The 144179-nt window shown below is 39.5% G+C and overlaps 7 protein-coding genes across 13 annotated transcripts; 2 read left to right on the top strand and 5 right to left on the bottom strand.

The window, feature by feature from the left end:
- Nucleotides 1-29607: 29607 nt before the first annotated feature.
- sp3a (sp3a transcription factor) lies at nucleotides 29608-41017 on the bottom strand. Its single transcript, XM_040028087.1, has 6 exons — nucleotides 40838-41017; nucleotides 40356-40453; nucleotides 34618-35854; nucleotides 32944-33130; nucleotides 32666-32862; nucleotides 29608-31747 (listed from the first exon to the last, which is right to left on the bottom strand). Exons 1-6 carry the CDS (start codon nucleotides 40842-40844, stop codon nucleotides 31458-31460), a joined length of 2016 nt encoding a protein of 671 aa, XP_039884021.1. The 5' UTR covers nucleotides 40845-41017; the 3' UTR covers nucleotides 29608-31457.
- A 6972-nt stretch (nucleotides 41018-47989) lies between these two features.
- On the bottom strand, nucleotides 47990-95390 carry LOC120731194 (obg-like ATPase 1). Of its 3 annotated transcripts, none has more exons than XM_040028089.1 (11): nucleotides 95142-95390; nucleotides 91839-91930; nucleotides 87946-88089; nucleotides 85778-85905; nucleotides 68923-69098; nucleotides 65364-65444; nucleotides 64900-64997; nucleotides 54532-54672; nucleotides 53879-53975; nucleotides 50459-50581; nucleotides 47990-48454 (listed from the first exon to the last, which is right to left on the bottom strand). In XM_040028089.1, the coding sequence occupies exons 1-11, from the start codon at nucleotides 95373-95375 to the stop codon at nucleotides 48353-48355; spliced, it is 1416 nt and encodes a 471-aa protein (XP_039884023.1). In that variant the 5' UTR covers nucleotides 95376-95390; the 3' UTR covers nucleotides 47990-48352. The 3 variants fall into 3 exon arrangements, with proteins under 3 accessions (XP_039884023.1, XP_039884025.1, XP_039884024.1); XM_040028091.1 differs by lacking the exon at nucleotides 95142-95390 and adding an exon at nucleotides 92050-92660; XM_040028090.1 differs by lacking the exon at nucleotides 87946-88089.
- Nucleotides 95384-97633, top strand: sp9 (sp9 transcription factor). The gene is made up of 2 exons (XM_040028093.1): nucleotides 95384-95593; nucleotides 96106-97633. The coding sequence occupies exons 1-2, from the start codon at nucleotides 95573-95575 to the stop codon at nucleotides 97402-97404; spliced, it is 1320 nt and encodes a 439-aa protein (XP_039884027.1). The 5' UTR covers nucleotides 95384-95572; the 3' UTR covers nucleotides 97405-97633.
- A 2096-nt stretch (nucleotides 97634-99729) lies between these two features.
- cir1 (corepressor interacting with RBPJ, CIR1) lies at nucleotides 99730-105909 on the bottom strand. The gene is made up of 10 exons (XM_040028092.1): nucleotides 105734-105909; nucleotides 104050-104144; nucleotides 103759-103832; nucleotides 103603-103616; nucleotides 103191-103243; nucleotides 103059-103107; nucleotides 102304-102424; nucleotides 101534-101640; nucleotides 101169-101254; nucleotides 99730-100823 (listed from the first exon to the last, which is right to left on the bottom strand). Exons 1-10 carry the CDS (start codon nucleotides 105803-105805, stop codon nucleotides 100112-100114), a joined length of 1383 nt encoding a protein of 460 aa, XP_039884026.1. The 5' UTR covers nucleotides 105806-105909; the 3' UTR covers nucleotides 99730-100111.
- An 870-nt stretch (nucleotides 105910-106779) lies between these two features.
- On the top strand, nucleotides 106780-109972 carry scrn3 (secernin 3). Of its 2 annotated transcripts, none has more exons than XM_040028085.1 (8): nucleotides 106780-106912; nucleotides 107070-107237; nucleotides 107367-107548; nucleotides 107678-107877; nucleotides 108577-108789; nucleotides 108881-109043; nucleotides 109134-109314; nucleotides 109430-109972. In XM_040028085.1, exons 2-8 carry the CDS (start codon nucleotides 107082-107084, stop codon nucleotides 109589-109591), a joined length of 1257 nt encoding a protein of 418 aa, XP_039884019.1. In that variant the 5' UTR covers nucleotides 106780-106912; nucleotides 107070-107081; the 3' UTR covers nucleotides 109592-109972. The 2 variants fall into 2 exon arrangements, with proteins under 2 accessions (XP_039884019.1, XP_039884020.1); XM_040028086.1 differs by having other exon boundaries at nucleotides 106801-106912; nucleotides 107066-107237.
- A 552-nt stretch (nucleotides 109973-110524) lies between these two features.
- On the bottom strand, nucleotides 110525-129424 carry gpr155a (G protein-coupled receptor 155a). 3 transcript variants are annotated; one of them, XM_040028082.1, is made up of 16 exons: nucleotides 129136-129424; nucleotides 128394-128918; nucleotides 127372-127771; nucleotides 126854-127022; nucleotides 126602-126757; nucleotides 125216-125299; nucleotides 124935-125055; nucleotides 124732-124813; nucleotides 124387-124477; nucleotides 124115-124313; nucleotides 123321-123410; nucleotides 112722-112852; nucleotides 112129-112224; nucleotides 111975-112039; nucleotides 111663-111797; nucleotides 110525-111223 (listed from the first exon to the last, which is right to left on the bottom strand). In XM_040028082.1, the coding sequence occupies exons 2-16, from the start codon at nucleotides 128854-128856 to the stop codon at nucleotides 111028-111030; spliced, it is 2478 nt and encodes an 825-aa protein (XP_039884016.1). In that variant the 5' UTR covers nucleotides 128857-128918; nucleotides 129136-129424; the 3' UTR covers nucleotides 110525-111027. The 3 variants fall into 3 exon arrangements, with proteins under 3 accessions (XP_039884016.1, XP_039884015.1, XP_039884014.1); XM_040028081.1 differs by lacking the exons at nucleotides 110525-111223; nucleotides 111663-111797; nucleotides 111975-112039; nucleotides 112129-112224; nucleotides 112722-112852 and adding exons at nucleotides 119401-120592; nucleotides 120836-120970; nucleotides 122185-122249; nucleotides 122339-122434; nucleotides 123032-123162 and having other exon boundaries at nucleotides 129140-129390; XM_040028080.1 differs by lacking the exons at nucleotides 110525-111223; nucleotides 111663-111797; nucleotides 111975-112039; nucleotides 112129-112224; nucleotides 112722-112852 and adding exons at nucleotides 119401-120592; nucleotides 120836-120970; nucleotides 122185-122249; nucleotides 122339-122434; nucleotides 123032-123162 and having other exon boundaries at nucleotides 129136-129389.
- A 1699-nt stretch (nucleotides 129425-131123) lies between these two features.
- Nucleotides 131124-140111, bottom strand: LOC120731191 (acetylcholine receptor subunit alpha-like). Of its 2 annotated transcripts, none has more exons than XM_040028083.1 (10): nucleotides 140056-140111; nucleotides 139889-139983; nucleotides 137790-137932; nucleotides 137643-137687; nucleotides 136272-136381; nucleotides 135665-135860; nucleotides 134122-134359; nucleotides 132221-132444; nucleotides 131772-132008; nucleotides 131124-131673 (listed from the first exon to the last, which is right to left on the bottom strand). In XM_040028083.1, the coding sequence occupies exons 2-10, from the start codon at nucleotides 139929-139931 to the stop codon at nucleotides 131545-131547; spliced, it is 1365 nt and encodes a 454-aa protein (XP_039884017.1). In that variant the 5' UTR covers nucleotides 139932-139983; nucleotides 140056-140111; the 3' UTR covers nucleotides 131124-131544. The 2 variants fall into 2 exon arrangements, with proteins under 2 accessions (XP_039884017.1, XP_039884018.1); XM_040028084.1 differs by having other exon boundaries at nucleotides 140064-140106.
- Between the last annotated feature and the right edge of the window lie 4068 nt (nucleotides 140112-144179).

Raw genomic sequence — 144179 nt, 5'->3', positions numbered from 1 at the left:
CAAGCATTGAGCTGATCTGGTAATCAGGCTATGAAATACAATATTTATTCATTAGAGCAGATTTAATGAGGCCTTGCGGCGCTAATTATGAAAACCAGTGTAGCAGTAAATGAGTAGCGCACGGTGGTGTCGGGGCTGCTGCGGGGTACCTGTAAGGAGGGACTAGGGGTTGAAGTGCCCTGAGTGCCATGGCACAGTGAACAGCAACACACAGCCCTGACTGTGACCGTCCAGCCCACAGCAATACATCACCGGACCTGCAGACAGGTCGCAGATGGGCTCCACATCCCTGCATGCCCTGCTCTCCCACCTCCAGGTATTAAGGCTGGAATCCCCAAAAGCATCTTAATGCCCAAATCATCTCTTCTATTGCATGTCAACAGACACAATGGCAGTGTAAAAAACCCAGTACAGTGGCTTTTAAAAATTGCTTTATTGATGTACTTCCAGCGATAAAGCCAGAACAGGTGGAGCGCTTATTCTGCAGTTACTATTTGTATGCAGGTCTGGAGATATGTGGTAGGATTTCACAGCATAATATGGGTTTTGATTGACTGATATTTTCATTATGGCTGCAGGGTAGCGTGAAGACTGTTAATTTGCTTGAGAGTCCTGCAGGTCTATGGTGATTGTAGCAGAGCCAGAAGAAAAGCTGAATAAATGAAACTCACAGGGCACAATCACAATCTGTGGGTCAAAATCAACTGATTAATTATAATTTAGAATCAATCTGTCAGGCCTCTGTAATAAACACCCTTTCAGGCTTGCTGCTTAATAACCAGCTTTACATGGTACGAATGTAACATGGTACACTGTGGTAGACCATGTAAAGCTAAGTCCTTACTGTGAATATGCTAATTAAATACTTACATATTTCCCATGATAAATCGAGACAAACAATAGGACGTGAAAGAGGAGTTACACCGGGCGCTCCTACTATTTGATGCCGCTCAGCAAGAAGACTTTCCACACAAGAGTCACCCACTGGCTCTGACCTCTACATCCTGTAAAGTATAGTGAGGAGAGTGCTGTTAAATGCATAGTGAGCGACTCTGGGGTGGCAGGAGGCTCATGACATGTTCCTTTCCCTCCTGTTCCAGCCTAGAAAGTGATGGAAACAGCAGTTTGGTCCAGGTGTCAGGGACATTATCAAAGAAAAGGGCTGCCTGCAGTTGCTCCATCTCACAGGAAATTGCCAACTCACCCTAACAAAGGAAGGCATAAGTGCACTTGCTGCTGCCTTCAAGGGGAGCGTGATAAGATGACATTATAAATACAGAATTGTTCATGGAGGTGGAGGGGTAGGCACATCAGGCGGCTGAACTTGACAATTCAGTTTTTCATGTACACTTCCAAAGCCCGTACGGGTTTATGTAAAACAAAACCTGCCTCTTATCCACCTTTGACTGCAAATGCGAATGTTAATCATTTAAGGTAGTTGAGAGAGGAGCATTGCAAAGTTTGCAGCTTCACTTCCAGGATAAACTGACGAGACAAAAAAAAAAAAAAATGACAGAAAGAACATTTAAATGGGGAAATTATTTCATGTATATTGTTTATATAGCAGATGCACCATTACTGCAAGTATACAGGTGAGTGTACATTCTGCTTTAAAAGGTAAAGATGGATTTACAGGAGAGTGTCTGCACATTTAACAACTGGACAAATAATTAAAGGAATTTAAATCACGTTCTTCGCGTTTTCCTTGCAGTTATCACTAAGGCACTGCCAAATATATTTGTAAAAATATCAATAACGATCTAAAAATAGACACTCATGATCTCAGTGTGTGTCTGGTAAATAATGTGCTGTACGCTGTCATGTAACGCTGCTGCTCTTCATCATGTGAAGGAGTTCAGTCCCTAGATGCATCGTTCTCCGTGGCACCTGAAGGGGGAGCTCTAATACAGGTAACTCGGTGCACTTGGTCTGTCTTCAACTTTCAGAAAGTCTTTAGGAGTCGAGAAGAAAGTGGAAGGACCATCAGAGCTTTATCCGAAAAAACCGACACCCGAGACGTGTGTGCTTCTCCGCAAAGTCGTATTGTACGAGACGGAAATTCAGTCAATTTCGAGCCTTTGAGGAAAAAGTAGCGAGGGGTTGTGAGGCTTTGCATCCGGTGGATCACAGCTGAATATTCAGCTTTTTGACAGGAAGACCATGAATGTGTCTGTGTACAACGTTCTGAAGCTTTACATAAAAAACATCTAAAGGAGCTGAAGTAGGGTAAGGTGGTGGGGTAATTATGACCAGGGGAATACAGGGCTGTAATCTGTAAATCTATTCTTACCCTAAGTAAGAACTGGTACATTGGATTGATTTTATTGAGATCATACATTATAAATGAGGCATGGAGGAGCTTACAGCCTTGAGATGGTGGTGCTCACGTGCTTCATTAATTTTTACTTCATTAACTCTCTCCTTCAGACTCTTCATTGGAGAATTCATTGCTGGTCATGAATCCGGGCTACAGGCAAATGGACAAGCCCGGGATGACTTTCAGTGGAGTGGATACAGTGAGTAAGGCTGTCAAAACAAATCAGTAACACATGAAACATACATAATCTCAGATCAGTCTGTGGAACTTGTGTCTTTACATTTAAAAAACATGTTCATAGGGGATGTAACATTTTATTGCACACACAATAAGATGAAGTGCTGTTGTATCAGTAACAGTCATTACAGCTGCAGAAAACAGAAAGCAAAAAAACCCCTAAAAACATGGAAACAAAAACTTCTTTCTGGAGTGTTTCTTAATATCGAGGATGTAAAATTCTGTTATCGACAACAAGGCATTTTCACACAATTATCCACGTCACTGTCGCCGTTCTCTCAGAATGCATCAGTGACTGGTTAAAATCCAGCCTGATAATTACAGACCCTCATCCTCAGATAGCTGCTGTATTTTCACTGCAGTGTGTTTACTTACTCCCGTGGCTGCAAGGTGCTTTTTGTTTCACAGCGAGGAATTCAAAATTTCCCTTGGGCCCTTTAGAATGGACCATTTGTTTAATATTATAGCCTTAAACCCAACAATATCAATCAGTCATGAAAGCACCTATGCATGCTGCTATGCCCTGCGTCACCATTAACTCCAGACTAGTGACGCTGGATTGCAAGGCGAGCGGAGGGAGGGTGTCGGGAGGTAAAGAGGGATAAATGGATGGTGTTGGTTTGCTTTTTTGCCCCCACCCTTTAAACCACCCTACCCTACCTAACTTTTTTTTTAAGTGATTGACCATTTCTGTAATGGGGGAAAAAAAACAAAGACTGCATGCAGAACTCCTGAGAAAAGTTGGAGTACACCTTACTTTTTATTTGATGTTTGATGTGAGAAACTGAACTAGAGTTGGACAAGTTGTGGTAAACTTTGTTTGAGGTTTAAAAACAGAACTAATAATCTGGTTGGAATAATATGTGATTTAATACACCTTAAAATGTTCTCCCTCTGTAAAATAATCCAGACTCTCTAGAGAGTATATCAGTCTTCTTTCTAAGCGACACCTCCAAAACAAGACCGTTTGTGCGCTGACGTTTAAGAATATCAAACAATATATGCTTATAAGTGTGCAAATTAAGCTCTCAGTAGAGAAGTATATAAAAAGGTCTTCTTGTGCGAAGGTCTGCACATCATTCTGCACTGCAAGTGTCAATCATCCTGAAATGCAACCCTATCCCTAACCTTAAAAAAAAAGTGTTTTTAATAACATTATAGCTCCCAGTTTCAAAAGAAACTGATATTTTAACCATAATAAAATTTGCGGTTTTCCAAATATTGCATTTTTATGTGGTTGAGTGCATCACAGATTCTTGCTTGGAAGCAGTGAAGTTGTTCATGCCTTGGACTTGTTGTCAAACTCTTCCCTCGCTGAGCATGAGAACAACTCACATCAGTGAGCGGGCGCTAAGTGCTTCTCCTTTGAGGCAGTCTAAACTTCTTAACATTTCAAATCTGTCACGACAGCTGTCCCGGAGAACATTTGTGAGATCTGTTTCACCACACATGTTGAAATGATGATTCCCTCATTACATTTGCCATCAAATAATATCTCCAAAGCTAACAGTTGACAAAATCCAGTAAAAACATGCAAGGCGAGCTCTTAAAGGAAGAATTAATGGGAGCCAAAGAAAAACAGCTCTTAGACAATTAGCACCAGAGACCACTCTGTAATCTTAAGATTATTTTCACCACTTAAAAGCAGTACACATGGTTTGCATTGTGGCAGGGCAGAATGAACAACACTTGAGTGGATTTGATTTGGTCTCCCTAATCTGCATTTCCTTTAACATGCCTTTCTTCTGTTCCAAAATGTCAGCGTTGATCAAATCCAGCTGGAACAAGTCAGTGTCTGTCATCCCAGTTGCAAAATCTTTGAGATTTTTCCCAAGAGGAAGGAATGAAGTGTTTTGGTTTGTAGCTGACGCTATGCAGATTCAACACTCAGTCAGTTGGTTTTGTTTATTCCTCGAGACGGAGACTCATTCCCAAAGTATTTTTATTTAAATCAAAACTCCACGGTCTCCTACAGTCTTCCGCAGGCTGGCACAGGGATACCACAAATATCCTCATATATATATAGAGATGTCTTGTTGATGACCCAAAAACTGTTCTATTCTCTCTGTATGAAATTGTGAGTTAGAATAGAGTGAAATTAATCTACAATTCATTTTTCTGGAGAACAGCCCCCAAGGCGCTCCCAAGGACCCTCGGGGGTACCCAGACCTGACTTTCAGAACCAATACATTGGATCTGGTTAACAGAAACATCCCAAAGCTATGTTCATTTAAATAACACAATGTATTTTGCGGATAAAAAAAAAACCTGTAATTGCAAAATCAGAAATTTAACCCTGGGGGTGGTTGCTTAACCAAACATGCTTTGGCTGGTTAGGCTTAGTCACAGAGGAAATGTCTGGCACGCAGATTGAATTTGTTCTCTCTAAAGTCAAAGGCAGGAAAACAATTAAGTGTCTGCCGCACATTTCACAGTGTACCACTTGACACAGTTTTTCACATCACTGGGGCAATTGTCTGCAGAGAGCGCCGAGACAAAGCCATTACTTTCAATGTCTCAAAAAGATGGCATTGTTATTTTCTGATTTTGAAACATTTCAATTAAGCCACTGATGGATATAATAAACATAATGGCGTGAGACTTGAACTGTTTTCTCTTGTCCAGTCGTGTCCGGTTTTTAGGAGTTACTGCTATTAAACCTGAGGTACATCAGAGGGAGCTTTGGTCTCAGAGGTGGGTTTTGTGTGTGTGTGTGTGTGTGTGTGTGTGTGCGCGCGTGTGTGTCCCCTTCCCCTTCTCAAACCTCGTCTTTCATTCAACGTCTAGTCCTTTCAAAACAAGGTGAAGTTCAGCAAAGTTTCTCTGCAGAGATGATCAAACAGTCACATCACTAATGGCGATGGGTGACAGGGCCAGTGAATACAGATCAGCTTTAATTGTGGTGGGTCTTACTGCCACTGTCTGTCAATCTGAGCCTTTGAATTGGTGAAAATTTGCTCTGTTCATTCTGTTAAATGATGTATCCAATTAAATGCTTTAGAATTCATGATCTTCAGTCAAGGTTAAATGAAAGCAGTTACTCCTGTCAGTAAGGTGATTAAAAGCTGCCTACATCAGGCACATTTTGTGCAAAAATTTAAATTTGGGACTAAAGCATGAATCTTTATTCATTATGTGCAGTCCTGCTCTATAAATGTCCAGCACGGTCGCTCTTAATCACCTTGTTCATTTTAAATCTCACTTTAGTCCTTTTTTTTTTTCTATTAAAAGGCATCCTGGTATTCAAATCACAGTGTTTTACATATTCTGATTAAACTGAACTTTCTCAACAGCAAACACGCGTTTCAAAAAAGACCTTTCTGTTGTTTAGCCCGAACATTTGTGCTTGTTATGGCAAAAAAAAGAGAGAGAAGGCTTTAACCTTTCAAAACAGTTTTTAATAGCCGGCCAGATTAACAATGCAGTAAAACATTTGTCCTATTACCTTTTTTAACTATGATTAAATAGATACTGGAAGTCCTGCTTGGCAAAACAAAGAAAAAGGATTTTTTGACAATTGACATTAAAATGAACAAGTGCACAAGAGCAAGGAAATTAATTTTCTTTCTGCAAGATGAATGTTGTACCAGGTTATTAATGAGCATATAATGTGCTTGTGCAAGTAAGTTTTCTGTGCCTTCGTGATAAATGCGATGATGAAGGTGAAGAGCATGTTGACTAATGAGTATTGTCCAGGGATCTGATCTCGGTGCCCTCTTGGGGGGATAGAAGCCACTGTCTGAATTTCACACATCACATGATGTTAATACCCTCAAGGTCCAGCAGTCAAGCTGCTTGTTAGACAACTGGCTCTGGCGTTGCTACAGCCACCTAGGCTCGGGTTAGGGTGCAGGTCTTGAGATGCAATTAAAAGTCAGGTACTAACTGCTTCTTTTACTAGTGTATTTGATTTGAAATAACACAAACTTAAACTGCGCCCGTGGCAACTAATGAACAAAATAACATTTGAACTGAAGTTTTGTGCAATGTTTGACTCATTCATCCAGTATTCGGGGTAATAAGTCAGTAAGCACTCACATATGTATTCGCAGACGTCCGAATAAACACGCAAATTAAAGAGACTTTAAAAAGAAATGCACATGACTCATTTAAATATAACAAAAGATCTGAAACTTTTTCTGTTTTTTTGTTTGTTTTACATGTGTCCGTAATGCACGTGCAGTCTCAGTTCACATAAATCAAGAATTATTATAGGGTATCCTCATCTGTGCATAGCTGGTTTATGCATGAAAGAACCACAAGATGCTAAAATTGAAAGCCCCCAGAAAGATGTCAAGTTGGCAAAGAGTGGTTCAACTTTCTGTAAAAGTTACAAGCGAGAAAGAATGCCGCAGGAGCGGCAGATAAACTTTAAAGGGGAGCAAAATAAAACCTTCAGTGTATGCACTGAGTCCTATAGATGCATAATGGGACGTGGGCCTGAGGGCCAAGATGCACATTTGAATGACTGCCAAATACATAAACCAGGCTCACTCAGGGGCTCGTGTTGAATAAAGAAGGCTGTGGATTACATCAAATCTCTTCTCAAACCTCTACTCCTGCACGCCACTCCCAGTGTAGAGACCATTTAAACTCTAGAAGGGGCCAAACATCAGCAGTTGGTCTCCTTTAAACAAGCCTGACTAAAGTAGAAAAATAAATAAAGCCTCCGGCGCTCTACTTTAATGTATTCAATTAACTGGGGTCCCTCTAGAGAGCTCCAGCGCACACTTGGATAAAGAGAGAGCATATCGCCTGGAGATGAATACGCTGAATGCACTCATTCTGAAGACCATGATTGGAAATCTTCCTCAACAGGTTCTTACTTAATTAAACTTCCCTTCATATGACTTTCTGTCGCTTTCGAGGGAAAATTGGGAGAGGCATATTCAAAGCCATGCAGGGAAACTTTGTTCACTATTGCATGTTGTTTACAGGGCAATTCGGGGGACTTGTAGAGCCCTGTGATAACCTCCACCATCTCTGTGGAAAGTCAACTCAGCCTGAAAGAACAGAGAAGTATATAAAATCTCCAGTTCAATCATAGACAATTATGTGGTGAAATGAAAGAAATTCAGCAGCCGTCAAGTCTGAGTGGGAGGGATAATTATCTGGCAGTCATTACTGCTCCCATTATAGCATTTACCGACATTCATATACTGTATGAACATACTGCACTTGTTGGAAACATGTAAGTTGAAAATAATCACACCAGCCTTTCCTTCAGACTATATGAAACCCTGGTGAGAAATAGGCTATAACATGTTCATCATGTCCTTGAGTGAATGATGTATGTTAGTGTGAAATTTATCTAATTATCTCAAATATGTCTCGTGAGAATCCATTCAGCATCCCTTTGTACCTTATTTTCCCTCTGCAGCCCCATTGTGCAGCAAAACCCCAACAGTGTTCTCTATCTATTAAAATCAATCTCTCATCACATCGCCTACATCCACCATTTGCCGCACTTTTTCCATAACAAATCAACTTAATCAAGCTCATTAAGTGCCATTATTAGCTATTTATTGTTATCTCTCTCAATGTAGCGCTGACAGGTCCACCCCGCCCACGCGTGTCCCCCCTGATACCGGGACCTTTGCTTGTCACAGCGGCTCTGCACTCAGTTCTAATTGGCCTCAATTGTGTTGTTCTTGCAAGAAAAGAGGAAAAAAAAAGAAGAGATGCGACATCAGTCGAATCCACAAGTTTCACATTTATATAAGTATCTCTTCACTGCAACCTATTCTTCAATAAAAGAAAAAGAATCCTGTCAGGATTTGGGGGAAAAAAAGCATTAAATTTGAAAGATATTTTCATTAAAAAGCTGCGTATTTGGGGCAAGGCTGTGTAAAATAGGCATGGAGAAGGTGCCCCAGATTTCTTTTGTGTTTAAGTGTGGTGTTAAACACTGTGGGTGCTCCTTAATGCAGCATGGCGAATGTATTTCCACAGCTGTCAGAGTGATGGACAGAGGGGCGAGTCTCTCCACTGCAACGGCATGCTCCTACCTGCACACAATAAACCTGCAGGATGGCAGAAAAAGAGAGAGAGAGAGAGGGGGGAGAGGGGATATACGTGTGTTATACTGTGGAGGAGGTGGAGGAGGTGGAGGTTGCGGGGAAGTTCGTCCCATCGCAGGAGTTATTAAGTTTGTCTCTCGGACACACTTGGTTTCACCAGGGTGCTCGTCCCTCATTCATAATAGATGCTAATCTGTTCAGGGCTGACTGATGACAGAGCTTCCTGCCCTTCATAGAATTAGTCCCCAGCTTTATCAAAGGACCCAAACTGCCTGCTAATTAGACTCATTTCCTCCAGCATGAATTATTTATTTCCATTGTAACTGATCAGAGGCGATTGTGACGCATCACGCAGCCACCGGTTTTCACACAGATGCGCATGCCACCACAAGTTCTCAAACTCGCGGCTCAGTGTATGGGGTTTAATGTCAGGAGGGATTGGCTCAGCTGCTTTCTCGGTAAATAATGGGGGATTTTCAGAGGAGTTTAAATGACACAATACAAAGGAATGCCTTATTTACATCGACAAATAATGCACATCAGTGTTTCGGTATAAACTTCAGGAAAAAGTCTATCTTAGGAGAATACTTACAAAGTATACATTTTATACTGTACTTTAAGACATTTTTGAGGTACTTGTAGTTGACTCATTTCTTTAAATTTAAGTTATAACTTCCCTCCAACATGCGTAGAAATTAAAGATACAAAATGCATTTCCAAATAAATGCATAATAATAAATGAAGATGTATTTCTATTGATTAAATGAAACTTTAAGGATCCCCTGGGGGAAATTTAAAACATATACAGCAGCATCTAAAGTTGCTTTTACTCTTATAAATGTTACTGTTCATACATTCTTTCATTACATCTTTGGGTGATTCACTTTCTGACTTGTTTGTAATAAAAGTAAAAGATCTATGCACTTCTTACACCTTATATCTTCAAATGCCCCTTTAATGCTATTTCAGTATAAGTGATGAGGACCAAGTGCATTCTGTGGAAAATTCTACCAAATGATAATAAATGTAACCAAATTAAATGGGTATATTCTGAAGAGCTGTGCCCTTAATTTAAGTTTAATTCTTATATTTAGTCTTTATGTGTCTCGGCAAGAAAACACCGTCCAGGGAGACAGAAATATGTACACAGATGGAAAATTACATGCTTCTAATCTTCATGTGGACTATGCAAAGACATCAGTCTGTATTTTAAATGAGAAACACAACACAATCTGCAAATGCACATTTTCTATAGCTACTCTATGTTTCTCCACAGTGAAGGCTTATAGATATATTCCATAAGTTCTATTCTCCTCATCAAAACATTCGCTCCCTAATTACATCTACTTAAGCAATTTTGCGAAGGGGGGGGGGGGGGGGGGGGTGTTGTGCTTAATTGCATTACTATCTGGAAGGCAGAAATATGCAGAGCGAAAAAAACATATAGCAACGTGAGGGAGCTGCTAATTAGTCAGATATTTGTTATGCATTACCAAATAGCACATTACACCCCACACAGATAGAAGGCTAAAGAGAGTGAGGCTTCTGTTCTTCAGACTGTAATCAAACAAAGACAGATGTACAGATAAACACTAGAAGGAAAGTTTGAGATGATTGTTCATCTGCTCGCTCTGTGCACGGAGCCGATTTCTTCTCGAGACGAAAAATCTCCAACCACAATACCTACTGATAAGGTTAATAAAAACAGTCCAAGTATTACAATAGCACGGAAAGTGTAACAGCTGAAATATTCATGATGGAGCATTGTACTGCATTTCAAAAGCTTATATTTACAAATCAGCCCAATACAATGTGCTGCAGAAGGCTGCCATTTTCTCTCCCAGCGAGGGTCAATGCGCAATAAGGCTCAGTTTTATCTCACAATTTCAAAGTTTATTCAGACTTTGAAGCAGTCTTTAAAAAAAACCCCTCTACAATAACACTTAAAATGCCCTTTTGGTTGCCATTTTCACACGAACAATAGGAAATTATGTCGAGGCAAGGGAGAAAAAAAATCTTTTTTCTAATGAACACCACCTTTAGTGATTGCAAATAATTGCGTTAAGTGGCTTATTTGCCTTAGGTCGGGGAGGGTGACTCCTGTATAACTAATATAAGGATCTGAACCCTCACCCTCACTGATGAGGTCTATTCACAGCTCGGCTGCCCTGTGCCCCCTCCCAGCTCCTTATGCTCCAACATGATGAGGAGTGTGATGTCAAAGTTTCAAATCAATGATTTTACAAAGCGATACTGTTATGTAGCTGTGAGCAACAACAGCTGTTTCTGTCCTCGGCATGGAGGGGGACAGTGGGAGTTAAAAGACACACCAGAAACCGCAACATATGGAGAGAATACTAAACTTACAGCGGCATAGACTTTAAATCACTGATAGTGTTTGAAAAACGTGTATGATACCTTAAAAGTAAGTATTTGAATACTTCAGTTTCACTTCATTAGATTTATCAGGTGGATGCAGCAGGCTTCTTTTAAGGTAACTTCTGTATGATAAATGCCTTTAATGCTTTTACATTTTCGTTACTTAAAGGTTAGATAAATCCTCAAATAACCTTTCCAATGCTGCACTTTTACTTGTAACTCACCTCTTAAAGAGACAGAGACATTTCACATCAAACTAAATCGTTTTTGCATTGTGGTAGAAAACACATGTTGTGTAAAAGCTTATTTCCACCTGTAAACATTTTTTTTGCGATGCCGTAAGTCAAAATTTGTATTATCATCTCAAATTTAAACTGAATAATTCAAAATTTTAATTTACTTTAAGTTCAAATTTTGAGATTTTCAGTAGTAGAAACAAGCTAACATAGTAATCTTTACAGGAATGAGCAGGTTACTCAAAACATTCACAAAACCTTTTTCTAAATGTACAGTTTTGTCCCTACGGTTTTCTTTCCTCTGAACTGCACCTGCCAACTGTGTATCTGGGCCGAAGGAAGTGTGCATCTAACCGTGAGATAGGATGTAAACACTTGTGGCATCCCTTTTGGCTACACGCTCCCTTTAGCTGTCAGGTTTAATTTGGTACGCACAAAATACAACTTTCTCTTTTTCGGCTGAATTTTTGGAAAGACAATGACAAAAATGTTATTTATCTCTTGTTTAGGAAATTGTTTTGTTACAGCGGTTGAAATGGATGATAATAATAATACTAACAATGATAATAATACTAATAATAATATAATCTGGCAGATGGTTATCTGCCACGCAGGTGTATTGTATTACATAAAAGTGAAAAGCTTTGATAAGAAAACTTTCTAGGGTCTGTCTTCTAGCTTTATTATGTTCCAGAGGAGGCAGACATCACAATACTTCCAACTATTACACCAAAGCATAGCCGACAGTTAAATAGGGCTATAAACCAAAGGGAACACATTTAGACTAACACATGTACCTTAGATTTTGGTGTGAACTGTTGCTTTAAATATACATGTTAAATGTTTTCATATAATATCCTTTAGTTAATTTGTTCTCACAATGGTAGTGTTAACCCCTCGTCTGCATTCTTGTGGGATTAAACTCATATATTTTCCACTCCGGCCTTTTGCCCAACTTGAAAATAGTTTTAAAAATTCGTAATGAAGAGGGGTGGATATTGTACCTCACAGAGAGACTATTACAACATAACCTTAAATTTTACATTTTTCTTCTACTATCATCTTATCTGAGCAATTTAAACCCGATCTTCAAGCAGTTCTTGGAAATAAATATGTTATTTACAGACATGCAAGGCTAAACAACAAAACGTAATGCGTTTTGTTTCAGCACTGACCCTTCCTGTTTGTCTGGGCCAGGTTACAGTTTACCTTTTAGGATAAAAAAAATGCCTTCATGGATTATTAGCAGTGTCCTGGCCGACAGTGGAAAACAAAAATATAGAATTGACTGCACACATTGTCCTCCATTTGAAAAGAGATACCCAGGGAAATCATGAAGAGAACAAAAAAAACCAAAATAATTCAGGATGCCGCTATAATTACGTTAGGGTATCCAGTACTCTCTCATGGAATATATCAGTGGCCACCATGTCTGAGGTCTGACCCACAGTAGCTGCAGAAATCTCAAGCAAACAAGGGACAAGAAATGTTCCTCCCATCATAAAACAATTCCTACATAAGAAAAGAAAACCCTGCAGAAACTGACCACCTCGACAGGGACGACACAGAAGGCTTCCAGTCAACTAGTAAAAAGTAATCTATACTATTTATGATTTATGAACAAAAACAGTGTAAAGTATTTGGCATTCTTCTGTGCTTAAATGTACTCTGTATGGCTTTGTTTTCACAGGCACAGAAAGTTCGACTTTCACCAAAACAGCACACAGAGAAAGACACAATTTAGCACTTTTAAAAATAAAAGTCATAATTATCAGAATGGGGGGGATTTTTGGTGCTAGATGGATGGGTCTGAGCATTTTAATGCACAACCATTTCTAGGGTTTTACAGAGAATGGTCCAGACACTTAAATAACCACTTATTACGACCAAGATATGGAGAAGAGCATCTCTTAATGCAAAACCTGTTGAATCTTGAAGCAGATGTCCTACAGCAGCAGAAGACCACAGCAGGCGCCTCTCGAATTTAGGGTATGATTTGCATGAGCATCAAAAATAAATTAAATAAGACTAGAAAAAATGGTCTTGAATTAGGATAAAGCGCCGTGTCACGAAGCTCAGATCATCTCAAACTGTTTTTTTGAACATGACAGTGAGTTGACTGTACTTAAATGGCCTCCACAGTCACCAGAAATCAATACAATAGAGAACTTGTGGGATGTGCTGGAATCGGAGAGTCACATCATGCAAATTTGTGATGCTATCAAGTCAATATGGATGAAAATCTGAGGAATTTGATGAATTACGGCAGTTCTGAAGGAAAAAAAGAGGGCCAACCCTAGTAGTAGAAGCAAGGTGTACGTCCACAAACGTTTTTGGTTTTTTGCGTGTGGAGTGAAACTGTGGAGCAGATTTTATATAGTTGTTAAAACAAGATAAGATGATAATAATTTGTATTTTATGTAGTGTAATACATACATATACATACATATGTAGTGCATGTGTTATGTATTATTAGAAATTTGCCCCATGTTGTTATTAAGGTTTATATAAGTAAGGAGGCCGGATAAATAATAACTGATAACTGATGGAGAAGGGTGTGACACATTAAATAAGTGTGCACTTCAACCTATTCTTTTTAATATGTCAACTGAATGAGAATAAGTGGAGCGATACTGGAGTGCTTTATTTTGTATAGCATGACTTTCTGTATATTGAAACACAATAAAAAAAAATTTAATAGAATATTTAAATCAGTTAAAAGATGATCCACCCACAGTAGATTACTACAAATCCTGTGTGTGGGTAGGGGGTTCACCTCAAAAGGCTTAAAATCCTGTATGCCTTTCCCTCCTGTTTGTTCATTATATTTAGTCTTGATTAATTTTTGTAGAAATGGAGAACAAAGTGCTTCCTGTAAGTAATTACATACAGCATATACATTTCTCTTGCTGCTCTCTGTGTGTATAAAATAAAATACTTTTAAAACTAAGGATCAAACAAGCAGAAGGTCATTACACTGAAAACAAATAATACATTTTTAAACAGTGTTTCATTAGGCGTGACGTATCCATGATGAAAGATTAACCTTAGTGTTGAATAAACTTTATTGGTTTTTTCCAGTATTCTGTTAGATTGGCCAAACCTGCTGGAATATTTAATGGGAGCTTAAATATAAAGCACTATTAAGTTCTGCTGATCTTTACATTTATAGTGTAGCTGGATTATCCAAGATCTAAATAGCACATTTTGGCCTCTGTGGTGCCATACTGGGCTCAGCATGACTGGAATATATAAGAGAATATTTGCTTTCTTATACACACATGAGTGACTTTCAGTTTGACACAATTCAATTTCATATATTTCAGTGCTTTTGAACCCAATCTAGTGAGCAAACCTTTAAACAATTATGTTTTTATTTTGGATTTAACTGATCTTAAATAGTTACAGAGCTTTGCAACCCATCGAATAACGCTTTAAAGGAATTCCTCGCAATGAAGGGGATGTTTTTATGATAATGTATGAGTTAATTGACACAAACTTACCATGATTAGACAACAAAGTAAGCTGTCTAAGTTGATTAATATAATGAACAGTGAAGGGTTTAGGAAGGAGGAAAGTTTTGCAGTTCATGCACAGTTCATATAGCCTCTGTAGGAGCCAACACTTAGCCTATTAGGTCTAACGCTTAAGCAGCACGCAATTAAATGTCTCCACGCAAAATGAGCACTCAGGCCATGTTTAATGGGCAGAGAGCTAATAAAGGTTGGACCGAGTGACAGGAGAGGTGACTCACCTTACAGTAGAAGCATAAATGTGTTGCAAAGACAAAGAGGGGGGCTGGTGGTCACCTGTATGGACTCAATCATCAACATCCTGCACGGAGCCATAGTGAAGAGGATAAAAATAAACAGCTTACATACTGAAAGCTGTAGAAAATACGTGCACACAAGCTGCTCTGCTGTTATGAATGTCATATTTGCTTTACCTGTAGCTATTTCCTCAGTAATAATATAGGCAAAGAGACAACATGACACATGACACGTGAAGCTTTGAGTCGATGCCTCGCTTTTAATGGAGAAAGATGAAAATATCAATACCAGCTCATTTACAAATACATTTTCTTGCCCAGTTACTTATAGCTAATTGATTTTAACAGCTGCACAGGAGACGGAGCAAGAAATCAATTAAAGGGCCAAGTTAAGTGACTGCATGACAGCTCGTATTGAAGACAATTCAGCAAAGTGTAATCTGGAAAGACAATAATCCAGAGAGAACCCAGAGGAGGAGTGAATATTACCTGCCCACCGCCACAACAGCAATACCAAGCTGTCTGGTGAGAAAACATGAGATGAGGTGGAATAAATTTTTCTGGTAAATGTTATTACAAACAATATGCCTGGGTGAAAAGGAAAGAGGGAAGAGCAATCTGCGCAGACTGACCATCCTGCGAACCGTTTATCAGCTTGAAATGCTATTTCATGCATTAATACTCCACGGACCGCATTCCCCCCAACACTTTCTGTACAAAAGCCTCCGATTTATGATTACCAGTCGACTAAGCAATAGGCTGCGGCCCCCGCCGATACACCACTTCCTTTTACTTCCCTCGCCGTGAGCTCGTCTCAGGGCCCCTGCAGGTTCAGAGACAAGGCTGTCAGGATAATGTGATCAAGGTGGATGCAGGCTGAGAGAAGCTAAATTGTGGCTGGGGGGGATGACATTCTTTGATTTTTAACCATTACAGAGTTTTCATAGAGCTGCAGTCAATTTATTTTATTTATTCTAATGAAGAGCATTAGGAGTGCCATAGTGTGCTGCACTGCACATTGATCGCCTCGTTAATCACACTTTGCAGACACTCGCAAATCAAGTTCTAACAGCAAGCACTGAATCAAGTGCAATGAAGCATAAGCTCCTTCACAATTTATGATCTTTCAAATTGCATCTTTTCAACCATTAAATTGCAAGATACCATAAATTTTTATCCCCTCTTCTTCAGTCCTGCTATCGATTCTGTCGTGTGAAAAATAGAAGAGTAGTAAATTCAGGCAGTTAGACAAAATTTAAGCCTTGTCTTCAGAAAGGAAACTGAATGGCACGAGGAAGGCTGTTAATTTGCCATTGAGAACAAATATCAGGAGTGATAAAAATTTAAAAGTCCAACAGGGGCTTCAGAGACATGGCTCAGATGGGCTTCAGTCCTCTGCAACCTTGAGCTCTTTTACTTCACTACCTCTCAAATGCCAGTGCACCTTCAGGGTCTTTTACCGACCATTTTTTAAGATTAGGTACCTGATGTGGTGCAGAATTAGAATTAAAGCCTCACCATGAAAATGACCGGATCTCCTCTTTTTCTGAGGCAGACAGTCACAGATCCTGAAGCTTTTAAAGAAAATGCAAGAAAGAGGATACGAGGATGGGCATTTTGTAAATGTTACAATATCGCATCCAGTACAGATAGTTGACTTTCTTTTCTCTTTCCTGCAGGAAGCAGTGAGGTTTGAATATATTTATAAAAAAAAAAAATCCCCCCAAAAACTCTGAAATTCTGTACTTAAGAGTAGCCATTACATTTAACCTGCAAAAATCCCAAATGGTTCTTACCTGCCCCATACTGTTCTCAGAAAATGGCATAATTGTTCTCAGATTGCATTTCACTCACACCAAGCTGTAAGGAACACTTGTCAAACAATACAGTCAAATTAGTTCTCTGTGATTGAGCATGTTGAGGATCTATCCAGTACATTATATATCTAGGAAAAGAAACAGAAGTACCATGAAAGAGTCTCAATTACTGTGATAAAGTAAAGGAGAGGCAAGAAAACCAGCCAGCGGCTTCCAAAAGTGAAGGGTTAACCTCTTCACATCTGTACAGGGACCAACTCTCAAGTTATGATTAGAATGAGTGCATGCTGTTACATGTGGCATGAAAATAACAATGCCTGCATCACGAGGCTGTGTCTCGGAAAAGTTGTAAGTTAGATACGCGTGAACGTCTTATTTCTTTTCAAGTCTAAATCATGTTAAAGCGGAAAGGCAGCTTAATTATGGAAGTATGTAAATATCTTAATGCGGATGAGTGCTTCCACTAAAGATGACATGACATTTCTGTGACTCTTTAGTGGAAAAGAAAGTCTTTACTAACCTCCGCGCAGAGGAGAAAGCGGGGGCAGCGTTAATCATAAAGCACTGTAACAGACAACTGCTCTGAAAAGGTGACCAGTGAGACTGCAGCAGCATGGCAGACAGGCGTGGAAGATGATACTGCTCCAGTCGCTTCCACGGGAGGTGCTGCCCGACTCAGGCAGCACACAAAATCCTGAGCAAAGTAGAGCTGGTCAGGCAGAGAGTGTTTTTGACACAGACACTCCCCAAGGGAAGGCAAATCAGCAGAGGAAATAGCACGTAAGGAAAACAAACCATAAGAAAAGGCATAAAAGCTCACAAACATTGGATTGATCAGACAATTACAACCCATCTGGCTTGTTAAACTCAATCTGCTATCGCACACAGGCTCGCAGTTTAGCTTTTTCCATTTGGACTGTTCCCAGATCTGCCGGCGAGTGAAATGTGAAGACATATGTCTGGTGATATTCTATACATGTATTTTTCTCCGTGCAAACAATTCCCCAAATCAAAAGTGACTTGAGCTTATTATTAGAGTGGAAGCAACAAAGACTGTACTTTATGTAGGCTGCAGATTTTCAGTGAGAAAGTGCTTTTTTTTACAAATCTAGTCTGAGAGTGTTAAGCATTCTTTACACTTTTCAATATGGAAATTGAAATGTGTGACAAACGAAACATAGTCAGGGTAGTTACTGAAGTCACCAGTAAACCAAACCCATCACAGAAAGAAAGATCTGTCACTACAGAGTCCGGACAGTTCTCCTGATGTCTGTTCGCAATACATAAATAAATCAAAAGAAATTAAAAGTTTAGTCATATTTAAACAAAGTGGTAAACTATGGGACTAAAAAATGAAGCAAACTTTGAAGCATCACAGGCCCAAAAGTGAATCAATCCCCATAGACTCCAAACTAGACCTTAAATAACCATTTCTGATACAGCCTAGCACAAAAAAATGATTTTAATATTTATAGCTTACATCCACACTTCATGACAACTGTATGAGAATGAATCTTTTTATATAACCATTAAGGTTGCCACATTACTGGACACAGGTAAGCCAGAAGCTATCTGCTAAGCTTCTGCTCAGCTACTCTGAGTTGCTAAACTGGACCATTTCACCTGCGCTGGCCAATTCTGAAGCATTATTAATGCAATTATCTAACAAATATTAAAGCTAGCTTGGTTGTACAAACAAAAGTCACCACCAAAAAGGCTATTCTCAGGTAAATCCTTATGTTTTATGTGCACGCTACTCCGTTTTTAGCAAGTATCTATGTCTGTGTAATGCACTGATACCATTTATGGATGCACCTTGCTAACTGTGACACGTGACTATATCTTTCTTTTATTCACAATAGTTTTAAGAACATTTGCCAAAAGCTACAGAGCCCAGCCGTCATCTCAAAAGTAAGGATGTACATTTGTTTTAAAGATCGACGGCTTAATTCGTATCAATTTTTCTCAATTTGATAAGGATGATAAAAATCTTTATTATTTCCAGACTCATTCTTCAACCTACAAACACCCACATTTCCAATGTAAACCCGGCGAGTATGGCATGCTACGCATTTGAGATAAAGTGTGACAAAACAAACGCTGCCATTGAGATCTAATTTGGCAACCCGTGACTAAGGGATCGCCTGACGTGCAGTGCTGCTCTGCAGTCACAGCTCAACTGTACAATATACCACATTACACATTCCTCTTGTGATGACTCGAATAGATTGCTGGACCAAAACACTATCTGACTCTATAGGCAAGCGCACATCAACAAGCACACAATAGTGCACTCAAAAAGACACTTTCACCAGCCCAACAATGGGAGATGCTATGGGGTATGACAACTTCTTGTGAACAACAAAATGCTGCCTGACAAGCTTTCAAGGGATGGTTGAGCTCTGGCAGATTACAGAGATCTTTATCTTTTCATAAAATGGAGTGCAGCATTTAAGTGCCAATGACTGAGAAGACAATCTGAATTGTAAAGTGTGCCACAGCCATTACATGGAGATGTAGGGCCAGTAATGGTGAGCGTAATAGTGTGATGACAGTTTCACTGCACAGTGACATTCTCCAGGGCATTGTCATCATCCCTGACAGGTAATATGGTCCCACTGGGAATTGCGTATGCCTTACAGTTGGATTTTCTTCTTTCGTAAACACCCATCTTTACTTACAGCTTCATCAAACCCCAGAACTCGCACTGACTTTTCAATATAGCTGCGGGTCTGAGCGAGGTAATTAGATGTTAATGTGAAATAATGGAATCATAGCGGGCTGTTACATAGGGAGAAATGCAGACCTGGGCCATGATCTCGGAGTGAAAAGCACAATTGCTTAAAAATCAAAACATGCTGTCAGCGGCTCACCTAAGCAGCAGAAAATGCCCTGACTTTGGAATACATTACAATGGTAATTGCTCCGACAAAATTACCTTGTCTAAGATGAGCTCGACCAGACATCTGAGACATGCATGTCGATTGGCTCAATTTCATGATCATTGGGAGGCTGAAATCAAGGCCTTTATGTGCAAGAAATTCAACGAGGAAATTGACATAAACATCTCATCTGAGACATTAGGCTGAATGGGAGAGAGCGCTTCATTTTCACGAGGCATTGTCACAAATCTATTTAAGGTGAAGCTGTATTCTCCTGGTGTAAAGTGTCAACTTCATATAGAGATGCTGTGCATCCCTTATTAACTTGATATTCCTGTTTATATATCAGACACGTAGCTCCCTGTCGAGGTGAAATCACCCTTTTTTTGTATACATATAGAACGCCTTTAGTGCAACGTTTACTTTGCACAGCTGGATGTCAGCTTTCTCTTTTCACAGCTGCATTAGAAACCAAAACCTGTGTTTTTGCCTTTTTAAGAGTAACAACAAAGGAGGCTGAACAACAGAGATGACTTAATAAACAAAAACACAGCGTCATTCATGGACTCCACCTTTGATTGTTGGTTGTGTCTCCTTCCGTCTGGGCTTTTCCTCGCACGTATCAGGACAGGGAGCGTTAAAATGTTCCCCGTGTCTGTGATCTGATGAGGATCACCTTCATCCATTTGAAAGGTGATTTCCGAGCAAAATTGTTTCTCCGAACACATGCTGCTTGAGACGAGAGCACATTTTTCCAGCATGTTAACAAACATGTAATTTCCATAAACACGTCCAGTAATTGACAGCTTGATTTGGGCTCTGCCAGGAAAGCTGACAGACACTTCTTGGCTGCTTTAATGCAGACAGCACAGGCTTAAGGCCTCACCAGGCTGTAATGAGCTTCTCAGGGCTTTGTCTGGATTAGACCCCCAAACACAAACAAAATGTCACCCAAATCCCATCCAAGATTCTTCATCTTGTTAGATTATGCCACGTGCTGCAATTTGAAATTAGCTTCAATTAATAAAAAATTAAAGTAAAAAAAAGATCAAAAATAAGATTTTAACATGAAAAGTTAAGCCATAAGCAGGTTTCTGTAGATATCAGTGAGCTAAAGATGTTTTTCAGGTAGGAAGATTATGCAGGTAAGAGTTTATCTATAACAAAAACATATCATAGCAGGTAAGCATAAAAGATATACATGCTTATGTTAGGTGAGTGTGGTTTATAAGTCATCCAATCATGTAATTTTGTTATGAAGACATAAAAAATATTGTCAAAAACAAATATAAAGGGTGCCAATATGTTACCACTTGAGTTACGCTTACTTTAGGGAACAACAGAAGGCAGATTAGGGATTTTTAATCTATTTTTTAATATTTTTATGCACGTAATGTTGCACAGCACACCTCTTCTCACGCTTTGTGGTTATTTGGTGGAGTAAACATTAAACCCTGTAGGATCTCCAGACTGCTTGAACATCAGCAGCACATTCAGGTCTATTCTCCTCATAAAAAGCTGTGGTTCAAGAGCAGCACAGAGATGATGGTGAGCACAAGAGGAAAAATGGAGTCTGATAAATCTGTATTGAACAGTGTGTGAAGGATGTTAATACATATTAATGGTGACAGGAATATTTGCAAGTGAATACACTGGTAAAGGGGATTAAACATAACTCTCCATAGAAGGGGAGGTATCATCACTCCCATTCTGGCGTGGGACTCGGCCGTATCAGATTCCTCCCCATGCACATTGCCAGCAAACACTAAGCCCTTATCTCTCCACTGGGCCTCTCCGGAGAGTTTACAATTTCTCGCTTCGTTGGAGCCTGAGCTGAGCTTGTTACTGGCACAAAGGCTGAGAGGTGGCCTGGTTGAGAGCACAAAGCCGCCCCCACCTCTGGACAGACACATTTCCCTCAGATAACGGACGACTTGTTGGACAGCGGCACTACACTGTCCCTATACATTAGTATGACAGCCACACATCCTCCGCACACAGGGACTCACAACAAAGTTAAAGTTAAATAAATAACTAAATAAATGTCACTGAAAGCTCCTTATTAATGAGACGTGTCAGAGGTGGTAGAGGGACATGAACTCAGCAGATGTGGTCTCGGTCCCTGGGAGACACTTTACCTTCCCGCCATGGGCGCTATTCTCCGAGGGCATGAGCATCACAGACAACGTCCCATTTGCTACTCCGCTGATTACATTAGGTCCCGAGGGGATTGTTGAGCAGAACACAGGCTTGAAATTTAGGGCAAATGTGCCTTTTAACCACATCAAAATCCATGTTCAGTCATTTTTAGGCAAATGAATCTATTTCAACTCTTCTGGGTAACGTTCATACACATTTTCAGTCCTTTTCCAACCCTTTAAAACCACATGCACTGCTACAAATGTCAAAAGATTTCTTTTTGGAAAAAAAAACCCCAAACAAAAACAAAAAACAAGGTAATGACATCCTGGGTCGATCCTTTTGACAGTTTAAATACTGCACCAATTAATACAAAGTTATCAAAAATAAACTAAACAAGATGTCGTAAAGAACATTTGCTCAGCTAAAGAAATTTAAAGAAGAAAAAACATATTAACTTGTGAGGAAAAAAAACCTTTATAGTAGAACACAAAACAAAAACACATGAAAATAAATAAGTGCTGTTTTCTTGAAATATGTCATCTCTCTTTGAGAACAAGCCTCAGTGACACATGGAAAAAAAGGGAGAAATGGTGAATTATTCATGTGTAACTAAACCAGAAAATATTGCCATCGTCTGAGCATAAAAGTACACTCCAGTTTGCAGCTGATTAATAACCTGGAGATTCAAAGACAAAAAATATTCTGCACATAATCAGCCGATGAGGTAACCCAAATCTCCTCTTACTGATGACATCTCAAGTTCAAATGTTGATACTGTAATTTCACCATTTTTGTTTACAGATACTGATTACGCTGTTCCATGCAAACAGAAACCCCCCCGAGGTCGAGCGACAGTAAATGGAAGTGTTTACCCTCAACGGGATGCACAGAGACCCTCGAATCCAGTGTGGGTTATAAGACAACGCTAAATGTGTCGATGAGGCTCGGTGTAGCGCATTGCTAAATAAAGAACTGCATGCGGCCTTGCTTCACAGCTGAAGGGACGATGACAGCAGAAAAACTGCAAGTTATTTCACTGTATTCTGCAACACAAGAAAGTGCCAACACGGTTTCAGTAGATTTTACGTTGACAAGTAATATTGGATTGCTGCTTGTCTTACAGTAGGTCTCCCAGTCATGGCAATTTCAGCAGACATGTTGCTGAGACAGCTCCGGCATTGTTTTCTGGGACACAGTGAAATTCTATTTTCAGTTTTACTTGGTGCAGTAATTATCTGCATTGTTGGTGAGAATAAAGAAAATAAAGTGCATGAATATGTGCCGGTCAATTGGATTCTGTCAGTTCAAGCAGAATTGGGTACACAAGCGAGCAGCTTGCCAGCTTGTAATAACGATGGTGTTTGCGTGGAACAATTTCCCCTCTAAAACAGCTCATCAACAGCAGAGAGAGTCTGTCACCCAGGGTACGGAGTGACAAGTCTTCTGCATCTCCGTCTGTTATTAACATGTCTCTTACGACAAGCTCAATTATCTGACACTGCCCGCAATTTCCATTCCTTTTTCTGGCACAATGTAAAGTTCCTCTCCTTCATTTTCGAAGCTGGTCGTTTTGGATCCGGCAAATACTGATATAAGACATGTGTGGGAGGAGGAAGTGAAAACCGAGAGAAAAACATCTGCAAGTCAGAGCAAAGTTGCTGCAGGCTTTGAGGCCTTGATAATTTCGGATATTTGTCATTCAAAAAATGTGAAATATTTTTAATATGGTAAAGTGACTGGCTAGTTTCTATGTAATAGTGACTTTTACATCTTTTCATGTCTTCTTACATCTTAGTTACCTGCCCAGAGAGCAGTGTGTGTTCTTGTTTTCAGCATTTATGTGTTAAAGAACTGCAGACCACCATGTATGGGATTCCTGGAAATTCACCTTCAGGGTGTCAAAATACTGAATGTAGCAAGATGCAGCGCAAGGAGTGAAAGGATATATTTGAAAAGACAGGAAACTGAGTTCACGGTACATACAATATTATGTTACATTATCTTTTTATGGCGATTACAGCATGAATACCAAAATAACTATGTAATGGCACTCGCCAGTCATAAACTGTAAAACCTATATTCTGGACTTTCCCGTGATAGTTTTAACAGTAAGAAGCTGCTGTTGTGGATTAGAGTGGTGACACTGTACAATTATAGCTTAATGGTGTCAAATGTAGCTGTCAGTACCTTACTGTAATTTAACAGACACGTTTCTGAAAACAACCTGTGCGAGAGAATTCTCCAAATATTTAAACAGTAAGTGAATATTGCTGTTTTTATCTCAAAAGCTTTGTGAAATCGGGTGAATCTACTAAATCTTTTCAAAAGTCCTCAGAAGAAAAAAAAGAAATTAAGAAAAAAATTGAAAACTTAAACATCTGCAATTCAAATGGAGAGAACTACCTGCTGATTAATATCACGATACAGGATGGAAAACACCTCTGCAGCCACTAAGTAGATCCTGCGGTGAGATCATTTGTCGACAAACCTGCGAGGAAAGACTCGCGTCTCTGCAGTTGTTTGTTCTGTCCACATTAGTCTTAATGTAACTACTGTTAAAGCACGAAGAAGTTGTCATAATTGTTGATTAGTCCCGATTTCAGACGGCGTTGTAATCAGTAAGCTGTACGTGCGTGATGTCTGTGACCTCCACAGTTTTGATTCCTCCTCTGTCTGTAGTGTAGCTACATATTTAAATGCAGAACAATTTCAAAAGGATTGCACTAATGAAAAATACAAATTAAGTTAAAGGTGCTTTCTAACAGCAAGTCTTGATTAAGTAACTAATGCAGGAGCTTGTTCCGTTTCTGATTCACTTTAATGAACCATTCAAACAGCTTTTTTCTCGGAACTGCCTAATGATTATTTTCAGACTGTACAATCTCGCAATCACTTTGAATAACCCAACTAAAATAGAGGATGAATGCCATTCAAATGACTAACCTCATATTCTTCATATTTTGACACAGAAAGAATATGGGCAGACGTCTTTCACAACCTTTTTTTCCTTAAGATTTTTCCCTTTTGGAAAGCGTCTTCTTCAATCGAAAAAGTTCAAGTCAGATCATAGCTTGTAACTGGGGCCTGTTCTGGAAATGTTATGTTTTAGTGCGGACCCCAAAACGCCTGCCAGAGGTTACCGTACTGCTTCGAAACTAAAAGCTAGACTCTTCCACTCGTATACGGGGGGAAGCGTGTAAAAAAAAAAAAAAAGTGAAAATGTTCCACCAAAGTGAAATATCGCTGTAAGTGGGAGTGTCTGGGTTGCTGCGGGGGAACGTTAGAGGAAGTGGTAATGATGACAGCTCTAACTCAGTGCAGGTGCAGTAAAGCATGGCAGGTTGGTCAATTGCCCAGAACCCATTACTTCTCCCTGGAGACCAACCTTGTAATGTGCTAGGTACCTTCTGTAAAGGATTGACCTATTGTCAACAGAGAAATCTCTCAGGTTTTACATAAAGACACAAGAGTACCCCGCAAGGTTATTCAGGCAGGTTATGAGTGTATTACGTGTGCGAGCGCGCTGTTTGCAAACATGACATATTATGCAAGAAAATACCCCGAAATAATGGTTTGCTTCATCATTAGACCAGTTAAATGCCTTCTTTGTACAGAGAACAATAGAGCACTAAAAGCTACCGACAGCATGTTCTCTCTTTGTTGCTGGAAAGGTTTAATATTGGCCTGTTGAGCTCTAGGAGACACTTTGCATGTTGCCAGTGAATGTAACATTCATATTGCTCCGCTCTCTCGCTGTGAGTGCCTTTACAGGAGCTCTAAACATTTGTGACTGCGCTGGAGATGGGAATAGGATGACCTTGGGTGTCAGATACATCTCTGTTCCTGTGTCATCTTCAGACAGCCACTGTTTGACCACTATCTACTAGATGCATTCTATCCGACACTTGTAACAATAGTGTAAATGGGACGAAAATTGAGCTCACCTTAAAGGCGGACTTCAGTCCTCTTGAAGGCTGAAAGCCCTGGATGAGCCCAGTGCCCAGTGGCAGCTCAGAGTCCTTGTTTTGCTCCCTGAGACGTGTGTAATCAGAGAGAAAGTCCAGCACAGATTACAGTCTTCAATCAGTCAGTGAGGAAAATGATATGTACATCATTGTCTCTGCCGCACATCCCAGGCACTGTCAGCCTGCATGCATATTACCTGTGTCAAAGCTGCCAGGGACATGACGAGAGAAACTGAGAGCCATCACAGAGCCGCCACTCAGGGGGGGTGTCTGGTCTCTGAGCGCAGCAGCCAGATTCAGTCTCCATGGGGACTCTGCTCTGACCTCTGGGATGTTGTTGACACCATTTAATGTACATTTTCAGATACAAAACGTCTCCTTTCATGTTGGAAATTGTTTTCAATGGTCCGGAGGCCAGCTCTTGTCACAGAAAGAAAATACTCAGCGCACACTCGCAGCGTTTCTTTTTCTTTCTTTTTTTTCCTCCCCTCGACTCGGGAAAGTTGAAGCTGTTTGACCTTGAGGTTCACAATAAAGAGAGTTATTTCATACAGAGTGAAAACTATATGACTGCTGTGAGGAAAGGCTAAAAATTATCCCTGCTAATCTTCTCATAGATCTCTAACGTTATCTTATGCAATTGTCTCCACACTAAAAACAGACTCATACTGTGTATGAGTACAAAGAATGGCATAATGTGGGAAATTTCAAATGGAGGTCTTGCATTGTTGTTGATTCAATTTTCTCAGCTGGATTTGCAAAAAAAACCCACCCAAAAACATACATTGAATAAATGCAAAACGGCAGGAGAGCGAAATTTCACAATAAAGATAGCAAAGACAGATCTGATCTGAACTCCACCCTCTTGAAACAGAACATAGCCAGACCATAATTTTCCTGAGACAAGAGTGTTAAATTTGTCGCTGTGAAGGGCACCTCTGCATAGAAGGATGATGGAAGACGATTTGCAGCTACACGCACACACCTTACTCTTCTACTGGCTGTACATCTATAATGTTATTATCAATAATGACCAAAAAGCACACGCATACGCGCGCAAACAAAATCAAATCCACAAGCATGCAACTACTAGTCTTGGCCACCAGGTTTACATAATAGCCCCCCTGTCCCACGCCAGGTATCTGTTCACCTTGACAAGTCCAGACCTTAAAGCAATGTCAGCACAAGCACTTTCTAGCTCGACGATTCTGTTTGTCTCTTCTGGTCCTGCTGGGGCTCTGGAGGGAGGTCACCAAATAGTCTCTGAAGTAAAAAAAAAAGGCACTGACCTTCTGCTAAATTGGCCACATTCAGAAGACAGCGAATATCAGGTTATTGAGTTGATCCATGCTGTGTTTCCTTGCCTGGGGAAAATGATCTGCACTATTGTCTGCCTTCTGCAGTTGATCAAGGGCAAGAATGTGTCAGGAATGTTGAAACGGGAGGCACTTTTAAAAAAACACATACTTTCAAATGTCCTCCTAATGGTTAAAGAGAAAAACAACATAAGTACCCCGCTGTAAACAAAATATTAAGCGGCATGGTAAGTGCTTTTCACTTATGAAGAGGCTTGCAGCTCATATCTAAGCAAAAATTAGATAAAGGCTTTATGCTTTAAATTCTATGAAATGTTTTGAGGGGGGGGGGGCACATTGTAAATGAATGCAGCTGCAGAACCCCAACAATTCATTGCACTGTACTTTCAAGTTGTTGATTCCTTGAGAAAGGCAAATAATAGTCATTCTGCAAAATTGCAGGCCTATCCTTCAACAACTGGGGAAAACAGTTAAAATTGGGCACGGATAGGGAAGAAGCAGCCCTCTCGCTGAAGTATTTCGTATATTTGGGACAGCATAATGAAATAAGTCATTTCTGCCAACAGTTCACATTACCTCCCAATGGTTAAGAACCATAATCCCAATATCATTTTGAATTCTATCACACATACAGTTGGAAATGTTATTGCATGATTACAGTGTTCCTTTCCCTCTGCACAGTTATTGTATTTATGCATTTTGCACATGAATTGGAAGAGAAGTTGAGCACCATGTACAATTACACCGCTGTTCAAAAACAGAGTTAGAAGAACCAAATCTATTTGGTACAATGGAGGCGTACAAGCAACTTGTAGTGTAAGCGCTGCTTGAAATGATACCTGTCTATCACAGAAAACACAACACAGAAGTCATATGATGGAAATCTCTTTGCTTCTGCTCTCCAAAGCAGGACACAGGATGAATTCTGATTCATTGTTGTTCTGCGAAAATGTGCTCCACGTAGTCTTCAAACGGCATCGCTTACAATTTGCAACTAAGTGCGTGCTGCGAAGACATCACCTGATCAAATCTAAGCCTTGCATGTAGCTGTGCCTCTTTTCTTTTCTTTTTCTTTTTAAATGTAAGATGTATCTCAAAATTCATTAACTGGACTGCCGAAAGCTCTTGTCGTTATTATATACTGCGGGGTGATGTTGACATAAGCGTCTCAGAACACAAAAAGAGGAGCTTGAACAAAGTTCGCCTCAAATCTAGGTGGCTAGTTGAAAAGTGAGTGTGGATAGTGTCACGCTTAGCAGCCACCCGATCTCTCTTTCCTCCCTTTAACCTGCCGAGCTGCCACGGAGGATCGCCCACTGATGGCACCTTTTATCTGCCACGGCCAGAAGAACCGCGGCTCTTCCTGTTACGAGGCAGTGGCACTTTGTCAAGCAAGACAAAGTTATCCTGGGGTCTGATACTGGTCTAGGAGTATGATTTGCATTATAAAAGCTTAAAGCAGATGACACAAAACCAGTGGTATGCAATATTAAGCTGCACAGACCTAAAAAAAAAAACTAAAAGAAAATACCTTAAAGCACCTGAATTTTTCTCAAATCTGCAACAATTCACAACTGGAAAAACCACGATACTCCGCGCTGATCGTCCCTGAGGTCTGTGCATCACAGATTTCATTCCTGCAGGGGAGCAAAGATTATTACAATATTCAGATTACCGAGCAGAGGAAATTAATTGGACTAATTAACATACAAGTAAATGATGATACCGTTAACACATTTCATTAACTCTAACTGTCATTCTATGTTCCTGGTGCACTTGGTATTGCATTACAATGAATTGGATTCATTAAATTATGCAAATGAAAGGAACGACAAAATGAACGAGTCCTTTTGAACATTATGGACCACATTTTCAAACTCAAATTGACTAAGAGTCAAAAAGCATGTGCTTTCCACTCAGATTTACCAGATAAAGCTTTTCATAGACTACCACTTTAATTATGTTCACAGGTACTAAAACCAGGTAGGCTATAATATGTAACCAACTCCCTGATTCTGCAGACTTGAGTCTAATGTTATAGAACAAAATAGAAACACTACCTAATTAGCAAAATGTCCCATTTAGTGGACGAGTTAAAGATAGTGATGCGGCATGTGTCAGATCAGAGGTTAATCAAAATATTAATAAATTAGCGTCAGGAAATGGCGTGCACATTTTGAAGTCGGAGGCAGAGCAGCTGTTACGTCTCGTGCCTCTCTGCAGGGTTTGTTCAAAGTCACGAGACAGCAGTTTGCTCTCCAGCAGCAGAATATGTTCCTGACATTTCTGTGTGACATTAACTTGCGGTTAATTGTGGGGTCTGCACTTCTCATTGGCCTCGGTGACTTCTGTCTTCATCTTAGCTGCAAGCTACACGGGGAAGGTCAAGGGGTCAAACGTACCTCCCGTCCTCATCCCTTGGCTGTAGTGACATCTACTGGACTACTAACCCACAGTATGCGCTTTGCAAAGAGCTGATGCGTCTTTGGGGGAAAAGAAAAAAGAAAAAAAAAAAATCAAACTGGTCTCACGTTTAGTCGTTTTAGTATGAAATATCAAACTGCCCTCAGACAGCAGACATGGTACAACCAAGATACATTAAAAAAATGAAGAAATCAAAAAATAAAGAGCATTCAAGTATAACAGAAACATTTATATTGATGCTATATTGACATATTTATACAGAAGACTGGAGTGAGGATAAACCTTCAGCGTTTAGCACAGAATATGAAGATTCTTCTTCATGCGTTTCTTGCTATTCGACTCAGATGGCATTTTAATCTCTCTTGAAGAGGAAGGTCTCAAAATAGGGGAAAAAACTAAAGAATAAATATGAAACAAGTAAATTTAATGTTCAGTGTGTATGTGTATTCAATTTAATAGTTAAGCAGTTTGGGAGGTGGCAGTAGAAGAAAGAAATAAGAGACATAAATGGATAACCCACTACAGGGGAATGTAACATGCAGATAAAGAAATACAACACGAGAAGAAAAAGAAAAAAAAAAAAAAGCAATGCACATTTACTGACAGTGGGTATAACAGACAGTTTGCTGGGAAACATACAAAATGTTTTTATACAAAATCTGAACAAGATTAAAGTGTTGAGAGCAGTGACGTTTAAAAGAGTACCACTTTTTAGTAATACAGACATTTTTCAAGTGCGCGATAGGACCGATAGAGCCAGATCCTGGTGAAAACTTCCTAACATGAACAGGTGGGTGCTATGAAAAGAGAAATTATAATATAAAGCACAGCTGACATGATAGGATCAAATAGGTAACATGATGACAGCTTCATTGGCCTCAGCTTTTCCGTCCATCAAAAAAAAAAACAAATGTTCCCACAACATCCCGCTATGGCCCGAGAAGCTACAGGGGTAATTTACCTTTACTTACATCACACAGTCACGAGTCACCCTGAGTTTGGTTTTCAATTTGGCAATTACCTCCAGAAAAATGGCTTTTTTTTCTTAATATTACAACATATTTTCATTTGGAAATCCTCCAAAAAGGATTTTTTTTTCTTTTTCTTTTCTTTTTTTTTTTTTTTTTTTTTTTACAAACCCCCCAAAAAACACATGAATTACATATAATGGAGCCATTTCAAATGTTCTGAACCTTCAATGGCGCAAACGCGTCGTTTATGTAAAGCCCAATATAAATGGCTCTTCAGTCAAAATATTTCATATGCAAATAATGTGTATCATATCAAGAGTAAATGTTAAGAGGAATTAAAATACAAAAAAATTTGATTGTTTTTCCATTTTCACCTGCAAAATGTAGCAGGCTTGAGCAAACTCATTAAAAAGGGAGGAAGGAGGGCTTTGCAAGCAGACTGGAAGGAAACAAGAATGCATAATAATAACAATAATAATTTAAACAATGTAAAATTTGCATGGGCATAAACAATAACTTTGTTTCAGCTGGATAAAATTAGCTCTGCTGTGAGATTTAGTCTTTGCACACAGGAATATTGGGGGGGGGGGGGCTTGCCTATTATGAAGGACATCATCAAAATACACCATCAACAAAAGGTGAGGAGAAAAGAAACTGCTCAACTTACCAATCATTTTCATGAAAATCACATTATTAACAAATAAGTAAATTTTAAAAGAAAGTGGAATCCTACATTTTTCAACTACACAATATTGTACAAAATAAGGCATTTCCTTGTGTGTTTACTGCAATGTCTTTTTCCACCTTTGCTTGTTTTCTCTCAGTACGCGCTGAGGATGGACACGGACTGACTATTTCTGTGTTAAAATATATATATTTATATATTTATAATTTTAGTTTTTTCCTTCAAAACGTGAATAAAAATGCAGGTAGGAGTATACAGTATGAGGGAGGTCGCAGAAGTTCATAAGCGGAGTGTAAATCACTCCATGACTTCGCTGGCCGCTACTGTGGTGACGAGCTGGAGTGGGATCTCTGCGTTGGCTAGGATGTCCTGGGCGTTGCTGGAGCCCTGCTGGATGTTGGTGAGGATGAGGGTGGCGCCTGCCGTGGTGATGATACTGTCTGAGGACCCTGCGGATTCCATCGAGGCCACCACGGCGCTGCCAGAGTTCACGCCTTTTTTGTTCTGATGAGTTTTAATGTGCTTCGCCAGGTGGTCGCTCCGCATGAAGCGCTTGGAACATTCTGGGCAGACAAACTTCTTCTCTCCTGCCAGAGAGAGAGAGAGAGGAAACACAGTTTCAAAGATAGTTTGATGCTGAATTCATTTGGAGAGGGTTAAGCATGTCGTCTATCACCAGATCACAAGAAGTTAAAAAAAAGTGCCAAGCAAAGTTCAAATTGATTGATCCATGAATAGATGGAACACACAAAAATAACAAAAGGCAGAACTGCCAGCGACATGCACATTCTTAATAGTTTTATTGTGTGCTGTTACTGAACGCTGTATGACCTGGGTCCAATGTTTAATCTGAATTAGTTTCCTAAAGCCAGTCTGTCACTGACAGAAATGACAAATTGACGCTATACAGCTGATTACAATTATTACCAATTAGAAGCCTACAATCATCGAACATCCTCTTGAAATGTTAACTGTGAATGCTAACTGTTCATATCCTGCAGCTGACAGCGTAATAAAAGGCTACTTTAGCCCGTCTTGTCAGAGGCCTCGCTCTGCCAGCGATATGCAAAGATAACAGTATGACCAAGTGGTGATATCGCTATCAAAGGTCTGTCCTGCCATTAACGTTGTGGCAGTAGATTTATCTGGAATTCTCATACATACACTCATACTTCCTGCATTTCATGAATCATGACTGAAAATCAAAACAATAAACATTCAGCTCACTATTGTTGTAAAGTTTCACTGTTGTTAACAGATCCTTCAACTGCAGGACAAACTGTTTAAAGCACATTTTAAGATTCCCTCCAAGCCAGTGAATCTAGCTATGTGTATTTTTCTCACAATGGTCTTCAATCCTAACCTGACATTTTAAATCCAGAGGGGGACAAACGCTGTTATTTCTTAGGTGACTCACGCTTTGCAGGGCACAAATTAACACATTTTACTGATTTTATGGATGTTTTCCTGATGTGCAAACATCAAGGGAGCAAAAAAAAGGGCACCTGTGTGTGTTCTCCTGTGCCTCTGCAGCTCATCGCTGCGTGTGAACCTCTTCCCACAGAACATCCAGCTGCAAACAAAAGGTCGCTCCCCTGAATGCCAGCGCAGGTGTGCTCGCAGGTGCGATGTCTTTCCGTATACTTTCCCACAGCCCGCGATGTGGCAGATGTGCTGCTTCTTTTTCCCCATGCTAGATCCTCTGCGAAACACAGGCACTGACATTAAAGATACTGATACATAGATGAGAGAAACAAAAGAAACAAAGGTCAAGATTACTCACCTGCCACCCGACTCTCTGCAATTAGGGCAGGTACATGCCACTCTGCGCAGCCTCTTGCCCTCTTGGCCAAGCTGATCCTCCTCATCCACCAGTCTGACTCGGAGGTGGGACAGATCGCTCGTGTTCAGGGTAGAATCAGTGCTAAGCTGCCATTCTCCAGAGTCTGGCTCTTCCTTGATCTGAATATCTAAAAATTAATATTAACAGTCTTCAGTTATAACTGGCCAAAAAGCCTGAACAGTGAGAGCTGCTTTGTAACTGTGTGTGATTGACAGCAAGGCAGCAGACTTAATGTATCAGTGAGAATTCTGATGACTAATTAAGCGTACCCTGTGGACTTTTTGGCCCACATGAGTGACAGAAAATGGGTGGATGGACTTTGCTACAATCAGAAATTTCATCACAATGTTATGACAGCAATAATTACATATAAAGTTGAAACACAAAGACGTTTTGAGGATGTAAACAATGAGTGTTGATGAGACTAAGCAGACTACGTTCACTGGCCACTTTATTAGGTACACCTGTTTAACTGCTCTTTAATGGAAACACATGGGGGCAAATCAGTGCATTTAGGCATGCAGACCGCCTTGTATTAAAAGTTCAGGCTGCTGCTGGTGGTGTAATGGTGTGGGCCATATTTTCTTGGCACACTTTGGGCCACGTTGTACCAACTGAGCATTGTTTAAACAACACACCCTACAGGAGGATTTTTGCTGACTATGTCCAGGATAATTTGCTAATCTCAAACCGGTTTCTTGGACATGACAATGAGCTCTTGGTACTCAAATGTCCTACACAAGTCACCAGATCTCAGCCCAATACAGCACCTCTGGGAATGGAAAATTCACATTATGATGTGAAATCTGCCGAAACTGTTGAATGCTATCATGTCAATATGGACCAGAGCGGTCATTGGAGAAAACGCACTGGTGTAATTGTTTAATGTTATTCCTGTGTCCCCATAAACACGACGATGTTTCACGTGCACAACTTTAGGATCTTGAAACAAAAGCATCTAAATGGAATCCAGCCATTACCAACGTTGATATTTCTAAGTGTGCTTTTAAGCAACAACTCATAATCTAAAAGTTACATGGATTATTATATAAATATATTATGAATAAATAAGTAAAACAAATACAAAGACGTCACTGGATTGTCTACTTTGAGCACCAAGAACAAATTCCACTGACCTTCATTGCATTAGTATAATTAGTAACTGAATACATTATAGCAATTTACAAGTAATTTGCACATGGAAGACCTTTCTGGAAGCCGCTAAACGGGCTAGATTTAAAAGTAAATATGCAAGAAACTTAAAGAGAATTAGAATATAATTATGGGATGTAAAATAATGAAAGAGCATTTTGACTTTAAAACCTTTAAAAAGAGCCTCGGACAGTCTAACATGTGTTTTAAGTTCCATTGCTGATTAGACCTTTACTCGTAGGTGGGTTCGGCTACATTAAAAATTGTCAGAGAGCAAAAAAGGTCACGCACTAATAACAACAGCAAAGGTCTAATTTGTCCCACTCTGAAAAGATGCATTTAAGCTAACATAAAAAGGAGATAAATACCAATAAGGTACATGTACAGATGCCACAAAAGGACAAATTGGTCAAAATCTTTCTTCTCCCGAGTGTATTGTGACAATATGAAGAGCTACTATACCTGCAGGGTGATTGGTGTCTCCTTCCTGCTGGGCCACTGAGTTGACTGTGACTGTCTGCAGGTTGGGGATTTGTCCTGTGCTGATGTTACCCAGGGACAGGGTCTGGACTGGAGCAAGAGTTATCTGCTGGGGCGGTGTGGTGGGCAGCTGGAGATTCTGGAGGTTCTGCACTCCTTGCACTTGAAAGGTCTGCCACTGTATCTGACCTGATGGCGTAACTGTCTGAGCTTGGATGATGAAGGTTCCCGGGTTGATCAGTTGCACATTTTGCAGACTCTGCCCACCTGCCGCCACTGACTGCACCACCTGTCCGTTGGTGGTCTGAACAGGAACCTGCTGCAGCTGGATGATTGGCTGAGCTGATGACGCATGGACATTTAGCTCCTGATTTTGCTGGACGAAGCCTTCTTGGAGACCAGAACTTGAGTTGGCTTGCTCAGTAGCCACTGATGGTAATGAAGTGTTCTGGGTTAGCAGACCTGCTTCGCTTGCTGTAACGTGTAGAGAGGAAGACGTTGGCACAAATATCTCAGGATTTGCATTCGAGTCATTTACTGGTAGTGTCTGTGAGAGGTGGTCATCTGTCTTAGCCAGACTCTCAGAGCCATCCACAGGCTGACTTGCCATAATTAGCTGGCCATCAGCAGTGACCCCTGTTGCTATAGTTTGAGCACCAGACAAGCCAAGGGAGTCCAAGTCTACGCTGTTAACAGGAACAAAGGTAATGTTCCCGGGCAAACCCACAGGCACATTAGTAACAACCTGGCCCTGGTTGTTGAAGGTGGAGCTGCCAATAGAAACCCCCTGGATCTGCTGGATGTTAGCAGTCTGTGAAATGAGGTTCTGGTTGTTGTTAAGGATGTTTGCAGTTGATGTCACACTGAGACTCTGGCTACCATCAGGCAAGATCTGAATGTGTCCCGTAGCATCCTGAGTCAGGGTTGGTCCTTCCACACTGGCCGTGGAGAAGCTCAGCTGTCCATCTGCTGTTTGAATCTGAGGAATTACTTGGTACTGAATGTTAGGCACTGAATTGGCAGAGGAGTCGTCCGTTCCTGACGTCACAAAGATTGGCTGACCCTGTAAGTTCTGGATAGGAAGAACATACTGCCCATTTGACGTTAATATCCCTTGACTTTGGATCTGTACTATTCCAGAATCATCTTTTGCTGCTGTTGTGGGGGTTAACACCTCCCATTTCTCTGTCCCAGTAAGCTGCGTAGATGGATCTGAGATCTGAGAAAGAAAACAAATCACATAAAATAAAACACATTTAAAAAGTAGATTCAGAACTCTAGTTATATTCATCTTTTAAGGTACAGAGATGACTGTATGAAAATAAAAACCTGCATTTGCTAAATGACCAAAATTCTTTTGTTTGGCTGAAATTTAGAGGTCTGTCTGCCATTCCTATTCATGCTAATGTAACTAAGCTGATTCCCTTTGTCTTTTATTAGCACTGTAGCATTGACTCCAATAATAGATGATATACTGGCATCTAACTATTGCTTTTCTAGTCTTAGTGACCACTCAAAGCTCTCTACATTCATACAACACTTCAAGCACTTTATTTCCCTCACATCCACCGCCAATTTAGAATCACTGATTACCTAACAAGACTGAAGCTGACACATGTGTAGGAAACCCACACAGGCACAGGGAGAACACGCAAACGCCACAGCTGACTAGGAGAGTCGAACCACAAACCTCGAAGATGCAAGCGCTAGTCAGTCTACCCAATGTTATCAGCATCCTGCATCGATGCTATATGGACAACACACCTAACTAGGGATGGGTATCGAAACCCGGTTCTTGTTGAGAACCGGTTCTCACTGTTTCAATTCCTTGGAATTGTTTGCCATTTTTGCAAATGATTCCCTTATCGATTCCAGTCGCCCCGAATGACGTCACCACGCTGCGGAGCGTCGCTTACCTGACCGGAAACACGGTGCGTAAGCGGCTCAAATGCTCAAAAGTTTGGTTTACGAGTTTACGAGAACGGATGACAACAGGGAAACTTGCAATACTTGCAAAGTAGATATTTCATTTAAGGGAGGAAACACTACGAATATGCAAAAGCATTTGCTCACAAAACACGCAATGACCTTAAATGAATGTCGTGTTTTTAATTCCGCTCCGGACTCGTGAATCTCAACCCAGCAGCAGCGGTAACACGTCCTCTGCACGTCCTCTGCACGTCCTCTCCCGTTAATGCGGCAGGTAAATATTGAACTAACAGTGCATATTATGTTAGCGCGATCTGCCTTATTACAAAACCTGCCATTACTGTGCGTTTAGGTGACCATGATGAGACAGACAGAGTCTGGCTCAGATGCTGGCAGTTCTCGCTGCAGTCTACCGGTAGCATCTCCTTTCAGGCCAGGATAGCCGAATGTCACCGAGCAGTGTCTAAGTTTGTGGTCAAAGGCTTGCACCCATTTGCCACAGCAGATGCCCCCGATTTCACTTTGATAAGTGAATGTGTTTAATTGTAGGCAGGACATTACTGGATATTCTTGTGTAATTGCTACAGAATAATTTATGTTAAACTTTGTTATTGCTACAGGAGAATATTTATTTTATTATTTTACATTTACATTTTTTTTCCTGGGGACCCTGTGACACCCCATTGTAGGCTGTGGATCTCTTAAGATCTCACTGTTGGGTTTGTAAGGCCATGTTACTCCGAAATTTCTATCTTGTTCAAAGAGAAGATATAAAACAAAGTTCTAAGCTAATCGACTTTAGTGTTCTCCTTTTTTAAAAATAAGAATCGATAAGAGAATCGATAAAGAATCAAATCGTTAAACAGAATCGAAAATGGAATCGGAATCGTTAAAATCTTATCAATACCCATCCCTACACCTAACTGTACTTGGTTGTCTTATTTCATTGTTTGATCCACGCCAGGTTTTTCCACTACAGTTCAATTGAGCGAATGGGCATGTCGCTGTTTGTGTTGACTGCATCAAACATCTCTTACATGAGATTTTCTCATCCGAGCTGTAACGAGCTGAGGTTGTATTTATAATAAATTGTCTCTGCTGGATTTGTTTTTAAAGTGAATGCATGGAATTGGTGCACGCCTTGCTTCAAGCAGACATGGCTGATTCTCAGCAGTGTTTTGGTCACATTTGTTTTTAATAAAAGAAATATTGAGCAATACTATGCATAATACATCAATAACCTCGGACCAGCTAGAAACAGAAACCGAACATAGCGAAACAACTTTCTCTTATGAAAATATGAAAACCAAAAACTGCAAACTTACTTCACAGACACAAATTTCAGAGCTCATACTGATATCATCAAAGAATAAATGAAATTGAGCAACAAAAATACATGCAGGCTTGTATGAAATGACTATTTCAGTTAAGTCTTCAGTACTGACCTAACAAAACAAGAACCTGAAATCCTGACCGAGTGATGGAAGTAAATTAAACAGACATTTACAGAAAAATTAAAACACTAAAGCTAATTAAGACTAATGTATATCAGCTCATCTTAAGGTGTTGGAGAGCTTTTTCTCTGATTGATTGATGTTGAAGTTTCATTAACAACAGATTAAAGTGTAAAACAACAGGCTAAGATGAGAGACTGAAAACTACATTGAAAAATGGACGGCCTGTCTTTATCCCGTTGTAAAAGAGAAGCTGTAAGTCAACCTTAGTTTAACACAGGAATAGTTTAAAAAAAACCAAAAAAAAACAAACCTTGTTTCCTAAACACTTTAACTTGACCTTGGGCTGTGAAGGTGAATTTGCAATGACTTACAAAAAGACAACCATTATGCTAAATGTGATCAAACTACCCTTACATTAGGCTACAGTAACAGGAGAGGTATTAAAATAGCCTTTTAGATAATCTGCCCACTCGGTTGGTTGTCATATTGACAACCACTGCTTGAGCTCATTTATGAATTAAAAATATTATCTAACTAAATACATCTCATGTCCCTTTTTTTAATTTGTCATGTTGATCAATTGTTTTAATAAATGTGCAGATGTTGCCAGTGTATCTTATGTTTAAAATTATTAAGCAGGTAATTATTTTTGCCATTTAATACACCAAACCAACATTTTCTGCCCCAGTACCAGTTCTTATATCAAAACTCAGGAATCGTGGAATTTATTTTTCAGCTTGGAAAAATTAAAAAAGGCATGAAATGGAATAAAAACTGAGTTAGAATTAGTATAACTGATGGCTTACATGGAGCAGGAAAAAGAGATTGACTCTGCTCATCAAGGTAATGGTAAGTAAAATCCTGATGTTGAATTCTCCCATGATGAATATGGGAATAAGATGTTTTTGTATCATTAACTTTGCGAATAAAAGACAATGACACAGAATTGGTATCAGTTTCCTCTGTCTGACTGTGTACATTGCAATATTGTACTATAGACTATGAACCTGCAATGATATTTCAGTGAGCCATGGGTAAAATGGGTACAAATCCTTTTCAGGAATCAGGAAGGGCATAGGCCTAAACCAAACCAAAACAAATCCCTGTCAAATAAAACAAGTGGCGTGACCCATTGTGAATTAGGGAGCAACAAAAAGTAGTTCTGTTGACTGGTATTTAGTTTACTTAATTCAGTTTATAACTACAAATACATCAAACAAATGTCTGTTTATTGATTCAAAGCTGGACTTTGAAGCAAATGGTGGAGCTGTTTGTAAAAAAGGGCACCAGAGCCTGTCATGTTTGAGATGGCTTGCTCACTTCCACAACGATAAAACCATAATTTGATTGTGCTTTTATTGGCTCTGTTTTAGCCCCTACCTTGATGCTATGGTTTGGATATTGAGTCGTAAAGAACTCAAACTGTTAAATGGTCTAAGAGCCTGATTGGTGAGCCACAGCTGAACCCAACATCCCAGTACACACGATGGTTACGCTGGTTGGTTGGTTTAGTTTTACTCAACGACTTGCACCCTTTGCATATCATGTTTCAGTTTCCTCCTTCTAGACGAAGGTTTCAGGCCTAAAGAGCAGCTTTGTTCCGGCAGCTATTAGTCACATAAACAAATCATAGCTTTGATACAAATTTTTCCCCCCTAATCTTTTCTACGATTATCTGTTGTTTGTATTGAAAATACACATGTAGGGATGGGTAACTGACTACTGCCGACCAAATCTACCTAAGAGGACAAATGAAGTAACCTGAACCTGCTTATTTACTGTCCAACCAACAGTTTTGCTCAGGTGTGACCAAAACCTTTCCTTCTGCTAAAATAGAATCCGATATAGCAGAGGTGCTGGCTCACTACATCAGACAGTACTGCTGTCCACCTCTGAATATAGTGACCCAACCTCGGTGTAGGTTGGGTCAGCAGGTCTAGCAGGTCGAAGGGTGATGACTAAGTCTCCGGCTCAAAAGGGGCAGGTTTAAAAGGAATAAAGTGTGTGGACATCAGTCTGAACCGCACAGAAAATGTGACTGATGCTAAGAAGTGAATGTACTGGTTAAATGGCTGTCTTGTTCAGTGCCCCTCAGACAAAACCGTGGACACCACCTAAAAATAAGGCTTGGGTCTGAATGGAGTCTGTCCCATCAAATCTAGCGAAGGAGGCGGGATTTGTAAGCAGCTTGGGAGGAAGTGTTGCTTGAGAAGTTCAAATCAGGGTACAATAATAACCCCCACCTGGTTTCAAATATGTAATGCAAACTCTCTTGTTACTAAAACCGCAGGCAAGACCTATGACGAGAACCACGATACAGTAGAAAAATCTTACCTGATTGCCCCTGCCTTCCTCCTGCTGCAAAAAGTCGCTCTTACTGCTGTCCACGTCTAAGGCAGCCATATCATCCGCTTTCATTGGCTGTTCTGGGGCTGTGAAGTGAAAAACATTTACTGTGGGAACAGCCGAAGCTAACGTTAGCTAAACAAACCTGTGACTCACACCCACGTTAAAGTACAGTTAGCCACTAAACCGACAACTACATCCGCTGTTACTAATATCACAAACCTCCATTAAACGGGGCTGTAGCACTGATTAGTTAAATGAAGGCTAAACAGCGATGTGTCCTACACAAGCTAATCTAGACAGCTAAGCTATCGAGCCCTGCGTTAGCCGCTGCTGCCAACTTAGCCGGCGATGATTAGCACTATCACCATCGAGAATCCCCACTAGCCTGCTAGCGAGCTAATTTAGCCAGAGGATGCCCGAGATAGCTCGTTAGCATACGTGGGTGAAAAATAATGGATATTACGTACCAGTCATTGCGTGACTTGTCCTAAAACGGAGAGTCTTGATAGTCACAAGCCACCGGACATGATCAACAGATTACACTGATTGTATACGCGTGGAAATTAGTGATAAGTGTCTGATTTTTTTCTATTTTGATTGACGGGCGGTAGGTAACACAAAGGGTGGGGCCTCCGCTGTTGACTGGGAGCATTTGCGTCACATACAGGAAATCCCGCCGTTCCACATAAAATGATTGGCTGCTGGTTTGTTTTACCTTGTTATTATTTGTCAGCCGACACGTCAGTCATCCTTTGTTGGCTTCTTTTCCTGTTTGGTATGCATTTTCAGCTGGACTGTGTTGGTGGCACTGAGGGTTGTATTTACATTGTTGTTAGCAGTGAACGAACCCTGTTTTAGTCCAAAGCATGGTAGTCACGCTCTCTGTATGATCCTAACTATAGTTCAAGAGCTCTGTCTGCCACCTACAGCTGTTCTCCACCAGATCACCTGTTCATCAGTGGTCAATAGTGAGTATTCATATCCTTTACTTTAAGTACTGTGAGTAGTAGGCAAAAAGATCTCAAAAAAGCAACGCACCATGCCGCAATCTAAACAAAGTAATTGACATCTATGCAAAGCCTAAGACTTTGCGACTCTTGAGAACCACGGTTACAACCACTATCCACAAACTCAGAAACCTTGGAACAGTGGTGAACCTTTCCAGGAAATTACTCTAAAATCGCATTGGTGACTCATACAGGAGGTCACAAAAGAACCTAGAACAACATCTGAAGCACAGCAAACCTGACTTGCCTGAGTCAGTCAACTTCAGTGTTCAACAATAAGAGGGAGACTGGGCAAAAATGGTATTTATCTGAAAGTTTCAAGGAGAAAACCACGAAGACTTGTTTCACATTTGCCAAAAAAACATCTTGATGCTCCTCAAGGCAATTTTGGGAACATATTCTAGGGACTGACATTACAAAAGTTGACATTTTTGGAAGGTTTGTGTCCTGTTACACATGGCATAAATCTAACATAGCATTTGATAAAAGCTACGGAAGCGTAGAGCTGCCACCCAGGCAAAAGAAAAATAGAGCTATATCACGTTATAACGCGAAAAGTTTATTGTTCTAACCATATACTTTTCACGTTTGAACAACATAAAATCACGTTATTACAATTGACATAATTATCACATTCATGCAATATTATATTTATATTGTAAGAACGTGAACGTTTTTTTTGTTATAACGTGATAATTATGTACATTGTAATACGTGATATTATGTTGTTCAAATGTGAAAAGTATATTGTACTAACATGAAAAGTATATTGTTAGAACAATAAAGTTTTCAAGTTATATTGTGATATAGCTGTATTTTTCTATTGCCTGGGTGGCAGCTCTACGCTTCTGTAAAAAGCAGTCACACATGGTGGTGGTAATACGATGGTCTGGGGCTGCTTTGCGGTTTCAGGACCTGGAACACTTGTCGTAATTGATGGAACCATGAATTTTGCTCTCTACCAGAAAATCCGGAAGGAGAATTTCCAACCATCAGTTTGTGCCATGAAGTACAATACACTTGGGTTATGCAACAGGACAATGACCTGAAACACACCAGCAAGTTCACCTCTTATTAAAAAGAAATGGGACACAGATAAAATATTACAAACTGTAATCTGAAAAGTAACTACAACTGTTTGACAAATGTAGTGAAGTGAAACTTGCAATATTCCTCTCCCTGTTAAAGAAGGAAGATTTTATAAAGTTGCTTAAAAAGGGTGTACTAAAACCATATATATGTACAGTACCTTGAATTTGCACTTTATTTCAGCACTTTGTTACGTCCCAATGTGGCTAATGTTCTGTCATTTATCACAGATCATGGGACCACAGGTCCTGCAGATCAGCCTACCATTTTGCAAGAAAACATTAGAGATGGCTGCTGTGAAGTCACACATTTAGAAGCAATCGAGCTAATGCAAATATCAGGTGTTTGGGTTTCTTTTCATTAGTTTCAGCGACCATGTACAAAATACACGAATCGCATGGTTTGTATCCGATTTAGCTACCAGTTAATTTCCATCTGCAGTTTCCGGGCAGATAAAAAACAGTAAGATGCAGTTAAAATCAGTCAGCAAAGCACACAGACAAATATTTCCCTGCTCACACATTTATGCACATTAACACATATAAGGACCCATGGAAATAAAAGATGAACAACACAAGTATCAAAATGTTAATCAATCAAAAAGTGACTCTAATTTAATCGACCAAACCACTATTATCTTTGCTGGTGCCATAACTTAGGAATATAATATTTTTGTGTGTACAAGGTTTTTAATTTCTCATCATGCAAAGTAACAAAAGGGTGGATTTTGACTAAAAACTCAGTTAGTGGCCTGCTGGGACTGAACTAATACAACTGATGGTTTGTACTGAGTCAGAATGCTAGATTAGCTTATACATATTTTAAAATTTAGGGAAGAGATTTACTCTACTCTTTAAGGCGATGATATGTGAAATTCCGATTCTGAATTCTCCCACGATGCATATGGAAATAGGAAGTTTTTGTGTCATTTACTTGGGGATAAAACACATTTGAGACAGAATCTGAGGTTGTATTTGACTGGATTTCTTCCCCTCCATCTGATTGTGCGTATTACAACATTGTGAAAGTGCATTGAAATGAGAGTCTGCATGCTATTGTATCTGCTCTGTGGCTGTGATGCTATCAGGACCCCACTTCTCAGTATTATTTGTGGTGTGTCAGTTCCTCACAGTGCGCGACCGCAGTGAGGCTATTTCTCCCAACCTTCAATTCAAACTTGGCCCATTACAGCCAGACTACAAAAGCACTTTCCGTGCACTCAGGAGCTCACGGCAGTGAATGGTGGATATTTCCAATCACTCTGCTGTCAATCCAAATGTCAGGTAAACACAGGCCAATGGAAACAGCTTTAGAAAAACCTTGCAGCTACGTCTGTCTTACTCCAGGAGTCATTGGAAATGTATCAACAATTTCTACAGACCTCGAAGTTAAAGGGAAGAGTCAAATATCCTAAAAACAACACAAATGCAACACTCTGGTGGATGCAGTGGCCTACAAGAGGCAGGTTACTGCTCTTGTGTTTGTCTTTAAACCTGTGAGTATTCTCTAGAGCCATAGCTACAAACAAAGGAAATTAGATTGTATTGACAGATCTTGTATGCACCTCATGAGATGAATCTGAAATCTGCAGAGCAGTTACCCAGTGGACGTTTCATTTTGTCTGTAAAAGTTCAGTGTAGCATGGGCAGAAATGACCTTTTAACTACATGAGCGAGGACCTTTAAAATACTATGCAAATGCAATGTTTTATTAATAAACTCTATGAAATTATAGTTGAAAGTCTATAAAAGCAAAGCAGTCTGTTGCAATGCAAAAGCTTCTCTGCAGCAGCTTCTAGGAGTGGACATTGCTTATGTGGCACATAGTAGAAATAAGAAAGATAACTGAGTGAGTCCACAATGGCTCTGAGTGTTTCGTATTAACATATTGACAGTTGTTTTCATGAAGGCCAGTCCAAGAGAGAGTGACCCCACGGAGAGAAACTGCCCTACTGGGGGCACTGTAAATGGGTCCAGAGAGAGAAAATTGAAACTGGTGCAGCATGAAGAAGTGTGGATGGAATATCAAATGTGTGTCAGACACAACTATGAAGCACCTGAGACAGGAACAATCATACCGTTCTTTGTCAGAGGCGCTTTATACAATGAGGGCTGAGGTCAAACGTAGCTACTAGAAAACTTTTTATGATATTCTTATTGTGGAAGTTCAACATCCTGTCAACACAGAGGATGTGTGGATGCATTTCCCATTCGGGATCACAATCGAACCTATGAATTTTATTTAAACATATAAGGATAGACGGTTCTTTGATAGTAGATTGCATGGCACAAAAGCAAAGGTTAAACAACGACAAGCAGGCACAAAGGTGGAAAGTATGAAAAGACATACATTTACAAACATAAACAGCAGCTAGACAACCAGCAGTGCGGTAAACAGCGGAGCAAGAGTGCAGCACAGAGTTCAGCAACGTGGTATAAGTTTTTCAGATACACATTATGTGTCATTGTGGAGTAGATTCAACCTGACAGCATAACCGAAAAGTCACCATTGTTTAACAGAGTAAAAACATTTTATTGAGAAGAATGAAGTATAAGTAGCAGAAAAGCCAAAATGCAGCGTTTCCATATGAGGACACAACATCTCAGGAGGTTAAACTCGGTGGCCACTTAAACAGTTACAGCTACACAATTAATTGTAATGCAGTTCCACATTTTTGCATAGTAAATAATGCCTGGCATTATGCTCAGTAATAACAAAATAGAGGACACAAAACACCTAGTCCAGTGCAACACCTTTACTTGTCACCTTTATATATCAACTATAAGATTATAATTACGGATTTTAAACTATTAATAATTATAGTTTCAGAGCTGGTGCTCTGAATTGCAATAGATTTTGCAGGTATGTGTAATTAAGAGGCCAGTATATATGCACAGCAGTTAGAGCAGCACGTAACAGTAAAGGTGGGAAGATGCACAGGAGTCGTTTCTTGGACATTACATAGACGATGTAGCCGTTTATTGTTTAAATGATGGTTTGCTGCATTTTGTGTGATAGTTTAAACACCTAACTTGTTATTAAGACTGCGACCATGATGGCACAGAAAGGAGATTTGTGATGTGGCAACAATAAAGAAAAAGAGAAACTAAATTCCAGAGGTTATGATTTAAATACTCTTTTCTAAGCTTCCTCTCAGCTGTTTATGGCATTCTTTTCACTCAGCACTACGTTGGACAATGTTTTATCACCCTGACTATGGGAGCAATAAATCAAAGCATGGTAGTTCAACATGAATGAGAGGAAACGCTTGCATGAAGTATCATATGTGAATGTAAACTTTTTTTCCCCCCTTAAAGTCCAATCCTGCTTCCGTATTACCTCCATTCAGCGTACGGCATTTGGCACACAGAGAAGTCACACAATAGCAGCAATTACAACATGGCAACATTTTTTATTGTTATCCAAAATAGAGATAATTTCCTCACAGTAATAATATGATACAGCATGTTTATAATAACCATTGAATTTCCCAACACGATCCCTCGTGTGTAGTTACTGCTCTGAAAAATGCCATAGTTATTTATATGTTTATTTGTTATAACTCACACATTCCGTTTAAAAAAATAAATAAAAAAATCTTCAAAGCTCTTTGGTGTCCGTGTGATTTACAGCAGCAGGCCGCAGTCTGTTTTGTTGGGTGTGTGTTTTAAAGTGAGCTTTCCACTCTGTGTCCTTCTTGGTTTGATGCCACTGTGGTTTGCCTCGGGGCAGAGTGGCACCACTTGATTGATGGTGCTGACGGCACATTTGTACCAGCAGAGATTCTGTCACATTTCTGGGCTCGTTTCATGAGCCTTGCCGGGCAGTTTTTACTGTCCTACCTATGTCACCCGGTAATGTTTATGGATACTTTAACACGCGTTTGTTTTTGCTATTAACTGTGAGGTTGCGCATATATATATATTTTATAATGTGTTCCATGATGTCAGGACACCCAATGAGTTTATAATTCATGAATCCTTGCTTCTTCTGTGACAGCAAAATTATTGGTATCAAATCCTGAAACAGCATGTTGAGGACTTTTTCGGTCTGGTGTTTTGTTCCTATACTGCATCTGCATGATTCTAAATAGCTTTATTACTTGCCCTGAAAGGATTTATTGTCACTTTATGAAAAACAAAATACTCCATGACCCAGACCGCTGGGAACAACTCATCAATCCCCGAGCCTCAAAACTGCAGCAGATGAATAATCTTCTGTGTTGGGTTTAGGTTGGCCAACACCAATACCACCCCGAGAAGAATGCAAAAACAGTTTAGTCTCAAGCCCCCATTGTGCTCTCCAGAGGATTTGTATGGTTTCACTTAGAAACCAGTCAACTCAAAGCAGTCCGTTGTAAAAGCATATACTGTACGCGAGAGCTCTAAGTGTTGGTAGCAATAACATTCTTGGTCTGCTGCAAGAAATTTCAGTGATTAAAACCACTGGTTAATGGTAAAGCTACCAAGAAAAATAAGCTTAATGTTATTTGATACACATGTTGTCATCCGTCATTCTTTCTAAGTAACCACAATAAACACTATCCTATATTTTGCCACTGATCTCAAACTCTGAAAACTATAATCCACCTTATTTCCATGACAAACACTATGCTTTGTAGTGCGAGCACAGGCTCCACTCCATAAAACATCCCATCCAAAAAACTTGGATATGCAATACTCTTTCTGAAAAATGACCATTTTTATTCAATCTTTTTGTTCCCATCAAAAAGCCATTTTTTTCTCCGCAGTCTTAATGGTTACAAGATATTCAGCAAAGCACTGCTGATCTGCAGCTCTTTGTTCGGACTCCCACGGAGAATACAATCTTACTTTGGAGCACTGCGGCTGCAGCCATACAATTCCATCAGCATAAACGCTTCACAAACACTTACACACAAAGTATAGGGGGTGAGAAAAACACTACTTCAGACAACAGGAATCGTTTTCTGGTTGTGCTTGTGGATTGTATCAACTTCTATTTTCATACCATACAGAATATACTAAAAGCTGGAGTTTTTATTTTTTTTTTTGTAAAAAATATGGCTTGTATGAATATTTCTTGGATTTTTTTTGTGTGTGTGCAGATGTGTATTTGTTGTTCAAGGATGGGAGTAGGAAACTTTAAACATAAAAAATGTGCTATTCTTATTTATTTTTGTTTTTTTTTTTGTTTTTTTTTTGTTTTTTTTAGGGACAGAGTCGAAAAGCTGGTGGCATAGTGAAAGAGAGCACATGTATAATATCATACAATAATGTCATAAAAATGATAAATGAAAGGTTAACTCAGTCTCTTTGCAAATAATCATTTAAAGTGACCATTTCTTTTGGCCAAGACACCTGCATCCAGCATGTGCCCTTCCAAAATCAGCTTCAGTTAACAGATTTAATTATAATTGTCCCCTCTATGCTACAGTCAGTGTCAGCTGTGTCTTTTAATTCTCTAATCAGTGGTCGGCAGGACCGCTATCACTATCCCCATGCAGCTTCCCACTCAATACAGACATCCCAAAACACACACAGACTGGTTTTGTCAAATGTTTTATTGAGTGTAGACATCTGGGCTACTGTAAAACATGCATTATCTGCAGAAGGGGGAGAGGAGCAGGTGGCATTGTCCCCGCTGTCAGCTGTGTCAGTGCTGGCACCCGTGATGGAGATTAATGAAGTATCTGGAGAGTAATATGCTCCTTCAAATGCTGCTACAATTTGGAGTGGGGGGCCGATCCTGATCTTAAATAGCAAAGCTGTCAGAGTTTACTGAACCTGTGCCTTGGCACACGAGTGGGGGATTCAGTCCTACAGCACGGAAAACAAAAAGTGTAAAAGTGGCCAGATATAAGGCAACAATACAGTCAGTTGTGCAAACAAACGCATTGTTCTTGCGTCACTTTTTCTTTGGTGCGTTCGGCGGGTTGAATTTAAAAAAGATGATGTCTCCATCCTCGACGATGTAGTTTCTTCCCTGCTGTCTGTATTTACCAGCTGCCTGTGGGGTTAAAAAAATAAAAAGAATCATTAAAATAATATAAAAGATTGTAAGCTGTATGCTAAGAAATAGCTAGTCTGTCATGTGGATGAACTCGAACAGATTAAAAACTCTTTATAATTTAAATAATATTAGAAAAGATTTAACTTGAACTAAAATTACACTTGCAAATGTTCATCTACACATGCATACACACACACACACACACACACGCCTGCACAGGCGCACGCATGCACGCACACACAAGTGCACGCATGTTTTGTTTGAGGGGTGCCTGAATTCCCACTGAGTGATAATCCTCTCTTCTGCCCATTTCAGTTTCATGTGCACAAGCACAAAATGTTAATAAGTCTTTGATTACAGCACTATAAAACTTCTCAAGGAAACAAAATAAGTTCTAACATTTCTTTTGTGTACAGTAAGTGTTTGTTCTCCTTCCCGGCAAACTCAAAATAATTGACTTGAAGTGCTAATACGGACAGGTTTATGCATTCTGGTTCTGCACAGTGCACAATTAATTAGAAGAATCAATGTCCCTTTAAAGGCTCAGGAGACCATTTAATCCAAGCTCAATACCACCAGAAACACTGGATGGAGAGGGAGACAGGAAAAAAAATCAATGGCTATTTGTGATTCCTGAGTATGTATTAAACCAGACACGTCTAACTGGTTCATTTGCACTTGAAAGCAGCCATCTGGAGCAGCAAGCTTGGCTTAAGCAGATATGATTACTAATAATGTGATATCCCTGTACACTGGCCCTATTCAGACAGCCTATTCCCACAACTGGCATTAAATAGCATGGACCTTAATGCCACAGTCAGAAATGCTCCATGTTCTTCTGAGGCTCAAAAAGGGATTAGTAAGAGAGCATGCAGTAAGGACCTGACACTGAGATCTCAACCTCTGATAACAATGGCGAAACCCCCCAGAGACTTACATATTTCGCTCTCTTTTTGCAGCTTATGGAGGGTGTGGACAATACACTGCCGATGCATTAAATATCAAATATTTATTAAAAAGGACTTGAATAGCAAGGAGATTTAAATGTTTTTTTTTTTTTTAGTGCTTCCTTTCCACACTGGTCCCCGTGGGCCCTTTGTGCCACCATAATTACATTAGTTGAGTCTGTAAGTGGGCACATGGAGTTGATGGTGGTGATAGGGGGATTGCGACAGCATGGCTTACAGCTGCTTCGCACAAGTGTTGCACATAAAATCAGAGTCACTTCTGCTTTAATTAACTGAGATTTAAAAGTAGATTTTTTTCTCGTTAAAGAAAATAAAGGATTGAAAAAAAGTGCACCTTTAATTTAAAAGGCATCCTACAGTGTCGATGAACTCATTATTAACCGTGTGCACTCGATAAGTTGATTACAGTTTGCAGATTTTAAACAAATTTTCAATGTCAAAGTACAACTTGGAGCAGGAAAGAAAAGTATTGTGTTGCCTTTAGCAGTGAAATGACTTAATACACTTGATAGGTGTGTCCACAAGGTGTAGTTAAAAAGGTCAAAACAAACACTGCCCATAAAAACAGAAGACATGCAAGTCACATTTCTGTGCTGCAAACCATGAAACAGTCCTTATTTAAGGAATTTCACACTTTATTTAACTTGCCGCTTTATATCACTGTCACATGCCTACAGTGGCTTGGGGATTTGGTAACAGAGAGCTCTAAGCTAACAGCGCACTCTGTAGATCTGATAAATGCCTGGTGAGGTGAAGAAGTGCTTCCTTGGAGCGACTGCGCTGAGCCACGAGCAAGAACTACCATCAGCCAGTTAAGACACATTGTGATAAAGATATGCACAGCTGGAGCAGAATGGCAGTGTTTAGAGCCAGAATCAGCTGGCTTGTCAGGAGTGGTGCTGGAGTGTGTGCAGTAATTTCTTCCCCTGAGTAAAGGTGAAGAGCAGTTTTCAGTAGGAGCTGTGTGGCGACTGTCAGCTCCACTGATCACAGGAGACTTCCCCTCATCTCCTCTGGCACCCTGACTGCTCACCTTGACAGCACTCTCGCTGCCTTCCTCTTTAAAATCCTGGAATTTCATTACTTCCGCCATAATGAAGCCCCTCTCAAAGTCTGTGTGGATCTTCCCCGCAGCCTGTGGAGCCTTAGTTCCTTTCTGTCACAAGGAAGGAAAAGAGAGGACAAATGAATTGTTTTGGAGAAGATGGATTACAGCATGCGAGCGACACGGTGTTTGATGGGGTGATAGCGTTGTGATCACTCTGGGGGTGATTTTCAGTCGGGGGTATTCTTGCCTCAGTCCTGATTTCTGGATAGCTTTCCACTCAGTTGTGACCTGCTAGGGTAGCCTGGACACCGATAAGGACCCAGCACTGCTATCAATGCCTCCTGATTCCCATTCCGTGGTGGTATTGATTTCTGTCCAAGCAATCTTGCCTCATTGTGGGTCGCTGCTCGGCTCTCTGGTCATGACAGCAAGAAGACCCAGCGTTGCAGTGAGAAGCAAGCGTGGTATAGACCCCACTGCATCAGGCCTTTACTATTGTGAGAGTTTGGTAATTCAAATTCAGCTCAACCCTTCAGTGGTATTTCACTATGTTGAATGTACTCCTGTGAGTTTTGGAGTATTATAACTTTTTACATTTACACAGCAGAGATTTGATATTAACTGGAGCTGTTTGAGATTTCAATTTACATGTAACAGTTTAATAGATGTATAAAATATGTATATATATTTTATATATTGGACTTTGAGCCCTCTCTAACACTCCAAGACAAAACTGGTGACTGACAAAATGTGCAATTTATATGCGTTGAAATAATGCTGGGTGGAAATGACAAATGACCCAAATAAGTGACGTGGCTGCTGTGCATCATTATGACTCCTGCCTGTCGACCTGCTCGCTCCCTCTCTGCTCTGCAGCTCCGTGCTCAGAAACTGTTGAGCAGTTTTAATTATGTATATAATCAGGTTGGGGTCAACATATTTCATGCCAAAAGAATGATGCGTATTTAATGACTCTAATACATTACCATCTACTTGCAATCTCGTTGACGGAGTGCTTGTGAGTTTAACTACCATTAATCAGCATCAAGGTTTGTCTATCTGGAGAAAAATAGATTAAGGGAGGGATTTTTTTCATATGGTGCATTACAAGAGATCCACATTGTCCTAGTTAAGAGCTATGCAGAGCAGGCTGATAGATAATGGTCACCTCGAGGCTGCCTAATAAAGCATGTTAAAGGACTTAGGAACACGACATTACTGAGTGTAGTTTTTACAATGCAAGATGTATTGGCTTAATATAGTTACTCACTGATGCTTACCTGACTAAATGCCCCTCACACACAATCAAGGCTGGCTGTAATCAGTTATGCCGAGGAGGACAAGCGTGTTTTCGAGGATGCCTTTGAAGTGTTTTGGGACTTTGCTCTAAATAGCGAGGACATCAGTCATGCTGAGACGTGTGCATCTAAACACGGTGATGTCATCTGACTAAAATGTAACGTGTCTTGTGAGGATGAAGAGCGAGTGAGCTCATCTTCCCCTCTGGGTTGTGCTTAGTTTAAAAATGCTTAGAAAAGAAAAATAAAGGATCAAGCTTGATGTGTGGATGGGTGTCATATAATCTACAACAAAACATTTAACATTCACCCGAAATATGATTTTGGTGAATCGTTTGAAGGTGGCTAAATTTTGTTTCAACCACAATATAAAAGAATTAGGAGAAAAAAAAGGAGACCCTGTCTAGTGGAGAGCAGAAATTCATATAGATCCCATTAAAAAAAAGTATGTGTCATTTTTCTCATGCCAAAAAAATCAAGTGAACATTATGTTCCTTATAAGAAACATGCAATTGTATTATATATTTATATAAATATATTTAAATGGAGAAAAAGGAAAAATCTTGTGCTTTTAAAAAGATTAGTTAAAAAAGAAACAGGACATTTATCACTGCAATTTGCTATAGCAGATATTACAAATGCATATCGGAGTCCTCTAGGGGATATTTGGAAACCTGTGTATTACTCATAATGTAACTGTCTGAAGCCACGTCTCTATCTAATAATAACAATAATAACAACAATAATAGTAATAATAATGAAGCACGAGATAGCATTTTAAATTAGTGTTTTGTTTGTGTGAAAAATCTATTCATCTTTTCGTGAAGAACAGTGCACTCGTAAATCTTATGCAAAATAATCCACCCATGCACTGAAAAGTAGATGTCAGAAAATAGGCTGAAGCCAATATGAGCTTATTCAAAGTCAAGGGAAAATGGTCTTGGTAAAGCTGCATCACACGCAGAACAAACACCCCTATTTATGTGTGTTTTGTAAGTGGACAAGTAATGCCATCTTTGGGCAAGATAAAAATTTAAGCAGTATTTCCATCAGTGGTCAAATCTGTAACCCGCCCACACATGAGACTTTTTCTACCATTATTGCCTCCACCATCTATAGTGGGCTATTTCAAGATTTTGAACAAATTGAACAACAAAATGTGAACAGTGAACGGTCTCACACTCGGGGAACAAAACCATAATGATCTGCTTGGTGACAAGTTCTTTGAATAGATGCCATTGTGGAAAATTGCAATGCTTTTTTGAAAATGGGACTCCTTTTTTCAAACGGACAAGTTATGTTTATGAGATTGAAAGCATTCTGTATCGTAAAAAAAAAAAAAAAAACATTCAAATTACAATCCTTTGAAATATCTGATGGGATGAAAGAATGGATATGAATTTGTATGACTGAATACAACCCAAATCTTTAGTTGTTGAAGTTTCTCAAAAGTTACTTTGTTGTATTTTTAAACCACCGATATGAACTTATAAATGTTACTCAGACAAAATAGCTTATTATTTCTGCACTCGATGCTTCTATCTGCTCAAGGAAAGAAAATATAAGTGCACACAATACCAACATGCAAAGCAAACATCTGTATTGATGTAAATGCTGCGATCCCATTGCACAAAGCTCTTGGCGGGCTGGGCTCAGTAAACTGAGACACACGGGGAGGAGGAGCCCCCAGCAAGGCCCACAAACAGTCGAATGAAAAGCGACATCAATTTTGGCACAGACAACCTCCGTCACACAGATTAGGCAGGCACAATGCACGGGCTCCTTATCTCCAGCGGCAGGAGGAGGGCAGGCAGATCTGCACAGGATGGAAACATTCTCATGGACGTAATGGGCAAAATCAATTGTTGCCCTCCTCAATCAATGTAGCCCCCACTTTCACTGTTCAGCAGCTCACCAGTAATTGAAGTTATCCTTGGTCTGTAATGACTAGCTAAAGCACAACCATGACAAAGTTGAAAGTGTGCGATATCAGTGAAGGTGCCAGCAGGGTGGAACATGGGATACTGTGTGTATTCGTGTGTGTGTGTGTGAGTCTGATACACACGCTCACATGTACGTATGCGCACAGCAGGCAGCTGGCACTTACCCGAATGGTCCATGCACGGACCTCATCTGGTCCAGCAGTGAAGAAGTACTCCAGCTGCAGGGCTGCGTAGCCTGCCTTGATGATCTTGCTCAGGGCACTGGTGGGGAGAGATTTCAGCTTGAATCGAGGGGTCTGAACTGTTTAAGTATTCTTTATCGCTGCTGATGCCTAGACAAAGTTCACCTCAATGGCAAGGCCCCATTCATTCCAATATAAACTCATTAAGTGAATAAGATGGGTCACTTCGTTTCGCATAAGACATTCAACTCTCCAATGGTTTCTTTGATTAATTAGGAGGCTTGTAGACTCATTTAACATTTTTAAGAATTCAACCCAATGCCTCGATCTTTGCTGAGAGAAAGAAGGGGAAAAAAAAATCTGCTGTCACAATTTTTCTCTCCATAGAGGTTTTCACACAAGAACAATAAACCCAAAATGCCCAAGTTATAATTATACCTACAGATGACAGATGACAGTTAAAAACTTAATTTAGAGGAAAACCCTTTGACTGAGTTGTTCAGTAAGAAGAGGGATCCTTTGCTTTATAATGGTAATTACTCTGCCATTTATTATTCTATCAGCACATGCAATTAAAGGAGTGCATGGAGGACACAGCTGATAATAAAGTGTGGGGAGACTGAATGCTAATTAACCTCTGCGTCTTGTGCTCTGTGCTGTACTTCTGCCTCTCCTCTTCACTCTTGTCCTGCAGCAGGCTCTCTAGGCCGCCACTAAAGGGGATGACCAAGGCTCCGGGGTCATGACTGTCCACCCACTCCTTGATTTTCACCAACCTGATTAAAAAAAAGAAAAACAGCAGTCGCAAAACACGTTGGAGGACTTGATTAACATGAACGTATTTGTTATTCGCTGCATGCATGCATATTCATGAGAGCAGCTGAAAATATGAGTGTTTGTGGGAGACTGCACTCTAAAGGTGGCATTTCCTTTCAGAGTTTGACTTTCTTTCCGTTCAAGTTCTCAACTAAAAATCAGACTTGACTACACGTCCTTTAGCAAAGAGAAAGAAACATAATAAAAATACAAAAACTGGATTTATATATATATATGTATAAAACAGGTCCTAATATTTTCAGTGAACCTAAAATGATGCCAAAAGTAGGAGGGCATTCATTTCCACTTTAAGACATAAAGCAGTAAAAAGTGTCAAGAATATTTAATTTTGCTGAAGTTTGGGTTTTCATTCATTTTATTTTATTGTTAAATATGTTACCTGATTCTTTTTGTTTTCAGCACCTTCTTTATGGTGTTAAATGTTGTGTTTTGTATCATTAACCTAATTCAGACTTTTACAGACATTTGTATGTCATTTCACGCTGTTTTGTCCTTGTTGTAATTTGAGGTATTCTTAAATTAATTGCACAGAAAGACAGTTTAGCCACTTTTAGGTGGAAAAGTGGCTAAGGTCAGCAGTTCACCTCATGGCTTCTTTTCAAAAGAGTTCAAAAAACAAACAGATGATGCCACTGTGGTCACATTTTTTTTTATACGTAATCAATAGCTGCGACTTCCCTTTTTGCACTTCTCGAATAAATGTGACACCTTTGCTCCTGCAGATAATAAATAAATGATTTAAATAGACATTAAAATAATCAGTTCGACAACAAGACTGTTCTTAATAAGTGCATTTTGAAATCGCTCAAGCAAAAAGTCACACATTTCTCTCTGAAATGTGGAAGTGAAATTCACGATATACTTTTTTAAACTATGAAAAAATAAATCTTCCACCAGCCGAGTGTTTTTTTGAATGTTAGATAAACATTAACATTCAAGCAAAGAGAAAGCACTGCAACTAACCACCTACTGTTATCTTTGGCACTTTCTTAACTGCATGATCTTTTTTTTCCTTTACGTGTTCTTGTCCAGCAGGACACCTGACATTGCAGGACAAAGATATCCTCACAGCTAATGGTAACCCTCAGTCAGAACAATACGAGGGGGTTAGAGCAATTATGAGATTAGCCTCACAAGCTCCGAGGCTGGGATTGGACGGATCTCAAAGAGCAGCATCACACAAATCCATTTTCACACGGCGGCTCCTGGGCTGGATTGATTCTAAGGGGTCCCTGTCATTATCTGTAATCCTAGTTTCCTGTTTAAAGCCCATAAGAATCAAAGACTGGGAGGAACCACACCACCTCAATACCACATCTATTCCAATAACAATGTCACCGCTTTATCACCTGCAGCACCCTATCGCTGCTCCTACCTAATGATTATCAATATACAATATATGACAAGGTAACGGGCAAAACGAAGAGCACAGTTTTGCTTTGATTGAATGTTTTTCTCAACAAGTTAAAATAACACCACAGGCCGGTGCAGTAAATCTGAAATGCCTCATATGCCAGGTCGTCTGTCTGCCTTTTCAGATGCACATCTATTAAGAGGAATAACCTAATATTTCCCTTACTGTTCACACCACGTATGCAGATCTGACGCTTGACTGCCACCACAATAACACACAATAAGGTGGCATCCAACGTCTCGCCAATAAAGGACAGAAAAATAAAACACATTTAGCCAAAGCAGAAAACCTGAAAACATAGGAGATGGAGGGCGCTCCAAGAGGGGAAAAATCCAATCTGAGATAATAACAGCTGTAGTTTGTCACTTTTAGCAGCACAGCTGTCTATTTGGTGGCACGTTATTTGCATTCCTCAGGTATTGCGTTCTCTACAGGCGGCTGAATAATGATTCACAAATCACTCTCTCCACACCAGTCAAGGGCTGTGATCCTTTGAATAGACCATTGTACCTGAGACTGTAATTGGTGAAGACTTGACAGAGCTGAGCCAAGCCAGCCAAGTAACAAAGAGGCTCTTGGTAGAAGGCTGAGGGATGATTTTAATAATGTGAAGCCGAGACGGAGAACGTGAGCTGCAAATGAGCACGGGGGTCTCCGGGTCCTTGCACTGAGTGACACAGGACCAGACAAACACCTTGCCACAGGAACATGAAACACCCCCTTCCCACAACTCCAGAAACAAAGCGCTGTCAATTAAGAGCTTTGAAGTGCCGTCAACATGACTCCCAAAACCAATTCTGTCAACTTCACCACTGTCTACCCGTGCCACTTTGCAATTTGTATTTATGTCCCTTCCAATTATTTGTGTGAAATTTTATGTGGATGTGTAAATTTGGAAAAATGTTTATGTAAAACATGCTGCAGATTTCTTTGTGTCTTTATGGCTCTCAGTCATACTAAAGAATAAAGGGGTGTTCTTGTTCGTGGAGGCCCATTCACAGTGTGAAATGCCTATTTAACACAAGAAACAGGCCTGACTTTTGTTTTAGAGGAAGGTTTACTGCCTGATTAAAAATAAGCAAGTGAAAAGATATGCAGTTTTGTTAAAATCAGTAATAAGATGTAAGTAAAATATTTTCCCTGTAGGTCTTCTTCATCAACCTCGTACTCTAAACTAATACAAGTGAGAAAGATGTGTGTGCGTGTGTGTGTGCATGTGTGTGTGCATGTGTGAGAGAGAGCGTGTGCGAGTGCATGTGTCTTGTCAGTCTCTATTATGTCCCAGAACTGAGTGCCATCTCTCACTGCTCGGTTAATAGAAAGATTCAGCACTTTCTGCTCTTGATATCCCTCTCTGAACAAATGATGCCTGAAATTTTTATTCTTTTTATAATGGAATTCCAATGGCTTCTGCTGCAAATCAAGTGGAAATTTTTGCATATCAAGTGGGAAAAATTAAATGTTAACCACGTTTTAATGTGATTAAGGGTGACAGAGACATTATTTCTGCTAATCATTCACTGGCTTGAAGGCTCAAACAAGTCCAAGGAACAAGCTGTGTTTGTGCTCTCAGATCAAATGGAAAAATATAGTTTTTTATAACCAGAAAAACTTTTGCAAAACTCAAACATGTATGCATTATTATTATTATTATTTTTTAAAGGTAAAAAACAGTCAACATGAAACCAAGACCATGTGACACCTTACGTCTTACGTCTAGAAAATATAATAGGCATCACACCATTTGTTGCAAGCTTTGGATCTAATGCTTATTGTATTTAAAGTACATGTAATTTAAAACACAATATATTCTACAATTACAAGAAGAAAAAAACCCACAATTGGACCTTTTGCAACAGACTGGCTCTGAATAGAGATGTTCCCCAGGTGGGGCCACCCTCCGGAGCTTGCCTATTTGTCTTTTTGTGTGAGAATCCTAAAGGGGGATAATTCCTGTGTTTCTGAATGCCTGGGGGCTTCCCTGGGCTTTGTCAGAGCTTTGATCTGCTTAAATGGCTCAAACAATAGGAACATCTAAAGTACAGGGGCAGCTACCTGAGAAATGACCTGGGCCTGCGTCTGACATACACTCAAACAGGTTGGCTTCATCATGAGTGCAGAGCCAGTTAAGCCTGTATAAGGTCGGCCACCTCCGGTTTGAGTGCTCAGTCCCGATGCGATTGAGTGCTGACAGACCCGAAGAGTAATCCGCTACCTACATCCTCCACAGCTCGATCACTGACACACCCACAGGTGAGCTCCCAGCACCTGAGTCTGGGTAGCTCAGCTGAATGTGTTACTTACTCCCTTCACATGTCCTGACAGCTACTGGCTTAGATGCCAGGCACAGAATCATCAAGTAATAAACCCAGAGTCCCCCCTGTTTGTCTGGTCCCAGGTTACAAGGATGAGCAACCTAGGGGGCCAAGATGCTGCGGCACACAGCATATACTACCCCCTCCTCTTCCCTTCCTCTGTGGAGGGAGAGAGAAATGAGAGGTATGAGCTCATGGTGGCTTTTGAGGCTGGGAAGTCGGGGGCTCTGTGGGAAGCTTTTCATCCTCCCAGTGGTGAGCTCCTGAGCGACAAGAGTGCAGACGCTCTCTGCTCCCTGTGGCCATAGCCGGATGGAAAGGCATTACCCATCGCGTCTTTAAGAAAGGGAGGAGATCTCACACATACACACACATACGCGCGCGCACACACAGACACACTATCAGCAATATTACCAACTTCTTTCAATCTTCAAAGCAATCATGGGCTGGAGGAAACAGAACATGGCGCACGCACAATGGGAGCAGCTTTAATTAAGAGCATCATCTCACATCGTATCTCAAACAAACCTTGAGGGTGTGCTGGTAACAAGCTTTTTAAAACAACTTTCCTTTCTTTGATAACTACACCCATTAAATATTGTGACTTTAAACGTTTGCACATGATAGATGAAACCTTAACAACCCCATCCGCCATAGATTTGTCTTTAAGATGGTCGTTAAGGACACAATATCAAAGCCATAACTCATTAAAGATATTTCTGTGGGGTGGGGGTGCAAAAAAAAAACCAAACAAAAAACAGGCAAACATGAGAAATTCAAACAGTAACCCAGAGGAGTACATTCTACATCACCCAAAATAATTCTCTATATGGGGTATCCATGCTGTCATTCATGGCAGTTGACTGGGCGAGAGAAAATAAGGGGGCTGGGGTAGAGAGGGGGGAGTCATCAAGATGTGACAATTGTGACAAGAGCAGGCAAAGTGTAGCGCCGAAGAACACCACACGGATTTCTCCATCTCTTCTTTTTTTCCAGGATGACAGCTTAATGTCTACCACATGCAATATTTATTCTCATCGTGTGTCAGACTGTCTAGCTGTCCTAGGGAGTACAAAGAATGCCACTTATTAGAATAAAAGCAGAAGGAAGGTAATCAAGGACATATGTAACATCAGCCAATCATGCCCCCCCCTCCCCAACACCGCTTACAATCCGACATCTTTTTTTTCTCCCCTCGTCCATTCATAACAGTTTCAACAATAATCCTGATAATAAGCGCTCAGGAGCTGTATGTGGCAACAGTAAAATTCATTTATTTGTCTCATTAAACTTGTCGAGGCTGCAGGCCACTCACTGCAGCATGTGTTCCTGGCCTTAAGCTTATTGCAAAGACAACACAAAGCTCACCTCAAGAAGCTCAACTATCAAAATCTAGCGTTTTCACCGACGCAAAACTCGTAGACATTTATTTCTATGTCAGCAAAATGCCAGGAGAACAATCCCCCCCCCCCGTGTGTGTCTTCAGAATAAGTGGATTATGAACTGTTGGGGGCAGACTGACTCAGCATTTATCAGATTTGGGGCTGAGGAATGAGGGAGAAATCTATACTGGGTTTTGGAGACCAAACTGAAGAATATAGAAAGATAATGAAAAACTTTTAGTCTCAATTTTACTACAAGGTATTCATCACGAAACACATCAAAGACAATGGGGTCATGTGGTACACGACAACAGTGCCCTTTCATTACCTGGACAGGGGACAGTCAATAACTGGGCTAACAGAGTCGACAGGACTTTACATCTGTTTCAGTTTTACTGTACTTCCTCTCCTGTTGTTTTCACTCATTGAAAGCTAGCTGACGGCATCCATTAGGACCGACTGCGGATAGTAGGGTATGCATCCTACCATGGGAAAGTGTTTCTCGGGATCCCACACTGAACAAGGACAGAGTGGACAAATCAAACAGGAGTATGCGATCGTATATCTCCCACATGGCTTTGAAAAGTGAACTCTAACTCCCTAGATACTAGTTCCTAAAAAAAACTTGGATGGAGCCAGTGGTTTTGCACTCAATAAAGTTTCACTTGTGTTTGTGTGAATTATGGTTTGGAGTAGCTGAAGTGGGTAGCAGTGATTTCTTTCATGGACTGGCTTTGTCTGTGGGTTTGACTTTTTTTTCAGTCTTTAAATGTTGGTGTGGTTCCTGAAACGAGTGTTTGTTTGTCAAAATTATAAGACAACGAAAAAATAAAGCACGATAAAGTTGTTACTGACATTCTTCAGGATCAAAAAGCAGAGGTAACAAAATACAAGTCAACCCTTAAGCTGAGCAGACATAGTTTACCCCGCTTCTCCACCTCGAGTTGTCTGCTGTGAGACAGAGCGGCACAATGCTGCAGCTCCTCTCGGGGCTTCCTTTACTTCAATTGTGAAAGCTCCTCCTACAGGCAGACCGGAGTATCAGACTCTGGGGAAATAACAACCTCTGTGGCTGGATTTCCTCAACCTACTCGGAGATATTACCTCATGTTTACACCGCATTTGCCTCAAAGGTTACGCCGGGGACGAATCTACATTCTTCTCATTGTCAACAAATCCAGTGCTGAGATTTAAACTGGTGCACCGACTCCTTCTCTCAGTATTCTCTCATCCTCCTGCTCTGTCAGCCCAAAACCAATTTGCTCCTACTCAAAAAAAGATACATCTTGAAACAAATACATATCCATATGTAAGCTTTAATATAATTTTCCACCACAAATAACTATAATTTGGTGTATTTTGGGGTTCATTTTTAGTCTATTTAAAATATATACATGGGGTATTTTTTATTTTCTGAAAACAGAATTTAATATAAGGACAGCTTCCACAATTTTGCACGGTTTCTATTTATTGTATCTCAACATTGTGGGCCATGTATATTTTTTACTGCTCTTGGAAAACAAAAAACATTAATAGGATTGGTGTTCTTGGTTTTGGTCTTATTATTACTTTGGAATTAGTGAAATAAGAGATACTGAAAATATTGCTTTCTTATCTTTGAACACACCAGCGTTAAACAAGGCCTTGTGCTGAAATCAGACAGATGACTTCTTAAACAAAGGTCTTCTGAAGCATCACCGTTGTCTGAAATGGCTAATGAGGGGAATCAGGATTGCAGAAGATTTTCTGAATGACATCACGACAAGAAAACATTAGCAAGTAGATTATAGATATGGATGCATTTGTGGTAGGAAAACACAATTAGGTAGAGACCGACAGAAAGAGCAGCTGTGGCATGTTAAAGTTGGCGCTTCCTGGCATAAAGAATAATGAGATAGGTACCAAATGTAACACGCACTGGAGGCAAACAATGCTTAAGAGAGATAAAGTACGAATAAGTTTGGAAGAGTACAACAACAAAAAAGTATTTGGAGATTAAAGAGAAAAGTACACATCCTCAGACCTATGCCCACTTGTATACAGGCAGACAAACAGACCCTGACTAACATACATGCTCACACATGCAAACACACGCACGCAGACACACACACACACACACACGCACAGAGTTAATAAAAGCTGCAAGCAGTGGTACCCTGCAGTTCTTACACTCACCAGGAGAGCCCACACGGCAGAGGCACTCACAGACAGGTCACGCTTGCCGGTTTCCTTAAAGGTCAACTCATCTACTTAAGAGGCACCAATTTACTTTAATGCACATTGTCCAAAAGAAGGAGAAGAAAAAGGCAGAAAAAGAAATGACAAGGGAGGAAAAAACATCACAGTATAGCTGAAGTGTCCTCTAATTGTGTCTTCTGTCATTACAAAATATGAATACTCTTCGAAGATTAAGAGGAAGATTAAATAAATATCTGATATCAAATCTATTAAAAGAAATAAAGAGTCCTAAAATTGGCGAGGCCACGTGCTTGTAAAATACACAACGTCTTAGATGACAAGTAAAGATGCCAGCATTGGGCAGACTGCAGCCACCACATTATCAACAGCGCTCTCACAGACACACACACACACACACACACACACACACACACACACACACACACACACACACACTGCGCTCTGTTGAATAGTCTTCCAGGCAGCTCACTGACGCCGGGGAAAGAAGAGAAAGCCTCTTGATAGACTCTTGTAGATGCCATTCCCTATCACGCAATGCCTCTCAGTCATAAACACATGACAAATGCAGCCTTAATCATTTTTTACGAGCGGGGATGTGCAGGGGGCAGTGCATGGCTAGAGGGGAGAGGGGAGCGGTGAGCAGCAGGCGGCCCCCTCTGCACAGAGGAGAGGGCTGTGTGGTAAAGTCTCCTCTGGAACATCACTCGGCCAGCGCGCCTTTGATCTCCACACCGCAATTACACCAGCATCCAAATGAGCATGGAGTCGCCTCTGAAACAGACTTCAAACATGCACATGTACGCATTCTCATACACATACACTGTATAGGATTGGAGCCATGTGCTCCTCTCAACAGTAAATGATGTACTGTCTCCAGCAGAGAACCTGGGGATGAAAGGAGGCCTTGCTCCTTGTCTGATCCCTCCATTAATGATGGCTTTCTAAAGCTAATACTCTGTATTCTTGTCTAAACAAGGCCAGCGTGGTATGTGGTTCCCATACTCCAAACAGGATGATCCCGGTTAACAACAGAATGTTTTTGGAGACTTACAATACTAAATAAAACTATTGCAAACGATGGTGCAATTGCCATAACTATTTCGAGAAAATGCTATTAAATGGCTATAATAATAAAAAAAACCCTCAATTATAATGCATACATTAAAAATATCAGGATCGTGTAACTGAGATTAAATAGCATGAACCTCAATCTTGCTTGGCAGCATCTCAGCAAAACACCTTAAATATAAAAGAGCTTAAAAAAATAAAAAGAAGCAGGGAAGTGAACCTGTGAAAAGGCCTGAATGGGTGTCCTGAGAGACACAGATAAAATTGGCTTATTTGCCTCATTCTACGATTCGCCTTCTTTTCCTGAACACATTAAACCTGGGATTGCAATTTGTCTTGCTGTTTGCTTTGAATAGTCCTTAACCGTATCATCATCTCAACTGTGCTGGTGGAAAAACACGGGAGCATGGCGACAGCCAAATGGCAGTCTGGCGTCTCTGCAGCAGACTAGCTGCCATTAGGGCTGAGAGCAGCATTTATTGTACAATTAGGGACAGCTAGATCTACCTGTAATCATCTCCATACAGGTGTGAGCTCCTCTCTGGACAAGGGAAGTGACTCATCACTTGTCAAACATCAACACTTTGATGTCGGCATTGTTCATCGCGGAGCCCTCGGGACACCTGAGCACTACTGTTTAAAACACTCCGAGATTTATTGCATTTCACACAGTTACACACACAACATGAGAAAAAAAAAGGGGGGGGGGACCTCTATTCCTACTGATGACGGATGTTCCACTTGCCATGAATCATTTGATTTATGAGTTCTCTTCCTCCTCCCTCCGTCTGACAGTCATACTTTCGTGTCAGGAACATTTTAACAAACAGTCATAGGTAAACAACTTCACTTGTAATACAATGCTGCCAAGTAAAGCGCCAAAAACAAATTTTCTAAGAAGTGACACCACCAGCCTGGAGGGCAATTGGAAAAGTGTGATAACAATCCACAAGTTGGTATTATTGACAAAATGGCTGCAGTGTGGGAAAAGTAGCCCTTTCAGACATAATGGATGTCAAACACCAGCCTTCTGGATCAGCTCTCACTGAGGCCACATGACAACATTACTACAAAAAAGTGCTTGTAAGGATCACAGAGCTGGAAGTTTATATCAGTGCCTTCAAGGTCATCTTTAGCCCTTTGACATCGTGACCAGTGTTGTACCTGAAAGCATGAGTCATGCAATTCCCCATACATGCGCATTATTATGGAAAACAGTCAGTTAAACACATCTAGGAAGCCTCGGCTGTCGTTCTGAACTGTGGGAATTTCATGGCTGTGAAGAGATGCTTGTAAAGCAAGAGCAACAACATGTGAAGACAAAACCAAATATTTGCAAAAACAATTTCAGATAATCTTTAAGGAGTCTTGCCCCTATGATTTACTGGCCCAGATGATTTTAATCAGCTGTTTGGCTTCAAAATGTACATACGCTTGTTTTGTTTTGTCATTTAAAGCCTTCGTTCTCTTTGATATCATATGGAAATGAGAAATTTTGCTGGAAATGGAGACCATATGCTCGTATGGGCTTAATGAAGTGCAGAGTCTGGGGCTGGGTGTTGTGTTAGAGCTTACTTAGTGCCACCTCCAGGCAGATTCTCTCACAGAGATATGACTGTTGTTGTCAGCAGGAGACCACAGTAAGTCTCACACAACGGCAAATGCGCACACGTTTAGATTAAACTAAGTAAAAATGAACGCTATTCCTTACGTAAGTAGAAGGAAAGCTCTTTAGCGATGATTAGTGAGAGCGATGAATCTGCTCCCGCCCTTCTTCGAAGTACTCACCATTTGTTCTTTCTTCTTATGTAGTCTTTCTCAGAGAGATTAACGAGGTAGATCATTGGTTTGGATGTCAAAAACAAGTATTTGTTCAGCACTTCGATCTGTAGAAAAAGACAGACAAGGCAAGTACTGAGAATCCACAACTTTCCAAAGTAGCCTTTGAGGACAACACAGAGACAAGCGAAGCCAAATCAAATTAGAGTCTGGTGTATAGGCTCTGTGGGGCGCAACTAGGAAGCCTCTAAATCAAGATCAGCATGGCCAGATGTCATTAGCTTGTACAAAAGCAATGTCAAAATATAACTGTGCATAATATTAACTTGCGATTTGCACAAAAAACATGTTGCTTGAAAAACAAAACACAAAAAACAAAAGAAGAGGAAACAGCAGTTGTACTTTTAGGTCAGATGAAAAGATTAGCATGATAAATCGCGCCAATAAATGTGACAGCAACATCAAAGGCTTACCTCCTTGTCGTTCCAGTCGTGATAGTAGCGGATGTGTTTCTTTTCATCCACTACCCAGCTCTTGATTTTGCACATAATGTCCTGTATGGGGTTAAAATAGAATGAACAAGGAGCCATTAAAGGAGATGAAAAAGAATATAAACCCAGCAGGGTATGGGGTAATTATTTCCTAAATGCATGGCATCCTGATGCCAAAATGAACAATGGCCTTTGCTCGCATTCAAGCAGGAGTGGCCTATCTTTGACAGGGATGGCATGCACAAGACCCCCTTCCCTCCTTTAAATCATGACAAAATGCCTTCTGGGGTGTCTCTCTCAGAGTCTCAGCTTTATACATCAATATTCCATCGGGACTGTTTAATGAAAAGGATAGAGAGAGGAGACGAAATTGGAAAGAGCGGGGAACTAATTGGAAGTTGGTTAGTAAGGTGTAAATTATTGGTCCCTCCTCAGGCACTTTGCAGAATGTAGTCCTACTGAATAAGGACTAGTGAGGTACAGAGCTAATTATTCAGTGTTTCTTCTGGAGAAAATATTGAGCATTTCCAGCTATGTATGCCACATTCATTACTGAGGTACTTGTGGGTTGAGACCACAGGCAAGACTGGGTCTTGACAGGATCTGGAAGCGGAAAAGGGTGGGAAAATGGGAGGGAGGTAGTTATAAAATTTGTAATAAAGAAATTGAGCCTATTATTGTTGATCCAGCCCCACAGAAATTAGCGGAACACATTCTTTTTGTTCCTGTCAACTTGACCTCCCCCTTCATATAAAAACTCCCCCACCCCCTGCAACACTCCCCCTACCTCCTTTTCCCTCCCCAAACCCTTGCAGCACTTCACAATCATACTCCCTTTTGAAAGAACTGAGGAAAAAATCCTGCCAGAGCCTCAATTACACAATGGCAGAAAAAGCTCCACACACTGACCCCCAGCCAGCTGCATTCACTCTCTGCACATCTCTCTCCACAGGAATTCTAAAGGCCTTTTAGTCAGGCAGCCAGAGTGCAGCCAGCGGGAGAGAGCGCAGGAAGAGCTGCATACACTCCGCCCGCGCCGGCCCAAGTCTTCACAGAGAGATTAATCATCTGTGAAATGGAAACAGCAAACGGCCAGTGACACAGGCTGAACCCGCTCCAGGTTTCCCTCATCAGCTCGCAGCCGCCGTGCAGAGCTCCTCTAACAGGCAGGTGTTAATAAAAGGCATATAGGTCCCACAGGGGTCAAACACATACGCTTGCCACCATGAAGCGCCGCTGGTGGGCCGGTTTCTTATTATTGTTTTGCAGGGAGAGGGGATTTGAGGATTCACTTGGACAAAAGCAATGAAACATTGTTCTTGTAAACACAGCACCAGCAAACATGTTTACATTTTTTAACAATGCATAAATTTGAGCCTTGTAGTGGTGTGTGCACATAAATTTAGCACAACAAAATATTAGAACTTTTAGGAATTTGAACCTTACAGTAATTTCCATATATGTCTTTAGTTTTCCTAAATAGTATAACATCATCTGTGTAGCAGTGTTTTTTTAACAGTTTCAATAAAACTGCATACTTCTTCACAACTCAAATCCTTTAATCTCATGATGTCAGTCTTGTCTTTAAGGATTTTGTCTTGTGCCGACATCCGGTTTCAGCAGGAAGTTAGGCTGATTTGTGTCACAAACTACAATTATTCAGTGTTGTCCTTTTGGTGTTATCTTATACTGCATAATTATATGCTGCTTTGCACAGTAGTTTTCTTTCAGAGTAATACACTATGCTGGCACTGTGTTTCTATGTAACAGGGCAAAGGTCTGCATTTTTCTGCAAGACAACACTTTGCCCTTTCAATCCAACACTTGATGAGTGCAAACAGAAGCAAATTCACATGAACTCAATGCTGACCTTCTTCTTTTTTTTAAATTAAGAATATTTTCAGTTTTCTAACACAGCAACTTGTGGGCTTTGAGATGCTGGATTTTATTTAAAATACACTGCTGCTTTTCGTGCAAAAAACCCCTGATTTTTGAATTTTTAGGCCATGTTTTAACAAGAAACAGGGTGTATCATCCTGAATTATGTCATATTTACCACTGTGATAATCACCACAGACTTAAATAGTATAATAAGACACTCTCACATTTCAATCCCATTAAATGAATTCTTTAAATCTGTTAGGAACGGGATAAAATATGTTTTTATTCATGAATTTTCACACCACACGCAGACCTGTAGAGTCTATAGACAAATGAGTGCGACAAAGGAAATTAAATCCCATTTCAAAGGTCTTTCAAGCAATCACCTTTTAAAAGGCTGCACACAATATCCTTTTTATTTCACATTATTTCGTGGCACTGCAAAAGAAAGAACGAGCACCATTGTTTCTACTAAACTGTACATTTTTAGACATAGTCTCGATGTTCTGCATATAGATGTTGAATTAGACGTGCGTACGTGTGCCTACACACAGCTGAGCATGTCACACGCTAGGCTCAGCCTGTGAGACAATCACACAATCCCTCCCATCTAAAAGCTTAGTGCAGCCTTTGATAAGCACCATTCTTTGCCATCTAAAGAGGTCTTCTATAGATTCTCACTTGCCGACGCGTGCACAACCTTTGACAAGTAATGTAGATCATTTTTATTCATTGCCTAAAATTGTTAGCAATTATGTGCGTAAGCGGCCACCTGCCTAGCCTGAATGGCTCCTGTCTGCGGGGCTACAGGGGTGTGGGGAAGTGCTGCTGGCTGTAAGGGGGTGGGTGGGTGGGGGGGTTTCGTCTGAGGGAAACCAACCAGTCACGGGGGCCTCTGCAGCAGGTGAAATAGCCCCTCTCGTTAGTGTAATGAGTGGTCAGAGCCTTGGTGTGTTGGGGCCTGAAATTGGGCATGCTGCTCCAAGTGAAAGGCCAGATCCCCCTTGCTTGCTGGCCCATCCTAACCTGCTCCAATGATGGAAGGGCATCATGTGACATTTGCAACCAAATCATTGCTAAAGTTAGCTGCTCAGCCTCATTACCGGAACAATATAACCACCTGAGTGTGTGCGAGCATCCATATATATTTTGATCTAGCATCCAAGATGTGGATTCTTTTCTCATCTTGCCTTGCATTTTGCCCTGCACCACCGAGAACTGAGAATCTTCTGTCAAAGCATATTCTAAACATTTACTGTATTGATAGCAAGGTATAGGCATATGTGTCACCCACTATATGGCCTCACACAATTTCCCGAGCTGCTGTAGGTGTATAAGCATGAGACAGAGCTGTGCCATGATTTGAGTATTACTTTAGATGAAAAGAGCTGTGTGGAAACACTTTCATTAGCCCAGTGCTGTGACCCAGGGTCAGTAGCTGAATAAGTAACTCTCTATTAATGATTTCTACAGCAGAAAACCCCTGACCCCTGATCACTTTCAATCTCAGAAAGGGAAAAATGGGCCAGGGGGAGGGGTGAGACCTATTGGAGGGAGATTAAAAAAACATACTTTTTTTTTCCTTGGCCATGTGTGGGTGGGTTATTATTTGTGCCTTGCTGTGAGGGGGAGCAAAGGGCCTGCTGGGACATTGACTCACATATTCTGGTTTGAGTTTCTTGTCACTGCCTCTAATGGCTGTCTTCTCTAGCTTGTCAATAATAGGGCTGATCATCTCCTCATCCTTCAGCCTCAGCTCCTCGTGGATGATCTCCATGTCCCTCACTGGGTCCACTGTCCCCTCCACATGGATGATATCCTCATCATCAAAAGCACCTGCAGGGATAAGATACAAACACACAGGGAGAGCATCAGTATGAAGGTTTTTTTTCTTCTTCTTAGGAATAACAACAGCTCTGCTTTAGATGAACACGTATAATCCAAACAGCAAATTGGGGTAACAGAATCAATGACATTGACTTTTTGGAAATCAAATGTGAAACAGTGATTAGATTCAGCCCAGGAAAAGCATTATTTTTTGCAGAGAATATGAAAAAAAGGCATCCACATAAAAAAGCACAATGTCAGTCATAGAAATGCAATATTCAGGAATATATTTAATCTTTATTTTCAGTGTGTCAGAACAGTTAGAAACCAGCTCACAGTGTCAAGCCAAGTTCCACTAAAATTGGCTTTAAGTGCAACTAAAACAGGCCTGTCTGTCATTCTGCATGAAGCGGAGAGCATCTGGCCTTGCATTTCCTACTTCTCCGTTTTAAAACTATTAGCCATTTAGTGAAAAAAAACCCATAAAAACCAACAAAAAATGCAGAAAACTAAGCATGATTTAGGAGAAACTGTCAGCGATCTTATATGAAAGAGGACAGCCGTCTTCTAATCATTTGCATCTTAGCTGTGGCTATGCTGGTGATTAGGTAATGAGACTGTGAAGCAGACCATTTAGCCACCAGCGGCTCTTAGGACTCCTTCTGATTCTTCAGCGGTGCTCAGGGTTTGGAAGGGGGGTGGTGGCGGGTGGTGGTGGGGCTGGTGGGGTGGTGGTGGGTGGGTTGTACATCTGGCACATGAGAGTGACAAGCCTTTAACATTAACACTGGCAACTGTAGTGGACAATTCTCCCACATGTCTTGCAAATATTTTCTTCAATTTACAAAGTACAGTTTGTGCAGAGCTTGTTTGACAACATGGCGTGTTTGGGGGGGAAGAAAGAGCACCTCACTGGTGTATTAATCATTCTACAGCACTGGGAACACTGCAGCGTGAAAACAGACTCAGTTCCAAACAAAACTTCTGCAGTTAATATTTTACTTAACTAAAAGTGTTGTGTTCTAAAGTAAGACATCAAATGGTCACAATTCTACAAAAAAACCCCGAAAAATGTCCATGTATATATAAAAGTATTACATATCATATTTCTATATGGCTCTTGCTAGATTATCATGAATGTTTCAAGTAGAATTTTACTCTTGCAGGCAAAAAACAGCAAACTATAAAAAACAACAACAAAATAACTTAACAATTTGAAACAAGTAAGCAAATTTTTTTTTTTTCAACTGGCGATTGTCAGGAAGTCACAAAGGCTCCACTCTCTAGGCCTGTGTGTGAGGCCTTAACAACCATTCACTGTTAATTACTGGAATTCTTTATAGCTGTCCTCTTACACACAAACAATGGAAACCATGTCAAATATCCACAACATGCACAAACAACTTTCTTTTGTTTTCCTTTTCACTCCAAGCCATGCATATTTGCTTTATTCAACAATAAATCAATTATCAGTTATTACATAATATGAATATGTTCAGTATTTTTACAGCCAGCCTTACATGAAAAGTGCTTCAAAATTGTAGGCTATACCCAAACGGATAGAGCGTCTTTATGAGACATTTTTGTAAACACTGTATAGTTAGATTTGAAATATAGCTGCACACATTGTCATATATCAGTGAAGTTTCACTGAAGCATAATAGGAATCCCATATCATTCAACAAGGAAGTGGCTGTCAGGTGAGTGATGTTTGGAATGTGTATATTTACCAAACTTTATCAACAATCAATATTCATATTTTAACACCTGAATGTGTGGAGAACTGTCGACAGGAAGGGCCCTTTGAGATAAAATCTCAACAAGTTCTAACAGTCACATATATGGGAAATATGGATGATTCATAGCTATGCACCACTGGCGTGATGAGCAACAGCATACCTGAGTTTCAGGTCTATCTGTACAATGAAACATCACCATATGTGACGCATGTAGATCACTTGAGAGGCTCCTAAAGAGAAGTTTGCTTAGTTTGAACTTTAAAATTAAAACAAATTGATGTCTTTGTTAAGTACACCAAGTAAACAGACGCATTATATCTGTTATTGCCACCTACGCATGGGCGTGTCCAGAGGAAGGGCACGGAGTGGCACCAACAGTCTAAATATTTTTTTCTAATATTTAATAAACAATTAAGAGTTAAAACTCTTGCGCGGCCACTTTTTATGTTATAAGTCAGAATAGGTAATAGGGCCAAACGTCATCCTGAAAACCCCCTTTTTCATTAGTACCTACTTGGACCGACTCACCATGGATCGACTCGGATATTAATGTAATTAATATGCAACATGAACGCTTTAACAGTGGTCGAGAATATATCTGGTGCTGCTCTGTAGCCTTTTGTCAGACTCAGGGACCACGGTTTTATTATTTGTAGCCATTTCTCTTGTTGCCCAGTTTCAAAAATGTTGGTTTTGATTTTTGTGAATGAGACGCTCTCATGAGTCATCGAGTGACGCTACTGACTAGCCAATCGGTGGCACGCAGTCTGACCATGTCACAATTTAACAACTGCTTGGATCACTTGGGATCCCGGTCCAGCAGGTACCAGAAAGTACGTGATACCAGGTACTATTACCTAATGGAAAACCTGAAAACTCTGGCGAACTGTGCCGAGTCGATCCAAGTAGGTAATAATAGAAAAGTAGCTAAAATGGTACTCAGTAGTGTTTTTTTTTAAAAGTAAATGTTCTACACTGATTTTATTTTTGATGAAATATTCTGATTTCCCATGGTTCCATCTGCCTTGTTCTTGCATTTTAAATTAAAAAAGAAAAACGTAGTAAAACATGATGAGGAAAATTAAGTTATATGCATATTAAGTATTTGTATTGGAAGGTTTTATGCTAGGTTGCATGCTCCAATGACCTTTTTGGAGAGCAAATGAAAGTTGGCAATTGAGCTTCTCTCCTGCCCCACAGTTTACATTGTTACAACTAGACGGCTACACTGTAAACATCATACCTGTAAAGCATTCAAACTAGCATTACAACTGTTACGATTGTTAGCTTAGAGCAACATTATGTCAGAGTACAGCCTCACAATGCTGCTTTATAAACTTGACAAATAAGAACCAGTTCCTCTGATACCAGCAATGAGCTTTTTCACATTTTATGCTGACTTTTACCAAAACCTCTGTACACGCAGAATATTATATCTTTCACTGTGTTAAGGAGCCGTAAATCCTTGGTTTTCCATAAAAGCAAACTTTTGCAATCAAGCTCTACAAGAAAATGATAGACAACCAAAAAAAAAGCAACATCTTATTAGCCATGCAAGTCAACAGAAGCTGTAGACTTTTGTGCAAGCTGTCATCCTGTGCGTTGTCCTCATGGTGAAATGAACTTATTCAATTACTCTTTGCCTAATCAGGCTGTTTTGGTTCCTCTCCTCTTGCAGAGGTACTCCACAGTATAAACAGTTCACTTACGCCACACAGAAAGGGGCTAATCAGTGGAATTATTGTTTTGCTGCTCCAATTTACCATCTCCCTGTTCAGCACTGATTGAATGAAAATTTGCTATTGTGTCTGCATGAACTCAGAAAATATAATGCAATGTAATCATTTTGTTAGCTGCAAGAATATACATACATTATAAACAATCATGATGTACAGTTTTGCACTGTGTTGCAGAGGGAAACTGTTCCTTAATTTTGCACATATTAATTAGAGCATAGAAGTTTACAAAGATACATCCAGTCTTGGCTGGTGTAGGTTTTAATTAAAGCATTAAAATGCATGTATGTTCCTATATGCCTAAAGTAAGCCCATTTTTTTTTAAATGTCTTAAGTAATTAACAATGTTTAAACTATTGTTATATATGTTAATAAAAAAGTAAATTCAAACAAGCTTTCAAGGAAGGAGAGCAGCTGATCACTCACTATTTAGTCATCAACTGCCACTCTCTGCTGACTACCGCATATTCCAAAATAATTTGCTTTAATTAATCTCGCCTAATTTAACATTTGCATCTACTCTACTGCCTTCCCATTCAAGGCTTAGAGCCCGGCAACAAATGCACAAAGTGAAAGAAAGGAGGGAAATCTGATGGGGCAATCTCCACAATTAGCCTTTAAAAAAATGGGTCGGGGCAGGGCTCAGTGAAGACAGCCCTTATGAAACTGTGGCGCCACACAAAACCACATGCAAGACAGTAAAAACACACAAAAAAAGAAAGAAGAGGTTGGAAAGGCCAACTTTCAGGAGTCAGGTTTGTCTCGCAGTTCAGTTTTATTGCTTCTTTTTAAATGGTGTACATTATGAAGAGACCATTAACAGGTGCTCCTTTATTGACAGAACAAAAGGATTAGTCTCTAGAGGTTGTGCAGTGTTCAATGGCTTGATTAGGGATCAGGCTAAGCTCTGTAAAATTACAGCAGCACTGCAGGCAGGTGTAGCCTGAGAAGATAGAACTCAAAGTGATATTTATAAATGAAAAGTATTTAAGAAGACAAAAACAAAAACAAAAACCCAAAAAACAGAAGAAACCTTTTTTTTTCTTCAAAACTTCACATCAACAAAATTCACAAATACCAAGTTTAACACAACACCAATACTTATCTGCCAGGTACACAGACGAGAAAGTCATCTGAGTCAAGTCAAGATCAATACTGATTGAGCTGCTTCCTCTGATGTTGCTACCTGGGAGGATATGTGGTCAACATAATTCAGTCAAATTACAGTATTCATTGACTTCTAACTTCCTGTGCATGTTTTCACATGCAAGATAGGTAAGAGCACATCTGAAGAACTTGCATTCCTCATGCTGCTCTTAAAATGTTCATGCAAACTCAGTGCCGCAATTCTCCTGGTATTCAGAGCAGTAAAAGCTATTTTATGAGTCTGTCAGGAAAAGCACATTATGGATGTCTTCCCGACATAAAAACACAGGCAATACACATACGGGTATTTATGTTCATTCAGGAGATATCTTCTTGACATTCTTTTTAAGATGCATGAAACTGACAGCCATATCTGTAGCACATGGCTTCAGTAACAGAGTTTGTGGAAGATTCTGCCTTGTTTCTCGGCCAATATCAATTACGGCAAATACACTGGCTGCTAAAAAGCAGTTTGATTTCTGAAAATAGTGGGTTGTAGCCCTTCAGAGATATACTCATGTTTTCTACATGATTCCAGCTAAAAATAGATCATAGTCCTCAATAGTATGAATATCTGTACCTCACAGAGTGCCTCCAGTTCCTATGTAATCTACTGACAGCTGAAAAATCTAATGGTAAACTGAGTTTTAAAAGTGCATCTTTCCACCAGGTTTCATATCACAGAGTGAAAAAGTATATATGTGTAGGGAAAAGTCGTTCAGACATGTCTGATCCGTGTGCAGCTGAAAACTGAATGTTGTGGGTAGTCTGTTCTCCCGAACTGACTACAGACAGAAACAACGGTATTAATTCACTTATCATTAGCTTAACCTCTGTCATTTCATTCATTTTGTTAAACCGCTGAGCGTGAGAGTGCCTTGATTGAAAGGAACTGTCATATGCAGACCACTGTTGTCCCACATCATTCAGAGAACAAACCTTTTTAGATCCCTAACTACTATAGTGCCGCTGATTGCACAGACACCAGCAATTTCCTAACCAACCGCCACCTGAACAATGATGTGTTCAGCTTTCAGGCCCTCCAGCCTTTCAAAGGTGAATCATTTCACAGTTTGGAACGAGATCTCCATAGCAACTCCCTTTTGAAGGGTTTAGAATCACCATCCAATAATTCTATGATCATCGGGCCTTGCCATTCCCAGTGGTTCTTTTCATAGCGGACAGGCAAGGGGGGCATGGGGAGGAAGCAGGAAGATTCTACAGTCTATTTCAGGCAATTCATCTTGCAGGCCCATTAGAATTCAAAATATTGCGACCTTCAATCACCGAGCATGTTATCTGGAGCTGTGGCGATCTCCAGTCAAGATGGGTAGACATTTTTCTCTAATCATCCATGATGAGTGGAGGCTGACAAAAACTCTTCATTCTCGCTGAAGCAAAATGCTCATTTAAATGCTGTGACAGCACCTCGACACAGCCTGAAAACACACAAAAGGAGGACGATCCCACGGCAACTAAATGGTGGAGATTTTAAAGTTTGAGTATTGGTTAAAACAACAGCTTAGAAAAGCAAAGATTCGCATACATGTCAGGAATTTTTTTTTTATCACCAGTTTAAATGAACAATTATTACTTTTTACCAGTGAATAGAAAGAAAGGCAGGTGGCAGGACCCAGCAAGGCGGCTGTACAAGGTGAATCATTGCAAAAGAATGGCGAGGAAAGTAGATCATTTTCTCCTTGTAAACTATTTAATCTGAATACAACACTGTGTAGACTTTGATTTTAATCCTATACGCAACTTGTTTTAATGTGCCAAAATTACATCTGATTTGCTTTTACTGTGTAGTTTTCAGCTTTAAATTGCTTTGTTTATCATCTACAATGCCTAACAGGGAATGTATACTTCTGTGTAACATTACTCCCAAACTCAAGCTGTTGTGCACCTCCCTAGAAATCTAAGGAGGCCCTTAAAGGTATAAATGCTGTTAAAGGCTTCTACCACTTGTACAGGCTGTGTCATAGGCTCTACATAAATTTACTGTAGAAAAATAATTCAGGCGTGAAGGGGCCTCCACACTGGAATAAATTCTCAGCGATGTGGTGACCAGAGAACACAGAAAGTCGCTGACTTTTGGCAACTTATGGACAGGTCCCCGGTTAGACTTTTGTCAACTCTGAGGGAAACCAATAAAGTGACAGTGATAGTGAAGGATACCGTGGATCAACATTTGACAAGACTGTAAATACAAGGTTGCCTAGGCAACTGGAGGTTGAAATTTTCCTCAGCAACCAACTTTCAGCTACAAAACAATGGTTCCTTTGTAGACGTCCCCTAAGTTTTACAATGATTTGTCCTTAAAATGTTTTTTTTGTTAATTTGTTTTGTTTTGTTTGCCTGTTTTTTGTTTTTCATAATGTTATATAAAATTGATTTTATATAAAAGTGATTTATCAGACAACAGGACAGTTTGCCAATTCCACTTGCACTGGAGCTTATGCTCACTTATGGTAATTTTCACAAGCATTCTCGAGCCTGTGCAATGATTTCCAATAAAGAATATTATCCAGTTTAATGCTTTTCAATATTGAGTGTTAGCACACTGAGATTCTCTTAGTCTGTTTATATTACGCGCCATTGATGATTTGGCATTTTCTAAGCTAGTGAGAACATGACTGGACTCATTACGCTCATTTTACTGTTTAGCATAGCTTATAGGAAAAAGGGGGAAAATCACTAAAAAAGACAAAAATATGTATTTTCTTTTAATGTTTATCTTTGTATCTTTTTATTACTTCCTCTGCATTCGCCTACGTTGGCCCACACACTGTTAACAGAGTTCCAAATGTTCATGATGCTACTGCTATAAATTTTAAAAAATTCCCACCAAAATGCCGTATGCTTATGTTTTTGTAATGTTTGCTAAAAGCTACAGCCCCCTGCTGTTTAATTGTTAATCAGGACTCGATGTTTCATAATGAATTTATATGGTTATTTTTTTATTTTCCATGGGAAAGGCAAATCTGGAAGTATTAATTCACAAATGCTTTCAATATTAAAGCTGACTCACAAATTGTTGCTTTACTTGTTCCGATAAGGGGGGAAAAATACACCTTGACATGAAAGAAAATAAAAGATATTACTCTAAAAACAAAATAGTTTTACTGCATATGTTTACTATTAGCTAAATAAACTCAATTACATACCCTAGTTTGTGTACTTTTAGTTATTTTTTGGACAAGAGACCACATGTAACACATTAATGAGGACATTTGTTTATGTATTTGTGCTGTAATGTTGCACGATGTGTACATGTTTTCACTGTGTTTTTCATTATTTTATTAACAAAAGGCTGCTAACAAAATTAAAATTGCTTTTAGAAAAACAACCAAAGCTTTTGAAAGTTAATTTAGTTCAACAGAAGATTTTGCAACTGAGCGGCTGACAACTTCATACACGGTGAGCACGCTGGGCCAGGTGACGTCTATTGGACGTTAGCCAAGTTTAAGAATTTGTGAGCTGGTGAGTGATAGGGCTGAATTCTTGGAGAACAGCCATTACTGGCGTCTGTGGGGAGACAAGTCAGCCATAAATCATCTCTGTCTGAATAGCTGATCCAGTTTGCTTGTAGCGCCTGTAGCTAAACAATCGGTTTGATTTTTTCACTGCGAGCATTAAGCAAAGTGTGGGATGACGTATGAACGATGCAATAAACAAACACAAACGTCTCACTAACTAACCTGCCATCGCCTGCCTTCATGTATTCATCAGATAAGGGTGACTCATGTGGAAGTCCGTGAAGGCAAAGAATGTCTTTAAATCATCAACTTTTTGTAGATCTTGTCACTTTTAAGGTATTTTGATTTGAATCCCAGAACTTCCACCACCCACAACTGAAATAGATAAAAGCTCTCCCAAAGTTTTTGATGAATTCCTGATTCTTTTAACTAACTTGCCCTTCATTTGTCTTTACCTTTTACCTTCACTTACAATAGGTTGGAATAATCCAACCTGCTCCTGCTTAAAATTCAAACTTACAATATCAGCTATATATGAATATACTTACACCTTACATTATAGCCCAATAAATGATGATTTGACCTGCACCTTCAAAGTCTAAAAAACAAAAGAAATTAAGGAATTTAGTCTTACATCATGTATATTACATTTTTAATAGACTTAACAAAATTATTACATTCATGCAAGCTAGTTTGGAGTCCACCCAGTGCCTTTGTAATATTGCACTCGGTGAGTTGCAGATTATACAACAGCAGTATAAATTATGTTTTCCAGGTGTCTAAGACTTCAAACTAAGTACATGACTTATCCTCAGAATTAAAGAAGTTCATCGGTTATTGGTCTCTAACTAAGCTCTGATTCGCAGTGCATTTACTGTGCATCTAGTTTGCAATGTGTACAGACTTTTCTAGTAAAGGTTGCAGTAGATGCAAAGATCTGTACATGTCTCAAACAGCACCAACTGTGTAAATATAAAGCAGCATAGCATACAGACTGTTAGCAAGGAAAAGCCATTTCCTGGCTCTGCCAAACGGAACCAAAATCTACTTTACCTGCTCAACTAAATCCTATGAATGAAAACATGGTATCTTGTGTTTTTAATCCAATCAAAAACATGAAATTCAGGGATATTAGTGCTGGATTATTTCTTGGCCGGGGAGTCCTAACTTTGGTTCTAACTTTGAGCTTGAAAAACAACCAGAAGAGGATAGATCAGAGCCAGGAAGTGCTGTTCCTTTAGCATAATGGCCAAACTGCAATTTCTTCATTCGTTACATGATGCACACTGGTCTGTAATGTAAGTTTTCCTCTTTAACATTTCTTACTGTTCAATTTCCTCCTTAGCAAATGTTAAGGAGGAAACTGAACAGTAAACGAGATTTTTCTAACCATCACAAACCTTAGAATTTCCTTTTTCCAGTAGCATCTGGAAAGTCAAGAAGTGTCATATGATATTTTTTGTAACCCATTTATATGTGCTGACTTATAAATGGCTGGCAGTCTTAACTGGAGAAGTGCAGTAATGTTCATGTTCATGTTTTAAGGTCAAAAACCCAAATGCCTGTGGAAACCCATAGAAAAAAAAGGTTTTCTTTATCATATGTTTTGTGAGCTATCCAGTTTTCTTCAATACTTTGAAGATGTTTTTCAAAACATTCATGTTTATTTTTTAATGAATACATTTTTAGTTTTGTAACACCACAAAAAAAAAAAAAAAACAGCTATGAATAGAACTGCTAAAATTGTTCTTCACAACTTCCCAATATACACGCTGATGTTATTGTATGTTTTGATTTGCCAACAACACAACGCAGATGCTAACTAATTACTACTAGCATGGCATCAAACGATAACTTACAAATTAATAGACAACATCAGCTCCACAAAGGCCACAGCTATGTAACATCTACACTGCTATCATAACTAAGATCTCATTTGATTGATCGACTTTATTTTTCTAAATGTTTAAACTGAACCTTCAGGCAGTAGGAAAACCTCAACTTAACCAGGAATTCAGGTGCTGAAAGCATCGCTATCACAGTAAAAGAAAAGTTGCCAAAAATAACAGCTACTTTCCAGTCTGCTGCTCACAACCAAAGAAAGTCCCTGAAGATTAAATGCACCCGGTATCTTTAGGCTAGATTCTTCCCGAGTGCCGTGCAACCATAAATAAGTCTTCATTAGAAGTGAACTAGAGGTTTCCTGCAGTGATGTGGGGCACTGTGTGAGCATTCAAACATCTAATTGCTGGAAACCAAACATCTGGGAATAAGGCCAGGTGGGCTGGCAGAGTTATAGCGGGGAACAGAGGAGTAGATGAAGTAGAACATGTCTGTGTCTTGTCACAGACAGTAACGATCCAAACACTTTCCAGTCAGTGCAAAAGGGCTGGGAACAGTTAGACTGCAAAGTATTTTGTTGGGAGACCAGGAAACGGCGTGCATTCAGCAGAATCGGCTTTCAGGATATCACCGTGTGCTCTAATAGATTTTGGAAGGCATTGTTGAAAGCAAATCCTCTGTTTAAACAGCCTTTTCAAAGGTATTAGGGGAAGAAAAATATTCATAATGTGCAGACCCAAAATCAAAGGAAAATACGTTTTTACTACAGCCTGGAAAAAGTTACAGTTATAGCCCTTAACAGACAAGGAAATACGGCAAAATAAGACCAGACAGAAAATTGTTCTGATATTTAAAGTTGCATTAGGTTCAGGCCGATCATTAAACTGCACTGACCTTTTTTCTTGATTAATCTCTCTCTATAGTGTCTATATAAACTCTTGTGCTAATTCCAAAAAGCCCCAAAACATACCACTCCAGGCACAAAAAAGTGTGATTCCCCACAACCATATAATCAAGCTATATAAAAGCAGTGGCTTCAGCATTGCAGTCTGCTTAACACCAGATAGATATAATTACAAAACAAAAGCGGGTATGTTTAATGGTTAACTTGTGAAACAAACCACATTGTTTCCAGGGACTTCACAAGAGTGGGAAACAATGGTATGCCAGAACAGATAGTTGAAGACACACACACACAGACACACACAGAGAAGCTTTCGATTTCTATTTCCGATTGTCAGGAATGTTTGTCTTCTTTGTGCGACTAGAAACAAAAGAGTTGGTTTTGCGTGTGGATCTAGTTTTTACATTTGACCCAACTTTGGGTCATTTTAACCACATATAACCCATGAAAGTATTACTAATATACAGCTCACAAAAATGACAACAATCTGGTCATGCTGTTTAAAATAAGATGCAAAATATATGTTTTTATTGTTGTTGTTTTTAAAGTGATATATCTTTGTGTAGGTTCACACTCATCCAGGTCATATATATGTATATATACAGTGGGGCAAAAAAGTATTTAGTCAGCCACCGATTGTGCAAGTTCCCCCACCTAAAATGATGACAGAGGTCAGTAATTTGCACCAGAGGTACACTTCAACTGTGAGAGACAGAATGTGAAAAAAAAAAATCCATGAATCCACATGGTAGGATTTGTAAAGAATTTATTCGTAAATCAGGGTGGAAAATAAGTATTTGGTCAATAACAAAAACACAACTCAATACTTTGTAACATAACCTTTGTTGGCAATAACAGAGGTCAAACGTTTACTATAGGTCTTTACCAGGTTTGCACACACAGTAGCTGGTATTTTGGCCCATTCCTCCATGCAGATCTTCTCGAGAGCAGTGATGTTTTGGGGCTGTCGCCGAGCAACACGGACTTTCAACTCCCGCCACAGATTTTCTATGGGGTTGAGGTCTGGACACTGGCTAGGCCACTCCAGGACTTTCAAATGCTTCTTACGGAGCCACTCCTTTGTTGCCCGGGCGGTGTGTTTTGGATCATTGTCATGTTGGAAGACCCAGCCTCGTTTCATCTTCAAAGTTCTCACTGATGGAAGGAGGTTTTGGCTCAAAATCTCACGATACATGGCCCCATTCATTCTGTCCTTAACACGGATCAGTCGTCCTGTCCCCTTGGCAGAAAAACAGCCCCATAGCATGATGTTTCCACCCCCATGCTTCACAGTAGGTATGGTGTTCTTGGGATGCAACTCAGTATTCGTCTTCCTCCAAACACGACGAGTTGAGTTTATACCAAAAAGTTCTACTTTGGTTTCATCTGACCACATGACATTCTCCCAATCCTCTGCTGTATCATCCATGTGCTCTCTGGCAAACTTCAGACGGGCCTGGACATGCACTGGCTTCAGCAGCGGAACACGTCTGGCACTGCGGGATTTGATTCCCTGCCGTTGTAGTGTGTTACTGATGGTGACCTTTGTTACTTTGGTCCCAGCTCTCTGCAGGTCATTCACCAGGTCCCCCCGTGTGGTTCTGGGATCTTTGCTCACCGTTCTCATGATCATTTTGACCCCACGGGATGAGATCTTGCGTGGAGCCCCAGATCGAGGGAGATTATCAGTGGTCTTGTATGTCTTCCATTTTCTGATGATTGCTCCCACAGTTGATTTTTTCACACCAAGCTGCTTGCCTATTGTAGATTCACTCTTCCCAGTCTGGTGCAGGTCTAAAATACTTTTCCTGGTGTCCTTCGAAAGCTCTTTGGTCTTGGCCATGGCAGAGTTTGGAGTCTGACTGTTTGAGGCTGTGGACAGGTGTCTTTTATACAGATGATGAGTTCAAACAGGTGCCATTCATACAGGTAACGAGTGGGGGACAGAAAAGCTTCTTACAGAAGACGTTACAGGTCTGTGAGAGCCAGAGATTTTCCTTGTTTGAGGTGACCAAATACTTATTTTCCACCCTAATTTACGAATAAATTCTTTACAAATCCTACCATGTGGATTCATGGATTTTTTTTTCACATTCTGTCTCTCACAGTTGAAGTGTACCTCTGGTGCAAATTACTGACCTCTGTCATCATTTTAAGGGGAACTTGCACAATCGGTGGCTGACTAAATACTTTTTTGCCCCACTGTGTGTGTGTGTGTGTGTATATATATATATATATATATATATATATATATATATATATATATATATATATATATTAAGGTGCTGGAAACAGATTTTAGTCCATGTTGTCATGACAGCATCACACAGTTTTGCAGATTTGTTGGTTGCACATACGTAATGAGAGGCTCCTGTTCTACCACATCCCAAAGGTAAATGGACTCATTCCTATATAGCGCTTTTCTACTCTCCCTGACCTCAAAGTGCTTAAAAGGGTCTTTATTGGATTGAGATCTGGTGTCTGTGGAGGTCATCTGACTGCAGTGAATTTCTTTTCATGTTCAAGAAACCAGTTTGAAATGATCTGAGCTTTGTGACATGGCACGCTATCCTGCTGGAGGCAGCGATCAGTGAATGGGTACTCTGTGGTCATAACAAGATGGACATAATCGACAGGAATACTCAGGTAGGCTGTGACATTTAAGCAATGCTCAGTTGATACTGAGTAGCCCAAATATCCCATATACTATAAAACCACCACCAGGCTTAATCACTAATACAGGAAGGAGGAAGCATGAAGGGAGTGACTTTTTTAAGTGGGAGGTAATTTCAAATGTTCAATGTTTCTATCAGCTCAAAAAACATCAGCAAACACACAAACTGTTTGTGTGCAGTTTGTTGCACAGTGTGTTGATAGCTAAAGGTCCAACTGCTATATTTCACAGGAAGTGAAAAGTATGGAAACCCACAAGGGACATTGGAGAAAAAATCCCATGTTGCTTCTGTGTTTATTTTTTACCCAATGTCCTGTCAGGTCTCCAAAGCAAAGAATGTGAGATAACTTCACTCAGAGATAAAGAAAGATGTAAGAAAAGACAGGAAAGGAAGAAGAGATTAAAAGGTAAGGACTGCTCAGTGATGCTTAATAAACTGCAAATTTAAAGCTTACATGTAATCTCATAATTTTATCACATATTGGATCTGTGTGTGATGTCTTTTATTCTGCAAAACAAACCACACTATACTAACTTTGTGTTAGTATAGTGTTGGACTGGCACACAGTGGCTGTGATGTTCATGGTCAGAGTTAGGTTACATAGAGTGTAGCAGAGAATAATCTGCATTTAAAATGATGTTACTTAGATTAATTCACTGAATTCCAACTTTATACCAACTTTGCACTGTCTAGTATAAAGATAGTATAAAAAATATATAGTGTCAGTGTCCGTGTATGAGATGGAAATCAGCCAGGATAGCTCGTGAAGCTGCTGACATCTTGTTGAACTCAGTTGTGTAAATCCACAAAGAGCAGCAGGTCATCTGATCACAGCATGTAAACTAAGAAAATCTACTGAAGCTCACATTAGAAATTACTGTAAGCTGTGATTCTTCTCCCTATGCTCAGACACTATGTACAACAACCATGCCACAACCAAATTCACTTAAATCAGCTTTCTTTCCCATTCTGATGCTCAGTTTGAACTTCAGCAGGTCATCTTGAACATGTCTACATGCCTAAATGCATTACACTGCTGACATGTCATTGGATGATTAGATATTGCCATTAACGAGCATTTGAACAAAGCGGTCAGTGAGTGTAGATAGCAGAGTGTCTAATTTAACCTATGAGTCACAGCTATGCATTGAGTGACACCACTTTAGCTCTGCTAAACACTACATGAATAAATAAATGACTCCTGAACGGACATGAAAGCAATCTCCAATAAAAGCACTATTTAAACTTGTTTGTGTAACATTTGCTAAGAACTACAGTTTTATCAGGATATGCCATATTGTTTATTAAAAATGAAACAGTCCTATTTTAGCTTATTTGCCTGTGGCCACTTAGCATGCTCATGAACACACAGCAGCTTGCACCGTAAGCATTAGCTGCATCCTCAGTTCTGCTGCCAGTTTATGTTTTCACCAAGGAAAGCGTTCAACAATCTAGCCCTCGGCTATATTGGGAAACTGTAGTAGCTATAATATACACAGGCCATTTTAGCCTTCCACATCTTTTAGCTCCTGCAGCATTGGCTCCAAAACATCCACTGCTTCATCTACACTTTGCCTCAGTTGGCACTGCAGAGCACTCACTGCAGCTGAACTCAGGCTTCTTGTAGTTCTGTTTGTGGTGCTCAGTGCCTCGATATCAGATGATTGGATTGCATTATCATCTGTTGATTACTGTCATCTCTGTCAGTATCTCTTTCAGTGCTGTCTGTATCTTTTCTTTTCAATACCTTGTACATGTGATACTTTCATTTTGGGAGTTAGTAATGTTTTAATATTCACTGTACTGAACAAACTGCAGTTAGTTCAAAGAAATTCAGCCCCAAATCAGCAAGTTGTGGTATCTATCTATCTATCTATCTATCTATCTATCTATCTATCTATATATATATATATATATATATATATATATATAGGAAACCAAAGGGTGAGTTCATCAGTAGCAGACCAACAGATTTATTGTAAGAGCAAAAAAAAAAAAAAGGATTATATGCCTGTGATTCCAGAAAAAGTCCATAAAAACTGAGCTGACAAAAGTTAACCTCACCTGACACGTCTCATCCATTCTGTAAATCATTACTAAGTTACAGCAGGTGGTCTGCTAGCTCCACGTCTCACATACTACAGAGTCACCATGCAGCAATGCTGTTTGAAAACTGCACTGAAACAGAACTAATATGTTTGCCAGTGATACACAGAGACAACTAGGAACAATATAGAAAAATGGCCTTAATCTTAACCCTTTCTGTCCGTCTGCGCTGTGCCTGTCACAGCCGACTTTAATCAGAGCTCCTTTCACACAGTGGGAAAGTCAATAACAGCATACAATCAGCAAACAAATTCAGCTATTTTTAAATGGGGCCTCTGCATTCATTTCAGTTGCTGTAATTTGAATTATTCTAGCGTGTAACACTTTAATTGTCTAAGACAAAGACCATGTCAGAGACACAGAAGAACTGGAGGCAGGGGAAGACTTAGAAAGTGGTTTGAAGGCTGTCTCGCTGAGGGCCAGACTGGGAATAATTTGATGAGATAATTACATTTGCACTTTCACAGTAGCAGCAGGCAGCGTTTAGAATCATAGCAAATAAACAACATCATTAGTAACATTAGATATAGGTGACAATAGATTAGAATAGATTTACTGGGTTTTCTTTAAACAAACAAAGAAAGGACAAAATTTCATAGATTTTATTTATTAATAACTTACTTACCTCTTCTGTAACCAAACCTAATCAAAAGTGGCATTAGGGATCATGTTACAATAATAAGGAGCGCTCCTTCTCAACAGTCCTGTGATGTTTCCAGCCCTCAGAATATGCTACTGATTGTGTGAAGTCGAAACCAGGCACTCCCCACTACTGTGATTCTCATTGAGCGAGCCTCCCAGTAGGAATGTGAGGTTTGGCCTGACTTCATTAATTTTGACTGGTATGTTCATCTTGGCACCGACCACACAAGATGCCCCGCTAGCAAAACTCCACTAAAACTGCTGCTTTCAGATGTCTGGTTTTGGAGTCCTGGTATTATCAAATGTTGCCCGTGCAACTGTTTTAGCACTACTATGAAATATTATATATTAAGTATTTTATGATTTCCTAATGACGAAATCCCAAATATATTTATATGTATATGCACATATATACTCACGTGTCATGTGGAAGATGCCATCACAGGCGTTGATGTGGGACAGGAAGGCATTTCCCAGGCCTTGGCCAGCATGAGCACCTTTCACCAGACCAGCAATGTCAACAACATTAAGAAAAGCTGGGATTTTGCTGCAACCAAAGAAGCAATAAAATAAATAAAGAAAAAAAAGGAAACAGTCAGATAATTCAGATGAAAATGGAAACAACATATTTTTGTGCTTCAGTCCAATACAATTCAATATGAAGTACACTCAGGTTAATGGATCACAGGAGGGGGGGATGTCCTGGTTGATGTGTTGCTGTTTTCTACTACAATATAATATAAAGTGCTGTGAAATTTGAAAGCTGATGGTGTAGTACGAGGCAGACAAAGTATCAGATTATAATAATGTTACAATGACAATGTTATTCAAGTCGCAAGTCACTAAAAAGCAGGATCTACCCACATTTCAGAGTAAGAGTAAACAATTTTTCTAGATTTTACTTTATTAATTTTTTTACAGTGCTGTGCTAAAGTCTTGAGCTACCCCTGATTTTTCATGTGTTGCCTCAAACGAGCCAGACTTTCTTCTATTTTTTGTTACAGTTGACTCGAGTCATAGTTCTTCACTTTCTAAAGGTTTTTGGCTGCTTTTCACTCATTTTCAGTCCAGACTATATATCTGACCCTTTTCAGAGGAATGATTTTTTTTTTGCTTATAAAGCCACCTGACACTATTATTCATTCAAACATAAAAAAGCATCTGACTCAAGGGAGGAAGCAGTGTTGTGCTCATTCATAACAGACAACTTAGCAAATAACCAGTTTTAAATGGAATCTTTAGTCATTTTGTTACTCGAAAACTTCCAATTTGTTCCAATTTCTAAAAATGATTCCAAGGAGAACAAAGTTTTACATGCATAAAATATTATTTTCTGTACTAATAAGGTGGTGGGTAAAGAGATATTAGTGGGGAAATATAGTTAACCTATACCATATTTACCCTATACCCTTTAGTTAATCTATCTACTGTCCAAAGAAGCCTCATCAGAAATGGCTTCAGAGGGAAGGCTATCAAGAAGCCACTTATAAGAAAGGGAGAAATTGTTGAGGTACATATCCAGCAGTACCAAACACGGTGGAGGCTCTGCCATGATAGAAAAACACACCGTCATAGATTGGCCTCCCCAGACCATGGACCTCAACATTAATGAAGCAGTGTGTGAAAACACAACAAAACACAGCAAACATCCAAAGAGGAGATTTGAATGTCCTTCAAGAAGCCTGGAACAGTACTTAAAGAAATTACAAGAAAGCTGTGTAGAAGAATAAAGCTGGCCATACCAAATATTGACTTTCAAGCTCATTAGAGTAATATAAACTCTTTTTTTTAATCTTATATGCTGCATTTGCACCTATTTCTCATTTTTATAACAAAAGATAAAGTAATGAGGGGTGGCCCAAGACCTTTGCACAGTACTGTAAATGACATTAATATAAAAGTGACAACAGATTCATTTTAAGGATCACACACGCGTATTAATGACAGCTTATTAAAGGTATTGTAGTCCAATGTTCACTGCCAATAGACACTTAAAGTAGTACTAAGACAAGACCAAATATAAGACATAATTAATAAATGGTATTTGGTTGATTGGAAGGTTATGACAGCAGAATGGCTCACTGATGTGTTTGTTATAATCTGAACAACACTGCAGGTCTATGGCACTTAAGAATAACATATATGAGGCTTTTAGATGCACAGGTAATAATTTTCAGAATCAATTCAAAATGCTTATGGTTGTTTTTAAATTATATTCTTTAAATAAGAAACATGCAAAATATAATTTGCGTGACCTTGTGAGAGGTGGGGAGGTTTAATTGTGTGGTTAGAGGGATAATTAGTAATAAAAAGTGTCATCTATGCATATGGCTACGGTATATCTAATATACAACATAGCGCAGGAAATCTGAATTGAACCTGCTTAAGCAGTTTCCATGAGTATGTATGATAACCAGGTGATGAAAGATGCTTTGGCTCTTCTTTGAAAGAAGCAGAGAAGCAATCTAAAAGCTCACAGCTACATGTCAACAACATTGGTATACGTTTTCTCATACCTATAGCAAGGAGACTGTCAGAGACTACAGATCTGAAGTGTGAATAATACGGGAACGATGAGACCTCATACCTGGCAGGTTTATGGAATTGGCAGAGGAAATCATAGCGTTCATCTGGAATGGGCACTCTGCTTTCATTTGGGTCAATGGTGCAGAAGGGGAAATTTTCAGCCGCAGCCTGACTCTTTGTCAGCACGTTGAAAAAGGTTGACTTACTGAAAATAAAAACAGCAGTGAGGTCGAGGCATCTAAAAGTGCTGCTGTGTAGGGTCTGGCGGTTCAATAGCATGATCCTAAAACATGTCAGTTATTTATGCAAAATGAAGTTGTTGTTTTTTAATCTGCACACGAGGCAGAAAAGGTTGTGCTAACAGGCTGAATATTTGAGCTCTTGAATATAAAATCCTGCGTCAATTACAAGGTTAGATAATCCCATAATAGATCTGCTGTAAATGGATTCGACTGGCTGTTGAACAGGACTCACAAAATGCAGCCTCATGTTGTGATCACAGAGAGATTTATTTTCTATGGCACAAGCAGCTCGAGTGTACTTCAAAATCTACAGACAATGGTGAGTGTCTAAGAGTAATGATGGCATGGCAGTTACCTATAATCCAGGACTTTCCATCTTTATCCTCTCACTCAATGCTTCACATTGAAATTATTGTTTGTTAAGTCCTATAGGCATGAAATTGCTTGAGACTGCCAAAGTGCATGTATTAATTCCTTATATAAAGCTAGATTGATTTTCTAACATACTTGAAGCTTTTCCCGGGTCACCTTGGGTAAAAAAGAAAAGTAACACTAAAACATCTCTCAGGTGTAGACTTTAATGCTTAATATAGAGAACAGCACAGCAATGCACACACTTGCTGCAGTGCAAATCTGAGGGCGATGTGACAGTAAGTAAAACAAAAAACAAAAAGAAGATTAGTAGTTTGCAGCCAGGGTTTGGGTGTTTTTTCAGCTGGTGGGTTATGGAAACTAGGAAGTCAAGATTTGTAGCTATAAAATCAATTAATCTTTTTAGTGAAAGACTAACACTTACGTTTAAAGTGCAGTAACTCAAACAAATGTGTTATACAGCTCTGCTACGGAGCTAAAGGTAAACATCTCATGACTAGCTAGCATAGGCTAGGATTCTCGCTGCTCGCTGGATTGTTATTATGAGACATCTTTTAATAAAGATAGCATGTGTCACTGGTGTTCAAATTAAAAAATGCCCAAATGTGAACTTGAACAGGGATATTAAGGGATGTTTATCATCTGGTAAATATAAAGTCAAAGCTACAGTTTGCAACTTTCACATCTAAATTTCATTTTCATTCAAGTTCGATTTTAGTCCAACAATGCTGGTGAAGCCCATCAGTGCAAGGTAAGGATCCTGGTAATTCACAGTATATTAGAGTTTTAAACCTGGAGCTCATTTTCCAGGTTGAATGCTATGTTTCCTTGAAGTGATGCCAACTGTAGTGCGATGGGCTTTGAGGTATGTTTTCTCTCGCTTGGCAGGTGGTGTCAGAAGTGTCAAAAGGCGGTGCATCAGGCGCCATAGGTTCAGTGTTTATATAACATAAAAAGATGTTTCATACACTTCCGTTTTCCTTTAAATAAACTGTTTCCTAGACATCGCTGGTGCTGCTTGCAGCTTTAGTTTCTAAAGCTTTAGTTTGTCAATCAAGACAAAAGCACATGCACATGGTGACATACTAACTTTTTTTTTCTTTTGCGGGGAGGTTCCACCTTGATTGGCGCAAACATGTAACTTGGTGTATATCAAGGATTTATATCTCTGCAGGATATACATGCTTTGAGCAATGGATGCTTCTTTTAACAAGTCATGTCAAAAGTTAAGACTCTCATGATAGTCTACTGGTCACTTCTTCTGTCTGAATGCCTTTTTAATCTTGATAATCTTGGCTAGCATCATGCAAAGAGTCTTATTCATTGTCATAATGACACAGTTGGACAAATTTCTCCACTCACTATATAAAAACAGCTGAAAATGCATAGCTTATATAAGGCATACCAATCTGAGGTTATTATTCAGTTATTGTCTTGTTTTTACATTGCCTTCTAAGTCAAATGGAGCTGCGGAATAAGGCAAAAGGTAGATACTGTGTATTGGTAGCATAAGAGAAGTGAAGGAGATTTTATGCAGACCATATAGTGTGTTTCTCTAAGCCTTAACAGACAAGAATAAACTTTTTTCCAGCCTATGAGCAGGAGAATGGCAGTAAACACAGTGAGCATGTGCTGTGGTCTAAGTGTAGGAATAGCTGAAAGGCTGGCTGAATCACACTCTCGAGTTTCCCATGTGTGAAGAGTGGTCAGTTACGCCCAACTAACAGCTGGCTGGCATCTGAACATAGTTCATTCAGGAAGAAACCATAGGAGGGTTGACAAGTTGTACTTTGACATAAACGTGGTATGGCAGGCCGCAACCTCAGTGAGTTCTACTTCTTAACCCAGGAAGACATTGTGGTTTTGCTGGGGTAAGAAACGAAAACATTGGGCACTAGAGAGATGATGAGATGGTGTGCAATAATCTTCAAAACAGCTACCAATACACACCACATGTGAACAAATGGCTGCAGAAAACGGGCTCTGTATAAATATCTCCTCCCTCTAGTAATAAGTGTCTGCTAAAAAAAAAGAAGAAGAAAAGAACAGAAGAAGAAATCCAGCTTGTCCACAGTTTAACTAAAACAGTAAGACTAACTTTCATTTGACTAATTACAATACAGAGCATGGACAATGTTTCCAATGTCCTTCCAAAAGCCATTGGTTTTCCAAAACTTTCCAAACTGCTCGAAAAAACAACTGTTCTGTTGAAAATTACTGACAAAAAAAAAGTTTCACGGAGGGGCAAAGTGATGAGAACATGACAGCTGAAAAGGAACATGATGTATCACCGTAGCCCTTTCTGTAACTCAAAGGGGCCTACAGGGAAGTCATGGTGGGGTCTGCACTGTTATTACACTATGTCACGGATGTTGCTGAAGGTCTTAGATGTAGTAGATGCTGACAAAAAAGATTTGTCTGACCAGGTGTGACATGGAAACGTGATGTCAGCCTTTTGACTCACAGACTGCCTGAGATGTACACTGAGCTTTGACCAGCAATGGGCTTTGCAGAGCGATAAGTGAGCTTTCAAAACCAATCAAGAACCCCACTCCCTCATTCATTAAAAGGACAGAAACAATAGTAGACAGTAAGAGGATGCAGGGTTTTTTTTTTGCATGCTGTCATTCAGTTCAAATGCACATGTAAGGTGTTGCTCTTTTATTTTTTCTACTTTTTCCACTGATTTAATAGTAATATTCAGCATTCATAAATCCAGACATTGAGGAAACAAAAGGCATGCAAACTTTAACCTTTTTTTTTTTTTTTATCACCGTGGGTTTTTATGAGCTGCAGATGCTTGACACCCCAGGTCTACCCTTATAACACTTTTCTGCTGTAACATTCAAAAAAGGAAACAACGGTAACATCTGAAGCCTTTGTGAAAGGATGGGTAGCTGAGAGAGAGGGTTAAGATGCATGCAAGGGAAGACCTGGTTTGAAAACCTCTTGCGGAGTTTGATCCCTGCTAGTAGGGACACATGTGGCTCCAGGAATTTAAGAGCTTTTCAAACATTGTTGTGGTTATTCAGGAACACAGAAACGTTTCCCACAGTTATCCAAGGAGCAGCTCTTTCTGGCACGCAGATTTAAAATCGTGCCATTTATTCATTCATTTATTTATTTATTTTTATCACCATGTAGCAAGGCATGCAAAAGGTGTAACATGGAGAAACTCTCATGGAACAATAAAATAAAGGTAGAAGTTGTCTGCACTTGTCATGCAGCAGCTTACATCTTGTCTTACATACAGCAAGTCGGTGCAGTTCAACAGTAGACATGGGGCACATGAAATATAGTGAGAAGCCCATCCTGTCTGTATAAATAAGGTTTTACTCACCCAACATTGGGTAGGCCAACAATCCCTATTTTCAGCGAGGTGCCAAACCTTCCAATCAATGGTGGTGGCTTTGGTGTATCAGCTCCCTTGCCCTAATCAAGACAATGTGGAAATGCACGCAGTCAGACAAGCACTTGTCATTGCATAATCTACAGGGTATGCTATAGTTTTTTCCTTTTTTAAAACAAATCTGTTCCTTAATAAAACCCACCTTTTTCGGAGCCATTTCTCACACTATAAGATTCCACTGAATTCCACTACAGCTATAAGAAAAGCTCATTCATTGAAGGAAAATGGGCTAAGCTAAGTCCTCAAATGCAACCAGTCGACTGCACTTTAAGCAGATCACTCGCTGCGCTCAAAATAGAACCTGCAGCCCCTGGAAATGAAAGTTGACACTGTAAGCTGGCGAGCTGACCTGCACCTCCAAATTTAGCTGTCGATAATATTGATGCAGGTCGATGAGCTCCTATAAGATCAGCACTACAGTGCTGAAGAAAAGTGGCTACTAAAAGCAGATTTTTTCCTTCTCAGAGGCTTGACTGTATTGTCTGATTTGATTTTTCTTTTTCTAATGAACATTTCCATCACCAGTCTTGGTGCTCGTCTAACTTGGGGCTTCCACAAGTTGGGTCTCAGTGCTCAAAGGTTTGCGCAAATTTGTCTTGTTCCCTTGTTTTATAGCTTGTTACCTTCCTATGGAAATAAAAGCTGATTGTCAAGTGGTTAATTTCCCAATGCACTTCAGTTTATGCCATCTATTTTCTGACTGCGGTCTCTCTTTAGTTGTCACTAATATAACAATGAGAATTCATGGAAAACACACAACTGAAATCCATGCAAAATATATAACACGTTATCTATACATTTATTTTACAAAAAAGCCTTAAAATATCAACAAAAAAGGATAAAATTAACATATTTGTACCCATTTATTTTCTATTAACTGGGCTTCCTCTGATATTGTGATCCAAGTGGACTTGCCAGATAAAAAAATGTACAGCTTCAGCACCACAGAAGTAAAGTATAACATCCTTTTCACTCACAGTTTACACTTCAACCCCCTTTTGAGAGAAACAGGTGTAGCCACATGAGCACACGAAATTACAACAATTAGTTAAACATCCTCAAATAAACTTCCCGCTGCAGAAATACAAATTAAAGCACACAGGGGCACAACCAAAAACCATTGCCCCATCCAGCAGCCTGTCTAGTTTAACATGCAGAAAATGAGGCTCTAATAATCTGGATTTGAGGCAAGTGAGGCTGGCTTTGTAGAAAGAATTTAAATGAATAGGTCTGAATTAATCATTTATCTTTTGTTGATGGATGCACCCCCACTTAGACTCATCACAATAGATGCAGAGCGTTTTGTTCGACCAAATAAATCATTCCCATTGTTTAAGGTACATTGATCAATCTAATGGCTTGTAATAGGCTCCTAATTGCCACAGAGAAGTGCTCACGAATGGAGTCCAGAATTACAGATTCAACTCAGAATTTTCCTTTGAATGACAAGGAAAGATCATGTTCTCCCCTCTTGTCCCAAATAAACATGCTATGAAAAAACCACCCATATTTTATCAGCCTGGGTTAATGGAACTAACACAAACATTTCTGTACTAGTACATTTAAATAAAAAATATAGGTGGGTAACATTTATCAGTGCACAAGGGTCTTGTGATTCCTACACACGTTTCTTTGTTAGGAGCAATGTGAACGGTCACACTGCTCATCAGAATAATTATAATAGTAATACATTATTATTATCATGAAGAAGAAATAATAACATAAGAACAACAATAGCAGATTTCATTTTAACTATATAATTCATTACAAACATAGTAAACAAAACTAAGAAATAATGGTAATCTGAAATTAATTGCAGGGTGAAGATATTTTTCATGCAGGAAAAAAAAAATTATAAACGCTTACATTAAATTTCATTTAATCCTCAGACTCATTTAACTTCTTTAGCAACAATAAACTGTGCTTATGTAGAATAAACGCTTAATACTGTTAACAGCACTCTGCCAAATTGTCATGATTGCAAAAAATGATTCCATTTTCTTGGCAGCGCCAAGTAGCCTGTTTGATGAGACTGATTTTTATTCACCCTTCTAAAGGTGGGGCTTTAAAGCAAAAAAAAAAAAAAAAAAAGAAGGGAAAAAAAGAGTATTTGAACAAATTGCGCCTGTGTTTACTGGCAGCATTCACACTCTATAATAGAGCATTATTTGCGCGTTTTGAATACTGTAATGCACATCTTTCGGTCAAGCCTTTCTCTGGAAAATTGCTTTAACTTTTAAAAGGATGATGATTCACATCAGAGCAGGTCAATTTTACATTATGCCATTATCCCTGAGCGTTTTTAACAAGCTATGAAATATGCGGCTTTATTGAATTGTTATATTCAAAGGGAGAAAAATAAAAGTCTCGAGTTTAGAGAAAGGAGAATAATAATAATAAAAAGTAGAAGAAGAAACTGGCGAAACGCGGCATCCTCTTCATTGTCCGCAATTTAATTAAATGTGGGATTGGGCTGGTGTTAAAAAAAATTATTTCTCAGCTACAATGAAGACATCGCGTTAATAAATCGGTTTAATGGAGATGACTGGCGGCCTTACAGCAGGAATCTCCTGGATACTGAAACTTCTCTCCCCCCCTCCTCGACTATAAAATACTTGTCTTTTAAAACAGATCTACTGCTTTCACTTATCAGGTGAGCTGTCATTTTTAATTAACCCCTCACCTGCGTCCCTCCACCCCCCAACAAGTGGGCAGGGAGGTACGCGTGTGGCACTGGCGCGCAAACACGAGCATAGGCACAAATAAGTGGAGATTTTGGCTGGAAAAAAAGTTAACTGATTAATTGCGAGTCTTGGATGAATCTGCTTTCCTTCACCTATAAAGTCACTCGAATGCAGCAGGCTCATAAATAATCTAACTGCGCTCGGAGAAGCGGAGGTCTGCGCTGTCAGGCCTGTTTCTGGACTTCTTGGCTAAACTTTAATCCGTCTCTGATTTCCCAATATAAACACAACCACTTTAAAACCCCAGTCGTTTCCCACCGTGCCTAACACGCAGCAGCTTGCGCTTGCGCTTGCACTTCTGCAGACCGCTCTGATAAAGCCATCTCCGAGTTATCTTTCACAAGCATACAGACTGCGCTTAAATCAACAATTTCTCAATGACGTGTTGCGCATGATCTGAATATTTAAAAAAAATCAGAAGGGAAAACCTGGAGCTGCACCTTAGAAGCCGCAATCTACAAAAGCCTTAGAGAATTAGTGAAACGCTTACCTCTTGGAGAACTGACGTGTTAAAAAACTCAATTCTGCAATGAAAGGAGACATTGAGCCTTCGTGTGAGAATACATAAAAATAACTGTATGCATTTAAAAAAAGAAAAAACACCAAATCGTGTCTTGTATGACAGTCTGGCCGGAGGCTGCACAAACAGATGATTGACGGCGGGGTTTTTGGTGTTTCTGTCTGTGGTCGGCTCTCTCATTGGCCGACTTGAAACCCCGGCCATGAATGCAGCTATCAGATTGGCTGCGCGTCCTCGCCAGCTGTACTTCAAAGAACACGCTCGCTACAACTAGGTAGTGTTGGGAGCTGCGAGCCAAGAGAGAAACCGTGTGACCTGAGTCAACACGGTAAATCTGACACAAATTGGAGCCATACAGCACTGAAATCGCGAACCCTCTCATCACAGCACAGACCCTGGATATGGCTACGTCTATACTTGGGGTGAGTCTGACTTTGTGTCCAAGCACAGAAGTTGCGCGTAAAGTTGTCGCCGCTTACTTTGCTGTGCGACGGGATGTGTTTGTTGCTTTTCAAAACACGCGTGTTTTCCACGGGTAGAATTTATCATTTTCTCAGTTACTACAATTAAAACTTTTAATCTTGGACAAAACATATAAAACATGGAGATGAAACTTTGCAGTCGTTTAAAGATTTTCTTAATATGTTTAGAAACTCGATGAACACTTTTATTTCTTACCTTGCTTTGCTTACATGTTACACACTCTGTACACATACACGCCTTTAAGAAGAAAATCTCGGGTTCATTCGCTTCCAAAGACGTTTCAGTAAAGTTATGAAATTTTGTCGTATTTAATTAATTTTAGCCATGTATGCTGAGTGCTCTCCAAGCCAAGCGAAATGATTTTCCTCATTTTCTCGTTTGTTATTCTCTGTTCTAAGCCCATGTGTGTGTGTGTGTCTGTGTGTTTGTGTGTTTCTTTTTTTCCACCCAGGAAGAACCACGGTTTGGAACTACACCTCTAGCGATGCTGGCTGCAACTTGTAACAAAATTGGCAACACCAGTCCTCTTACAACTTTACCTGACTCCAGCGCTTTCTCGAAAGGTGGATTTCACCCGTGGAAAAGATCCTCCTCCAGCTGCAACTTAGGATCCAGTCTGCCCGGTTTCACGGTAGCGACGAGCCGCGCTTCGACAGGACTAACACAGACCAGTGGCACGAGCAACAGCGCCTTTTGCTTAGCCTCCACCTCCCCGACCTCGTCTGCGTTTTCCACAGAGTACAGCGGTCTGTTTTCCAACTCCGCCAGCGTCACGACCCAGGAATCTGGACAGTCAGCTTTTATCTCCAAAGTCCACACATCAGCAGAGACTCTGTACCCGCGCGTGGGGATGGCGCACCCCTACGAGTCGTGGTACAAGTCGGGGTTCCACTCAACCATCTCCGGTGACGTTACCAATGGTGCGTCCTCGTGGTGGGACGTTCACACAAATCCCGGGTCGTGGCTCGATGTCCAGAACCCCGCGAGCACCCTTCAGACCTCTCTGCACTCCGGCACCCCGCAGGCTATCCACTCCCAGCTCAGTGGCTACAACCCGGACTTCTCCTCGCTGACCCACTCGGCGTTTAGCTCCACTGGAATCAGCCCCTCTGCGTCTCACCTACTGTCCACCAGCCAGCACCTGTTAACGCAGGACGGTTTCAAAACAGTCATCCCCTCTTACACAGACGCTTCTGCCGCCAACGCCATGATTTCAGGGGGCAGTTCAGGAATAAGTAGCTCCTCGAGGTCGTCCAGGAGGTACTCTGGCAGAGCAACATGCGACTGCCCGAACTGCCAGGAGGCTGAGCGGCTGGGACCCGCCGGGGCCAGCCTGCGGAGAAAGGGACTCCACAGCTGCCACATTCCCGGCTGCGGTAAAGTGTACGGAAAGACGTCTCACCTCAAAGCGCATTTGAGATGGCACACCGGCGAGCGGCCTTTTGTCTGCAACTGGCTTTTCTGTGGCAAAAGGTTCACTCGGTCCGACGAGCTCCAGAGACATCTGCGCACCCACACCGGCGAGAAAAGGTTTGCTTGCCCGGTTTGTAACAAGCGCTTTATGCGGAGTGATCATTTGAGCAAGCACATCAAAACACACACTGCAGGTGGAGGAGGCAAAAAGGGAAGCGACAGTGACACCGACACCAGTAACCTGGAGACCCCGAGGTCCGAGTCACCAGAACTTATTTTGGAAGGGGTGAACCCCAGAATTACTGTTAAGGATCCGTCTCCTCACGACGAACCCTGAGGCATCTCCCAAAAATCAATCCAGATTAAAACAAAAAACACACAAAAAATAATAATAATAATAATAAAAACTGCACAGCAATGAAAACGGGTCTTATCTGACGGACAGTAAAGGGGAAAATGTTTCCAGAAGCGATAGCAAAATCTAAAAAAATATATATTCTCCACAGGCGTGACGAGTATTTCATTCGTAAATTCATCTTTACAAAAAAAAAAAAGAAAGAAAAAAAAGAGTGATTTACTGTAGGCCTTCGGAAAATTTGAGGGAGACAGCTTGAAAATGAAATGGATGTTTGCTAATGCGCGAAACCTGTTGAACTTTGGTTGGACAATGTGAGTTACACCTTGTATATTGACGACTAAACTATGTGTTATTTTCATGTAAATGTTAGGCTATGATTGTTTTATTCGTGTTGGTATCCTGGAAATCAGGGAGTTTACTTTCGACGCACTTTGTGGATATGTATGTAAACGGCTTTTTAAACTTTGGTTAACCATTTTATTTCTTTGCTAAAAAAATTATCTATATATAAATGTTTACCTGTATAAAGTCACACGTATAAGGCTTTCATTTTATCGTAATTAAAACATCTTAAAAAAGGCTTTAAGTGTGTGATGTAGAGTTTATATATTTTTTGTTTATTTATTAGGTTTAAATCTAAAAATATATATTTTTTATTTTTTTACTTTTTTAAAGTGTGACAGCTCATCACAGGCTTTTTTTTCCTTCTTAAAATCACCTACAATACGTCGACTTTAACTATTTCCTCTATGGAATAAATCAATGTTTAATGCCCCGGAAAAGACATTTCATGCCCAAATGAAAATCTTGTTAAATGGTATTAATTATGACTTGGAGCACATCGCAGCCCCATGTGTCTTGTATTTGCGATTAGGGATTCGTGTCTTATCAAATATCTAATTAATCTCCGAGACATCTTTTGTTCGGTTTCACTTTATCGAGGGGTTTCCAAGGGGGTTCGCTGACAAAGGTCCCCGAATATTTATTCTAATTGTCCAAATTAACTGCTTTCATTTGCATAGCAATCGATGGACTGAGAATAAGGATGTGGCTTCTTTCTCTTTGCCAGAAACACGTTATGGGAACAGTTTTTTAAACTTCAGAAAAAGACGGGGGGCAAAGAGTCACATGCAAATGTTGAATTTTAAAATGCTCTTTGCACGGCGCAGTCAAACGGTAGCTGCATGTTATTTGAATATCAGTGGCCCCGCACTGAAAGGGTTCAAGGATGCTCTCTGACTTCTTTGTGCTTACCCAGTGCAGCGTCCGACTCTCAAAGAAAAGGCCGGGGAATAATTACAGCATGAATCCAGGACTAGGAATACGTCACGGAAAAGCATCTCATCCAGACACCCTCTTTTTTCCCCCTTTTCTTTTTAAGGAGGATGTTAAATTGACCAGAAGGCAATAGGAGGGAAATTATTTTCATTTCCTTTTGTGTAGCAGCGGCTTCAAGGAAACGGGCAGAAAGTGAAAACTATCAAATTACTACATTTCCAATCTGAATTTAATCAAAAAATATATAAACAGCCTAAATAATAACGCTGAAATTTAATATTTTGGCGACACGTTCAGCAACTGTTTTTTCCTCCATATTTTTATTATTATTATTTTTTTTGGGGGGGGGGGGGGGGAGGCAAAATGTGTCATTTTTATCGACATCAAAACAGTTTGCAAAATCTGCAATTTGTAAGTCTAAATGTCAAAGAAAAATCGCTACAAAAATTATTTAAAACTCTACAGGTTATATTTAATGTAAATGTCTCATGTAAAAGTAGCCAATGAAATAACTGCAATTGTAACTGCCTTAATTTATACACATCTACTGCATGCCTTATAACGGGGTGTTACTTTGCTCGCTGGCTATTTGTACACAAATTATTCTTTGTCTATTTTCATTTAACGCCCGGAAAAAACCCAACGAGCGGTTTACAGAGATTCAGGGATAACGCACTTTAAAGGCCATTGAATTCGGGGAAACTGGTCTTAAATTTTTGTGCCCATTACTAAAAAAATAAAATAATAATAATTTGTGGATTAAAAAAAAAAAAAGTGTATGAAATTTCTATGAGGTGTCCAGAGCATAAAGAGAAAACACGGGTATAAAGACTGACGGCTCATCAGTCCACGTCTTCACTTTCATGAAATTTGACATTAAACTAAAACATCGCGATAAATTACTCCATAAACTAATTGATTTAAAGATTTAATCAGAAAATAACAGTCCTGCTTTTAACAAAAAAAAAAAAAAAAAAAAATCTAAACAATTTTCACAAACACAATCATAGAAGTAAGATTTAAAAATTGCGTCAGATGAATTTTATTATTTTTTATTTTTTTGGTAGTGACCCTGAAAAGGAGTCCAACATTTTCCCATCAATGGATCAGATGCAAATTGCTTTTAATGGTAACCAATTCATTTAGACCCTTTCATACAGTACAAAACAGCATCAGTGTGCACTGACATGCATCTAGATATTTTCTGTTGACTGCTTCCCTCTGCTGGAAGAAACGGAGATCAACACACAATTTCTTCTATTTAAATAAAGGGACTCTACATGCATAACAAAAATCACTACTTAATAGATAGTGCAAGAGACATGCATGAGATTTTCCTTTTTCCTCTAGTTCTATATGCAGGAAAAACAAGCTTAAAAAAAAAAAAAAAAAAAAAAAAAAAAGGAGGTCAGTGTCTTCTATTTGTTCTGTCCCCACTTCTGTCTCTTCTCTCCCTACTCTTACTCCTGCTTCTTCCTCTGCCCTCCCTTTCTCTTCTCCTTTCTCTGCTTCTGCTCCTCCCATCTGCTGTTCTGCCTTTCCTTCCTTCTGTGCTACTTCTGTTCCTCTCACCATCTCTACTGTGACGTCTGTCTTTACCTTCGTCCTCCCTGCCTCTCTCGTGGCTTCTACTTCTGTCCAAGCCAGACTTGGAGCTGCTAGGTCTCTGCCTGTCCCTGCTGTTGTGCCTCTTTCTCTCTTGACCTCCTTCCAGCGTGATCGCGTTCTTGGGGCTGCGATTCCGACTCCTGCTCCTTCCCCTCTCTATCCTTGTTTGTCTATAATCTCCAGACTCCTCTTTAGTCTGCTTGTGTCCAGTGCGAGGGCTCGGTGACCTGCTCCTGTGAGAAGAGGCCTTTCTCTGACTCTTGACTTGTCGCTCGCACTCAGAGCTGTTATCCCGACAGGAATCTTTTTTCTTGTTCTTCTTTCTCTTCTGGCTCTTGGACTTGCTATGACTGTCTGAATCTGAGCCACTATCATCACTGCTGCTGCCACTGGAGGAGTCACTCGAGCTGTCGCTGCTTTCATGCTTTTTCTTGTGTTTTCTTTTGCTCTTCTTCTTCTGTTTTTTGCTCTTCTTTTTCTTTGCCTTCTGCTTTTCTAGCCGATCCAGTTTTCTGCAAAACAAAAAATAAAGGAAAACAAGCATTCAATTAAAATTCTTCAGTGACGCAGCGGACATTTAATTTGTGCATAATAAATTCTGATTAGGCACAAAGTTTGCAGAGATTGGAGTTAAACACTTCACCAGAAACGGAAAATGTAGTGATTGCATTATTTAAAAAAATGCATTAAGATACAAGACAAAAAACTAAATGTAATATAAACATAATAGGGAAACTGGGCCTAAAATAGCTATAGACACTAAAACATATTACACCATGTTTTAAATTTTGTCTGAATATTCACATTTTATTTAAATATTAATGAAATAAAAGTGATCATGTGTGCAGGTTTTTCACCTGAGGAGTTTCTGTTTTTGCTTGGTTGTTAAAGATTTCAGGAATTCCACTTCGGGGTCTTCCTCTTCCTCACTGGCCACATAATCCTGGAATATCACAAAGCACACATAACATTACAATTTACGAATAAATATAAGCCCTGACAATAAATCTACATTGATCGGCTTTGACAGTGACAACACTTCTTTATTAAATCTACTTATCTGACTTTTTATTTTACACTTTTCTACAAATCTATTCGATCAAAAGACAAACCGCATCTGTAGTTAGTTATTCTCTCTCCCGTTCAAGGGTATAGTTTACAGTACGCGTGTGTTCGTATATTGTCCTGTGCGCACGGAGATGACAGTGTGAGACACAATTACCTGCAATGGATCGCAAACAGTTGAATTCCTACCAAGGACAGATTTTTTCAGAGCAAACCCACTGTTTCGCATCTCCGCCATTAACTCCGAGGGGTGCATCGACGGACCTGTTGGCACAAATCACAGCCTCAGAGTCCCATTGATGTCAGAGCCATACCATCCACTATCTCCACAGTGGGAATTTCAGAGGCGGCTTTGTTAACAGAATGGGACATCAAATCAACTCACTCCACTTCCGGCTGAGCAAATCATACAATATCATTCTCTGCCAAAGCAGCAGTTAAGGGAATCAGAATACACAATAATTACATTTTTTCTCCCGGCACAGGAGGGGGACCATTACAGCACTCCACCATCAACACCACTGACTGGACTCTCCCAGGGTAAACATTATTACTTTACTACTCAACTGGCTGATTGCACAAGTCAGAATCAGCTCAAGGCCGGGAGCTCCAGCAGAAGCCAGAGAGGGACGATACAGTCGGTGTACCTGCTGCGAATCGTGTGACAGGCAAAGCTTCCCAGTGCTCGCAATTTTTCTGGCGCTTTATTCTTTTGTAGTAATAATTATTCGAGTTTTTCCACTGCAAAAAGATTCTGTATATGTGCACTACAGCTAAAATCATTATTGATTATCCTGCCATAAAATAAAAAACTGTACCCAACAATAATAGTGGTGTCTTTATATAGATGTCAAAGCAGCGTTAACACAGAATTTCTCATTTAAAAGATTAAAAAACAAACAAACAAAAAAAAACAAACATATTTACCTGCGCCATCCTCTGAGGTCATAGAGCTGGCATTGATACCCGACAGCCCGAACAGAGGACACTCTCTGTCAGTGTTCACGTGGCCCCATTTGTGACATTTGATGCATCTCACGTTGCGCACCTTGGAAAGTTGGGCAATAACAGAAATTAGAATTGGCCGAACACTGGAGGCACATGCAACCCTTTAATTAAAAGAAAAATACACTATAATTCACAGAGCATTACATAAGACGGTGTTTGCCATTTTCTCTTTAGCTTCTGATCCTCTAAAAAACAAAAACAAATAACTGTCTACAGCTGACTCTCTAGTCATAGGCTACAGAGAGGGATTTTTCTAAAAGGTTCATTTGTAGGATTTGAATGCATAAATTTAACATAGTTTCTTTTGTCACTTGCTTAACAAGACTCTTAAGCCATTTTCCACATATAAACTGCAGCCCTGAACTTTTCAAGGACTTACCCGACACAGGCACATGTGAAAAGTGGTTGTCCTATGTCCTACCTCCTGCACGCTCTACCCATGCAGCTTCTTCACCTAAACCACACGGTTTATTTCCAGTAGTGCAAACGTGTCTAAAGCAGACCGTTTCCTGCTGTGCGCTACATGTGAGAAAGGGCAACTGTGGAAAACATCCCGACCTGACGCTCCTGAAATTCTCCCAAGTTCATGTGTGAAAGCAGCTTTACACATTAACTGCCAGGCTGGGGGATTATTTGTGCAATATAAATTTAAATAAATAGAACTCATTACACACCTGGATTCCAAAGGGCTGATCTCTAATATTCATGTCATCCTTTGCATACCTAAAAAGATACAATTTAAAAAGTAATGCAAATTCTGGCAGCAATGCAGAAAACTTCATTGTGTATGAAAATCAACCACTTACTTCTCTCTAGGAGCTCCTTTCTGCCACTCAAATTTGTACTCTTCCTCCCCCTCCTGAAAGTCAGAAGTCTTTGATTACAAATTATAGTAACTTTTCTTATTATAAATGAATGAACCTATATAAGTTGTTTGCTGTCAAACCATCATGCACATACAAGTAACTGAATATAAAGGTAAAAGCATTAGTTTATATTTATAGTTTTAGGGTCACCAGGACCATATAGTTTGCAATGCATTTATAAGATGTTTTTTTTCCTGAAAACACAGTTTATGATGTTTAACCATAAGGTTGTTTTTTTTTAAATAATTATTTCTAATTTAGGTCTGTGAGTTACAGACAACAACACATTTGTGTTCACTTAATTTCACCACACCTGGTCTGAAACAATGATGACAGTAAAATTTTACTTTACCTCTTTCTTTTCCTCTTCAGGACAGAAGACAGTTATGAGGAGAAAATAAAAAGGAACAAGCATTTACATTAAAGGAACGTTTTTTTCTTAACAACCACATTTTCAGAATTGAGATCTTTATTACACATTACAGTTGTTTCATAAAATACGACCTACCTTTGGATGCTCCGGGTGGAGCCTCATACATGAAATTCAGGCCATTTTTAACACGATCATCACCCATCAACAACCTTTAGGTAAAAAAGCAATTATTATTTAAACAGTATTTATCAACATTTACAAATAAGAAGTTGGAGGATGTTGCAAGACAATGTCTACTGTAGATTTTGTTCTTGCAAAAGAAAAGTTTTCAATTTACTGAGTAAAATATTCAATATTCAATTATAAGTGTACAAAAACGTGCGTTGTACGTGTTCTTTCAGGTATCTTCCTGGGTATTTATCTAACCTGTTGTTGTAAGTGTCTTGCTCTTTCAGATATGCCTGCATTAGGTCTTCTTGCTTCTTCTTCTCGAAGGTCAGCTTCTGTTCTGCTATCCATACCTACAACAGAAAGAAAGAAAGAGAAAAGTCATTGTGGGCGATCTGGAAACTCCAGAATGTTGTTCTATTTGGATTAGACTATTTGCTGATATTTTCATTTAGTTGTACAACTTGTCACATTTTTTTCCATTTCTTCTTTATTTTTGTGACAAAGACTTCCATTTAAAAAAGTATTATATTTGTTTTATTATTGTGAAATACAACTATATACCATTCAAAACTCATCACCAGCTGTCTTTTGCAATGTGAATCACTGTTTTTGTATGTACTCAATTGATACTATACAGGACTGCTTTATTTATTTGTTTTTTGAATTTTAAGTAGCCAAATATCAGATGTTTTTGATGTATCTATCTCAAAATACAGATCCTGATTTACTTTCCCCTCTTTGTGGTAAGAACAGTTAGTGAAAGTTTCAGGAATTTTCAAGAAATTTTTCAGTATTTGATATATTGATGATTACATTTTACAACAATCCTTATAAATGTCCAAACTTTGGACCATAAGAGAGACATAAGAGAAGCCATAAGGTAAACCTTTTTTAGTCCTACTCGTGGGGAATTTGTTGTGTCACAGCAGAAAGTGGACAGTGCAAAGTTACAGCAGCAAAAATAAAATTTGCCCTTCACCTCCAACCGGTCACGGCAGCCCCTCTGAGCCTGCTTCTACTGGCGATTTCTTCCTGTTTAAAGGGAGTTTTTACTTCCCACTGTTACCAACGCGGTTGCTCTTGGGGGTCATATGATTGTTGGAGTTTTCTTTGGAATATTATAGCGTCTGTACCTTACAGTATAAAGTGCCTTGAGGCCACTGTTGTGATGTGGCGCTATATAAATAAAACAGAATTGAATTGAAAGTTTTAAAGGCAAATCATATTCATATACCTACTACCAACTCTTCAATCCATATTAAACTAAAGACGATTTTTTTAACATCACGAAATGGTTAGTTTGCTTAAAGAAGTTGGATGAGCAACAATTTTGATTGCTTTTAAACACTTAAAAAAAGAATAAAACACTAAATACCAATCTGCCCTCTGTGATAGTATCTTTAGTATCTCAAAGTAACCATTTTGGCTGTTAAACTACTGCATCAGAGGTGCACAATCAAACCCACCCTATACACTATGGATGCCAATACTATAACTTTCAAACACTCACATTGAATCAAGTAGTCAAAAGTACATCCAACAGTAAGCAAATATGAAAAGAAACAACATAAAAGTAAATAAATGGTCACATCTGGCCAGACTTCAAATGAGCAGCATGTGACTGTAAGCTATATTAAAAAGTTCAGAGTATTAATGTTCACTCTGTCGCTAAAGATCGCAGGGAAGCTAAAGCACTCACTCTTCCTAGTTTTATAAAACATCTCTACCAGCTAACTTTGTTGGTTTATCCAACCTTATGGTTCACATAAAACAGACTAAATAAAATTACTCACTGAGGTCAACAATTAGCAGTCAGCTAATAAGGCAGTCAGCATAGTGTAAGCTTTTGAGACGTAGCGAGCTAGGCTAGTAGCAGTAGCTAGGAAGCTAAGCTTGCGTTCAGTAGTTTCAGCAGCGTCAACAGTTATCAAGCAGTTACCTTTTTGATATTTGACTTCGATGCAGGATGAAAATCCTTTTTACACATAAAATTAGCAAACGACTTCCCCATGGTGGCGAGCCAATAGCGTTAGCTGAGTGAAAAACGTTTGGCTAACGCAGGTAGTAGCGTAGCTTCCTCGGCATGTAAACAAAACCGCTGTCACGAAGATGGGTTTGTATTGGTGTCACGTGACGTATTCAGGCACGCAGATTGATTGGTCTGTGGGATGGCAAAAATCACGTGACACAGTGTTGCCTAAACTGCAGCCACAGTATTTGGAAAATGTAAATGACCGTCAATTGTAAAGATGGAGACTGAAATGAAGGCAGCTCTGCAGTTGTGCGTGTGCAGTTTTATGTATAAAAACACAAATAAAAAATACATTATGGGTTTCGTACTATTCTTTGACATTCGACGTATTTGTCAGTGACCTCAAATTTGCTAATTATATTAGTAAGGTCACCAGAATTTATTTCTATCGCTAGAAAAATACATCAAAAGTTACATTCTTATCTGAAACTGCCTTTGGTCCATGCGTTCATATCAAGCAAGTTAGATTACTACAATGCAGTTTTTGTTGTTGTTGTTGTTGTTTGTAGAATCATTAGAAGAATGATTTCATCTTGCTCAGAAAGCAGCAGTCATAGTCCTTACACGGGAATGTGAAAATACTATTTAAATTACTAATTACTAATTAATTACTAATTAATTAAGAAAAACTCTCAATGGTTTGGCCACCCAGTACATTAGGACCAATGACTTGTTCAGTGCTTTTAATCCAACTAGACTTCTCGGGTCTTCAGGTGCAGATCTGTGGTCCTGAAACATGTGCCTGCTGACCTGAGTTCAATAAGAAAAGTGTCTGAATTCAAAAGAAAACTTAAAACCGTTTTATTCTCACAGACCTAAACACAATAACTCTCTCTCTCTCTCTGTTAACCTTTTAATCCCCTTGAGAAACTGGAACACTAGTTTCTTATGTTTTTATCTCTTTTGATAAAGTGAAGTGAAACGTACATAAGAATAAAACTGACAGCAACGGTTGTGCGCAATTCTTTTAACTACGAAAACGAAACTGACTTCAACTCGGTCACGTGACTGCACTGTTTCCGTGTTTGTGAACTTTGACAGACGAAAGAAACGCACGAGAATAGAAACTGATGGTAACAACGCTGGGTAAGTCTGCTTATGTGCTATTCAGCGCTATACGCCAACAGTATATTAACATTACAGGGCTTACAAGTGACTTTGTGTGTTTACGGTTTACTACATCTGCTAAATCTGAGCACCAGTGAAAACTGTGTTGGATAACTAAGACCTTTCTTTTAGATAGTTTGGGATTAATATGCGCCCATCTTCGTGTGACACCTTTGTGGCTCTGCCCCCATCCACTGAGGGACAGCGCATCATTTTTGGGAAAAACTCTGACAGGCCTTGCGATGAAGTCCAGGAGGTTGTGTATTTTCCTGCCACAGACTATGCTGCAGGGGAGAAGGTTGAGGTAGGTAATAAAGAGACCATATCATTGCCCTCCAACCTTCAGTCTACCACAGTGCTACTCCTTGCTGAGCGTCCCAGCTGATAACCATTAATACCTTTTGCCCTTGTGTGTTCTTCTTTTTGTGAAAAGTGCACATATATAGAGATTGAGCAGGTCGCCCACACTTATGCAGTTGTATTGAGCAGACCAGCATGGCTGTGGGGGGCAGAGATGGGTGCAAATGAGCATCAAGTGTGCATTGGAAATGAAGCAGTGTGGGGCCGACAGAGTGCAGATGGCGAGGAGGCTCTCCTCGGCATGGATCTCGTCAGGTAAACCCGCCTGTATAGAAGTTGTCTGCTTTTTAAAGTATCTATATACTTAGCTTAATGTATCCTGATGTGCAAAAGAAAATGTAATGGCATGGTCTCCGTTTAAAATTTTGTTTGTCAATTTCACAGGCTTGGACTTGAGAGAGCTGATACAGCTGAGAACGCAGTGACCGTTATCACCGAGCTGCTGGAGAAGTACGGTCAGGGAGGATCGTGCATGGAGGATGAAAGTAGCTTCACCTACCACAACAGCTTCCTCATCTCAGACAGGAAGGAAGCATGGCTCCTGGAAACGTCAGGAAAGTACTGGGCAGCAGAAAGAGTCGAAGGTAATTGGAAAGAAAAAGTTCACTCTGAACATAAGACTTCTTTGGCCAATTCAGGGAATACTCTGGGAAAGTAGACATCCTAAATAGACCAGTAACTTTTATATAATGTTTGTGATAAGTAGTAGTAAAAAGAATAATGGATGGGAGCTGTTAAATTCAGAAGAGAAGATGATGAAATATTTTCAGTGTGTGCACATTTATAGGGTATTAAAAGGCATAAAAAGCACAAAAGGACTGAATCGCTCACTACTCTGCAGTCTGCAAATTTTGCAGGCCTCAAGAGGTGAGCCTCATAACAAAATGCACATTAGTTGGATATTTACACTGATAATTTAAGTAGATTAGATACATTAGTCTATACGTGTCATTAGAACAAATACAAAAATTACACACATTTTATGTCCTTTGGAATAAAATAGTGGTTACTACATTAAAGGGCAAAGTCTCAGCTTTTAATTTCAGTATATCTGGAAAGAAAGAGGTGTGTTTGAGATTTAACAAGACCAAAACCTGTCCTAGATGTACTTACACATTCTGACCACCAGAGAGTGCTGGCTGTCCTATTCAGAATAATTTCTAACATTTAAAGGATGGTTGTTGTTGTTTTTGTTTGGGTTTTTTTTTTTTTACCTCAGTAAAGGAAAGTTAGAGTAAAATAGATTTAATTTTAGTGACTGCTCATGTTTTCCTCTTCTACAGGTAGATATCGCAACATCTCAAACCAGTATGGCATCACCACTAAGATAGACAAGGAGCATCCTGAAATGAGGGCGTATGCCCAAAATAAGGGCTGGTGGGATGGGAAGACTGAGTTCAACTTTGCCACGGTCTACTCCTTTATGACTACAGCCAGAATAGAAGCCTCTGGGAGCCGATACTGTGAGGGGAAGAAGTTGTTGGAAGAGAGCAACGGTTAGTCAGTGAACACACTCAGAAAAATTTGGGTCACAGGAGGACAAAGGTTACATAATCTGCACCACTGGTGTGATTTTATTTACTGAAGGTCATATCACAGCGGAGACAATGATGGATATCCTGAGGGATAAAGATAGTGGCATCAATATGGAAGGCATGTTCATGACCACAGGAAGTATGGTCTCTGTGATACCCATGGATCCCGATCTGCCAGGGGTTCACTATTTTACAGCAACTCCAGGTCCTGAAAGGTATAGTACTTAATGTTATTTTAGCGCTTAAAGCACTCTTCCAATGCATTTCTACTGATGATCTGCTGGGTTCTTCTTTTGTAACAACAGGTCTGTATTCAAACCGTTCATTTTCGTGAAAAACCTTCACCTGTTAAAGGAGACGTCTTCCCCGAGTTATGGCCTAGATGACCCTGTGAAGAAGAAACCCCGCTTCCAGAGCAAGCCTGACCGCAAGCACGAGTTGTTTGTCAAACATGAACTGGTGGCTGCCATCATTGAGTCCCACAAGGTTTTACAGTTTAATTCAATTCAAGCCTGCGATTTATGTAAAATTATTATTATTTTGTCTTGTGTGGGCCTTTTTTCTGAACGTGTGCAACTTGTGTTTTTTCCTTTCTCTGTAGGACAGAGGAAGGAAGATCACAGAAGGTATGAGGCAGCTGGAGAAGGAGATGATAAAAGAGATGGAGGAACATCTTTTACATGGTGTTGAGAGCCCAGATTTTCTGGTGAACTTGTTTTCAAGTTCTATCCAGAGGGAGCTTTCTGTTTACAGCCAAAAATGAGGCCAGAGCCACAACGTAGTTCCACACTTTGACACTAGCAGAAGGCATTCTGCTTTTTACGTTTTAATCAAGTACAAAAATGCTTGTGCAATAAACCTGCAAAACAACAGGATACTGTTCAGAACTATTGCTTAGAAAGTTGAAGAGAGTGTAATGTTCTTAAATCCCATGACATTAAAGTCTTGACTCTTATTTAATGAATCATTGATGAGAAATGTTCCATAACAAATGCATTACATAATGCAAGAATGAAATCTTTTGTAATAAACTTTTGTTTTTAAACACGTTATGAATATACAGCCAAAGTGTGATGATGTATTTTTGAATTGCATGCATTTTATTAAAATTTGGTTTAATAAAACAAAATTTTGCCACAGAAAATGTGCCTTATATATTTTGTTACCTTGAGAGAAAAGAAGATCTGCAGCTGTTCCTAAAAGTGTTTTCCCATCACGCTCAGAAGATATACATTTTCATTGTATATTGCTACCACATTATGTTTCAATATGATGACTGAAAAATGACATTTTTTAATCAAACTGGCCAGCAGTTGCTATGTTAACAATTATAGTTCTGGTTAAAACTTCATAAACAATATCCAGTGAAGGTTTCCAAAGAAATAACATCAAATAACATCATTTTTCCCCTTTATTCATTTGGTGAGTGGTTTTTAGTAAAAAACTAACAAAACATGTAAAAGTGTCTTTGTAGAAATTAGGATTGAAAAGGATTAAGTAGAGGAGCGACTTTTTGGACATACACCTCTGTGTGCTTCATCACTCACAGAATGGCATGAAACATAAAGTCAAATCAAATCTATGGTGTAAAAACAAAAACATTAAACTTTTGAAAGGTTCATTCCTTGAAATTTAGAATTCCCCTTTTATCCAGTGTGACACATACAGTATACACTGACACACTTTGAATACCAAGTCATCTGGACGTTGTGTTTTCAGTGGGAGAAACGTTTCGTCACTCATACAAATGACTTCTTCAGTGTCTGCTGACGGCAGGTTTCCCCAACATAAACAGTACATTTGCATAATGACTGAAGCTAGCACTGGCACCACTGGCAAACATGTGACAAACATGGCTGTGAGGTCAGTTTCTTGATAATGAGAATGAACTTTTTGGGATTTAGATTAAAAGAATTTATTTATGGCTCGTGTTCAAGTTTTAGCATTGTAGCCGTGACTCAGTGTCTCAGAAATGAACTTGAAATGTTGGATGTAAAGACAACAAACATTTTGAATGAGAGTGTGCAGCACTTTGAACATTTCTCGCGTTGCCGACAGGGGTCCTCGTTGCTATCACTGTGCCACGATGGTGAATTTAGTAATAGTACGTTGAGTCTCTTTCTGTACAGGAATTTCCTGTTCGAACTGATTTGATTTTCTTTTAGGTTAAAAGAAACCTTTTTCTTTGATGCAAGCATCTTATGCCATAAAGCAATAATACAGCGGACTATCTTGGAAGCTGTATTCCTGCTTGATGTGTTGGAGCACACCACCCTCTTGTAATCGCATCCCATAGAGTACAGCCTCGCCACGGTCCTGAGCTAAACCAACCTGCAGAAGCCACTCAACAAGTTCACAGCCAAGAAAACAGTCCACCATAGTCTTCTTTCCACACCTGAAAGTGAAGAAAAGAATTCACCCAAAGGATAGTTGTCTGTAAAAGGAGCCACAAGAAACAGAGGAGCAGACAGAACCCAAACACAGAAAAATGACTGAATCAGGAATAATTTTGTTTTGAAGGTATTGTGGTTTGTGAGTCACCGAGCATCAGCAAAGGTTTGCCTAGACATTAACAGGAGGTAGCACAAGCTGATCACCAATCGGAAGGGCGGTGATTCAATCCCTGCACGTAAAGGTACCCTTGGGCAAAATACTGAACCCACTGTGTGTGCATGACAAAGTGCTTATGAAATTTTAAAAAGCACTTGTATAATTGGGTGAATGTGGCTTTTTGTGTGCGTTGAGTGTCCATTAGAACAGAAAGACACTATAAATACCATGTTTATCATCAGTCTTTCCCCAGAGCAGCGGTCAGTAAGACAATGTGCTCTCACCTTCTCTTTTTAACGATGTCATGAAAACACTGCTGCTTGTGGTATTTGGTGAACTGGGTGCAAGTCATCCTGATCTCCTCAGGTAACTCATTCTGTGGCTGCTCTTCTTGTTTTCCATACCACAGACTGTATAATCTAAAAACAAAACAAAGTTAAAACACTGTGTAAAAACTCCTCAGAGTTCAGAGGAGAATGAACAGACTACTTCGAGGTGATAGAAAGGGAACAACCAAGATATGCAGAAAAACATCTTTGTATAAAAACTTTTGAATGTGCTTTATAATTTGGCAGTTTCATATAAAAACCATTTACCTCTTCTTAACCGGCAGTAAAATCAAATGTTTGTCCAGCCCAAAAAGAGCAAAGGAGAGAAGTCCCTGTCAACAGGAAAAGAGAAGCATGACTTTAGTGCTGTGGGTGTGAGTATACAGTCATGACTAGGTAACAGGATATTTCTAACACAAACCTGTCCATAGTTGACCACAGCACAAAAGAAGAGCAGCTCCAAGTAGAGTCTACCAGGATTGTGGTTAAAGAGCAGCCACACGCAGCTGGACAGATTCTGTGAAAACAGGATGTAAGAAGACCTTTGAACTAGAAATAGTAACTAACGCTGTTCACTGAACCAGCTTGTAGAACCAGCTGAGTGGGCATTCGTTAAAAGAAAAAGACATTTTTAAGTGTTTTCTATACATATGTTAATTTCTTTTTTTCCATAAATTCATCTTTTTTATCTGCAGGAATTCCAAGTATCTTTTTCCTGTAAGTTCTTATAAAAAAAAAAATCTACATGCCCCTAATACACTATTTTAAGATTTCTTCATACAGTAATAAAAATATGTAACAATGAATGCAACAGTAAATATAAAGCCAGACGCATGACTTTTCTAATGGGGTCTCTGAATGTGTTTCTTAAAGTCTTCCAGTGACAGGAGTTGGAAATTACACAGCTCAGCCATTTGTATCTGATTTGGTTCAAGATGCACTAAATATAATAATGCAGGCGGATGAAGGCTGACTTCATGTCACTGTAGAACTGAAAGGTGGTTGTTTACTCACAGCAAGCAGGCTGACAGTCAGAAGCAGACACATGAGCACATGACGGGCCACTTTTCTGTCTGCAACCTGTTGGAGCTCCTCCACTTGGACAAGGAGGCAGTCTGTGGACTCGCACCCACTCTCACACTGACCTGAGGGGGGCAGCAGCAGAACACAAATAGATAAATACAAACCCTTGTAAAATACAAAAGCATGCAGGTCAGTGACAGTATATACTATACAATATTACACATATACTATGACTTTTACTGTGAAAATGTCTCAAGCCTCCGTTTTTCAGGCTTTCAGAAGGTCTTTCAAAGTTTTTCTTTGGACATCGGTTGCTTTTTACACTCCTTTTTTAGTCCCTGTACCTGGCCATTTTCAGAGAAATGTTTTGTGACCTAACACTCTACTATGAATCGGTCAAACACAAAAAAGGCACCAAATGGAAGGAATGACCCAGAGTTGTGCCTATTCTTAAAAGACAACTTGGCAAAGAAGTAATTCTGAAGGAAGTTAAACATGGAGAAAAGGCTGAGGTACGTCAAATTATGCAACAGATAGAGGGGTACAACTGTGACAGTCTACAAACCATGTGTAAAACATGTTGGAGGTATCGGGTTTGGAGCTGCATTTCAGTCAGTGGTACGAGGGATCTTGTAAAAACTGAATTACGAATGCTTGTGTTTCAATCAAATAATGGAGTCTTTTATTAAGCGGTTCAAATAGTTTCTCCTCATTACTTGCAGAACTGGTTTACATATACTAGAGTTTGTTGTTTACAGTGGAACTATGACCATGACTCTCGCATTTAGGCAAAACAAAAGCACTGCATGTAATCTGTTCTTTTCTCACATTCCTTTCTTTGCCTGTACAAGCGAGTAATTTTGTGGGTGATATGGAATTTTAACAAATCTGAAACTTACTGTCATTCCTCTGAGGAATGATTCTGTGTGCATGTATATATTGTCCTTTGGTAACTGAAGACCGTTTCTACTTTAACTGAAATTGTTTTTGATGGGAATGAGTTGAATGCCACAGACAAGTTGAACTGTGTTGAACTTAAGTGTAGATGACCTGTAGATAAGGTCTTTATTTAGTGCCTCAGATATTCAGTATCCATTAATCTGACAACGTCCTAACTGTTGACGATTTCAGACTAATGAAGCCAGCAGAGTCTGTTAAAGGTTTCCTGACAGGACGCACCTTGATCTCTTGGTGGGGGGGTCAGTCTCAAACACGGGTCTGGTTTTCGGGTTCATTTTCAATCAAAGGATCTTCTGGAGAGTCAAATGAGTTCACCTCTTCAGTTTGGACATTTTGGGCCCAGCTTCCTCTGCTGAGACACACAAGAGAGCCTCCTCCCAGGAATATGCTGAAGGCAACTACGAATGTGGTGCAGATTATCTGAAAGAAAACATCCAAATTGTATACAGGTTTTATTTCATTATCTGTAATTTCATGGCAGAAAACAGGAAAATGACTTCCCCTGGTATTATTACCTGTGCTCTGCCATAGAAGAAAGCTGCATCAATGACTCCAAACATTTTTTCCCCACAAATGAGCAAAACTGCAGTTATTAAAGCTGGAATCCTGCAACCACAGATACAACAAATTCAGTCACAGTATTAAAATATAAAAACCAGGTCAATGGGATTACCCTGAACAACGTGCATGACACTTGCTTGCAGATATACATTTTTTTACTATTTAATTTTAAGTGAGGTGGTATCATGCAAAATCACATTATATTATGATTTATTTAGTTCATTTACATTGTTGATTGCATCATGAATGTCAGTCTAAACCAAAGTGACGTGTTTTCCAGTCTGTGCACATTCCTCTTACCCCCAGCCCGCAATGACCAACATGCCCGGTGAAACTTTCAGATCCTCAGACTTCAAGAGCACAAGTGAGAGTGCTATCAAACCTTAAAACAACAAAACATCAATTTCAAAATTTGTAGTCACACTACAGATATATCTCACCAGTATGAACCAACATGAATTAGTTCAATGTAGGTTTCCTGTGGTAGATGGTAGTGTGCGTACCTGGCCATATAAAAGTGCTGTAGAGTGAGGTACATAATAAGGTGAAAGTCAGGACCTGACCAATGAAGTTATTTTCCTTCACTACGAAGTTCCACAAGATCATCCCAATGCAAGTCAGAACCTACAGAGAACAAAATAACAAATACAGGCACTTAGTCATTTTTGAATGCCCACAGGTGAGTTCCTTCATATAGATATGATTTACTTAATCATTAGACATATTAGACATTAATGGTGCTATTAGTTTTTTCATGAATGCAATACCATGCTTACCTGTGCAAAGAAAAGGTTAACTGTAAACAAGTGAGGCAGCCTTTTGAATTTTTTACTTAAAAACATGACGGCAATAGTCCACACCTGTGAGAGAAAACATGGATTGTAAACAATGCACTATTTTAACCACAGACTTTAGCAAGAATTGTACACAGCAGTGTTAGTTGGTTGTTTTTCCTTTCCTGAGGAATGTAAATGGGAAATTACTGAGAACTATGAAACACATGACTCAAAAAAAGTAAACACTGCAGGGCGAACAGTTAAAGCAAAGAAAAAAAGTTATATTTCATCACTGCAAATATTATGTCAGTGCAGAAATGAGTTTCAAGTTCTTTTAAAGGTTTACTAATAGGCAAAGAATAAGGAAGTAAGTCTGCAAGTCGGTAAAAAATCTGTGTAGTTAAAAATGCTGAAAACAGGACCTTTTAAGATTCGTTTTCCAAGGTAGTTCAACCAGGTGTTTATCTTTTTACTTTTCCTTTATTTGTCCCAGGTGATAATATCAGATAAACATGAGATCTTGATATGGAAAATAAAGTAATTGAAAGCCCTGCGAGTTATTAAGTGGACTTAGTCTTCACAGAGACCTTAGTCAAGTTAAAATAAAAACAAACAAACATAAAAATATAAAAATCAGATGAAAACAAATAAACAATTACCCAACAACTAGCTGTGGATGGATGTGAATCGTTAGCTGCTGAAATGAAAGCAAAACAACAAAAGATATTTTTGGAAACGTAACCATTGGATGATTAGGTCTTAAAAGGCCTGAGTGCTTGTGTGTCCTAGCTTTGCTGTTCCTAGGACTGCACTATTCCGGATAGAGATTTTGGATTTATTTCATGGGATCTGCTGGAGCCACTCACCCAGATTGGGAGTCACTGACCCAAGTGCTCTGGTTACCACAGGCACCACTGTTGCCTTCACCCTTCACCGCTTCTCCAGCTCTTTTCTTTGCTCTTAGTATTTCTAAAGCATATAGGGCTCAGAAGTGGTTATATCAAATTTGCTAACAAATTATAATATTATGGATAATTCTATCTCTGCATAAATAATGGGACAGCATGTTTACACGTCACAGCTCTGAATGACAAGCTTTGTGTTTGCTGGGATTAAAAGTTACTTACCTATAGGATATCCCAAAGCAAAATCATTGCTTTGGGTAGCAAAAATTGAGAAGAGCCCAGCCTTACTGTAGCGACTGACGGGGCTGGCTACTATCAATGTGAGGATGCAGACGAGGAAGAACACGCACACTTTGGCGATGAGGATGCTCCAGAGAAATGGCCAGATGACATTACCAAAGTCCAGCAGCACCATGTTCTTGAACAGCAGTGCTGGAAGAGCAAACTTGGAAACAAAACTCCCCAATCCTTTGGCCTGGGTGGAGGTGATAATGTTTGCCCTCCCTGCGATGTACCCGCACAAAATGATCCCAAAGCACTCCAGGAGAGCCGGGAAGAGCCTGTCGATGGACATGCTGGAGGAGAGGGCAGAGGAGTCCAGCTCCTCAGATGAAAAGTTGAAGCTGCGGCTTCTTTCCGGTGCCTCCATCATTATGTCGACCCTCCCTCTGCCGCCAGCTGTCATGTCTAACTTGCAGTGAAGTTAATGTAGTCTTCGTCATTGTCAAACACTAAGAAAGAAAGCTGAGAACTTTCACTTTTTAAAATAACTAGGTTTGTACCAGGTTCATTCCCTGCTGTGCCAGTCTTAATTAGTGGTACAGATCAACTCTACAATGACCAGCAAGAAAGAGGTCCTTTTCACCTGGAAGACACCATAATACCTGCTCCTTCTCTCTTCGTTTTGAATAAAACTCACCATAAGGTACGGAAACTGAAACACAGGCAGCTTTTGTGTAAATATGTGTGATAATACGACAGAATGTTAGTTCCCAGTGGAGAAGTTAGAGACCAGTTCAAAGGATGATAAAAACCTAAAAAGCTGTGAGATGACACAAAAGTATTGATAATGAACTGTTTCAATTTAAAGTCAATTCAAAGTAGCACAGAGTAGAAGAGCTTTGTTCACATGATATAATCAACAGATTACAAAAGAAGTTTAAATAATTCAATCCTACATCAATAATTGTATTTTTTAATATTCTTGACCTCTTACAGACTCTAAAAGTCGTCAAATGAAAAAAAAGAAAAACAGTTAAAGATCAAATACTTTATAAATGTTAGGTTGCCATATATCTTTTTACCACAACTTACACTGTGTCCAAAAAACTTGAGTTGATTAAATGTTTACAGAGTAAGTTAGTGTAGAGGTACATCCTGTATTTATACTATAACAAAAGCTTCACTATGAAAAAGCATATCCTGCGTCATTCAAGTAGTGTGAAAGATCAAAAGTAATTGGACAAAGAATAAATGAAACATGTCATATAGCACTTGGGCATTTTAGCCACAAGAGAGCGCTGGCTGTCCCGCTTACAGTACATGTAAGGGATGGATCTTTTTAAAAATGTATTTATTTGTTCTTCTGAGTTTATTAAACCTTTTTGGCTAAGTTAATGCCTTCAGTACAACCTTACTCTCAGTGTCTAAATCGTGTAAATATGCAAATGTAAATGTGGTTGTTTGCAGTTCTTAAAGGAGAGACATTGTAATTACATTGGACATACAATGGCAATAAACTCATTCATTTGTTCAATGTAGCTGAAGTGGTGCAGAACTAAATGAGAACCCCATGACCACAGTGTATCATCATGAGTTTTAGAACAAAAACACTGTGCTACTTGGTTGATGGCTATTCACATTTTCCTCTTCTATAGGTGGATATCGCAACATCTCAAAGCAGTGTAGCATCACAATTAAGATGGGAACATCCACAAATGAGGGCCTATGAATGAAGTAAGTGCTGGTGGGATGCATTTCATCTTCTCACCTGCAGCCACAATGGACGATTGCAGGAGCTGGGAGAGGAAAAGGGTACTGGTTAATGAATAGCTGCACCGAGGGGAAACTAAGATAACATCAGGACAATGGTTTTATGGTCACCACCACTGTTTATGCATGCTATGGTTTTATTTACAGAAGGTCATATCACTGCAGAGACAATGACTAATATCCTGAGGGATGTGGATATGGCATCAGGGCATGTTCATGACCACAGGAAGTGTGCCATCTGTGGTGCTCACAGAACTTCGATCTTCCTGAGGTGCAGTACTTGAGCTCAATCCAAGCAATTGAAGCACTCTTTGACTCCAGCTACCAGCAGGGATCTCCTTGGTTCTTCTTTGTATTCCAGGTCTTTATTTAAACTGTTCATCTTCAGCGGTTGTGAACCTGTGAAAGTAAATGATGAAAGCTAAAAATGTTTAAATTAATTGGGCTGTTAAAGTTGTTGTTGTTTTTTTAGAATTGCCAAAATGTAAAAGCATAACTCGGCTAAAACGTTCTCACCTTTATAGCAAGTTTTATTTTAGATTTGACAAGACATCCACTTTTACTAATTTACTGAATTAAATACTCAGTGTGGTGCTTTTAATGGATGTGCCCCTTGTAATAAACTTGAATGTAAAACAATGACTATACTTTGCAGACATTTCTAACAAACCATGTTTCTAATAGAATAACAGTAAAAACCTTTGAAGTATATGAGTGCTCAAAGTCTCATTTTTCCAAACACAATCTGAACATTTTGGGAGCATTTCCACTGCACAATGAATTCAAGCCCACAATTTACCAAAATATGTAACTCGGCCTTTGTGGTCACTAGTTGCTAAAAGTGTGCACCTGGATCACAAAAGGTATAAGGTAGCTTATGAAACATGGAAAAACAACTTCTATGTGGTGACGTCAATCCAGATTTTCTGGTGAACTTGTTTTTAAGTTCTGTTCAGAAGGAAATGTCTGGTTACTGTAAAAACAGAGGCCCACATCTACATGCAACCACAAATCGATTCCACAGTTTGACACTAGACTCATTTTTAAATCAGGCCTTTAAAAAACAAACAAAAAAACAACCAAAACCTTCTTGTACAATGAACTAGTATGAAACAACTGAATAATATTCAAAACCATTGTTCATAAAATTGATCAGAGTGAAAAATTCATAAATGCCACATTATAAAATGCAGGTTTAAGTTTTCGCTCAATTGTTCAATAACAAATTCATGAATACACGAGTTAAGGTTTGGTAATAAACCTTTTATTTTATTAGCCAATGTGTGATGATACACATTATATTACAGTAACTTAGATATTTACATACATTCCATTAATATCAGAGTTAGAAAATTAATTACTTTGCTTGTTTACCTGAGAGAGGGGAAAAAATAACTGCAGCATCTCAAACTTCTAAAACAAAACCCATTTTCAGGTAAAGACTTAGATTTTCTTGCTAACGTTTACTTTTTTATGTGGTTACTGAAATGGACAAAGAAAAGCAAGTAAAAATGTTGATCGAACTGGACAGTTGCTGTTTGTTAAAGCTGTATGAATAATGTACATCACTGTCAAGACCTGTTCAAGTACAGGTTTCCAAAGCAACGATACCTTTGCTTCATGCGAAATTAATAATTAACTGGTGAAATGTGAGTCCTTTCCCTTTATTTATTTGGTAAAATAAAATATTCTTGATAAGAGTGAGGAAACACAAAGGTGTCCTAGTAGATCAATGACTGGATTAAGCAGAGGAGACTTTTTTCCCCCCCCTCACACGCACTTTTTTTTTTTTTTTTTTTTTTTTTTTTTTTTTAAATGAGAACACCTCTTTGTGCTTCATCACTCACAGAATGGCATAAAACATACAAATAAAGTGTCCCGCACTCCAAAACAAAACAAAACAAAACAAAACAAAACAAAAAAAAGAAAATCTACTTTTGGAAGCTTCTTCCCTTGAATCACAATCCCAGTGAAGTTCCAGTGTGACACATACAGTATACACCTACACACCTTAAAGAATACCTCTTCTCTGTAAACATCCATCACAATCTGAAGCCTGACCTGATTTTCCTGAAGTGTGTTGCATTAAACAGTAGGCGAGTCACAGCTTTTTCACATAGTCAGGAATTATTCGGCTACTTTTAAGTTGTATCTCCTTTTGATGTTGCCTCCAAACAATAGATTTGGATGAATAGGAATATATGTGCGGCTCATGTTCAAGTTTTAGCAATGTGGCTTTGACACAGTGTCTCAGAAATAAACTTGACATGTTGGATATAGAGACTGAGGTGGTTATTATACACTCCTCCTTCCCTTTGAGACAAACTACACACAGCTGCCTTTTTTTTTTTGCATTAAAGGAAACAGTACATCGAGTCTTTTGCTGTACAGGAATTTCCTGTTTTGACTGAAATTTCTTTTAGGCTTTAAAAAAAAAAAAAAAAAAAGCAGCTCTTTTTTTAAGCAAGCAGCTTATGCCATGAAGCGATAATACAGCGGACTATCTTGGAAGCTGTATTCCTGCTTGATGTGTTGGAGCACACCACCCTCTTGTAACCGTGTCCCGTAGAGTACTGCCTCGCCACGGTCCTGAGCTAAACCAACCTGCAGAAGCCACTCAACAAGTTCACAGCCAAGAAAACAGTCCACCATAGTCTTCTTTCCACACCTGAAAGTCAAAAGAAGAAATCACCCAAAGGATAGTTGTCTGTAAAAAAAATCCACAAGAAACAGAGGAGCAGACAGAACCCACACACAGAAAAATGACTGAATCAGGAATAATTTTGTTTTGAAGGTATTGTGGTTTGTGAGTCACCGAGCATCAGCAAAGGTTTGCCTAGACATTACTGGAAAACGCATTTGTCATCAGTCTTCAACCAGAGCAGCGGTCAGTAAGACAATGTGCTCTCACCTTCTCTTTTTAACAATGTCATGAAAACACTGCTGCTTGTGGTATTTGGTGAACTGGGTGCAAGTCATCCTGATCTCCTCAGGTAACTCATTCTGTGGCTGCTCTTCTTGTTTTCCATACCACAGACTGTATAATCTAAAAACAAAACAAAGTTAAATCAGCGGACACCGTAATATAATGTAAACATAGTCTATTGTACATTTGCTATATTCAATGTACACTCACTGGCTGCTTTGTTAGGTACACCTGTTCAACTGCTCATTAACCGAAATGTCTAATCAGCCAATCACATGGCTGTAGCCTAGTGCATTTAGGCACGTAGACATGGTCAAGAGAACAAGCTGAAGTTCAAACTGAACATCAGAATGGGGAAAGAAAGGTGATTTAAGTGAATTTGAACGTGGCATGTTTGTTGGTGCCAGACAGACTGGTCTGAGTATTTCAGAAACTGCTGACCTACAGGGATTTCCTTCACAATCATCTTTAAGGTCAGAATGGTCTGAAAACAAATTTCCAGTAAGCAGCAGTTCTTTGGGTAATAATGTCTTGTTGATGTCAAAGGTCAGAGGAGAATGGCTAGACTGACTCAAGCTCATAGGAAGGCAAAAGTTACTCAAATAACCACTCACAACACCAAGATTTGTGAGAAAGCATCACTGAATGCCCAACACATTGAACCCTGAAGCAGACAGGCACCATTCAGCTAAGAACAGGAAACTGAGGTTACAACAAACACAAACTCACCAAAATTGGACAATTGCGAATTAGAAAAATGTTGCTGAGTCTGATGGGTCAAAATATTTGCTGCCACATTCAGATGGCAGAGTCAGAATTAGACATAACCACCACGAAAGTATGAATCAATCCCACCTTGTATCAAAGGTGTACGGTGGTGCTGAAGTAATAGTGTGGGGGATATTTTTTGTCTTTTGGCTCCTTACTACCAACTGAACATTGTCGCTGAACCTGGTGGAATGGGAGATTTGCGTCATGGATGTGCATCCGACAAATCTGAAGCAACTGTGTGATGCTATTATTTCAGTTTGGATGAAATCTCTGAGGAATTTTTTCAGTGCCTCGTTAAATCTATGCTATGAAAAATTAAGGCAGTTAAGAGGACAAAAATAAATCCAACCAAAGGCTAGTAAGGTGTAACTAATAAAGTGGCCAGTGAGCATATAAACCAGCAGGTAAATTTGATTTACCTGCATAAGACTGAAAGCAGTTCTGAAGGGAAAAATAAAGTCCAACTTTTACCAGTAAGGTGTACCTAATGAAGTGGCCAGTAAGTGTCTGAAAATGTCTGAATGTGCTTTATAATTTGGCAGTTTCATATAAAAGCCTTTTACCTCTTTTTAAACGGCAGTAAAATCAAATGTTTGTCCAGCCCAAAAAGAGCAAAGGAGAGAAGTCCCTGTCAACAGGAAAAGAGAAGCATGACTTTAGTGCTGTGGGTGTGAGTATACAGTCATGACTAGGTAACAGGATATTTCTAACACAAACCTGTCCATAGTTGACCACAGCACAAAAGAAGAGCAGCTCCAAGTAGAGTCTACCAGGATTGTGGTTAAAGAGCAGCCACACGCAGCTGGACAGATTCTGTGAAAACAGGATGTAAGAAGACCTTTGAACTAGAAATAGTAACTAACGCTGTTCACTGAACCAGCTTGTAGAACCAGCTGAGTGGACCTTCATTAAAACAAAAAGAGTCCCTCCCTCGTATGCCTGCAGTGAATAAGTGAGATCAAATTATATGTTTTAAAACTGGCTTCAGCAATAAGGAAAAGCTTTTAATTTAAGCCCAGAATCAGTAATTTCTCATAATATACGAAAAGGAACTACATGGCAGCTGACACATGAAAGTATACCAAAGTATCTACCAGCAATACCTAGTATCTTTTCTTGTACTTTCAGTTTTTTAATCTAGATGCCCCTAATACACTATTTTAAGATTTCTTCGTACAGTAATAAAAATATATAAAATTCAATGTAACAGTAAATATAGAGCCAGACACATGACTTTTCTAATGGGGTCTCTGAATGTGTTTCTTAAAGTCTTCCAGTGACAGGAGTTGGAAATTACACAGCTCAGCCATTTGTATCTGATTTGGTTTGAGATGCACTAAATATAATAATGCAGGCGGATGAAGGCTGACTTCATGTCACTGTAGAACTGAAAGGTGGTTGTTTACTCACAGCAAGCAGGCTGACAGTCAGAAGCAGACACATGAGCACATGACGGGCCACTTGTCTGTCTGCAACCTGTTGGAGCTCCTCCACTTGGACAAGGAGGCAGTCTGTGGACTCGCACCTGCTCTCACACTGACCTGAGGGGGGCAGCGAAACAAATAAGGAAATAATTAAACCTGATAAATTACAAGAATATTCAGTTTGATGCTCATATACTATAAAATGAACTAAATCCTACTGCTTTTTGAAGTCTCACAATAAAAACACTAATGTCAGTTTCTTATCAGTGCAGTACCTGCTTGTGTGGTTGGTGTGCTGCTCATATCTGCACTGATGATCATGTCAGGCAGGGGTTGGGTTGGTGCACAGTCACATACGAGGCATGCTGATAAAGTAAAAAGAAATATTTGGAAGCAATTCTCAGCTTATCTCATTTTACACAGGATGCAGATATTCAATAAAATACAAGTTCCAGGAAAGTAAGTAAAGTACTTTCACTGACTATGAATAATGCATATGAAAATACAGTCCCCCCAAAAATACTAGTGACAAATATTTTTGCTGATACAACACAAGTACTTACAACACAAGATAATAAACTCTTTTATTGAATCATTCAAACAGTTTCTCTTCACTACTTGCAGAACTGGTTTGCAAGTTTGCAATAATGTGTCTTGCTTACTGGAACTATGACCATGAATCAGTGGCATGTAGCGAAACAAAAGCACTGCATCGAACTTGTTCCTTTCTGACACTCCTTTCTCAGCATTAACCAGCTTCCTTGCTGTGGATAATTGTGTCTTCAGTATGTCCTTGGGGAAAAAATATTTTTTTTGTGTGTGTACTTTGCTTTTTGGTAACTGCAGAGACTTTGTCTACGTGATTAACTGAAACCTTATTTGAGAGGAAGGGGTTGCACTGTGCGGCAGTATACTGTAGAAAACTAGTAGATAAGGGTTAATTTGAATTTTGGATTTCCAGTCCAACTTGGCTGTAAACAACTGACATCTCTATGCGCATGCTCAAGTCTTGATCAGGAGATTTAAATTATAACATCTCGCTTCAGACATCTGGCAAACCAGAACGCACCTTGATCTCTTGGTGGAGGGTCAGTCTCAAACACGGTCTGGTTTTCGGGTTCATTTTCAATCAAAGGATCTTCTGGAGAGTCAAATGAGTTCACCTCTTCAGTTTGGACATTTTGGGCCCAGCTTCCTCTGCTGAGACACACAAGAGAGCCTCCTCCCAGGAATATGCTGAAGGCAACTACGAATGTGGTGCAGATTATCTGAAAGAAAACATCCAAATTGTATACATTTCATGGCAGAAAACAGGAAAATGACTTCCCCTGGTATTATTACCTGTGCTCTGCCATAGAAGAAAGCTGCATCAATGACACCAAACATTTTTTCCCCACAAATGAGCAAAACTGCAGTTATTAAAGCTGGAATCCTGCAACCATAGATACAACAAATTCAATCACAGTATTAAAATATAAAAACCAGGTCAATGGGATTACCCTGAACAACGTGCATGACACTTGCTTGCAGATATACATTTTTTTACTATTTAATTTTAAGTGAGGTGGTATCATGCAAAATCACATTATATTATGATTTATTAGGTCATTTACATTGTTGATTGCATCGTGAATGTCAGTCTAAACCAAAGTGATGTGTTTTCCAGTCTGTGCACATTCCTCTTACCCCCAGCCCGCAATGACCAACATGCCCGGTGAAACTTTCAGATCCTCAGACTTCAAGAGCACAAGTGAGAGTGCTATCAAACCTTAAAACAACAAAACATCAATTTCAAAATTTGTAGTCACACTACAGATATATCTCACCAGTATGAACCAACATGAATTAGTTCAATGTAGGTTTCCTGTGGTAGATGGTAGTGTGCGTACCTGGCCATATAAAAGTGCTGTAGAGTGAGGTACATAATAAGGTGAAAGTCAGGACCTGACCAATGAAGTTATTTTCCTTCACTACGAAGTTCCACAAGATCATCCCAATGCAAGTCAGAACCTACAGAGAACAAAATAACAAATACAGGCACTTAGTCATTTTTGAATGCCCACAGGTGAGTTCCTTCATATAGATATGATTTATATGATTTACTTAATCATTAGACATATTAGACATTAATGGTGCTATTAGTTTTTCATGAATGCAATACCATGCTTACCTGTGCAAAGAAAAGGTTAACTGTAAACAAGTGAGGCAGCCTTTTGATTTTTTTACTTAAAAACATGACGGCAATAGTCCACACCTGTGAGAGAAAACATGGATTGTAAATTATCTATTATTGCAAAAACAAAGACTTTACCAGAAATAGTACACTAGTGGTGACTGGTTGTTCATTTTCTGAAGAAAGTAAACGGGAAATTACTGAGAACTATGAAACACATGACTAAACAACAAGCACTCTGAGGGAGCAAACTTCCATCAAGACAGTTTATTCTCTGGGCAGTATCTACTTTTAAGCAGATAGTATTATATCTCGAATAAAAACATTTTTGTGAGAGTAAGTAATAGATACTAGGTAGTAGGTAATTTATAACCTGAGCTTATTATGTAACATTATACAAGAGTATATTTCTAACTTAATAGGCAGCACATTCTCTTTTCTTTAAAGCTACAAAGGTTTTATCTTTAAAACTTTTCTTTCAATGTGAAAAAAGGCAGATGCCAAGTAAAAAGTGAGATCACAGGTCTAATGTGAAATTTGGATGCAAACTATAATTTGACATTTAGAATTCACATATACCAGTATCATTTCCTGTTGGCAATACAAACAAAGGCAGCAGATATGTAGGCATACTTTTAAAGATAAAGGGCATTTTTTTGAAAGTTTGACCTTGGATAAGTGATCAAAGGTCCAAGATAACATGGTATTTAGAATCCCCATATGCCAATATGTAGTCAGTACAACATATTGGCATATAGGGGTTAAGGAGCAGAGATGAGTATATGGGTTACACGAAAAACTTCCAAATCTTCAAATGATTGTTCCATACAAATGTGGCACACTTTGACCATGTGACCCCACTCTACACTCCTACAACACTTCCAAAAATGTAATCTCCTTGGTGGATGTTTAAAAAAATAGAAACATTGAAGGGAAACAATAAAAAAGAAAACAATGTTGTTTAATCATTGCAAAAAGATAATCGTGGCAACAAGTTTCAGGTTCCTTAAAAGATATATCAACAGACAAAGAATGAGGAAGCAACTCTGCAAGTCACTAAAACATCTGTCTACTTGCATATCCTGTTAGTGACATAGACTTTTAAGGTTAGTTTGCCAATGTGGTTTAAACATCTACAAAGACTGCCTGCATCTCTAATTTACTTGTCCTGAATGGTAGAACATCAGAGCAGATAAACAGGAGATGAGTATTAATAAAGCTGACCTTAAAAAGAAAATACAGTCAGTGAGCGCCCTGTGCGTTATTAAGTGGAGGCAACTCTGAGTTCACTATGAACTTAGTTCCCATCCACTGAGATACATTTACAGTAAACAGTGATTAGCTGATAAAGAATAGATGATTAGTCAACTAGCTGTGACTCACCAGTGCAACTAAGCTCACGATGCTTATGTTGAAACTGACGTTCTGCAGTGAATTCATTAAACGCTGAGGATCCGTCCAACGGATCGTGAGTAACCAGGCAGAAACATACATTATTGGAGCTGAGAGGAAAGTGCTGATCACCATCCCAGCAGTTACCTGTCAGGAATCAGAACAAAGAAAGCATGCACAGTGAGTTAGAGAGAGAAAGCACAAGGTAGATGGTATGTTGGCAGGAAGCTGTAAAGAACTCACAACTTCTAGCTCTGCGTTATAATAAACGGCATAGATGGCCACACTCGGTGCAGTGGGAAACACTCCATAAAGAAAGGCGTAATCAGAGAGGCTGGAGTGGTTCAAATCGCTGGTGTTGCGTTTGTCCAACAGATCCACCATGTCCTTACAAATCAGGGGCATTAGTAACCTGAAAGCCAAATCAAGTCATGTACCATTACCTGAAGCTTTATTTAACACTGATGTGAAATGCAGTGTAACTATACAAACTTTACATGCACTGACTAGCATGCTGTGCCTGAGACTACTTAATATGTCATCTATTTGATAACAGCTTTTGGTCAGAGAAAGGTCTGACTCATCTAAAGCATCAGCACAAAACAACATGGTGGGAGCACTTTGAAAAGCCTGAACATGCTGACTCTCTCTAAACTTCCATAGTACACCTCATAAAAATAAGACAAGGTTGTCTGATAACACTAATATCGCCCTCTTCTAGAAAATCAAGTGCAATAAAAATCTAAATTACTTCCACTCACAGTTTTGCTGTAGTAAGTAATATCAGTGTCACCACTGTAGATTTGGTTAATTTCCCCAACTGGCCCACCATGGACAGGCCCAGGTAGAACAGAGCTGCTCCCCCGAAAGAGTTAGCCAAGCCATCCACAAACTGAGCCATGAAGACGGGAACGGTTTGGTGCAGCACAAAGTGGGCAATGATGCCGATAACAACCATAAATACTATGGGGTTCTTTATGACCTGTAAAACTACAACTCCCACAATCACTACTTTGCTCTGTTGATGGTTCCCCTGATCCTTCCACTTCTGGATCTCACAGAGGGCAAAGCCGATGGGATTGAGAAACATCAGGGACACAGGTGCCACCAGGTAGATATACTGGAGGTACTCTGGATATGTACTTTGGTACAGGGCTTCAACTGTGGATGAAGATAAAGCAAAAAAAAAAAAAAAAAAAGATGAAGAAATGTGTAAAAGGTTTAAAACAAAACCGAGCTGGATACCTACAAAATGTTATACAGTAGTTTGTAGTAAAATAAAGAAATGTGAGTGTGCTGCATCATGAACAGGTGATCATAACTCCTATCACTGCAATAGCTTGATTATATTTCTGACTTTAAGCATAAAGCAGAAGATCAGGCTTAATCTGAAACATCCCAGAAGGAAGACAGTGGATGGAAGTGCTGAAGTGAGTGCAAAACAAAAAGCATCTCTGGCCACGTAAACATTATATAATTACATATTAAAGATATACAGTTAATGCTAGTCAGTTAATTTGAACTTAAATTGACTTTTTCAACTGGGTGCAGTTTTGGTTCACATTATATCTACCACTCTATTTATTTATTTATGGATGAACTTGATGTGAATAAAAGAAAAGCCGCAAAAGCAGTGATATCAAAATCTGTTTGCTAACAAATAATAAAATCCTGGGGAACTGAACTCTGAGTATGATGGATGGGCAAACAATGGGACAGCATGTTTACACGTCACAGCTCTGAATGACAAGCTTTGTGTTTGCTGGGATTAAAAGTTACTTACCTATAGGATATCCCAAAGCAAAATCATTGCTTTGGGTAGCAAAAATTGAGAAGAGCCCAGCCTTACTGTAGCGACTGACGGGGCTGGCTACTATCAATGTGAGGATGCAGACGAGGAAGAACACGCACACTTTGGCGATGAGGATACTCCAGAGAAATGGCCAGATGACATTACCAAAGTCCAGCAGCACCATGTTCTTGAACAGCAGTGCTGGAAGAGCAAACTTGGAAACAAAACTCCCCAATCCTTTGGCCTGGGTGGAGGTGATAATGTTTGCCCTCCCTGCGATGTACCCGCACAAAATGATCCCAAAGCACTCCAGGAGAGCCGGGAAGAGCCTGTCGATGGACATGCTGGAGGAGAGGGCAGAGGAGTCCAGCTCCTCAGATGAAAAGTTGAAGCTGCGGCTTCTTTCCGGTGCCTCCATCATTATGTCGACCCTCCCTCTGCCGCCAGCTGTCATGTCTGGTTTGCGGTAACGTTAATCCCCTCCTCCTCCTCCTTACCGGTCGGCACTGTCAGTCACTAGAGACACCGAGGAAAACTTTCACTTATAACCTTTAAAATCACCAGTTCAGATGTAATCTCATTACACACGTAGAGCTAACTACGTCAGTTAACCGAAATAATATCGTATATTAACAAGACTGCTTTTAGAGAGGTTTTAACGTTGTTTACACATAGTTAAAAATCACTGCGACCGATATAACTTGTATATATCTTTTTAATAATGCAGTCTCACCTGCCTGACAGCGGCTGCGCACCCATGCGCTAGTCATATTTAGGTAGCCGTCAGTTAGCCAGCGAGTTAACGTGAAGCTGGAGGCAGATACTAATCAGAGCTTCTTACGGATCCAAACTTCGCCTTCCACCTTTACTAACTTCTTAAAAATAACTTGACACTAGCGCTCTTCTTACTGTTACGTGTCCGCGTTGCTTAATATCCAACCCACAAGTTTCATTAGCCATGATTTGTCAACACATCTCAACCAATCACTTTTCAAGATAGTGAAAAGAGGCGTGGCGTAGCGCCTTCTTTCTATCCTTTTCGAAAACAACGTAAATACGTATCAGAGACGAAAGATGGCATAACTATGACCACTTATTTCCGCAGTGCTGACAGACAGGCTTGAAGGATGCATTTTAACCCAAACATAAACTTAGTAAAAGTTTAGTTTACCAGACGCCTACCTAAATTTAAACTGCTTTAAAAATTTAAAGTCTGGAAAGCCCCTGTACGGGGAAATTCAACCGCCACCTCACAACAGCCAAGTATGGTAGAGTATAGTCTACAAGTCACATGATCAATCATCGCTACGAAAGACTGAAGACTGTCTTAAATGACTAAAAAGCATTTAAATGCTAATTTTCAATTAAGCAAAAGTTTTGTGAAAAGGGTGTATCTGCATGTTATGCCAAATTATAGTTTTAAAAAGGCTTTAATCTAAAAATGACGAGAACCACAGTTATCATCATAAAAATGATGACAGTGATGGAAAATGTTAACATTCAGCCCTTCTCACGTGCTGAATGGAAGGATCCTGTTTTGTCTCCATATAATCTTTTAATACAAGATATACTTAACTGTACGAATTATCTTTTGCATGAAATGTTCTGTCTTCTGTGATCATAAATCTTTCTGTTTTTTGTTATTCTTGGTCACGAGCTATGCAGACTTTTGTTGCAGTTGCATGTTATTCAGAATGGTGACTGTGGTTCAAGCTGTCAGGAAGGTAGATATAACTAAAACTATCCCTTGTAACAACCAAGGTATGTAGAAAAACGTCTCTGAATGCACAATACATTGAACCCTGAACCAGATGAGAGCCATTCCTTTCAGCTAAAACACTGAAAAACATGCAGGTGAAAAATCTGCACCAACTGTGTGACGCTGTCATGTCAACATGAACCAGAATCACTTAGGATTGTTTCCAGCACCTTGCTGTGGACCCAGTACTAGCAAATTGTAAAGCAAGGAACAGGGGAGAACAACATCTCTAGTATTACATTCAAATGAGCACAAAGCATGGCAGTATCATTTATCTGGGATGTGGGAGTATATCAGGGAAATTAAAATGTTGATATACTCTCCCAAGTATCTTAACTGTGGAGTGCACATTTTATACAACCTATAAAACCCAGAAATACCACAAATTTAGTGTCCTGTGTGCCCACAGAGTTAAGTAAAAAAAGTTAGCTAATGCCTGTGTCACATGCACCTGTCAAATAACTGCTGTGAACTGAGGAGCCAAGAGCTAAGTAAGCATGTAAAAGCACATTACAAGTAAAAGTGGGCAGGTACAGAATCTGCATTAATATTTGAATTTCAAATAGAGAGCCGACATAAGGTGTACAGTGTAAACAGTGACGTGGGAAACAAAAGGCAGAAGTGCTTCAGAAAAATAAGTCTGACTTATAATAGTGAAACGATTATAAATCAGACCCTCGTGCTTTAAACTTAGGCACAATTAACACAATTACCAGCTATAATTAGATTATAGCTTTTATGATTCTAACATGTGCCATTTGATATTAAAGACTTTCAAATATGCTCCAGAAGTTGTCAGTCTGCCGTGTGCTGCTACGTACATTAGCTAGAACTGGATTCTTTTTTCCTAATCTCTATGTTTACCCTGGAAGGTGTAGGTCAGAATTTTCATATTTTTAGTGGTATGAAGCACGTGCCAGTGCTCTTGTATCAGGACAATAGAACAGAATAAAGCAAGGAGCTGCAGGAAGGAGGCTATCAATTTTAATCTGTTTTTCTGCTTATTGCTCTATAAAGTCTACCCTTCAGTCATATCTCACCTTGTAACAGGACAAAACAATTTTATTCAGCTGTACAGTATAAAGGTGTCAAGCAAAGCTTCACAATATTACACAACATTAGATTTATGTCCAGTTGCACACATGTTCCTGTCCATACACACAAGGGAAAAAGTAACTCTGTCAAAATATGTTGAATATAAATATGAAAATACTGCAAATTACATGTTCTTACAGGATACAATTGTTCACACTCCAAAAACAAACAACAAGAGAAAGGCAGAACAAGCTGTAAATGCTGTCAGGTCTGTACAGGAGCTTCAAAAAACAAAGGTGAATGTGATCACCTGAGAAGTGTAGCTGGTAGAATATAAAGGATGGGTCTTTAAAGCATACTCAGCTCAATGAGGCGGCCTGCGAACACCGCTAATGTGCCAATTAGACACACAGCCATAAAGACACAAAGCAGAATGTGATCCAACACCATGGCCACAAACTTCCACTCTTCAGCAGCCTGGAAAAAAAAACATTAGAGAAAATGTATCAATTGCAGGACTCTAGATGGGATTTTAGCAACATATTAGCAAAAAATTTTATTATAAGGATGGTTACACTGCTGGATTCCTCATCTGATTTCATGGTTTCTGCGATGTATTTAACCCCATCAATGGCACTGCGCACATCAGGATTCTTTGTGATGGGTGAGTAGTAGGGAACAGCAAAGGCCTGGTTTCCAGAGATATCTGAGATATCAAAATCAGCACCATAGATGGTTTTTATCTGCTTTTCCTTTCCCGGGCGTTTCATTGTTGAGAAGAACATGATGTTGGGAATGGTTTCGATAAAAACCTATCATGAAGGAGACGACAAATGTGTCAGTGAGTGTACAATGCCAGAAAAGATGGATAAAGAAGAAAAAAAACTTTTTTTTTAAGTCTGTTACCACTAGATGGCAATATAATGCAGGAGAAAAACTCAAGCTTGCCTCGCTTGAGCAAATCTACTCCTTTAGTTATTCAGCTCCACTATCAAAATGTAGTCTTTTGCTTTCTTGTGCTCACCTTGCGGACCCAGTTTGGCATTGTGTGAGTGCTCGGGGAGCGGTGGTGGGTGTTGATAACAATGACAGTGATGATGATGGATGCAATGACAAACACCATGGTGAAGAGCATGTACTTCCCAATGAGTGGTACAGCGCTAGAGGTAGACGGGATCAGCTCCACAATGACCAGCAGGAACACAGTCAGAGACAACAGGACAGAGATGCTGAGGGTCATCTTCTCACCTGGAAGACACCATTATAACCATTCACTCTTTCTTAGTTTGTGTAAAAAGGTATAGAAATTCAAACACAGTCAGCTTGTAAATATTTCTGGTCATGTGACAATAGGGACTTATTAACCAAAGAACATAAAATTGGCTATTAAATTATTTCAGTTCAAATTCCATTTCGCAGTATGCAGTTTTGATCAGCACATGATACGTAGATGTTCATCAGATCTTTTTTTTCTCTTGTTTACTATTCTTGACCTCTTCAGTAGTCTAAAAATAATTCAAATAAAAAGAAAAAAGAAAGAAAACAATGTAATTACATTCTTAGGAACTACGATGGTAAATGTAGGGACACCATGTTTATGCCATAACTAATCCCTGATACACTGAAGGGCTGATAACATGTTTAGACCATAACTTGACCTGAAAAACATGAAGGTATATGTGCAAATGTCATGCAGATTAAACTGCATGAACATGCAATCTTATTAAACTGCCACCAGGGAGGGCTGTTTGCTGAATCCCATCAACTAACTTTAATTTGAATTTATACAGCAGCACATTTGCATTGTTCACCCAAATAAGCAAATCAAATCCAAACAGTGATAGGCTACTTTTTTCCTCTTTCATAAAGCCAGGCGTATAAAGAGATTTTGACACCATTTCACATGAGTAAAATGTGAGACATGTTCTTTTTTTTGGGTTTGTTTTTGTTGTTGCTCAGTAAGAGCATTTATCCCAGGGAGGGCATCTTTTTTGGCACTAGCATCTCCTCCTCCTGTCAGCAGCCATATCAGAAACAGGGATCAAGTGATGTATTATACATTAAAGCAAAGGCCTGCTTTCAGACATGACAGCACAGAGGGACTCTGGGTAATGAAGCAGACCGACACACTGGGAACATGGCCAGATGTGCACATAAGCTGTGCAGTTCCTGAAAAAGCCAGTGTAGAGACACTTTGGACTGACAGGCAGCATTTAAGGATTTTTCCAACATGGTTTCAGTTGATATCATAATAGGAAAGCCAAATAGTGGCCATGGTCTAATTTTGACAATTTACATCGTTTGCATATATGTACACATACACAGGAAACAGTAAAAGAGCTGGCTTTGTCTGAAGCTCAAGCAAATGTACTTAAACAGATTTGAAAAACGTGATTAAATAACATTTTAAATGTTTCCTTTTCTAAACAGATTTTTTTAGGTGAAAATTGCAATTGTCTATGCAATTTTAAGGTTTTAAGGTTACTGAGGTTTTACAAGTACTAGTAGATGGAGTTTGTTACCTTTGGACATGTTATAAATAGCTTAGCTTGTAGACTTTATTCTAAGCTAGCTATCTGGCTGTTCCTTCCAGACATGAAAGTGGCATAAATCTTTCTGTCAACCTCTTGAAAGGAAACAACATACCATTTTTCCAAAGAGGCTGAAGTATTGGCTCGCAGGTAATGATTCCCTTTGAAAATATTTGAAAAGCATACAACAAAAGCAAAGCTCGAGATAAATCTAGTACTATATTTGTCAAGATTGTGAGAAACTTCCTCAAGTATATTAATGTATATTAGTATATCAAATAAGAATTATGGTTTATATCTTTTTTAGTGAGAGGATGTGTTTAAAACTTTCTGTATATTATGATCTATGATAGATGTTTTATTGTTTGGTTTACATTTTTCAGTGTAAACATACCAGAATCCGTGGGAAGATAAAAGACAAGGCCAGTGAGGAAGGAAAAGAGCATGCACGGGATGATGACATTAACAATGAAGTACAGAGGAAGCCGCAGCATGAGGAAATGGTAGGTGATGTCCAGGTAGGGGGTGTCTTGGCAGCAGGCGTAGTACACCCAGTGCTTCCAGCCACGGAAATCCTTCATCACCCATTCTCCGCTTTCCATAAAGTGGCTCAGATCTGGGCGGTCACTGTCCTGTCAGGAAATATGAATATGATGATAAATATTCCTATTATGTAAATTTTCTAGAGAAATGTAAAGAAAGTTATAAAGAAAGTTAAATTAGTAAGCTTTAAATCTGCTTCCATTCTTTACATCTGGTTGCAAAGAAAGTCAGATTGTAACAGTGTTTGTGAGAAAATAACCCTGCATTTGACTTGATAAATAATCTCATTAATTTATCAACCTGCTCGCTGGGTTTAAGTCTTTTTCAATGGTGGTGATGTGGTTAGCCCTGCTGCCTCACAGCAAGAAAATACCTGGTTCAGACTCTCACTTGTGCTCTCTCTGTGGAGTTTGCATGCTCTTCTTGTACCTGAATGGGTTATTTCCAGGTTCTCCATCCAATCACAAGCATGCTTGGTTAATTAGAGATTCTAGATTAGCCATGGAAAAGAGGTTCTTTAGGGAGGTATTAAATAAAGAACCCTATGAATGCATGATTAAGTACATTTAACTGATTGCTTCGAGTGGTCAGTGGAAGCTGATAAAGCCTAGAAAATTACTATATAGATGTCGATTCATTTCCAGTTGAATTCTTAAAATATGGGTGCTAGATATAGCGAAGAGATTTTAAGTATTTTAAGACATGGCTGTGATTGACAAGTGGCTATAATGTGGGCATACAGAGTAAGCACCTTCTTAGTCTGTTGCATCTTAGCCTGTTCAGTATTTTGTTGAAGTAAAAAACTAACAGACTGATTGTTTCAGTTTGTTCATTTTAATTTAAGCTTGTATTTGTATCATGTGCACTTTGCTAACCAAGCTAGTTAGCTAGTGCTAGCTGATTAACGCCACACTCTTGTCCAAGTAGTACATCTGGTTTCTTAAGCAAAGCATGGTTAAAGTCAGAAATTGAGGCTTTAAAACAGCAGTTAATAAATTAATGGCTGATGTAATAGTCACTCTGTCGATCCTTTATATGCAACTCATGACTTTTCCTCAAATTTAGTTGGCTAAAACTGTAGTTGTCTACAAGCTTATCAGAAAGACTAGAAGGGGAACTTCTTGTCTAGCCCTTGCCAGTGTAAATAAAGGAAACGAAATTATTTACTTGTTGCAACACCGTTTTAGTGTATGTACAAATGACAGCTTGAGTTCTTGTGTCAATTAATAATTTTGTCTTTAATTCATGCAAAACAAAAGTTATCATTTGTCATTATTTTGTAGGTTTTGTGTGCACTTTTGTTTTTTTTGGACTGAGGCAGACTAGTTGAGAGTGGCATAAATCTCCTCAACTAACTTTAAGAAACAGACTGTGAATGGGGTAATATGTATTACGGGATTGATGACGACCAAGTTCCCATCATAGGTCCAGGTACCCAGCTTCATGCTGCAGTTCTGGAGGTCGAAGGGGAAATGCAACACAATAATTTCACAGTAGCTTTTGAAGATTGCGGGTGGGTTCCATGTGATCATCCCAGTGTACTCCAGCAGCACTTTGGTCTCATGAACAATGGCAAAGTCACCGTCGGCACTGCGGGTACAGACAAGCACAGGCGGCATCAACACAGGAGATAATAAGTTAAATGTTCACGCAGGGGGACATCAGCACTTGAGGACAGGGTGCGGTTGGCACAAGTTGTTGTGGCAGCAGAGCTGGTTGTCAAGGGAAAAAAACAGCAGTGTGTCAATGCAGCATATGGCACGGGGGGGGGGGCAATCTGCTATACAGAGGCCAAATTTAGCACAATGAAATCCAAGCTATCACGCACTACATGCTGCAAGTATAGAAATGTGTGATCCAAAATATCACTAATGAGTGTGCTGATTGTTTTCTTGCAGTCAGAATTTTCAGGTCAAGTATAATTTTATTAAGGAAATTGTTTTAGGAAAAAAAAGAATACATGTATACCTGGCATTGGTCAGTTATAGCTTGAATACGTACTTGTTGTAAAGAACCAGATCAGGACGCCAAATGTCCCTGGAAGGTACTCTGATCTTTTTGATGCCACCATAATCCTCTGGGTTCCACTGCAAGTTCACATCTTTCCATTTCTGAAATACAGAGAGGGACAGCCAGGACAATAGTTTATACTTCAAAAATAGCAGCCAGTATAAATGGTTCATTTAGTGGAAAAAACAGAAAACATCACAAAAGCTGTGAAAATTCTAATCATCATGCTGAAAGTGGACACAATGATGGTGAAGCAAGCCTGAAGTAATGAGGGACAAAGTATTTTGCACAATGCTTGGAGGACAACAAACTATCTTGAAGTAATCAGTAATGAATCAATAGTTACTGTTCTGTGATTTTTGGTGTTTGGATCATAGTTTATCATAAACCACTTAGAAAAGTGTGAGTTAATTATAGACCAAACATAATGATGATTTGTCATTTCTCAGGCAGTTCTCGTGGGAATGATTGCTGTCTACTTTTGAGGTTTTGCAGACATGTGATCACTAACCATATGATGTTAACCAGTCTTTTCGGATGTGTGACAATCAAACATTGTAGGAACAGGTGAATAAAGCTCTAGTCGCACAGACTGGTCAGTGAACAGGCTATAGGGAACCTGTCCTGAGGGAAAAATTTATATTCCCCAATTGGTTGTTAGTGGTTAGTGGTCAGCAGCCCTACAGACCATCGGTGTCCCTGTGGCGACCCTGTGTCGGTAGGGAAAAATAACCCTGTCCAGCTACTAGAGGTAGATGGGTCTATCAAAATACCCATAGTATTGATACCAATGCTGGTTATGGTACTGCATCGATACTAGTCTGACAGGATCAATACTTTGTTTCTTTTAAGGTCAGTATGTAGCCCATTGTCCTGGGTTAATTAATTATTTTTTGGAAACAAAAAAATATAATTTACCCCAAACAAGTACCATAATTTAAACAACAGAAACTGATCCAAAGGGTTTTAGAGACAGGCACATTTATATTCCAACTCTCCAAAAGAATCAGATTGATACCAAAATTTGCAGTGTTGTAGAGGAGTACCAGCTACTCTGTGCTAGCATTGTGTTTCTTCAAGCTGACAGCATATAATAATTCGAATTCAGATTTTTTTTGGTTAATCTGTCTTTTTTGAACAATACTAGAGGAAGTAATAGTAGAAAATATAAAATAGTATAAAATCCTGGGTATTTGGCAAAAATCACCTACCAATGAATTAAAGGACGAATTTTTATCAAAACAAAGTCAGTGCAGGATAATATTAGACTGAGTTTGGCCTTTTTGTCAATGCCAGAAGTGACTATAGAGGAATACCTTCCTTCTCCTTCATACACGACAACACAACAAAAAATTAACAAACCTGTTTCAGTCGCACATTGCTGGTGACAATCTGGTTAACCTCATCCTGTGGATCCAAAAAATGTGTTGTGTTACTCATACAGAGATTAACATTGTGTGACAACAGTGAATCTTATGACAGGTGATATACTGCGAACTAAGACCTCACCACACTGATGAGCTGAATGAGCTGAAGACCGACAGTAACGTTTACTTTGTCCTTGAAATGACTGACAGGACGGACAACCTTATTGTAACCAGTGAAAAGGGTTTTAAATAGAAGTGTTTCTTCCAAGGAGCCCCAGGCCGTGCCTGAAACAGACAACATAGTTGCTTTGTGATGAGTTACGTCTGGAGTCATTTAAACAGTGACACCACTCTTGGTAGCTCTCCTTGAGTGCTGGAAAATCAGATGGTTTTTAAGAACACCTGACACTTAGGGTGACTTAAATTAGTGTGACTGGAAAACAGACGTGATAATGTAGGTGCAACATGTTTGTAAAATTAGTACACGCCAGTGTGAAAATAAACTCGTTTCCATGGTGTGTAGTATCTATAGTATGTGTGCTGTATAACTCTTAAAGTGCTGACATGAAATTTTACAATGTAAAATAGACTTTTACTTGATATATAAATAAAACGTATACATGCAGACTGTAAAAAGAAAGTATACCTTTTAGTTCTAAGGGTTTTTGTATCTGGACATTATTATTTTTTCCTTAGCAGGACTTGAAGTTATTTAAATATTACCTCAGATGAACTACAGACATGAAAAAATATACTGTTCTGTTATTTATTTAACAAAAGTTGAGTAAAAATGCAAAATTTGTGAGTAAAAAACTAATTATACTGTGACTGGTTTCATAGGAATTAAAAGGATAGGTAGCAGCTGGGTGCTGCTAGTAAAATGCAGTTGGTTAACTAATCAGCAAGTGTGAGCACCTTTATAAAAGCAGAAGTTTGGGCATTTTGCTGTTCTGGGACATTCAAGTGTGTTTAGAATGCTAAGGAGCAAAAATCAGCACTGGATTAAGGAATTGCGAAGGAATTGTTGTTGCCCATCATCTGGGAGAGGTTATAAGGCCCATGCCAATCATCCATCATTTAACCCTGGAGAACCCATGGGGTCAAATTTGACTCTGACCCCATTGGTTCTCCAGGGTTAATAGTGAGAAAGATTGGTTTTCCACTTGCAAAACCAATCTTCCCATGAGTTGATGTCCCAGCAAATTCATCCCAAAGTTAGACTTTGCAATGCACAGAGAGCTCTACTGGCCTGTGCATGTTCAATTTCATTTTCAAGTTCACAACAGTACAAATTAACAGTTGCTTGTTTGGAAGGTTTGCCAGGAGGGAAGAAAAGGAACATGACAGCAGAGCCAAGGTTTGCAGAGTTGCATCTGAACAAACTACAAGACCTCTGGGACAACATAGAAGACTAGTGTGGAGATGTCTGGCAGTAATGCACGGCATCACACTGAGCGAAAACTAAACACAGCATATCAGCACAAACATCCTCCAACTGTTAAATACAATGGTGGAGTGGTGAGGAGGTGAGGACAGGCTCTGGACAACTCGGGCACTGAATCTTCGATATTACTTAATTTTTTTACGCACTGCTTCTGCATTTTGGCTTCGTTTTTGTCAGTATATTTGTGTCCTGGAGACATAGGGACTGCCTGTAGTGTAAACACAACAAACAGTGTGTATGTGCAGAGAGTTTAATTTTGGCAACACTTCATTGAAACATGTGATGGCTCCACTGTGTGGGTTGTTAACAGAGATATTCTTTTTCCATTTTCCATTACGCATCTGTCACAAGCCAAAGCAGGACCTCCTTTCGTTTCCCTTGACCTTGAAATGAAGGCCATTTTACAGCAACATGTGGTTTGAATGCTTGAATGATTCTCGGGACATTCAACACAGTAAACTAAGGAATTGCCTGTCTATAATTATGCAGATGACTTCATGTGGTGACAGGCAGATGAAGGGTTGAAACGCAGAAGAAAAAGCCTCACTGTACTTGGCCTCGCAAGAGAGCCAGTTTGTACAAAGCTTAAATTTGCTCATTAGTTGTGTTCTGTGAATTGGATCAGTTTACACTGACCTCAGAGAAGTTTCTGTAAATATAATTAATGAAGAATTTATTTGTATTTTTATTTATGTATAATTATAACTGATGTCTGAAACATTTAATTAATGTAAAAAAAGGCAAGTACACTATGTCAAAAGTTATCAAGCACACATTAGTTTAGAACAATTTCTTACCTGTTAGGGTGACTAGATGAAAAATAAAAATCACAACATTCATTGTTGCGCGTAAACTCAGGCATCCAAACTAAGATCCACCTTCGACACTCTGCCTGTCGATGACTCGAGAATTAAAATGCATTGAACCACGTAAAAGATTCTTTTAGCACTGGCAAATGACTTACTGTACAACCTTCAAGCTCTCCACTGGCAGCCTGGTTGTTATTGTGGCACAGTGGATGTGAGAGACTGCCTGCCAACGCTTGTTATTTGAGAGGGACACAACATATAAGATCAACATTCCACAGTAATCCACCCCTGAAATATCGTATCATGAACTTGGCCACACACAACCTCTAGGTGCAAAGACACGGAGCATGTTTGCTCTGTGCATTTTCTCTTTCTAATAATCTGTTATTGAAGCTTTGAAATCCTTATCTACAGACCTGTGTAAATCAAAATGATGTCTCCACACTGATAAATCTGTCTTTATGAGTTTGTGCCACAGGACAAAAAAAAACAAAAATTCAAGTGTGACAGATGATTTTAATTGGTTCAACATTACAAGATGTTTCTTTTAATTTTTTTTAAGTGATCTTTAGCAATCGTTCTCCAGTTTTTCTTTTGGACATTGTTTGGTTTTTTGCTCATTTTTAATCCATTCCTTGCACGTGACCATTCTTAGAAAAATGCTTTTGTTTGGTTGTTAAGCCATTTAACACTGACCTGTGAATTAATCCAGCATATAAAAAGCACCTAACAAAATGGATGTTTTTGTGTCTACTCATCACAGAACCCATTTTAAATAGTATCTTTAGCTACGTTATTTCAAGCAGCCTGTCACAAAACACATAATATGTTCCCATTTCTTTAACTGAATCTCCAAAAGGTAACGTCCAAAGAGCTGACAACTTGGCATATCTATTGTGAGCAGAATCAACTTTCTGGGATTTCCTTACCTGGATGATTGAACATGCATCAAGATACAATGGAACACCATTCATCATAGACTGGCCTCCCCAGAGCCCAAATGTCAACATTATTGAAGCAGTGTGGGATCGTGTTGATAGTGAATGGAACAAAAGGCAGACAGCAACCAAAGAGGAGCTTTAAATGTCCTACAAGGAGCCGGGAGAACTATTCCTGAAGGCTACTTAAGGAAATTACAAGATGGCTTGCCTCAGAGAGTTCAGGCTATGTTGTGGTCATGCTATATGGTATGTTTCCATTTATGTTTGCATATTTTTCATACAACACCACTGTACATATTTTCTATTTTGATAGAAAAATATGAAGAAATTAGGGATAACTAATTATTATGCGTACATTTTTAATGTTGCTTTTTTCTGAAGATTTGAGCAAAATGGTCATTGCAAGAAACCATTTAGTATGAGTAAAAGTTCCAGGACACATGAGGCAATGCTGAGTGGTGGCCAGGGGTGGCTAGTGCCACTCAGAATAAAGTGCTGCTGGAGGGGTTAAACTCATCAAACTTTGTTACATCCAGTTACTTGTATTTTTCCCACAGAGCTTTTTTGCAGAGCCAGAGCTCTATTACTGTTGTTGCCATGCAGACACATTGTCATTGTCTTTATACTCCTTTGAGTAAAATGATTAGCCTTCGGTACCACCACAAAATATGTGGTGATCTCAGCTTGTCATCCCTATAGAAAAGCATTTTTGGACCTGCCCCTGCCAGAAACACCTTCAGAATGGATCACGTTGTGAGACTGCTTTGTTTAAAGCTTTGTCAATCCACACCGTGTCCTTTCTAGAGGGCAGGTGTTACACCCACGCATTTCTTTCTTGCTGTGCACTGCCCCATCCTGTCGGGCCAGTGGTGGGTCAAGCAACTCAATTTCCTCACATATCTACTCCGTTCAATCAGCCAACCACTGAACCACGAGCCTCATTCATCTCACTTAGGAACAAATGAGCATTTTGGCAATATCTGAATTAACAGAGATTCTTCTCAACCCTCCCCCTTTGCTCTCCCACTAGCCACTCAGGTCATTTGAATTTACACCGTGTTAGCACCGCTTTGCCTTTCTCCAAGTCTGTCATGTAATGCAGGACAAGCCTTCATTGTATCTGCTCAGTCAGCCTTGTCTCAGTCGGACACTTCTGGTGCACTGTCCAGCTTTGAAGCCTCACAGTGCGAGTTGCGTGTTTACATCTGCTCTGTGAGTGATTAAATATTCAGCGAATACAAATAAAAGCACCTATGTAATACCTGCAGGTGGTGGATGAACAGTGGACACCATATTGAATGGTTATGGTTTGATGAACATTAAGAGGATTAGAAATTACAAAGAAAACATTGTGCTTTGTTACAAATTGTGGCAACGTAAATGTAGAAACACTGACTCATATTTTGCATACACATGATTTTTAATTCAATATGTACTACTCCTGTTTCCATATATTATTGTTATGTGTTAATATTTAAGCTTTTACGAGTGAAAAATTGTGTGCATTTGGAAAGCGTATAAATTAAACCACAGAAACAGTCACAGTGCTATAATGTCAAGCATTAGCCTCTAATTAAAAGGATAAGCATTGCCATTTCAAATTCTGCACTTATATTTCAGCACTTGTAAATGTATTCAGGTCAGCGTTCAGCAGGGAAGGAAGCATTGCCATCCAGTTAAGAGAGAAAGGTCAGTTATCTCATGGATCACAGCCTTTCAGATTTCTCATGCTGTGAATAATGCACATCCAGTGCACAATACATTTGGCAGACGCTGCTCTAGCATGGTGTTATCACCACATCTGACTGAGTGATAGAAAGCTTGATAGCTTTATTTGTGCGGCTTACCCTCATTCACAGTACTATGATATATTTAAAATGGCTGATAATGGTGGGGGGGCACTAAACGGTTGGATGAAAATCCAATTTTGCCACACAATCACCGGAGACAAGTCTGAATTTAGCTTACATTAACTCAATGTGATGTGGCCACAACACCGGAGTGATTAAATGTCAAGCAGTGATTGCTTCTCAAATGCTTAGTGGTGAAATTTGAGGCACAAAGACCTAAATGGAGGGAAAGGCTGGAAATGAAGCTGCAGACAACATAGAAAACAATACTACAGTCTGAACGTTCACGTGTCCAAGGCTAGAGGGAAAACACTATTTAAAATCACGTGGAATAAACACGCTATCCAAACAACTTAAATTTATTCTCTGGGCCTCAGTAGTATGAAACCCTGGTCATGTAATGAGCCACTGGTGACGTGCATGACTGGTTCTTGGAAATTGCATGGAAGGACATAACCTGTGGGTAATTAAACTCAAAATCCACAAATTTCATGTGACATTGTTTGCACATATATCCAGTAATTAACAACCTCCCCAGAGTGCAGTGGTGCTGCCGCAGGTAATGTGGGTTTGGTTTTAATTCCTCAGTGAGTCTGTGTGACTGATGGGATGTTACAGGGATTTCTGTAAAGTCATGTGACACGTGACATGTGCGCTTTTAGGCACAACCCGTCATCATGAATATGCAGAATGAAAGAGTGTCAGGGTCATCACTGCAGCCCCTCCATGTCTAGTATATATTTCCTCTTCTTTATTTAATGCACAAGACTAGCTATTGTATGTTTTCTTACTATGAACAACAAATCTCTTAATAAAAAAACAGCAACGTGTCTGTACTTAATAGTTTTCTTTCCATATCTATAGCACAGCCCCAGTCAAAGATGTAAAAAATGTAAAAAAATAAATATAGGATGAATAAATAATGCATTTTTGTGGGAATTTTCATGCTCTAGTGAGTTTTTACAACAAAGTAACAAAATATAACGTTCATGTTCAGAGTAATGATGAAACATGTCAAATGATGTGTTTTTAAAAATACATATTTAAAAAAAAAATGAACAAGAATTCAAGTCTATGGGGAGTTTGTTTTTCTACAAGTACAAAACTTACTAGTAAAATAAAGTTGTGCTTTGTCTTGACAGTGCAGCAACTATAGAAGTATAACGTTCCCAGATTGAGGTAGATACTCGGGCCAAATATAACCCACATCTGCAGTTGTTCTAAAGGCCATATTAAGCCTTGGCTTACAGTGTTGACTAAGGATGAATGTTGCTGCCCCAACCTGAGCAACAAGTTCACTTTATATGAGCCAGATGTCAGGTGTGCTGTCACATATGTTCCCCATCTGGTCCACATAGCACTTCCTGTATCCTATATCAAAGCTGAGCCACTTCAAGGCACTTCATTTGCTGATGTTGTGCCACAACTACACAAAAATAGATCAAAATATGTAAGCTATGGAGACTGTACAAAAATTAAATTGTTCAG

Source organism: Simochromis diagramma, unplaced genomic scaffold (genome assembly GCF_900408965.1).
Source record: "Simochromis diagramma unplaced genomic scaffold, fSimDia1.1 OVJJ01000343.1, whole genome shotgun sequence".
Lineage (NCBI taxonomy): Eukaryota > Metazoa > Chordata > Actinopteri > Cichliformes > Cichlidae > Simochromis > Simochromis diagramma.
Note: the sequence above shows the minus strand (reverse complement) of the source record. Positions and strands in the feature narration are given on the sequence as shown.

Bases quoted from the DNA above. Each gene is read 5' to 3' on its own strand.
- LOC120731191 (XM_040028083.1), bottom strand. From the start codon at position 139,931: ATGAATGTTGTGATTTTTATTTTTCATCTAGTCACCCTAACAG. The intron at 132,445-134,121 runs GTATGTTTACAC...GGTGTCTTCCAG, and splicing joins TTATCTTCCCACGGATTCTG to GTGAGAAGATGACCCTCAGC. The intron at 131,674-131,771 runs GTAACCATCCTT...TTTTTTTTCCAG, and splicing joins CAGATGAGGAATCCAGCAGT to GCTGCTGAAGAGTGGAAGTT.
- gpr155a (XM_040028082.1), bottom strand. From the start codon at position 128,856: ATGACAGCTGGCGGCAGAGGGAGGGTCGACATAATGATGGAGGCACCG. The intron at 127,023-127,371 runs GTGAGTGGAAGT...TTTGGCTTTCAG, and splicing joins TTACTTACTACAGCAAAACT to GTTACTAATGCCCCTGATTT. The intron at 111,798-111,974 runs GTAAATGGTTTT...TTTTGTTTTTAG, and splicing joins TTACTGCCGGTTAAGAAGAG to ATTATACAGTCTGTGGTATG.
- LOC120731194 (XM_040028089.1), bottom strand. From the start codon at position 95,375: ATGGCCGGGGTTTCAAGTCGGCCAATGAGAGAGCCGACCACAGACAGA. The intron at 88,090-91,838 runs GTGAGTAAAACC...TTTTATTTTCAG, and splicing joins GTTGGCCTACCCAATGTTGG to TAAGTCAACCTTTTTCAACG. The intron at 65,445-68,922 runs GTGAGTCAATGT...AACCCCATACAG, and splicing joins AGAAACTCAAACCAGAATAT to GACATTATGTGCAAAATCAA.
- sp3a (XM_040028087.1), bottom strand. The intron at 33,131-34,617 runs GTATAGTAGCTC...ATTAATTTTTAG, and splicing joins AGACACCAATCACCCTGCAG to ATATTCAGATCAAGGAAGAG. The intron at 31,748-32,665 runs GTGCCCTTTTTT...TCTCTCTGGCAG, and splicing joins GCACAGGAGAACACACACAG to GAGAGAAGAAGTTTGTCTGC.
- scrn3 (XM_040028085.1), top strand. From the start codon at position 107,082: ATGCGCCCATCTTCGTGTGACACCTTTGTGGCTCTGCCCCCATCCACT. The intron at 107,878-108,576 runs GTAATTGGAAAG...CCTCTTCTACAG, and splicing joins GGCAGCAGAAAGAGTCGAAG to GTAGATATCGCAACATCTCA. The intron at 109,315-109,429 runs GTTTTACAGTTT...CTTTCTCTGTAG, and splicing joins CCATCATTGAGTCCCACAAG to GACAGAGGAAGGAAGATCAC.
- cir1 (XM_040028092.1), bottom strand. From the start codon at position 105,805: ATGGGGAAGTCGTTTGCTAATTTTATGTGTAAAAAGGATTTTCATCCT. The intron at 104,145-105,733 runs GTAACTGCTTGA...TTTCTGTTGTAG, and splicing joins CGAAGTCAAATATCAAAAAG to GTATGGATAGCAGAACAGAA. The intron at 100,824-101,168 runs GTGAAAAACCTG...TTTGTTTTGCAG, and splicing joins CAAAAACAGAAACTCCTCAG to AAAACTGGATCGGCTAGAAA.
- sp9 (XM_040028093.1), top strand. From the start codon at position 95,573: ATGGCTACGTCTATACTTGGG. The intron at 95,594-96,105 runs GTGAGTCTGACT...TTTTCCACCCAG, and splicing joins TGGCTACGTCTATACTTGGG to GAAGAACCACGGTTTGGAAC.